Here is a 104,030-nt window from a genome sequence, read left to right on the forward strand (position 1 = left end):
CCCCTCTCCCCAAAATTTTAGACAATAAACTATAATCAATGAGAAAGTTAATCTATGCTGAGAAGCTTGGAGCCCTTTCTCTTACCCACCCTGGGGCCAGGATGGATACCCCAGCTCCAGCAAAGAGTAACGCAGCTGTTCACACTTGTGCTTCCTTTATCCCTCCTGATGGAGTCTTTGCCCCTCGACACAACTCACTTCAGTGACTGCAATCATTAAAGGCGTTGGAAATAGGGTCTGAGACTTATGCAAACTCCTGCCTCAGGTGTCATGACCAACGAACCGATCAAAAATGCCAGCTCCTCTTAGAATGCCATCCCTGAATTCATACCCGACGGCAGATCTGTCACACAGTAGCCAAACATGTTAATACAGCTGAAGCCTTTAGGTACACTTGTACCCTCAAAACTCAGCGGAGTTGCTGTCATCCTCCAACTGTTCAGTGGCCTAGATGAAATTAGTTAGAGGTCTCAACACAGCTGCTAATAAAGATACTGCCTTTCTGCCTCAGAAGAAGCACCAGTTCCCTTTGCTACCAGATGTCCTTCTTTGGCAGTTTGAGTCAATGAGGAGCTAAGTGATGAAGAATGAACCCAGTCTCCAAAAGGAGGCCTTGGGCCCTGAGCGACAGGAGTGGAAACAGCAGGAGGAAAGGTTTCTGCTGCTGCTGCCTACTGAGGCCTGGAGTTGATGCTGGCTCCCACTAAAGCTGCTCATCACCAGAACCCTGTGTGAATTGCCTCTGCGGTCATGGTAGTTGGGCTATGGTTGGATCCGATGGACTTTTCCAACCATAACGATCTAGATGATCTTTGTGGTCCCTTCCAACCCTGACTGATTCTATGATTCTACTCCATGATCTAGTTCCATACCCCCTGCTATGGGCAGGGACACCCTACCCTACAGCAGGCTGCCCACAGCCTCAGCCAGCCTGGCATTAAACACCTCCAGCCATGGGGCCTCAAACACCTCCCTGGGGAACCCATTCCAGCCTCTCACCACTCTCATGCTGAACAACTTCCTCCTCACCTTCACTCTGAATCTCCCCATCCCCAGCTTTGCTCCATTCCCCCTAGTCCTGTCACTCCCTGAGAGCCTAAAAAGTCCCTCCCCAGCGTTTTTGTAGGCCTCCTTCAGATCCTGGAAGGCCACAAGAAGGTCACCTGGGAGCCTCCTCTCCTGCAGTATATTCTAGCCTCATGCCTGTATCATGTGGCAGAGCGGCGGGTGCAGTAACGGGCAGTAACAGAAGAGCTCGGTATCTCTCAAGTGCAAACAGCAAAGACTTTCGCCAGAAGCATCCGATGAGCCTGCCCTTCATGTTCGGACAGAGATTAGTCCCGGCCAACAGCACTGCGCCTCCTGTTCCCTTAGCTCCGGACTAAACGCCAGAGCATGCTGAGAAGGTTCTGGGTGACAGAGAAAACTTGAGAAGGCGCTGGGGCGACACTTACACCTGCAACCATCCTTCCGATCGCCCCGAGGCTGGAGTCGGCGGCCCAGGTGGCACCGGGCAGCGCCGTCCCCGGCGGCCCCGCCAGCGCCGCGGGCACAACTCGGCTCAGGGCCGGTGCAGGCCCCGCGGGCCCGGCAGCGCTCGGTCGCTCCCTGCTGGCCCCGGCCGGCGCCGCAGGCATTCTTTGTTCCCAGTGCAAAGGCAGAGAAGTACTGCTCTTTATTTATGATCTGTTGTTTGTTTGGGCTTTCTTCCCCTCTACTCTGCCCTGGTGAGACCTCAGCTTGAATCCTGTGTTCAGTTTTGGGCTCCCCAGTTGAAGAGGGACAGGGGTCTGCTGGAGAGGGTCCTGCGGAGAGCTACGAGCATGATGAGGGGGCTGGAGGGCATGGCTTATGAGGAGAGGCTGAGGGACCTGGGGCTGTTTACTCTGGAGAAGAGAAGACTGAGAGGGGATTTGATAAATGTTTATAAGCATCTAAGGGCTGGCCAGGAGTGGGGGGGACAGGCTCTGCTCACTGCTGCCTGGGATAGGGCAAGGAGCAATGGGTGTAAGTTGCAGCACAGGAGGTTCTGCCTCAACACAAGGGGGAACTTCTTTCCTGTCAGGGTCACAGAGCACTGGAAAAGGCTCCTCAGAGAGGTTGTGGAGTCTCCTTCTCTGGAGCCTTTCAAGGCCTGTCTGGATGTGTTCCTCTGTGATCTGTGCTAGATTGTGTGGTTCTGCTGTGGCAGGGGGGTGGACTCGATGCTGTCCTTGGGTCCCTTCCAACCCCTAACATCCTGTGAGCCTGTGATCCTGAAAAGCAGTTTTAGCATCTTCTCCGCTCCCTGAGCAGCCCTTTTGTGCCCTCAGTACAATGGGCAAACATTTGGGCTTGAATGGAGCTTCAGTCCAGTGAGGCCCTCTTTGTTTTCCTCCCACCCTGCACTTTCCAGAAGCACCAAAAGCTGAGGATGCTGAGCAGAAACATAAGAAACTGTGCCCTGTATGAAAAAAAGGTCACTAATCCTGACCAGCTGGCTTGCAAAGCTCTGTTCTTGGGGTTCAGCACCAGACTTGGTATAGTGAGATAATGATTGGAGTCTTAAAAGTCTTTTCCAACCCAAAAATATTCTGTAATTCTCCAATTCCATCTTATGAATTACTTTGGTATCTGGGTGATTTAGGCTTGTGTTAAAGCTGGTTGTATCTGCATAGCTAAAAAGAGGTGAGACCAAAGTGTTTTGAATTCAGAAGTTCCTTTCCAGACTCACCAAACAGCTACTAATGTTCAGACTGATTCTATGATTCATAGAATCAGTCAGGGTTGGAAGGGACCACAAGGATCATCTAGGTCCAACCGTGCTGCCATGCCCAGGGACACCCTACCCTAGAGCAGGCTGGCCAGAGCCCCATCCAGCCTGGCCTTAAACACCTCCAGCCATGGGGCCTCAACCACCTCCCTGGGCAACCCATTCCAGCCTCTCACCACTCTCACAGTGGAGAAAGACTGTATGATTCTATAACAGTGAGTGGTGGAACAGTCAGCCTGGGCGCAGATCTGACCTCCAAAATCCTGATGCAGCCACGTTGTTTCTTTGTACAGCTGACTGGTTAGTCCCCAGATGCATGCCATAGGATCACAGAATCATTTCATTTGGAAAAGACCTTTATGATCATTGAGTCCAACCATTATCTACTTGTATCTAGGCTGGTGCTAAACCATTTCCCTCAGCACCACATCTCGGTGTCTTTTAAACATCTCTAGAGCTGGGGATTCAAGCATCTCCTTGGGCAGCCTATTGCAGACTTGGAGAACTCTTTTAGTGAAGAGCCAATCTAAACTTCCCCTGATACAACCTGAGGCCATTTCCTCTCATCTTATCAGCTGTTACTAGAGAGAAAGACCAACAATCGTCTCATTGCAGCCTCATTTCAGGGAGTTGGAAAGAGTGAGGAGGTCTCCCCTCAGCCTTCTGCAAAGCCCCAAATCTTGTAGCCTGCCCTCATAAGAGAGGTGCTTCAGCCCTCTGATCATCTTTGTGGCCCTCCTCTGGACTTGCTCCAACAGTTCCATGTTCTTCTTGTGTTGGGGGCTCCAGAACTGCACACAGTACTCCAGGTGGGGTCTGACGAGAGCAGAGTAAAGGGGGAGAATCCCCTCCCTTGCTCTGCTGGCCACGTTTCTCTTGACATAGCCCAGCACAGGGTCGCTGTCTGGGCTGCACTCACACTGGAGGCTCAGGTTGAGCTTTTCATCAAACCAGACCCCCAAGTCCTTTTCCTCAGGGCTACTCTCAGCCATTCACCACTCAGCCTGGAGTTGTGCTTGGAATTGTGCCAACCTAGGTGCAGGACCTTACACTTGTCCTTGTTGAAGTTCATGAGGTTGGCCTGGGCCCACCTCTCCATCCTGTCCAGGTCCCTCTGGTTGGATCTCTTCCCTCTAGCAAGTCAACTGTGCCACACAGCTTGGTGCCATCTGCAAACTTGCTCAGGGTGCACTCGATTCCTGTGTCATATCACTGACAAAGATGTTAAACAGCACTGGTCCCTGCACTGAATCCTGAAGGATGCCGTTTGGCTCTGGTCTCCAGGTGGGCATTGTGCAGTTGATCACCACTCTCTGCATGCCAGCATCCAGCCAATTCCTTATCCAGCAGTGCGCCACCCATTAAGTCTGTGCTTGTCCAGTTTGGTGACCAGGATGTCATGTCGGAAAGAGTCAAATGCCTTACTCAGGTCCAGGTAGGTGATGTCAGTTGCCCTTCCCTTGTCATCAATCTGGTTATTTATATATATATTTATATATATTTTTTAATATATACATATATATATATATGTAGTATCTTGTTTTCCCTTCCCTATATCTTTTTGTAACTCCCCTACCTCAAATACCTTTTATTTATTGTTAAAGTTTTCTCTTTTAACTTCCAAATCGAAGTGAGACTATTTATTTGAGTGTGTTTTACCTTTTATTCTCTACATTTAATTCCTTTGCTTTGGGAAAAAAAAAAGGGGGGGAAGGGAAAGGCATCCTATAAATTGCTATTGGTTCTATTAACTATATTTGAGTCTCTGGAAAATTTAAACTAGAACCAGGACAGTTCCTTAGGCAACAGGAAGCACCTGAAAGTCTCCTTTACCACTGCCTTGCTGCACAAGCTTCAAAAGTGATCTTTCCTGCAAGACCCTTATTGTATGTACAGCTCCTTCCTGGCGTTACTGAGTGATGTCCTTCTCTTGCAGATATCCTTTGTAGATGTTCTTACAGGATCTTGGCTCTTACAGGATCCCAAGATCACATTGAGAGCTACAGCTCTTTGGAGAAACAAAGCCCATCAGATCTTTGTGTCTTGAAACTGCCATAAGGTGCCAACCTGTTTGTTGGAGAAATGGCCTACTACTACCTAAAGAAAAACCTCCCTGTGGCATCCTGATTGACAATCAGTAGCTGCTGCCTCCTGTGTCTACAGCTAAAAATGCAGAATTCCATCATCAGGGATTAGCATTTGGCCCAGTTCTATTCAGCATCTTTATTGATTATTTGGATGAGGGGATTGAGTCTACCATTAGTAGATTTGCTGGTGACACCAAGTTGAGGGGACCACTGATCTACTGGAAGGTAGGAAAACATTTCAGAGAGACCTGGACAGGCTGAGTCAATGGGCTGAGGCCAATGGTATGAGGTTTAACAAGGCCAAGTGCAGGATCCTAGCATGTCCAGAGAAGGGCAACAAAGCTGGTGAGGGGCCTGGAGCACAAATCCCATGAGGAGAGGTTGAGTGAGCTGGGCCTGTTTAGCCTGGAGAAGAGGAGGCTCAGGGGTGATCTTATTACTGTCTACAACTACCTGAAGGGGCATTGTAGCCAGGTGGGGGGTGGCCTCTTCTCCCAGGCAACCAGCAATAGAACAAGGGGACACAGTCTCAAGTCGTGCCAGGGTAGGTATAGGCTGGATGTTAGGAAGAAGTTCTTCACAGAAAGAGTGATTTCCCATTGGAATGGGCTGCCCAGGGAGGTGGTGGAGGCACCGTCCCTGGGGGTCTTCAAGAAAAGACTGGATGGGGCACTTAGTGCCATGGTCTAGTTGATTGGATAGGGCTGGGTGATAGGTTGGACTGGATGATCTTGGAGGTCTCTTCCAACCTGGTTGATTCTACGATTCTATGATTCTATGATTCTATGACCCCATGCAGCACTAGACTGGGGGATGAGTGGCCGGAGAGCAGCCTGGCAGAGAGGGACCTGGAAGTGTTGGTTGACAACCAGTTGGACATGAGCCAGCAGCATGCCACGTGGCACAGAAAGCCAAGAGCATCTTGGCTTGCATCAGGAATAGTGTGGCCAGCAGGACTAGGTCTGTAATTCTGCCCCTGTACTCAGCACTGGTGAGCCCTCACCTGGAGTACTGTGTGCATTTCTGAGCCACTTCCTTGAAGAAGGATACTGAGGTGCTGGAGCGGGTCAGCTGGAGGAGAGCAACGAGACTGGTGGGAAAGTCTTAGGGAGGCTGTGGGAGCTGTGGTTGTTTAGCCTGAAGAAAAGGAGACTCAAGGGGGACCTTATCATGCTCTACAACTACCTGAAGGAAAGTGGCAATAAGGTGGGAATCAGGCTCTTCTTCCAGGCAACTTGTGACAAGACAAAAGGGCATGGCCTGAAGCTGTACCAGAGGAGGTTTAGGTTGGATGTTAGGAAGTACTTCCTCATGGAAAGAGTGATTAGACACTGGAATGGACTGCCCAGGGAAGTGGAGGAGTTACTGTTGCTGGAGGTGTTTAAGGAAAGATTGGATGTGGCACTTAGTGACATGGCCTAGTTGATGTGGTGGTGTAGGTCATAGGCTGGACTTGATGACCTCAGAGGTCTATTCCAGCCTGAGTGATTCTATGATCACCCATGGATGCTTTCTCTTTTTGTGCAGAAATCTAAGGTATGTCTACAAAGCTCAGTAGGTCATCTTTCAGACCTCCTTGAGCTAGAGCCAGCCAGTGCCTGGCAATCCATATATCAGAGTTTGGGCCAGCTTATCAGATCAGCAAGTCCTCATGAAACTTGCCACATTTATGCCACAGTGCTCCCAGGTCCCAGACTCTGCTAATTTCAACTGTAAGCTTCTGCCTGACTCTCAGTAGCACCTGTTTGATGTCTGGCTGGCTGTCTTCACACCTTCACTTCCAGGGTTTTCTTCCTAAGTTATCTTGCTTGTATTTTAAGGGCAGGACAGGACCAGAAGCCTTATTTTGCAGTTTGGAGTTGCTGTTGAACAAGTTGCTCCTGTGAAAACCTGGAGCAGCAATGATTGAGAAATATAACATGAGGCAAAAATACTGAACAGAATACCAGTGCTGCACCCCATGGCACACCTAGGGTAGGAATAGCTGCTGAAGTCCATTAGCTTGTCCTTGCTAAGGGCTTTTGGCATTATGAAGGCATTGTGAGGAAGATTTACCACCTGCCAAATGCCATCTCTGCCTCCACATCCAGAATGCTGTTGCCTCTGTCACAGAAACCACCTGTACACTCTTTTGTGTACTTCTGTGGGATCTTTGGCGATCTCCAGAGCAAGAGACATGTTCCAAACAAGTCTTCTGTATGCTGGTGATAAGGCAGAGACTGAAAGGCATAAATGTCAAGATAATGAGCAGTACTCTGGCCAAATGATGACTCCTTGGGAAGAAGGCAGCCTACAAAGAACATATGGGTTCTCTCAAAGGAAGTGCAGCACAACTGCTCAAAAGAACAATTTTGAGATAAGAACATTCACCTTTATACTCAACATTGTATAAGCTTTAGCTCAGTCACTGCTGGGAGGCCACAACGACCAATCCTGTCTATTAGAACTAAATTATTTTGCCTTCTTAAAAAGTCTTAAGTTTTCAGCATGCTTGAGCACAGAAGTGGTTCATAAACTCCTTTGCTCACTCTGAACACCCCTGTGGTGAAACCAGAGCTCCGACTCCAGGGTGGATATTGTGGGTAATGTCTAAGTGACAGGAAATGAAACAGGATCAGGACAATAGTTAAAGATGCTGTTGGCCATGAAGGATGTTGTATGCAGACGTGCACCTTGGGACAAGAACAAGGGAGACAGCTTGAAGGCAAGTATGCACCGACAGAGAGAGATGATTTGAGGAAGCTCAGATCTCTTTGGAAACTGAACTGGAGCTGGTTTGCGAGAGAACTGTCCATCTAGCAAAAGATAGGGAATCAGCTTGTAGCAGCATTCACAGTAGAGCCAGGAATCCCCAAGCCTCATCTAAAATGGAAAAGTGCTTCCAAAGGAATTGTTTGTTGCTTTGTTTGCAAAAAGTGCAAATGGCACTTCAGAGAAGCAGGGATGCCTTGGTGGATTGTTTGGCTGAACACTTAGTCAGGGTACGTTGTAATGAGCCATATGCTAGCTCTGCATAGTATTATGGAGTGAGCCAGCTGCAGTGTGTGGCTGATGAGACTGGTTGGAATAAAAACTTTCTTTTTCCATAACAGGAGGCCAGCAAAGGGAAGCATCCTGGCAGGTAACATCAACCCCTCTGACTGCTGCTGTCACCTTGCTGTGGATCTGATGAAGCTAAGAGAGCAAGAGAACTTCTGCTTTACTTGCAGCCTAGGTAGGCTTGTTTAATAGGAACTGTTTTCATAAACCATAACCCTTTCACATTCTTATGGAAGAGGTTTCCACCACCTCTTCCCACAGCTGCCATTCTCATTGCTTCAGTCAGAGCTCAGTCATTTAGCTCAGCTGATGTATTGGAAACCTCCTGCGAGTTAAGGGGATGGAGGTCAGGAGGGGATGGGAACCTGATGAAGTGTGAGATCACAAAAGTGGCTGTGCAGCAAGAGAGCAAATGTCCTTTTTGCCCCAAATCCCATCTCCTGCTGTGGCCAAAAGCTGATGCCTAGGCAGGAGTATAAAAGAGAGTAAGCAAGAATTTTATCCAGATATCATCCTTAAACAATTTGTCTCTTGGGGACGTCCCAGACCCAGAAGTCTTTTGTTTTTGCATTGGATAAACCTCAGTGGACTTTCCTTTTGTGCACTTGTCGAGCCTTCTCTTGAACGTGCTTCATTTTCTGGCATCCAGAGCACCCTGGGGTAAAGAGTTTCACAGCTTAGCCACCACATCCACTGATGGGACAAGCGGAAACTTCCTCCACCAGAAACAGGACTTCTTTAGATCTCAGATGTGCCAAGGGTGAGAAATCCCCACCTAGAATCAATGGTTCTTTTAATGTATTTTTTCAAACTGTTATTGGCTGTTTCCAAGGCAAAATTAGCAGCCTTGTCAGCATCTGCTGCACTGAGTGCCACATATGCAGAAACACAACAACAACGAACCAGAATGAACGTTTAGCTACAGGCTGGGGACAGAGTTGCTGGAGAGCAGCCAAGCAGAGAGGGATCTGGGGGTATTGGTAGATAGTAGCTGAACATGAGCCAGCAGAGTGCCCAGGTGGCCAGGAGAGCCAATGGCATCCTGGGCTGGATGAGGAAGAGTGTGGCCAGTAGGACAGGGGAGGTTATTCTGCTCCTGTACTCAACATTGGGCAGGCCACACCTTGAGTGCTGTGTCCAGTTCTGGGCTCCTCCATTCAAGAGAGATGTTGAGATACTGGAACATGTCCAGAGAAGAGCAACAAAGCTGGCGAGGGGCCTGGAAGACAGCCCTGTGAGGAGAGGCTGAGGGAGCTGGGGGTGTTTCAGCTGGAGAAGAGGAGGCTCAAGGCTGACCTCATTGCCATCTACAACTACCTGAAGGGAGGCTGTAGCCAGGTGGAGGCTGGTCTGTTCTGCCAGGCAACCAGCAACAGCACAAGGGGACACAGTCTCAAGTTGTGCTAGGGGAGGTCTAGGCTGGATGTTAGGAGGAAGTTGTTGTCAGAGAGAGTGATTGGCATTGGAATGGGCTGCCCAGGGAGGTGGTGGAGTCGCTGTCCCTGGAGGTGTTGAAGCAAAGCCTGGCTGAGGCACTTAGTGCCATGGTCTAGTTGATTTGGTGGGGCTGGGTGCTAGGTTGGCCTGGATGATCTTGAAGATCTCTTCCAACCTGGTTGATTCTATGATATATGATTTAACTTTTTTTTTTTTTTTAGGAACTTAACTTAGGGTTAATATGTACTTAGTGCTTTGAATGCTCCAGGTCATCATCAGATATAGACAAAAAAAGGACTGAACATCTAAGGAATTATTATGGCAGAAAAATTGAAAAGGAAGCCATGCAGCTATCTGTTTTGGGGTGCCCGTGTCAATTTGATGTGCTAGCCTCTAAAGAGCAACAGTAGTGACAAGAGTGGGGGTTGGGAACCATGTAGGAAAACCTAGGGAATACCATATTTATGTCTAAGAAGCCTGAATCACTCTCATTAACATTCCCTACAGACAAGATTGTTAAGACTATTCTTATTTGACATGGTTATTAGTGAGAAGGAGGAGGGAACAAATTGCACATTAATGAACTTCAGAGACAGTAACTCTCTGGGAAGATCAGAGGGTTCTGGTGTGCAGAGATCATTGGTCAAATGGAGTGCAGTGCTACCATTACGTCAACAAAAAGTCCATCAGCTTCATAGGGTAGACCCCTTTTTTCCTGTTGGTGAAAAACAGGAAGACAAAACCCCCCTGTTTTCCTCTAAATTCACCATGTGGTCATTATAGAATGTGACATGAGGTGACCCAGAGGTATGTTTGGGGTTTAGGGTTAATGGGTATTTTGCTTCACTCAGCCAGCTCTTCCTCACCTTCCCCAACACTCCAACTCTATTCCTTGCTTCAATACCTCTGGCCAATGTCCCATAGATAAACTCTGCAAAGTTCCGACCATCAGGTCAGGCCTGAAACAACAACCTTTCTGCCAACACTCAGGTTCCACTGCAAAGAATGAAAAGTCAAATTCTTACTACAATCAGGCATTTCAGGTACTGTGACCAAAATCTGTGTGGTTTAGGAAGAAGTTGGAATATGAGATGCTCAGTCAGAGGAGACATGCAAACGGCAGAATAATAGAACAGCTGAGGTTGAAAGGAACCTCTGGAGATCTAGTCCACCTCTCTACTTACGCAAGTTTGCCTAGAGCAGGTTGACCAGGACTGCATCAAGTTGGATGTTGAATACCTCCACAGACTGACACACCATAGGCAGTGTCAGCCTAGTGTCAGCTAGGCAGTATAGTCCAGTGTTTGACAACTTATTCTTCCTCTGTATTCAGCACTGGTCAGGCTGCACCTTGAGTTCTGTGTCCAGTTCTGGGCTCCTCAATTCAAGAGAGATGTTGAGATACTGGAACATGTCCAGAGAAAGGCAACAAAGCTGGTGAGGGGCCTGGAGCACAGCCCTGTGAGGAGAGGCTGAGGGAGATGGGGGTGTGTAGGCTGGAGAAGAGGAGGCTCAGGGGTGAACTCATTGCTGTCTGCAACTACCTGAAGGGAGGCTGTGGCCAGGTGAGGTTGGTCTCTTCTGCCAGGCAACCAACAACAGAACAAAGGGACACAGTCTCAAGTTGCACCGAGGGAGGTGTAGGCTGGATGTTAGGAGGAAGTTGTTGCCAGAGAGAGTGATTGGCATTGGAATGGGCTGCCCAGGGAGGTGGTGGAGTTGCTGTCCCTGGAAGTGTTGAAGCAAAGCCTGTCTGAGGCACTTAGTGCCATGGTCTAGTTGATTGGCCAGGGCTGGGTGCTAGGTTGGACTGGATGATGTTGGAGGTCTCTTCCAACCTGCTTGATTCTCTGATTCTATAAACTTCTGCAGTAATAGATAAACCCTGTCAATGCTCCGCTCCCTTCATCATCGTTTTGGACCTCTGCTGGACTCTGTTTTGGGGACTACTTGCACAAGGCACAACCGCTCCCTGATAGCTATTTTCTGCAGGCATAGAGCATTGCTGTGTGGTGTGTACATACCTAAAGCCAACCTGGTAACTTTGTTACGGTCAGGACTGGAGACTGGGCAAGTCAGAGGCATTACCTCAGCAGAGCCATGGCAGGAGATGAGCAAAAGCACAGTCTGGAAGGTGAGTACAGTAGAGAGCTGCCAGTTCTAATCACTTCCCATGCAGCAGGCAGAGTCTGCAGCATGGGTGGCTGTATGGAAGCAGGGAATAATAGGGAGGAAAGTCCCAGGCTGGAGTCCCAGGTAAGATGAAGGAGAGGAGAAGTGCTTTGGGGTCCACCTAACTCTGCTTACCTTGATTCCAGAGCCATTGGATCACAGAATCATTTACATTGGCAAAAACCTCTAAGATCATTGGATCCAACCCTGCTTTCCTGGGCTGTCTGTTCCAATGGTTGACAGCCCTTTCAGTGAAGAATTTTTTCCTCATGTCTGACCTAAACCTCCCCCGGTGCAACTCGAGACCATTTCCTTATATCCTAGTACTTGTTACTTGGGAGAAGATTTAAACGCTCATCTGAGAGCTGATGACAAATTCAACAGTCCACACTAATGCTGGCAAGCTGGAAGGAAGCCATGGTTGCTACAGAGTGACTGAACTGACTGGAAGAAGGGAACCAATACAGAGGAGAGGAACGTAGAGCGTCCTGAGCAGCAGGACACCGTCTCTGCATCTTAGCCGAGTAATAAAATGAGACAAGTGCAGTTGGGTGAACACCAGAAAGGTCCTGACATTTCAGAAATCCTTTGCTGTTTTGCCTTTAATCAATCTGTACTAAGCCTCAAATGTGAAAAGAAGTGCTTAGGGCAAAGGTGAATTTCATATTAAGAGTAAATTGCTTTGATGCTTGTCAATTTGCCAACATTTTTACAGCAAGGAATTGGTATTATTTCCCAGGCTCCTGGCATGGTCCTAAAGGTCACATCTTGTGACACGATTCTCTTCCTTTCTCTCCAATTGTAAAAGCCACAAGCACAAAGATGCTGCTGTTTTTTGGTACCAGTAAGTAAAAAGCCAAACCAAAACCAAACCAAACCATCTCAACTGTGCAAGTTGTTTCCCAGCCTCGGAGCTTTATTGTAAAGATGGAATGAAGTGAAAAATCCACTGCCGTTTTGCATCAGTATTATCTCACACATGTATTTATCTCCCTTCCTACTCAGAGTTCACATTCCTTCACAAACCAGCCTCATTACTTCTAAGTGAAAATTGTACCTCATGTTCACGATGAAGGCTCTCCCAAGAAGGAGCAAATACTTTTCATAAAATGCATTACACTACATGAAGACTCCTGTAAGAGAGAGGCATGTCCTCACTAGGCATTAAATCAACAACAGCAAGACTTGTGCAAGTCCAGAACTAAATTTCAGTGGCACCTACATAACAGTCTCATACTAAGTTTGTTTCTTTCTCAACTACAAGCAGGTATGCTATGAAATATAATTACAGAGTATCACACAGCTGAAGTATCTTAATATTAGGGGTCCTGCATGAATTCAGGAAACTTAATTCAGCGTGCACTGTGCAGGTACAGCTGCTGCAGAGTGTGTGGGTACACTACGGGTACAGCACTGGACTAACGCTGTTCAATGTAGCTGCAAACTGAGTGCAGACTGTTAGCTGTGCTCTTGTGATGAGACAGAATCACAGCTATGCTGCTACCTCGCTAGCATGGACAGCAGCAGCCTTCTTGCCAAGCATACGAGGCCAGCATGCTTCCTTGATCTGATCCCCTAGCTGCCTCCCGTTCCAAACAACTGTGACCCGAGCTGCCGCACCTCCCGAGGAACACCACGCCCAGCATCACTGGGTCCTGCCGAAGCAAGCAACTCAGCTGCTCGAGCCACCTCTGCGCTGCCTGCCTGCCCCCTCTTCAGAAGCTCCAAGCCCCCTGACACCACTTAGGTCTCTCACCACACATCATCTATCGCTTCAGACCTCGTTCACACCTCTTGCAGACCTTTCACACCCCTTATAAGCCCCCTCACGTACCACCTCATACACCATTTCGGACCCCTGGCGGCCCCTTCACATCCCCTCTGGCTCCCCACGCTGCCCCCACGCAGCCCCTACATCTCACGCTCCACCTCCCGTGCCCCGCAGACCCGCCCGTGCCGCCGCCACGCAGCCGACGCAGACCCCTCCCACACCGCTCACAATCACTTCCCCTCCCCGTTCCCCCTTTCTCCATTTCAATGGAGGAGGCGCGGCCGCGCTAACGCCGGAACCGGCGATCCGGGAGCTGCGGCGCTTCCGCTTCCCGGCGGCACTCACCGGCGCTGCGCATGATCGCCGCCTCGCATCTCCCGCCCTTTCCTCCCCCTCCTCCTCCTCCGCGAAGGCCCGGCCGTCGCTCCCGCTCCGTCCCGGGCTCGGGGATGCGCTGCTCGGCGGCCGCTCGCAGGAGCTGCGCGGCTGGCGGGGAGCAGGATGGAGGTGGAGGAGGCGTTCCCGCTGGTGGGGCAGATGGGGCCCTACCAGGTGTATCTGTGCTTGCTGCTGGCCGTGCTCCTCCAGGTGAGAAGCCGTCTCCCCTCCAGCCCCTCTCCGAAGAGTGGGAGCGCCCCTGGGGGAGGCTGAGCGGGGAGTGTCCCCTCACGCACGGTGTGAGCGCTGCGGGTAGTTGTCCTGTCAAGCGGTTGGGTGGATGTGCCTGTGGTGAGCGCCGAGGGTGTGAAGGTTGGTGTTGGAGGTCTGCCGAGGACTGTTGGTGGCAGTAACTGCTCTTTTGCTTCGGGTTTATCAGCAGTAAGTTGCTGTGCTCCTGGTGCAAAAGTGACCTCTGTCCAAAGGCAGTGAGCTTCTACGGAGTGAATCTGGGGCAGATGACTGGTGCTGCCTGGGAGTTACGCCTTGAGTGTCTCGGGGAGCAGATTGAGAGCATGCAGTTGGTTAGGTGAGAGGCTGGTTGAGGTGAAATTGAACTGAACTAGACTGGAGGGCAGCAACTTGTGTTGGAGACTGTGCTGGGAACCCTGCACAACCTAGAGGTAATGGCCTAGGGCAGTGATTTCTAGGTCGTGCGTGGCTTGTTTGTGGGGGAAATGTTTGAGAAGCTACAGGCGGTCACTGACGTTTTCGGGTGCAGAAGCTGTAATCTCATCAGCTGATAGGCTGCTACCATTTGTGGTGCTTTGACTCACCTTGACTTGACTCCTAGAATGTAGGTGCAGTGTCCACACTAGGCGTTTGCATGAGGCTCTGCGTTTTGGGTAGTCAGGCTTGTGCTGTGTGAAATGAAAAACTGGAACTCTCTTATGATTTGCCATAAAAGTGGAGTCCAAAGTAACAGTGGGGTGCTGTAATGTCATCCAGAGACTGCGTGGCCAGCTGATGTGCTCTGAACCAGGTTTGTCATCATTACTTCCAGCTTTGCTGCATCTTTGCGCTCATTCCAGCGGTGGCGGAGAGGGGAGATAAGGATACAATGTGCACCTTCAACAGTCAGACCTAAGCGTAAAGTACAGTTTGAATCTGATGGTGGTTTTTTGCCTAAGCATAAAGTGTAGTTTGAATCTGATGGTGGTTTTTTGCCCAAGCATACAACTACCTGAGGGGTGTTTGTGGCCAGGAGGAGGTTGCTCTCTTCTCTCAGGTGGCCAGCCCCAGAACAAGAGGACACAGCCTCAGGCTGCGCCAGGGGAAATTTAGGCTGGAGGTGAGGAGAAAGTTCTTCACTGAGAGAGTCATTGGACACTGGAATGGGCTGCCCGGGGAGGTGGTGGAGTCGCTGTCCCTGGGGCACTTCAAGGCAAGGTTGGACGTGGCACTTGGTGCCATGGTCTAGCCTTGAGCTCTGTGGTAAAGGGTTGGACTTGATGATCTGTGAGGTCTCTTCCAACCCTGATGATACTGTGATACTATGAATCTGATGGTGTTTTTTTCGCCTAAGCATAAAGTATAGTTTGAATCTGATGGTGTTTTGGTTTACTCCAGGTTAACTCTTCAATAATGTTAATTGTAATGCACTCAGCTGGGCTGACGTGTGGTGGATTATAGCCATTGTGATCTCTTAGCAGATGCAGGAGGGAAGAAAGCAAACTAAATGTCATCTCACCTCTGCTGCCCAGTATTTTGTGTAGTAATGAAGAACTTCGAGACATGAGCTGTGAGTCTGGAGATGTCTTGTCTTGGTAACTATAGGATTGAGAAACACTAAGGAGCTTTAAGAGATGACCAGAGAAAGTTCAGGTGCTCAGTCTTGGCAGCTTCTCTTGATTGAAAAGCAATGATGATGATCAGCAAAAGCCTTGTAGGTTTGTTTTGTTGCTCTATTACACTCTCTGTTTTTTTTAAAACTGATTTATCTGATTAATGCTTTAAATCATCTGTTGTTTGTAGCTTGTTCTGCCAGCTGACTGGCTAGTTCATTCGCTAAAGATTAGAGATTAAGAAAGCCATTGTTACTTTTCTTTCCAGTGCCAGGCATGTTCTGGAATGCGCTGCAGCCACAGCAACTGCTCTGTACTCTTGGAGTTTTAAGCAACATGGGTCAGCTGTTCTATAATGCTCATGTTTGTTTGACTTTTTAACATATTAACTTCCATTTCTTGTGGAAGAAGTAAACAGGAAGAACTTTACAAATCCTGAAACCAATTCAGAATAACTAAAAAAAAAAATTGTAGGAGATTTGCAGGTCTGGCTCTGGGTTGGGGTTTTGTTTTCTTTGTTGTTTTCTTCGCATGTTTTCATTAATTCTTGAACTTTACCAACAAGGATCGTCCCCTAACTGATGGGTTTTCAGTGCTTCAGACCATGTCAGGTGCAGGAGTTTGTAAGGGGTTTAGATGTGAAGCTTGTTTTCTTTCAGTCCCAGAATAGATTTGGACTTAGACAAGTGGTTCCTGCCTGGATGGTTGATTGCTTTCTGGTTTCCTTTATTGGTGCCAAGTTACATAATGTGTTGCTGGGATGCAAGAGCAAGACCGAAGGCAGGTTCCACGTGTTAGTCTGTTAGTCTGGTTTGTTGTCACTTTTTAGAGGACACCAAGCTAGGAGCAGGTGTGGATCTGTCAGAAGGTAGGAGAGTCCTGCACAGGGACCTTGCCAGGCTGGGTGGGTGGGCAGAGGCCAATGGGATGAGATTTAACAAGGCCAAGTACAGGGTCCTACACTTTGCCCACCACAGCCCCAAGCAGCACTACAGGCTGGGGACACAGTGGCTGAGAGCAGCCAGGTAGAGAGGGACTTGGGGGTACTGGTAGATAGTAGCTGAAGATGAGCCAGCAGTGTGCCCAGGTCGCCAGGAGAGCCAATGGCATCCTGGCCTGGATCAGGAAGAGTGTGGCCAGTAGAACAAGGAAGGTTATTCTTCCCCAGTTCTCAGCAGTGGTCAGGCCACACCTTGAGTCCTGTATCCAATTCTGGGCTCCTCAATTCAAGAGAGATGGTGAGATACTGGAACATGTCCAGAGAAGGGTGACAAAGGTGGTGAGGGGCCTGGAACACAGCCCTGTGAGGAGAGGCTGAGGGAGCTGGGGGTCTGCAGCCTGGAGAATGCTCAGGGGTGACCTCATGGCTGTCAACAGCTACCTGAAGGGAGGCTGTAGCCAGGTGGGGGTTGGTCTCTTCTGCCAGGCAAGCAGCAAGAGAACAAGGGGACACAGTCTGAAGTTGTGCTGGGGGAGGTCTAGGCTGGATGTTAGGAGAAAGTTGTTGTCAGAGAGAGTGATTGGCATTGGAATGGGCTGTCCAGGGAGGTGGTGGTACAGTCACCTTCCCTGGAGGTGTTGAAGCGAAGCCTGACTGAGGCACTTAGTGCCATGGTGTAGTTGACTGGCCAGGGCTGGGTGCTAGGTTGGCCTGGATGATGCTGGAGGTCTCTTCCAACCTGCCTGATTCTATGCTTGTAGTGCAAATGACACACATGAAACACTACATTAGCTATAAATAGAAGTAATTATATTAACTACTGTCTCTGCTGACATGGTTGATTCTATGATCTAGTGGAAGCTGAAGGAATTCCATCCTCTACTGTTAAGCAAGATGACTTAAAAGCTAGCAAAGTTTAGGAACAATCCATCTCACTTGTCTGTCATCTCTGGACCTTTAGAAGGTGACCCTGGGAGTGAGCAGGTGTAATTCTACTGTACAGCAAAGACTGTGGATTATAAATATTTGTATTATGACACAGTATCTCCCTTTTTCCCTGCCCATGTGTACACATACAGTCTGTAACTTCTCATGTGCTGCAGCAGTAGATTACCAGTATTTTTCCACTGGTGAGCCACATAATCAAGGTTCTCCTCACTGTCACTTCCTCTATTTTAGAGACTTTACTTTTCTCTAGGGTAGTAGAACTAATAGATGTGTACTTTAATTCAGAATAATTCTTTCCAACTTGCTTGTGATTGTTGCTCTTTCTTTCTGACCCAAATAAAATTTTGTGCTCATAAGTTTGTTTTTTTTAATTACAGTAGTTAATATAATTACTTCTATTTATAGCTAATGTAGTGTTTCATGTGTGTCACTTGCACTACAAGCATAGAATCCACCAGGTTGGAACAGACCTCCAAGATCATCCAGTCCAACCTAGCACCCAGCCCTGGCAAATTAACTAGACCATGGTATTAAGTGCCTCAGCCAGGCTTTACTTCATCACCTCCAGAGACGGTGACTCCACCACCTCCCTGGGCAGCCCATTCCAATGCCAATCACTCTCTCTGACAGCAACTTCCTCCTAACATCCAGCCCAGACCTCTCTCAGCACAACTTGAGACTGTGTCCCCTTGTTGTGTTGTGTTGCTGGTTGCCTGGCAGAAGAGACCAACCCCCACCTGGCTACAGCCTCCCTTCAGGTAGTTGTAGACAGCAATGAGCTCTGCCCTGAGCCTTCTCTTCTGCAGGCTGCACACCCCCAGCTCCCTCAGCCTCTCCTCACATGGATGAGTTCCAGGCCCCTCACCAGCTTTGTTGCCCTTCTGTGGACATGTTCCAGTATCTCACCATCTCTCTTGAATTGAGGAGCCCAGAACTGGACACAGCACTCAAGGTGGAGCCTGATCAGTGCTGAGTACAGGGGAAGAATAACCTCCCTTGTCCTACTGGCCACACTGTTTCTGATCCAGGCCAGGATGCCATTGGCTCTCCTGGCGACCTGGGCACACTGCTGGCTCATCTTCAGCTACTATCTACCAGTACCCCCAGGTCCCTCTCTACCTGGCTGTTCTCCAGCCTCTCTGTCCCCAGCCTGTAGTGCTGCTTGGAGCTGTGGTGGGCAAAGTGTAGGACCCTGTACTTGGCCTTGTTAAATCTCATCCCATTGGCCTCTGCCCACCCATCCAGCCTGGCAAGGTCCCTGTGCAGGACTCTCCTACCCTCCAACAGATCCACACCTGCTTTTAGCTTGGTGTCACCTGCAATCTTACTGATGCTGGACTCAATCACCTCCTCCAGATCATCAATAAAGATATTGAACAGGACTGGGCCCAGGACTGATCCTTGGGGAACACCACTAGTGCCAACTGCCAACTGGATGTGGCACCATTCACCACCACTCTCTGGGCTCAGCCTTTCAGCCAGTTCTTGACCCGTATCAGAGTGAATCTGTCCAAGCCACGAGCTGCCAGCTTTGCTAGGAGCTTGTTGTGGCAGACGGTGTCAAAGGCTTTCCTGCAGTCCAGGTAGACTACATGCACAGCCTTCCCACCATTCTCCAGGCAGTGAACCTGATCATAAAAGGACCTGCCCTTCCTAATCAGAATTAAATTAGTTTATGGTTATGGCTGAAATGACAAAAGCCCAGAGTTGAAAGCACTACATCTTTCTGGTAAAGATGACTTCTGTGTGTTGTCACAAAAAGGGTTGGTTCATTTTCCTGCTGCTGGCTACAAAACTATTATATCAGCTTGACTTGAGGAGATGAGAACATGAGTGTGTGTCCTGCAGTCCTGTTACTAATGCCATCTCTGTTTTTTGTCATCATTGGGTAGGCTGGAGTGCATCTACAAGGTGTGTGCAGGATTCCTGTGGACCTGTCAAGCACTGCTATTGCCCAACAAAACGATATTGAGCATGAAACAGAGTTGAAATTTGTGTGTGTTTGAATGGTTGGGTCAGAGAAGAAGGGGAATCTAAGAGAAGCTGCAGGAACTGAGGCTCTGAGAGCTGTGGCTTGCTGTAGAGTGTTAAAATTGGAATGCTTTGGACATGTTCAAAAAAATGTGTAGATATGGTGCTTGAGAGCATGGTTTAGTGGGCATGGTGGTATTGGGTCTTTGGTTGGACTTGATGGTCTTTTAAGTCTTTGTCAGCCTTAATGATCCAATTTCAACATGGGTGTTAAAGGATTTTTAGGATAAAGCTATGTTCAATTTTGGACAGACTTTAAACTTCTTTCTGTGGGTTCTGAATGCCTACATTTTAAGGTTGAAAAACTGAATTAGGTAGGTTTTCTTAGCTTCTTGACAGGAACCCAGAGTTCTTTCACTTGGAAGGAACTGTGTCAACAGAGTTGGCACAGATAGTAACAGTGGTGCCATTGTTCGTGGAGAATAATATTTCTTGTCAGAATGGGATTGGGATTGTTAAGTGTTTGAAAGAGTTTGATGTGTGCTGCACATGGTGATTGTTTGCTTTAACTACAGCACCCTTCCCTTCTGTCTTTAAGGTGTGTTCTCTTCCTGCCCTACTGAGAGACGAAAGACAATTTGGTAGAGGAGTGCCAGCAGCAGATGATGATTTTGCTTCAGGAAGACATTACAGAGTTTGTTTCAACATAAAGGAGTTACTGGCTGGGGCTGGGGGGGAAGTCATGCAAATTGAAATAACTGCAAGCAGATGAGATGAGCAGACTAACAAAAATAAGGTGGCCCTTCAATTTTTTAAGCTGCTTGGCATGAGTCCAGGGGAATTTGCTTGAGTACTAAAATGGAGCTCACTGGAGTGGGTGCAGAGAAGGGCGTCGAGGCTGGGGAGAGGTCTGGAAAACATCACCTATGAGGAGTGGCTGAGGGAGCTGGGCTTGTTTAGTCTGGAGAAGAGGAGGCTGAGAGGGGACCTGATTGCCCTCTACAACTACCTAAAAGGAGGTTGTAGTGAGCTTGCAGCAGGTCTCTTCTCCCCAATTACTAATGATAGGACAAGAGGAAATGGCTTCAAGTTGCATCAGGGGAGGTTTAGGTTGGCTGTTGGGAGAAAGTTCTTTACTGAGCGGGAGGTCAGGCACTGAAACAGGCTGCCCAGGGAGGTGGTGGAGTCACCTTCCCTGGAGGTGTTTAAAAGGAGATTGGATGTGGTGCTTGGGGCTATGGTCTGGTGATGAAGGATGCTGGGATAAAGGTTGGACTGGATAATCCTGGTGGTCCTTCCCAACCCTCGTGATTCATAGTGATGAGATGTTGTGCTGAGGGATTTGGTTTAGTCAAGGAGTTGTCAGTGTGAAACTAATGATTGGACTCCATGATCCTGAAGGGCTTTTCCAATTTAAGAAATCCTGTGATTCTGTAAAATGTCACCATCTCTTCATCATGGCATTCTACCAGAGCAAAGTCTTGTGTTGCTCTTCCTTAATTTCTGTCTTTTCTTAAGGTGCAGTTTGAATGTTTCTGCCTTTTGAAAGGTCAGAAGTTAGTGGTTCACTCGTTAACTTCATCAGCAGTAAATGCTTCAGATGGTACTTATGGAGAATCACCAGGCTGAGTGTGAATTGCTGATGAGCTGATTAAGAAGATTAACAGCACTTCTCAGTAGAATTTAAGTCCCCATTTTATTTTTGTTTTGTGCTTCATAGTGGGTAAAATATGTGGGTTACAAGACTTTATTAAATTGTTTTTATGTGTATATAATTATTATTAGGATCAGTGCTGGGCCCAGTCCTGTTCAGTATCTTTATTGATGATCTAGACAAGAGGATTGAGTCCATCATCAGTAAGTTTGCAGATAACACCAAGCTATGAGCAGGTGTGGATCTGTTGGAGGGTAGGAGAGCCCTGTAGAAGGACCTTGCCAAGCTGGGTGGATGGGCAGAGGCCAATGGGATGAGATTTAACAAGGCCAAGAGCAGGGTTCTGCACTTTGCCCACAACCATCCCAAGCAGCACTACAGGCTGGGGACAGAGTGGCTGGAGAGTAACCAGGCAGAAAGGGATCTGGGGGTACTGGTAGATAGTAACTGAAGATGAGGCAGCAGTGTGCCCAGGTGGCCAGGAGAGCCAATGGCATCTTGGCCTGGATCAGAGTGTGTGGCCAGTAGGACAAGGGAGGTTATTCTTCCCCTGTACTCAGCAGTGGTCAGGCCACACCTTGAGTGCTGTGTCCAGTTCTGGGCTCCTCAATTCAATCAAGCAGCAGCAGTACAAGGGGACACAGTCTCAAGTTGTGCTGGGGGAGGTCTAGGCTGGATGTTAGGAGGAAGTTGTTGGCAGAGAGAGTGATTGGCATTGGAATGGGCTGCCCAGGGAGGTGGTGGAGTCGCTGTCCCTGGAGGTGTTGAAGCAAAGCCTGTCTGAGGCACTTAGTGCCATGGTCTAGTTGACTGGACAGGGCTGAATGCTAGGTTGGACTGAATGATCTTGAAGGTCTCTTCCAACCTGGTCGATTCTGTTATACTATTTAAATTCTTCCTTCCTGCCCTCTGCTTGTCTTAGTCTATGTTTTTCTTGGGAAATTTATTATGAAAATGGAACCTCAAGAAAGCTGATCAGTGCATTCCAGGCATTTCTATTAATATTAATTTCAAAAGGTTGTGTTTGAAGATAATCTCAAAACCTATTAATGAAATAGTTATAATTGGCAAAATAAAATTTCCTTTACTTAGCAGAGAAAGTGAAAAGGTCCAGGTTAAGGAGTTGCCTTTAATAAATCTCCATACACTCTAGACTTCTTTCCTGGAAAGACTGCAGAATTTCAACATACAGAGAATATAAACAAATAGGACAAACTTAAAGCAATCTAACAAAATTCACATTTCATTATCAGTGACTATAAACTGATGCCTCTTCTCTCTGCACTTGGTATTCATCTTGATTTAATCCAGATCAGTGCAGGGAATTCAGCAGGGAACTGTTAACATCCACATGGAGACTGAGAAAATGTTTTATGAATAGAAAGTCTACATTAAAATGTGTAAATTTGGCTTGACTGGGGTTATAGGACAAATAAAAGAAGAAAGGTTTTCTTTGCCACATTGCACATAATGTAGACATTTTGTCCTTTATGAAGTTGTTATATTATATTTCTATTTGATTTGATAACATTTCATGTTGATCATCAGTCTACCAGTTCTGTTGCTGCTTGCCTGGCAGAAGAGACCAACCCCCACCTGGCTATGACCTCTCTTCAGATAGTTGTAGACAGCAATGAGGTCTGCCCTGAGCCTCCTCTTCTCCAGGCTGCACTCCCCCAGCTCCCTCAGCCTCTCCTCACAGGGCTGTGCTCCAGGCCCCTCACCAGCTTTGTTGCCCTTCTCACTTAGTGCACACATTTTGAATTCTGAAGGGGAGAACCTCTTATTTGAACAATAAAAACGTTCCTTTGAATTTCTTGTAACTTTGTAGAGCTTGCTTTCTTGCGTTAGAATCATAGAATCAACCAGGGTGAAAGAGACCTCCAAGGTCATCCAGTCCAACCTAGCACCCAGCCCTATCCAGTCAACTAGACCATGGCACTAAGTGCCTCATCCAGCCTTTTCTTGCACATCTCCAGGGATGGCAACATCTAGAACAATGTTTCTGGTCTCCAGAATTGTAAATGGATTTTGTAGGGTGTTTGTGGATTCTGTTTTAGTTTTGCAATGAAAAAAAGAGGAGGTTTTACCTAAAGTACAAGACAGGTGGAAAAACAGTCCTGTGTCAGCAGTGACTCAATTAAACTTAAATTCAAAGGAATACTATTTGATAACACCAGAGCATTTAGGGTGCCCAGAGCAGTTAGGGCAACTAAACAAAATGTGTTTACCTCCTGCTACAAGAATAGAAGTTTATCATGTAGAATGCAAAAAGGAGCTGATGGAAAGAAAATGCTTCTGGTGTGACTCTGACTGCTCAGATGTTAAGGAGGACAGATTAGGATTACCTGGTGTTGTCAGCTTCAGAATTAAGAATTTGCCAGATACATATCTTTTTTCCCTATGCCTCAGTTTTGAGCATTGTGTAGCTGCCTTCAGAGAGAACACGTTTTGTGTCTGGTGCATTCTTCCCAACTGAGAGGAGATGTTGCGAGCAGAGCAAGAACTGAATTCAGGAGGTAGCTGAAATGAAGTGAGGAATGGAGTGGCATGACTGAGGGGGTTGTATGGGCCAAGTAGTAGGCAGGAGAAGCAACAGAATCAACCTTTTTTGTTGTTGCTCCTTTTTTTAGTCATAGAAGCAAGTGTGCTTAGTATACAAGTGAGGGTGTGAAATGAGGCAGTCTTACTTGAGCGTATGGGAAAGGCCTTCATATTGTTACCAGCATCTTTTTGTCTCTCAGATCATGTCCTAATCTGTCCTCTATTGCAGAATTGAGGTACTTGTGTATTTAAACAGGTCAAATAAGCCTGGGTTTTAAGATTGAGCTGTAATTTAGCCTTTTGAAGCATTGGCTCATCAGTGTTCTGACCAAGCAGCAGTGACCCAGCTCTGCGCTAGGCTTGAAATATCTGAGTTTGCAGTGGTTTTATTATTCCCTGAACAAAGCCAGCTCTTAACCAGTGTATTTAGACCTCTCGTGTCTGTATAAAGGTGTAGATATAACACAAATGCATATGTAGAATCATAGAATCAGTCAGGGTTGGAAGGGACCACAAGGATCATCTAGTTCCAGCCCCCCTGCCATGCCCAGGGACACCCTACCCTAGAGCAGGCTGGCCACAGCCTCAGCCAGCCTGGCCTTAAACACCTCCAGGCATGGGGCCTCAACCACCTCCCTGGGCAACCCATTCCAGCCTCTCACCACTCTCATGGTGAACAACTTCCTCCTCACAACCAGTCTGAATCTCCCCACCTCCAGCTTTGCTCCATTCCCCCTAGTCCTGTCACTCCCTGAGAGCCTAAAAAGTCCCTTCCCCTTCAGATACTGGAAGGCCACAAGAAGGTCACCTGGGAGCCTCCTCTTCTCCACACTGAACAGCCCCAACTCTTTCAGACTGTCCTCATAGCAGAGCTGCTGCAGCCCTCTGAGCATCCTTGTGGCCCTTCTCTGGACACACTCCAGCATCTCCACATCCCTCTTGGAATAGGGCTCCAGAACTGGATGCAGTGCTCCAGGTGGGGTCTCAGCAGAGCAGAGTAGAGGGGGAGAATCACCTCCCTCGCCCTGCTGGCCACACTTCTCCTGCTGCAGCCCAGGGTCTGCTTGGCCCTCCGTGCCACAAGTGCATGCTGCTGGCTGTTCATGTATGTTATGTATGTACATATATGTTACATGTATGTTCATACAGCAAAACAGGTTCACAAAAGATTAAAAAATAGAGAAGAATTGTGTAAAACTGGTAAAGAATGAGTATGAGGAAGAGATCTGTTCCAGTAGAGGAATGGACAAAGTGAGTAGAAGGAGAGGATATTAGAGTAATATGCTTGCATAAAGGCATAGTTTTATTTTGTCTCCTTGATACTGTTAACAATTTTTTGTGCATCCAAGAGGTGTTCTTGCTGTATGTGGGAGTTGGGGGTCCTCTGACTAAGGGAAGAGTGTCAGGAGAGGAATTTCTTTCCTGTCAAACAATGGACAAAAAGTGCAAGAACCACTGTGATGTGATGGTTTGGGTGTTACCTTCCCCTTCCCCCCTCGGGAAAATCACCCAGACTAAACTCAGCAGATGAAAATTAAAGAGTGAAGGTTTATATTCACAGCTTAGCACAGTATACAAATAGGTATTTACAATCCATACAGCTATAGACAGAAACACAACAGCCCTCCCAGAAAACAGAGTCCCCAGGAGGGGCTCCCAACCACCCTTACACCTCCTTTCCACCCCTCCACCTTATCCCAGACTTTGCCTTACGTTCAAGATGAGTTTGGAGAATTGCCCCAGAGGGTTATGAAGCAGATGGATTAGCAGGTTAGAGAGAGAAGGGAAGCAGCCAAAGCCAGAGAGCAGCTCTGTTATCTATGTTTGTGTTCTTGTTTTTATATATGTCAGCAAGCCTATGAGTGCAGCAGCCATCACCATTGTTTCCTTTTCACAGCCTATCATCTAATTCTTCTCACCAAAATATCTCTGCTAGGCTCAAACTAGCACAAGTGATATTTAGTAGACAGGAGCATTGTAAGGTGGTAGATGGTTAATACAAAACAGGAACACTATTTTTACTCTGATGTGATCCAGCTACAGAGGAAACATTGCTTGACTACCTCTCACATCTTTGTCTTTTTGTGTTTCCTGGCAGCTCTATGTCGCCACTGAAGCCATCCTCATCGCGTTGGTGGGTGCAACTCCTCCCTACCACTGGGATCTCCAGGAGCTCTCAGCTAATCAGAGCCGTAGCAACCAGTCAGTGAGTGAACAGAGGGCGTTTGGGGAATGGCTTCTGACCGCCAATGGCAGTGAGGTGCACGAGCACGTACACTTCAGCAGCAGTTTCACATCCATCGTCTCTGAGGTAAGACTGAAATGTTCTGCTGCCATTGTGTGAGTGGCAAATCTTAGTGGGTTAGTTGTTGGGAGGCTGCATCTTTCTTCCTTACTAATGCACATTTTGATTAGCAAATTAAACAGGCACTGCCTTCAGGTAGAGAGCAGGTACTTACATCTTTACTGGCAAGAAAATCTATCTTTCTTTTACCCTGCAGATCTTGGGCAAGGTTCTGCTCCAAAACTTCCCACCTTTTCCATGTGAGAGTTGTTTGGATCATGTAGCCTGGTCCTACAGTTGAGATGGAATTGTGCCACTTGTTTTACTAGAGTGTTCATAATCCTTCACAGACTCTAAGATCTTTCTGGACATCTCATATGATTTTCCTATAAGGTCGTAGAATCAGTCAGGATTGGAAGGGACCACAAGGATCATCTAGTTCCAACTCCCCTGACATGCCCAGGGAAACCCTACCCTACAGCAGGCTGCCCACAGCCTCATCCAGCCTGGCCTTAAATATCTCCAGGCATGGGGCCTCAACCACCTCCCTGGACAACCCATTCCAGCCTCTCATTGCTCTCATGCTCAACAACTTCCGCCCCATGGCCACTCTGAATCTCCCCACCTCCAGCTTTGCTTCATTCCCCCTAGTCCTGGCACTCCCTGAGAGCCTAAAGAGTCCCTCCCCAGCTTTTTTGTAGTCCCCCTTCAGATCCTGGAAGGCCACAAGAGGTCACCTCGCAGCTTCCTCTTCTCCACACTGAACGGCCCCAACTCTTTCAGTCTGTCCTCATAGCAGAGCTGCTCCAGCCCTCTCATCATCCTCGTGGCCCTTCTCTGGACACACTCCAGCATCTCCACATCCTTCTTGTAATAGGGGCTCCAGAACTGGATGCAGTACTCCAAGTGGGAGTCTCAACAGAGTGGAGTAGAGGGGGAGAATCAGCTCCCTCGACCTGCTGGCCACACTTCTCCTGCTGCAGCCCAGGCTCTGGTTGGCCCTGCGGGCTGCAAGTGCACACTGCTGGCTCAAATGCATGTAGGTCAAATGCACGTAGTGCATTCCTCGTGCAGTTAGCAAGCAGGGAAGGAGCTGGAGAGGAAGAGGCTTCTGCAGTTATTGCAACTTCGAATATGAAGGAAGAAGAGAGCAGTGAGACCTCAGGTGAACAGTGCAACTCCCTCCCACTCTATCCCAAAACAATCTTTAGCTTTATTGATGTGGCCCCTGTGTTCTGAGTGTCTTCTTTCATGGTCTAGCTGCGGTCCCTACTGAAATGATTCTGGACTCTGCACTGATGTATATTTCCCAGTTGACATAAATTGGCAGTCTCTTTATTCTGCATGGCAGCTGCACTTACAGAGGCAAGAACTGATTTTAAACAGTACTTTTTGACATGTAATTGAGGGGCAGGTGTCAAGTGGATGGGGCCAATCACTTTTTGGTAGTAATCAGCAATAAGCCAAGGAGCAACAGCTACAAACTGGAACACAGAAGGTTTCATCTCAACATGAGGAGAAACTTCTTTACAGTGAGGGTGACAGAGCACTGGAACAGGCTTACCAGAGAGGCTGTGGAGTCTTCAACTCTGGAGACTTTCAAAACCCACCTGGATGCGTTCCTGTGCAAACTACCCTAGGGAATCCTGTCTTGGCAGGGAGGTTGGACTCGATGATCTCTGGAGGTCCCTTCCAACCTTCAAAGTTCTGTGACTCTGTGATGTGCACAACATGGCTTTCCTTGGAACTTCAGTAACTCTTAATGTCAAAATCTGTAATAAACCCTACCTGACTGTTACAAGACCTGGATATAGAGCTGTACAGCTGAGTCAAGTGTAGTTTCACATGATAATTCTGTTCGGTATCTTCATTAATGACATTGATGAGGGCACAGACAGAGTCTGCTCAGCAAGTTTGCTGATGACACCAAGCTGGGAGGCTTGGCTGATCCAGCTGAAGGCTGTGTGGCCATCCAGAGAGACCTGGACAGATTGGAGAGCTGGGCACAGAGGAACCAGATGGGGTTCAACAAGGACAAGTGCAGAGTCCTGCACCTGGGGAGGAATAATAAACTGCACCAGTACAGGCTGGGAGGTGATCTGCTGGAGAGCAGCTCTGTGGAGAGGGACCTGGGGGTGCTGGTGGAGAACAAGTTAACCATGGCACAGCAGTGTGGGTGTATTAGGAGGAGTGTGTCCAGCAGATCAAGGGAGGTTCTCCTGCCCCTCTGCTCTCCTGGTGAGACCTCATCTGAATATTGTGTTCAGTTTTGGGCTCCCCAGATTAAGAGGTACAGAGACCTGCTGGAGAGGGTCCAGCAGAGAGCTATGAGGATGATTAAGGGACTGGAGGGCATGGCTTATGAGAAGAGGCTGAGGGACCTGGGGCTGTTTAGTCTGGAGAAAAGAAGACTGAGAGGGGATTTGATAAATGTTTATAAGTATCTGAGGGGTGGCCAGGAGCGGGGGGACAGGCTCTGCTCACTTGCTGCCTGGGATACCCAAGGAGCAATGGGTGTAAGATGCAGCACAGGAGGTTCTGCCTCAACACAAGGGGGAACTTCTTTACCGTAAGGGTCCCAGAGCACTGGAACAGGCTCCTCAGAGTGGTTGTGGAGTCTCCTTCTCTGGAGACTTTCAAGGCCTGTCTGGATATGTTCCTCTGTGATCTGTGTTAGATTGTGTGGTCTTGCTGTGGCAGGGGAGTTGGAGTCGATCTCCTTGGGTCCATTCCAACCCCTAACATCCTAATGCTATCTGAAGTACTCCTATAAAACACTTAACTTTATTGCTTATGAGCCTATTAACTAAAACTGCCAGTTTGGAATAATTCCAAGCAGTTATGCACAACAGGCATTGCTGCTTCTTCTAGTAATAAAGAGGATGTGCGTACTTAATATCTCTGTCTAAATTAAAATCCTGAAGGATGGTGGATTTAGTTTTTTTAATTCATATGAGAGTCTTTTATTCTCTTAAACTTGACATGTCAGATATGTTTGCAGGGACTAGCAGTGGTTTAGGACATCAACCTTGCAGGAGTTCTTAAGCAAGCATTTTAGTTGTATAAGAAAGACATACAGGTAAAGAAAAGTTTGCTTGAAAAACACAAAGCTCAAAAAAAATTCTCAACAGCCACTTGTGTAGTTTCTGCTTTCTGATTGTTTAGCATATTTAGGCTGAGAGAATAGGGTTTGTTCAGTCTTGAGAAAAGAATGCTTAGGGGAGACCTCATAACCATTTAAAAGTATGTAAAATGTGGGTTTAGGAAGGGCAGGTCCCACCTGACCAACCTGATCTCCTTTTGTGATCAGGTTCCCTGCCTGGTGAATGGTGGGAAGGCTGTGCATGTAGTCTACCTGGACTTCAAAGCCTTTGACGCTGTCTGCCACAACAAGCTCCTGGCCAAGCTGGCAGCTCATGGCTTGGACAGATTCACTCTGATATGGGTCAAGAACTGGCTGGATGGCAGAGCCCAGAGAGTGGTGGTAAATGGTGCCACATCCAGTTGGCAGCTGTCACAAGTGGTGTGCCCCAGGGATCAGTGCTGGGCCCAGTCCTGTTCAATATCTGTATTGATGATCTGGACAAGGAGGTTGAGTCCAGCATCAGTAAGTTTGCAGGTGACACCAAGCAGGTGTGGATCTGTTGGAGGGTAGGAGAGCTCTGCAGAGAGACCTTGCCAGGCTGGATGGCTGGGCAGAGACCAATGGGATGAGATTTAACAAGGCCAAGTACAGGGTCCTACACTTTGGCCACAACAGCTCCAAGCAGCGCTACAGGCTGGGGACAGAGTGGCTGGAGAGCAGCCAGGCAGAGAGGGACCTGGGGATACTGGTAGAGAGTAGCTGAAGATGAGGCAGCAGTGCCCAGGTGGGCAGGAGAGCCAATGGCATCCTGGGCTGGATCAGGAAGAGTGTGGCCAGTAGGACAAGGGAGGTTATTCTACCCCTCTACTCAGCTCTTGTCAGGCCACAGTAATGTGAAATTTCTTATCTGACTTCTGTTGTTTATTTGCAAATTGAGCTATCTGATAAATCCTTTGTTTTTTTTAGTTTGAACATGCTTATTTGAGGGATGCCTTGTTTTATTATTGATGTATAAAGAAGCTTTTTCTACATTTGAGGAAGATACTTATAATGCTTATCTCATGGCATCACTTATTAATAACATGATCACAGCAAATACACACTGAAAAATATTCTGATGTAAAAAGCTTGGTTTATAAATATTAGGCATACATATGTAACATCTTTTGGGTTAAAGAGAAAGACCTTAAGCCCTGTAAAGGGCTTTGTGGCTCTCAGAATTACATTGCAAAACAAGTATTGCTTTGCAAGCAAAGTATCCCTGAATCCATGATTCATTCAGAAAGGATATGATGCTGCCCAGAGGGCCAAACAGACCCTGGGCTGCATCAGGAGAAGTGTGGCCAGCAGGTTGAGGGAGCTGATTCTCCCCCTCTACTTTCCTTTGCTGAGACCCCACCTGGAGTATTGCATCCAGTTCTGGAGCCCCTATTACAAGAAGGATGTGGAGATGCTGGAGAGTGTCCAGAGAAGGGCCACGAGGATGATGAGAGGGCTGGAGCAGCTCTGCTATGAGGACAGACTGAAAGAGTTGGGGCTGTTCAGTGTGGAGAAGAGGAAGCTGCGAGGTGACCTTCTTGTGGCCTTCCAGTGTCTGAAGGGAGACTACAAAAAAGCTGGGGAGGGACATTTGAGGCTCTCAGGGAGTGACAGGACTAGGGGGAATGGAGCAAAGCTGGAGGTGGGGAGATTCAGAGTGGCCGTGAGGAGGAAGTTGTTCAACATGACAGTGGTGAGAGGCTGGACTGTGTTTCCCAGGGAGGTGGTTGAGGCCCCATGCCTGGAGGTGTTTAAGACCAGGCTGGCTGAGGCTGTGGGCAGCCTACTCTAGGGTAGGGCATCCCTGAGCATGGCAGGGTGGTTGGAACTGGATGATGCTTGTGGTCCCTTCCAACCCTGACTGATTCTATGATTCTAATGTCACTGAGTTTCACTACAGGTAGCTTTTAAAATATTTATACCAAAAGCTAGGGCATGACATTTTTTTATACTGATAATTAGGGCATGATTGTGTCCAGTTCTAGGTTCCCCAGTTCAAGGAGGACAGGGATGTACTGGACAAGTGTGCTGCAAAGAAGGATTACAAGGACAATTAATGGACTGGAGCATCTTTCTTATGAGGAAAGGCTGGGAGACCTTGACCTAATTTAGCCTGGAGAAGAGAAGACCAAGAGGAGATTTTATTAATGTTTATTATTTTATTGGCTTATAATATTTATAAGTGGTCAGGCCACACCTTGAGTCCTTCGTCCAGTTCACGGCTCTTTTTCTTGACGGCTTTTGTGGGTTTTAATTTCTGCATGTTTCTAACAGGAAGAGTGTGGCCAGCAGGACAAGGGAGGTTATTCTTCCTCTGTACTCAACACTGGTTAGGCAACACCTTGAGTGCTGTGTCCAGTTCTGGGCTCCTCAGTTCAAGAGAGATGTTGAGATTCTGGAATGTGTCCAGAGAAGGGCAATGAAGCTGGTGAGAGGCCTGGAACACAGCCCTGTGAGGAGAGGCTGAGGGAGCTGGGGGTGTTTAGGCTGGAGAAGAGGAGGCTCAGGGTGACCTCATTGCTGTCTGCAACTACCTGAAGGGAGGCTGTAGCCAGGTGGGGGTTGGTCTCTTCTGCCAGGCAACCAGCAAGAGAACAAGGGGACACAGTCTCAAGTTGTGCCAGGGGATGTGCTGGATGTGAGGAGGAAGTTGTTGGCAGAGAGAGTGATTGGCATTGGAATGGGCTGCCCAGGGAGGTGGTGGAGTTGCTGTCCCTGGAGGTGTTGAAGAAGGGACTGGGTGAGACCCTTAGTGCCATGTTCTAGTTGATTGGAGAGGTCTGGTTGGTAAGTTGGCCTGGATGATCTTGGAGGTCTCTTCCAACCTGGTTAATTCTATTCAGGGATGAGGTCACCCCTGAGCCTGTTCTCCAGGCTGCACACCCCCAGCTCCCTCAGCCTCTCCTCACAGGGCTCTGTTCCAGGCCTCTCACCAGCTTTGTTGCCCTTCTCTGCACACATTCCAGAATCTCAACATCTCTCTTGAATTGAGGAGCCCAGAACTGGACACAGCACTCAAGGTGGTGCCTGACCAGTGCTGAGTACAGAGGAAGAATATCCTCCCTTGTTCTACTGGTCACACTCTTCCTGATCCAGCCTAGGATGCCATTGGCTCTCTTGGCCACCTGGGCACACTGCTGCCTCATCTTCAGCTACTCTCTACCAGTACCCCCAGTCCCTCTCTGCCTGGCTGCTCTCCAGCCACTCTGTCCCCAGCCTGTAGCGCTGTAGCTTAGGGTTGTTGTGGCCAAAGTGCAGAACCCTGCACTTGACCTTGTTAAATCTCATCCCATTGGCCTCTGTAATTTTCTGGGATTTGTTTTTCTAAAGGAGCTTCAGAAGCTGAATGGTGGTCACGTGGTTATTTTAGAATTGAGTTTTGCTCATCTTGATGCTTCATGGACTCATTACCTGTCCTATCAGTGAGCACCTCACTGTTCAAGTGACAATTCAGAATGAAGTGCATATTGGGAGGTATGTGAGTTATTTTCATGGTGCTTCTGAATGACTTTGTTTTGTTAGCTCCTTGATCTTGGTGAGGTTTAATTATGTGGCTTTGCTCTTATTGTGGGGTAGTTTGTAACTGAGGTTTGAAATCATAGAGGCTTTGCTAGAAAGGATATCTGATGGGATTTTGATAGAGGAGGAATAGATTATGATGAGAAGATCAGTGTGTCATTGCAGGGATACTGACATAATCACCATATAACCACTGCAGGACGAAAAGTTGGATGTCACTTAAAGGCAACATTAGCTCAAATGCAAGAGGAATAGAAAAAGAGAAGAGCACAATATGTGAAGTTTTTAGAATACAAAAGGAGATGACTTCTGGACAGTCAGAGCATGGTGTTATATTTGTTCTACAGTTTTGTGGGGAAATTAATTTCCTCTCAGGTTTAACCTGAGCCATTAAAGTCTGTAAGACTCAAAAATAGGAAGATTTGGTTTGTATTTGCAATTTGGAAGAACTGGAAATGACACAAAGTAAATGACACACTGCTTTTAATACCAGAAAACCTGTCAAAAGTATTTCTCAGTGACAAGACTACTGATAAGGAAGGGCATATGCAGGATTACCTCTGGACATAACCTGCGCTTTTTATCTTTGCCTAGTGTGCCTACAGGCTTCTACAACCTATGTCAAGAGGTAGGACTGAGTCTACTGAAGATAACTGTGATGTTTTGGGTGTTACCTGCCCCCCCCTGCTTAAGAAAATCACTCAGACTAGGCTCAGTCAATCTGGAAATTGAATGAATGAAGCTTTATATTTACAGCTTATCACAATACACAAGCAGGTATTTACAATATATCTACAGCTATAGACAGAAATAGACAAGTTTAAAAAGTAATCCAAAAACACAACAGCTCTCCCAGAAACCAGAGTCCCCAGAAGGGGCTCCCAACCACCCTTACACCTTCTTCCACCTCTCTACCTTACCCCAGACATTTTCTTATGTATTAAGGTGAGTTTGGAGGGTTGCCCAGGAGGGTTAGGAAGCAGAAGGATTAGTCAGGCAGCAGGTTAGGTTAGAAAGAGAAATTCATGCAGTCCCAGAGAGCAACTCTGTGCCTTATCTGTATTTATGTTCTTATTTTCACACATCTCAGCAAGCCTATGAGTGCAGTAGACATCACCATTGTTTCCTTTTCACAGCCTGTAATCTAATTCTTCTCATCAAAATAATCTAGCTAGCTTCAAACTAGCACAGTGAGAAAAGGCAATAAAAGGGAGAGTGGGAGAATGTTGCAAGAATTACAGTATTCTGAGGAATCTGTCCTTGGTTTCAGAATCAAGGATTGCATGTGATTTTGGGGGAACTGTGCAATTGGTTGATACCACTCAGGGTCTGGAAGATAGTCATACAATCAGTCAGGGTTGGAAGGGACCACAAGGATCATCTACTTCCAACCCCCCTGCCATGCCCAGGGACACTCTACCCTAGAGCAGGCGGCCCACAGCCTCATCCAGCCTGGCCTTAAACACCTCCAGCCATGGGGCCTCAACGACCTCCCTGGGCAACCCATTCCAGCCTCTCATGCTGAAAAACTTCCTCCCTATGTCCACTCTGAATCTCCACACCTCTAGCTCTGCTCCATTCCCCCTAGTCCTGTCACTCCCTGAGAGCCTAAAAGTCCCTCCCCAGCCTTTTTGGAGGACCCCTTCATATACTGTAAGGCCACAAGAAGGTCACCACAACACAAGTACTATCTAATAGCTGACTGAATGCAATGCAAGGTTTGATCCTCCTTAAAGTATGTGTCAGCCTTCTTCAGCCATTAGCTTTTGGTGAACTGCTGAACTACTTGAATTATGCTTCATTTGCCTTCCCCCCCCCCATCCTTCTTTTTTCTTCTTCCTCCAGTGGTTTTTAATTGGCAACACATCATACAAAGTCAGTGCTGCCAGTTCCTTCTACTTCAGCGGCGTGTTTCTTGGAGCAATCTCCTTTGGCCAGCTCTCAGATCGCTTTGGGAGGAAGAAAGTCTATCTCACAGGTAACTGCTGCCAACTAACAAAATGATTGAAGTGGAGGTGGAGTGTTCCTAAAGATCAGTGCAAGAGCCCAGCTTCTGCTGAGAGCTTGATTTCATAGATTCACAGGCTTGTTCTGATTGGGAAAGGCCTTTAGATCGTCAACACAAGCCCTATGACGGGAGGCTGAGGGAGCTGGGGGTGTTTAGGCTGGAGAAGAGGAGGCTCAGGGCTGACCTCATTGCTGTCTGCAGCTACCTGTGGGGAGGTTGTAGCCAGGTGGGGGTTGGTCTCTTCTGCCAGGCAACCAGCAACAGAACAAGGGGACACAGTCTCAAGTTGTGCCAGGAGATGTGCTGGATGTTAGGAGGAAGTTGTTTTCAGAGAGAGTGATTGGCATTGGAATGGGCTGCCCAAGGAGGTGGGGGAGTCACCATCCCTGGAGGTGTTGACGATGAGACTGGATGAGGCACTTAGTGCCATGGTCTAGTTGACTGGATAGGGCTGAGTGCTAGGTTGGCCTGGCTGATCTTGGAGGTCTCTTCCAACCTGGTTGATTCTATGATTCGGTGAAGTCCAACCATTATCTAACTCTACCAAATCTGGTGCTAAACCATGTCCTTCAACACCACATCTGTGCCTTGATAGGCAGCAGTGAATTGTGTGCTGTCTTTTTTTTTTTATTGTTTATAGAATCAACCAGGTTGGAAGAGACCTCCAAGATCATCCAGTCCAACCTAGCACCCAGCCCTGTCCAATCAACTAGATTGTTTTGCCCTTCCTGTATACTTCAGGAATATAAGCAAGGACAAGAAATTAACATCTGGGAGATAGTCTGTATTCAGTAATGGTCCTGTAAGGGCTCATACTCATACATGTCAAGCTCATGGGGTCTCAAGAGGTTTCAGTTAAGGTTTCTAGTCATTGGTTAGCAGTGTTTGTATGTACACAACCTTCTAGGAATCGGAACATTTTCCCTGCTGTCCGAATGATGTCATTCTTATGTATTTGTGATCCTCACCATGTTTTAGAGCTCATAACCTTTTCTAGTGCCCCTGATCAAGCAGCATTTGGAACTTCATGTCTTGTGTGTGGAGGTATAAAGTGTTTGGTCGATGGATAAGAATACAGAATTGAAAACCAGCATCTTGATTTTTAAATGAGCAACTTCATTCCAAGTAAATAAAGGTCAACCTTCTATTCAGTGCAAAATCCCCATGTACTGTCCCATGCTAACATTTCTCTTCCTTAGTTTGTGAGGGCTACTTTCCACAAATGAGGAGAGTTCTTTGATCATGTATTTAATCTGTGGCTTCACTATGGTGCTAAATGTCAAGCTGTCTGAACTGGAGCCAGGCAGTAGTTCTGAACATACAAAAAAAATGATTGCTCAACTTGAAGGTTTAGTACTGCAAATTCCATTCCTTTTTGCCCTGTCCTCCCCTTCTTTTATGATATTGATTGTTTGGGTTTTTTTTGTATCAGACACTATATCTTTTTCCTCCTGTCTTTCCCTCCTTTCATGATACTACTTCAGGTACCTAAATTTTTACCTGAAATGGTGCTGCTGCTGTTGTTAACTGTTTACTTGAGACAGATGCCACTGAATATCAAGAAAAAATGCTGATAAATGCTTCTGTTTTGCTTTAGGTACTCTTCTGAAATTAAACCTTTTGCCTTGTCTTCCAGGTTTTGCTCTTGACATCTTGTTTGCCATTGCAAATGGATTCTCGCCCTCATATGAATTCTTTGCCATCTCTCGCTTCTTGGTAGGAATGATGAATGGTGGGATGTCACTGGTGGCCTTTGTTCTGCTGAATGAGTGTGTAGGTGCTGCCTACTGGGCATTAGCAGGTACAATTTGACTGCCACTGTCTTTATTGTTACAGTTTATAGGTTTCAGACTCGCACGCTGCTTGAAATGCATCAAAGCTAACACCATAGCAGCAGCTCATTTAGCTCCACTTGAGCATCTATGTGAACCACAGTTTAGAGCCCTGCTTTGTTTAATACAAAACTTAGGCAAGCATAGTAGATGACTTGGGGCCATTTAGATTTCTTCATCACTCCGCTTGACTAAGCTTCAGCTGAAACAACCCCTGTGAATGTTACACAGCTAAATATGCATCCAAGGTTCGTGTTAGCTGAGCTCTATCCATTGCAATTTTGGTCTCTGCCAAAAAGAACTTTGTGTTTGTATGCTCAATATGCTAAATGTCAAATATTTAATTCTTTGGAGTTATCAAAAAGACATCAGAAGTGTCTTTTATATAGTCTCATACATAGGTGAGGTGTCCCTGCAGGAGGGTGCAGCTAGATGACCTTTAAGGTCCCTTCCAACCCAAACCATCCAACAGATCTCTGACCTCGGCCTTGGTCTCCCACCCACACAGCTGCACATTTGCACACTTCTGCTTTTTTACATCAGTGTCCCAGCAAGCTTTGGGGGCAGAACACATTTAAAGGTGTGCAGATGAGCTCCGAAAACAGCCCATACAAGGCCAAGGAGCAGACCCCACAGGGACAGACAGGAGCTTTGCAACATACAGAAAGACAGAAAAGGTTCTTACCTGAAATCATTGCCTATCCTTTTGCTTCTCTCTGGAATCCTGGGGTCTGGACACATATTACATCCCTGGGACACGCCAAGTGTTGAGACACCTTGACAAGTGCCAAAGAAGTGCTGTGATGAGACTGTTCTAAAACAGAATGTCTTATAGATCATGAGAGCTACAAATGAGTGCTATGTATTCCTAAAAAGGCCAGTCTTTCAATGGTTTGTGGTGTTTATTTCTACACCTAGACAGTGGAAGCATAGGTTATTGCAAGACTTGGCTACTCGTGGATTTTGTTGGATGAAAAGAATGCAGAACAATGCTTTTTGTACTTGTGTTTATCTTTGCAATTAGATAAAGTACATCTGTATCTGTGAAGGACAGAATATTGTTTGGTCAAGTAGCTGTGATTTTGGTAGTATTGCCAAATGAGTTTATTGTAATGAAATGTTAGCTTCTCTCTGTTTCTGTGTGCTGAGAGTTGTTAATGTTCCTTAAAGGAGTCATAATGTTTTGTTTTGTTTTGTTTTTAACTGTATGCTAGGTTCTATTGGTGGCTTGTTCTTTGCTGTGGGAATTGCCCAGTATGCTTTGTTAGGGTACTTTATTCGTTCCTGGAGGACTCTGGCTGTTGTGGTTAACCTGGAAGGAACAGTCGTCTTTCTTCTCTCTCTGTAAGTTATTTTTCAAAGTCATTTTCATCAAGAAAGATGTCAAAAAAACTTGCAAACCAAACCACCACCACCACCAAAGAAAACCCAAACAACAACAAACCAAAAAAATCCCCCAAACAATCAAAGCTCCAACAAAAAAGAAACAAAGCAACACAAACTCAAAGAACAAATTGAACAGCTATGTCAAGGTACCTTTCTAGGATAGCATGAAATACTGTAACTAAGCTATTTCTCTCAAGTTTTACCACACCACATTCTGTGCTTTCTTCAAATACCACAGCTCAGATGTTTAGAGATGAAGATACGTTATCACTGTAGATAGAAACAATCTCAAGAGTGGTGTAGAAGCACATCTCATCCAGTTCTGTAGCTGGTGTGTGTCTGTTTGGAATTCTGTAGCTGATGTGCATGTGTTTGGAATCAGACTGGATGGATGGGCAGTGGCCAATGGAATGAGATTTAACAAGGCCAAGTGCAGGGTTCTGCACTTTGGCCACAGCAACCCCAAGCAGCACTACAGGCTGGCGACAGAGTGGCTGGAGAGCAGCCAGGCAGAGAGGGACCTGGGGGTGCTGTAAATAGTAGCTGAAGATGAGGCAGCAGTGTGCCCAGGTGGTGAAGAGAGCCAATGGCATCCTGGGCTGGCTCAGGAAGCGTGTGGCCAGTAGAACAAGTGAGGTTCTTCTTGCCCTGTACTCAGCACTGGTCAGGCCACACCTTGAGTGCTGTGTCCAGTTCTGGGCTCCTCAATTCAAGAGAGATGTTGAGATACTGGAACATGTCTAGAGAGGGGTGACAAAGCTGGTGAGGGGCCTGGAACACAGCCCTGTGAGGAGAGGCTGAGGGAGCTGGGGGTGTTTAGGCTGGAGAAGAGGAGGCTCAGGGGTGAGCTCATTGCTGTCTACAACTACCTGAAGGGAGGCTGTAGCCAGGTGGGGGTTGGTCTCTTCTGTCAGGCAAGCAGCAAGAGAACCAGGGGACACAGTCTCAAGTTGTGTTGGGGGAGATTTAGGCTGGATGTTAGGAGGAAGTTGTTGTCAGAGAGAGTGATTGGCCTTGGAATGGGCTGCCCAGGAAGGCGGTGGAGTCATCATCCCTGGATATGTTCAAGTTGGTGGTCTAATTGTTTGGATAAGGCTGGGTGCTAGGTTAGCCTGGATGATGTTGGAGGTCTTTTCCAACCTGGTTGATTCTATGATTCTATGTTTCTGTGGCTGTGTGATAACATGATGTTTATCTTCTTAGATTTGCTTGGGAATGACAATCAAAATTGCTTGCACATGCAGTCTTAATGACATGCAAAAGTGAAAATGGGCATCTTCCTTTTTATTAAAGGGGCTTAGGAAAAAATGATAAGGTGGTTTTATTAAGATAGTAGGGGTTTCATGTTTGTGCTGAACATTTGACAATTGTGTTCAGTTTTGGGCACCTCAGAGCAAGATATTGAGGTACTGGAGCGAGTGCAGAGGAGAGCAACAAAGCTGGTGAAGGGCCTGGAGAATGGTTCTTATGAAGAGTGACTGGGGCTGTTTAGTTTGAGGAAGAGGAAGCTGAAGGGAGACCTTAAAGGACATTGTGGAGAGGTTGGTGCTGGTCTCTTCTCACAGATAATTAGTGATAGAACAAGAGGGAATGGCCTCAAGCTGCAACTGGATAGCTTTAGACTGGATTTTAGGAAATTTTTTTTTTCACAGGGGGAGTGGTTAGGCATTGAAACTGGAGGTGGTTAAGTCACCAACCCTTGATGTGTGTAGAAGTCATTTGATGTGGTGCTTGAGGATATGGTTTATGGTGAACCTTGTAAAGTAGGATTATCAGTGGGACTTTGTGATCCTGAAGGTCTTTTCCAGCCTGAATGTTTCTGTGATTCTGTGTCATGCAGTGTGCTTTTCTTAGATGTACTTTCTGACAGCAGAATCTCTGTAACTGAAAGAAGAAAATAACTTCAGCTGCTCTTTAAACTGAATTTTTTTTTTCTTCCTATCATCAGTTTAACTGAAGGATGGCTAGTTTTGACACAAACACCCTGTCTAGTAGTGTGATACCTCCTTAATTTGATAGGATTCTAATGATACTGTAACTTCACAGGATCACAAGATGTTAGGGGTGAGAAGGGACCCAAGGAGACCATCAAGTCCAACCCCCCTGCCAGAGCAGGACCACACAATCTAACACAGATCACAAAGGAACACACCAGACAGGCCTTGAAAGTCCCCAGAGAAGGAGACTCCACTTCCTCTCTGGGGAACCTGTTCCAGTACTCTGGAACTCTTACAAGTTCCCCCTTGTGTTGAGGCAGAACCTCTTTTGCTGCAGCTTATACCCATTGCTCCTTGTCCTGTCCCAGGCAGCAAGTGGGCTGAGCCTGTCCCCCAGCTACTGGCCAGCCTTCAGATACTTAGACATTTATCAAATCCCCTCTCAGTCTTCTTTTCTTCAGACTAAAATGTCCCAAGTCTCTCAGCCTCTCCTCATCAGCCATGCCCTCCAGTCCCCTCATCATCCTCGTAGCCCTCTGCTGGACCCTCTCCAGCAAATCTCTTTCCTTCTTAAACTGGGGAGCCCAAAACTGAACATAATATTCAAGATGAGGTCTCACCAGGGCAGAGTAGAGCAGGGAGAGAACCTCCCTTGATCTGCTGGACACACTCCTCCTAATACACCCCAGGATGCCATTGGCCTTCTTGGCCACAAGGGCACATTGCTGTGCCATGGTTAACTTGTTCTCCACCAGCACTCCCACGTCCCTCTCCACAGGGCTGCTCTCCAGCAGATCACCTCCCAGCCTGTACTGGTGCAGTTTATTATCCCTCCTCAGGTGCAGGACTCTGCACTTTTCCTTGTGGACCTTCATCTGGTTCCTCTGTGCCCAGGTCTCTCTGGATGGCTGCACAGCCTTCAGCTGTATCAGCCAAGCCTCCCAGCTGGTGGCATTGTGCACATGTGTATGTGTGAGTGTGTATACATATCCAATGAAAGTTCTTGGTGTCTAAATCACATATGACTTACCTTCTCTTCTTTTTCAGTGTGTTCTGTCTGTTTCAAAAAGTGGGTTTTGCACTTTCAGGGTTGTTAGGAAAACTCTTTGCTATACTGAAATATGTTTCAGCCTTATTTCCATAGCCAAGTCCAGCCTTGTAGAAAAGCAAAGCCCTGAAGCTCTCTCTCTGTGTGTGTGTGTGTATTTCAGATTCATTCCCGAGTCTCCCCGCTGGCTGTACTCACAAGGCCGGCTGAACGAAGCAGAAGATGCCCTCTACCTCATTGCCAGGAGGAACCGCAAGCAGAAGTGCACTTTTTCACTGAAGCTGCCAGCAGAGAGGAGCTCCAGAGAGGCTGGCAGCTTCTTGGATCTGTTTCGATATAAGATCCTCTTGGGACGCACCTTGATCATGATGTTTACCTGGTACTTCAAATACTTTGTACCCCTGCATGGGCTCCTGTTCTCTCTTTAAGTCTTTGGGAGAGTGCACTGCTGAGAATTAGCTCATCCTGCAGCCTGTACTTAGCTCAGCCTGGGTCACTAAGGACACTGTATCTAAGAAGGATCCCTGTATTAGAGTATTTCATGCAATCATTTCAGTTAGAAAAGACCTTTAAGATTGAGTCCAAACATTATCTCTGCCTCTTCTAAACAGTTCTAGGGATGGGGTCTCAAGTGCCTCCTTGTGGAGCCTGTTCCAGTCTTTGATAACCTTTTCAGTCAAACAGTTTCTTCTAACACCAAACCTTAACTTCCCCTGGTGCAACTTGAAGCCACTTCTTATCTTGTTACTTGTTACTGGGGAGATGAGACTAATACCCACCTCACCACAACCTCCTTTCAGGTAGTTGTAGAGAGCAAGAAGGTCTCTCCTCATCTTCCATTCCTCCAGATTAAACAGCCCAAGAACCTTCAGCTGCTTCTCAAAAGACCTCTTCTTCAGACCCTTCACCAGATTCATTGACCTTCTCTAGACGAACTCCAGCACCTCAGTGTCTTCCTTGAGGTGAAGGCCTCAAAAATGAACCCAGTACTCCCAGGTGTGGCCTCATCAGTGATGAGCAAGTTTCCTTAGTGTAGTTTGAACATTAAGCCATTTTTGCAGTCTAATGTTGAGGTGTCTGTGACATTTGTTGTGCATTTTGAGCCTCTAAATAGTGGAGAGCTATCTATTCCTGTCTGCCACTATCTGCCACGACAAGCTCCTGGCACAGCTGGCAGCTCATGGCTTGGACAGATTCACTCTGATATGGGTCAAAAACTGGCTGGAGGACCAGGCTCAGAGAGTGGTACTGAATGGTGCCACATCCAGTTGGCAGCTGGCACTAGTGGTGTTCCCCAAGGATCAGTGCTGGGCACAGTCCTCTTCAGTATCTTTATTGATGATCTGGAGGAGGGCATTGAGTCCAGCAACAGTAAGCTTGCAGATGACACCAAGCTAGGAGCAGCTGTGGGTCTGTTGGAGGGTAGGAGAGCCCTGCAGAAGGACTTTGCCAGGCTGGATGGGTGGGCAGAGGCCAGTGGGATGGGATTTAACAAGGCCAAGTGCAGGGTTCTGCACTTTGGCCACAACAACCCCAAAACATCACTACAGGCTGGGGACAGAGTGGCTGGAGAGCAGCCAGGCAGAAAGGGACCTGGGAGTACTCATAGACAGTAGCTGAAGATGAGGCATCAGTGTGCCCAGGTGGGCAGGAGAGCCAATGGCATCCTGGCCTGGATCAGGAAGAGTGTGGCCAGTAGGACAGGCGAGGTTATTCTGCCCCTGTACTCAGCAGTGGTCAGGCCACACCTTGAGTGCTGTGTCCAGTTCTGGCTACTCAATTCAAGAGAGATGTTGAGGTACTGGAATGTGTCCAGAGAAAAGTGATAAAGCTGGTGAGGGGCCTGGAACACAGCCCTGTGAGGAGAGGCTGAGGGTGTTTAGCCTGGAGAAGAGGAGGCTCAGGGCTGACCTCATTGCTGTCCACAACTACCTGAAGGGAGGCTGTAGCCAGGTGGGGGTTGGTCTCTTCTGCCAGGCAACCAGCAACAGAACAAGGGGATACAGTCTCAAGTTGTGCTGGGGAAGGTCTAGGCTGGATGTTAGGAGGAAGTTGTTGTCAAAGAGAGTGATTGGCATTGGAATGGGCTGCCCAGGGAGGTGGTGGAGTCACCATCCCTGGAAGTGTTGAAGCAAAGCCTGGCTGAGGCACTTAGTGCCTTGGTCTAGTTGATTGGACAGGTTTGGGTGCTAGGTTGGCCTGGATGATCTTTGAGGTCTCTTCCAACCTGGTTGTTTCTATAATTCTGTGACTGCTGATCTTAGCTTTATTCCTCTTTGTCTCAGAGTTCTATCAATACTTTCAGTCAGATGGATTTTTCTTTGGTTTTTGTGTGAGTAGCCCATTAGCAGGTGAGTGGTCTGCCTTGTCTTCAAAGTAAACCTTATTTCTGACATGGTATGTGAGTCTTCTGGTGTTAGTCTTCATAGAGCTGCTTTTATAATGCATATATTTGTTGAATTATTGATTAAGAAGAAACTTAAATGGCATTATCTTGTCAGTAGACAGCACAGAACTGTTTTCCTGTTGCTTTTTCAAATGCTTACTCCAGAGTAATTGGTTTTTCTGTTCCTTTAGTGAAAATTACTGATTTCTTGCATAACAAATTAGTGGCCTGTTCCTTTCTTCTATGTAAGGATGATAGCTAGTCAGAGTTACAAAAAAAAAAGTGAATAAACAGAATTGGAGAATGAAAAATACTGATCCAGGGTGGGAAAAAAAAGAGGTGATGGAAGTGCTGTATTGTGTCCACTTCTGGACTCCCCCAGTTCAAGAGAGACAGGCAGCTACTGGAGAGGGTCCAATGAAGGGCTAGGAGCACAGAATCATAGAATCAGTCAGGGTTGGAGGGGACCACAAGGAGCATCTAGTTCCAAATCCTTTGCAATGCCCAGGGACACCCTACCCTAGAGCAGGCTGCCCACAGCCTCAGCCAGCCTGGCCTTAAACACCTCCAGGCATGGGGCCTCAAACACCTCCCTGAGCAACCCATTCCAGACTCTCACCACTCCCACATTGAACAACTTCCTCCTCACAGCCACTCTGAATCTCCCCACCTCCAGCTTTGCTCCATTCCCCCTAGTCCTGTCACTCCCTGATAGCCTCAAAAGTCCCTCCCCAGCTTTTTTTGAGGCCCTTTTCAGATACTGGAAGGCCACAAGAAGGTCACCTGAGAGCCTCCTTGTCTCCAGACTCAACAGCCCCAACTCTTTCAGTCTGTCCTCGTAGCAGAGCTGCTCCAGCCCTCTCATCATCCTCGTGGCCCTTCTCTGGACACTCTCCAGCATCTCCACGTCCCTCTTGTCATAGGGGCTCCAGAACTGGATGCAGTACTCCAGGTGGGGTCTCACCAGAGCGCAGTAGAGGTGGAGAATCACCTCCCTCGCCCTGCTGGCCACACTTCTCCTGATGCAGCCCAGGCTCTGGTTGGCCTGTGGGCTGCAAGTACACATTGCTGGCTCATGTGGAGCTTCTTATCCAGCAGCAGCATGCCCAAGTCCCTCTCCTCAGGGCTGCTTTCCAGCCAGTCACCATCCAGCCTGGATTTGTGCTTGGCATTGCACATTTAAGGGAATAGAACATCTCTCTTATGAGGGAAAGACTGTGACACCTGGGGCAGATTAGCCTATGGGAGAGAAGCCTGAGAGGGGATTTTATCAATACTTACCAATATTTAAAAGGTGAAGGTTATGAGTATGGGGCTGGGATCTTTTCAGTGGTGCCCAGTGATAGGACAGGAGACATTAGGCACAAACTGGAACACAGGTAGTTTCACTTAAAATTTAGGACAAACTTCTTTGAGTGTGCTGGAGCACTGGAGCAGGCTACCCAGGGGGATTGCAGAGTCTTTGGAGACTTTCAAAACTGGATGCATTCCTATGTGATCTGCTTTAGGTGAACCTTCCTTTGGCAGGGTGCTGGACTCCAGAGATCCTGTCCATTCTCCTTTGGTAGGTGATTCTGTGATCTGAACTGTTTGGGAAATGGTTTACAAACCATTGTAAAATGGGACAGAAGTAAAATCTGATCAAAAAGTAAAAGGACATTTCTGAAGTCAAGTAATATGATCATATCTATAGTTTGGTTTATGCACCTTTTTCTGTCAGTGGAGCTTAAAGTTTAAGACTTACAAGTTAAGAATTGCATTTGCAGAGACAAAACATTTTCTTTACCTAAAAAGCGTCACACATCTATAGAGAAACATTCTGCCCCTACCTTCTGAAACACAAAATCGAGAATCATAGAATCAACCAGGTTGGAAGAGACCTTTAACATCATCCATGCCAACCTAGCACCCAGCCCTGGCCAATCAACTAGACCGTGGCACTAAGTGCCTCAGACAGTCCCTTCAACACTTCCAGGGCCTTATCCAATCAATTAGACCACCAACTTGAACATATCCAGGGATGGTGACTCCACCACTTCCTGGGCAGCCCATTCCAATGCCAGTCACTCTCTCTGCCAACAGCTTCCTCCTAACATCCAGCCTAGACCTCCCCTGGTGGCACAACTTGAGACTGTGTCCCCTTGTTCTGTTGCTGGTTGCCTGGCAGAAGAGACCAACCCCACCTGGCTACCGCCTCCCTTCAGGTAGTTGCAGACAGCAATGAGGTCACCCCTGAGCCTCTTCTCCAGGCTGCACACCCCCAGCTCCCTCAGCCTCTCCTCACAGGGCTGTGCTGCAGGCCTCTCACCAGCTTTGTTGCCCTTCTCTGGACATGTTCCAGTATCTCAACATCTCTCTTGAATTTGAGGAGCCCAGAACTGGACACAGCACTCAAGATGTGGCCTGACCAGTGCTGAGTACAGGGGAAGAATGACCTCCCTTGTCTTATTGGCTGCGCTGTTCCTGATCCGGACCAGGATGCCATTGGCTCTCTTGGCCACCTGGGCACACTGATGCCTCCTCTTCAGCTACTATCTACCAGCACCCCCAGGTCCCTCTCTGCCTGGCTGCTCTTCAGCCACTCTGTCCCCAGCCTGTAGCACTGCTTGGGGTTGTTGTGGCCAAAGTGCAGAACCCTTCACTTGACCTTGTTAAATCCCATCCCACTGGCCTCTGCCCACCCATCCAGCCTGGCAAGGTCCTTCTGCAGGGCTCTCCTACCCTCCAACAGATCCACAGCTGCTCCTAGCTTGGTGTCATCTGCAAACTTACTGTTGCTGGACTCAATGCCTTCCTCTAGATCATCAATAAAGATACTGAAGAGGACTGTGCCCAGCACTGATCCTTGGGGAACACCACTAGTGCCAGCTGCCAACTGGATGTGACACCATTCACCACTACACTTTGAGCCTGGTCCTCCAGCCAGTTTTTGACCCATATCAGAGTGAATCTGTTCAAGCCACGAGCTGCCAGCTGTGCCAGGAGCTTGTCGTGGCAGATGGTGTCAAAGGCTTTGCTGCAGTCCAGGTAGACTGCATCCACAACCTTCCCCACATTCAACAGGCAGGGAACCTGATCATAAAAGGAGCTCAGTTTGGTCAGGCAGGACCTGCCCTTCCTAAACCCATGCTGGCTGGGCCTGATCCCTTGGCCATCCAGTTTATAATGTGTTGTGCTAGACCTGCTTTGAATTGGCAGGGAAATGTACAGTTCTGATTTTACTCTTATTCTGTTCTCTGCAGGTTTGTGTGCAGCTTGGTTTACTATGGTCTTACCCTTAACGTGGGTGACTTAGGTGGAAGTATTTATGCCAATTTAGCCCTTTCAGGGTTGGTAGAAATCCCAGCATACCCAATCTGCATTTACTTGATCAATCAAAAATGGTAAGTATGACATTAACGCACTCCAGAGGTTTTTGATTACAGTTGTGCCCAAAGCTGGGTTGCTTGTGCATTGCATCTCCTCGCTTATGTCTGCAGCGTGGGGATTCTGGCGCTGTTAAGCTTCCTTTCTAGCACGTTTGACCAGTCCTCCGTAGCTCGCTCGGTCTGGCTTGGAGATGAGGCCGATGCCACCCTAGGTGTGCTGACTGTGTGCTAGCAGGAGATGGCGATCGTCCCACCCCTGCCTTCCTTTCACTCTTGGGGGAAAGCCATTGCAGCTAAACTCAGCTGAGGCTGACGTGTGGGTTTGTCAGAGTTGCTCTGTGCACTAGTGTGTCGGCAGAGCTACTTATTCAGGTGTTTAGCCTTTTCCTAGCCGAAATTCTTTGTACGATATCTCTTTTGGTAGAATTCATCTCCCTCTCCCTTACCCTCCCCTAGGGGAGAATTCTTCCCTCCTCCCTCTCCCTCCCTTCCTCGGGGAGAATTCTTCTCCCCTCCCTCTCCCTCCCTTCCTCGGGGAGAATTCTTCCCCCCTCCCTCTCCCTCCCTTCCTCGGGGAGAATTCTTCTCCCCTCCCTCTCCCTCCCTTCCTCGGGGAGAATTCTTCTCCCCTCCCTCTCCCTCCCTTCCTCGGGGAGAATTCTTCTCCCCTCCCTCTCCCTCCCTTCCTCGGGGAGAATTCTTCTCCCCTCCCTCTCCCTCCCTTCCTCGGGGAGAATTCTTCTCCCCTCCCTCTCCCTCCCTTCCTCGGGGAGAATTCTTCTCCCCTCCCTCTCCCTCCCTTCCTCCCTCCCTTCCCCCCTTCCCTCTCCCTCCCTTCCTCCCTCCCTTCCCCCCTTCCCTCTCCCTCCCCTTCTAGGGGAGAATGCTCCCCCTCCCCTCTCACTCCCCTCCTAGGGCAGAACTCTCTCTATCACACCCCTCCTAGGGGAGAATTCTCTCCCTCTCTTCCCTTCTCTCCTGGGGAGAAGGCAATGCTCCCCTCCCCATCTCCTCACATCACCTGAGGAGCTTCACAGATACGCAGTGGGAAGTGATAAGAATCCTAGAAAAATTGTCCATCCCTGCACAGAATCCTCTTGGTTCTCGTTTTAAGAGCACTGCAGAAGCTTGTTTGAAAACACTGTGGGAGGAAGTGTTTGTGGGAGATGGCATTCGGAATTTCCAGCTGGAAAAATAGAGAAAACATAAATGCAGAGGGCTCATTGATCTGTGAGCTGCAGGTCTAATGCAGAATAAAGCCTTTGTTGTCCTCGTGCATCAGGTTTGGCCGGAAGCGAACGCTGAGCGCGTTTCTGTTCCTGGGAGGACTGGCTTCTCTTATCGTCATGTTTCTTCCTAAAAAGAAAGGTAAGTACTTCATTTTCTTTCTGGAGTAGATGGTAAGAACTGGTAATCACAGCATCCTGCAGCCTAAGCACTTTTTGCCAGTATGTTAGCCTCATACCATGTGTGAGTCTCAGTTTTGAAGTTGGAGAATCACAGAATCAGTCAGGGTTGGAAGGGACCACAAGGATCATCTAGTTCCAAACCCTCCTGCCATGCCCAGGGACACCCTACCCTACAGCAGGCTGCCCACAGCCTCGTCCAGTCTGGCCTTAAACACCTCCAGCCATGGGGCCTCAAACCTCCCTGGGCAACCCATTCCAAGCTCTCACCGCTCTCATGCTCAACAACTTCCTCCTCATGTCCACTCTGAATCTCCCCACCTCCAGCTTTGCTCCATTTCCCCCTAGTCCTGTCACTCCCTGAGAGCCTCAGAAGTCCCTCCCCATCTTTTTTGTAGACTCCTTTCAGATCCTGGAAGGCCACAATAAGGTCATCTCAGAGCCTTCTCTTCTCCAGACTGAACAGCTCCAACTCTTTTAGTCAGTCCTCATAGCGGAGCTGCTCGAGCCCTCTGAGCATCCTTGTGGCCCTTCTCTGGACACACTCCAGCATCTCCGCATCCCTCTTGGAATAGAGCTTCAGAACTGGTTGCAGTACTCCAGGTGGAGTCTCAGCAGAGTGAAGTAGAGAAGGAGAATCACCTCTCTCATCCTGCTGGCCATACTTCTGATGCAGTCCAGGATCTGGTTGGCTTTCTGGGCTGGCTCATGTTGAGCTTCTTGTCCACCCACAGCACCTCCAAGTCCCTCTCCTCAGGGCTGCTCACTGCTCATTCACTGCCCAGCCTTGATTTGTGCTTGGCATTGCCTCGACCCAGATGCAGGACCTTACCCTTGGCCTTGTTGATCCTCATGAGGTTGCCTTGTGCCCACCTCTCCAGCCTGCCCAGGTCCCTCTGGATGGATCCCTTCCTTCCAGCCTGACTACCGCACCACACAGCTTGGTGTTGTCAGCAGACTTGCTGAGGCTGCACTCAGTGCCTCTGTCCATGGCTCCCACAAACATGTTGAACAAGACTGGTCCCAGGACTGATCCCTGAGGGACTGCACTTGTCACTGGCCTCCACTTGGACAGCCACTCTTTGGATGCAGCCACCAAGCCAGTTCTTTAATTTGTCGTAAAGTTTTGTGTTCTGAGCAGAACCTTGATTCAGGATTAAATATGTCACCTATTGTAACCATGAGGACTTGGAAAGGAAAGCTCAGATTGCCTTTCTATTGAGCAGTAGTGTCATTTTGTACTCTTTGAGTCTGTTCAGTCACGTAATCCAGTCTTCTAATGTTGGGTTTTATTTAACAGAGATGATTTTGGGGCTGGTAGCAAGTCTGCCCTGAATTTAATTTTTTCAATGGTTATATTTTTTTTGGGTATTTATAGGTTGTCCTCCCCCTGTACTCTGCCCTGGTGAGACCTCATCTTGAATCCTGTGTTCAGTTCTGGGCTCCCCAGTTGAATAGGGACAGGGATCTGCTGGAGAGGGTCCAGCGGAGAGCTACGAGGATGACTGGGGGACTGGAGGGCATGGCTTATGAGGAGAGGCTGAGGGATCTGGGGCTGTTTAGACTGGAGAAGAGAAGACTGAGAGGGGATTTGATAGATGTTTATAAATATCTGAGGGCTGGCCAGGAGTGGGGGGACAGGCTCTGCTCACTTGCTGCCTGGGATAGGACAAGGAGCAGTGGGTGTAAGTTGCAGCACAGGAGGTTCTGCCTCAACACAAGGGGGAACTTCTTTACTGTAAGGGTTCCAGAGCACTGGAACAGGCTCCTCAGAGAGGTTGTGGAGTCTCCTTCTCTGGAGCCTTTCAAGGCCTGTCTGGATGTGTTCCTCTGTGATCTGTGCTAGGTTGTGTGGTCCTCCTCTGGCGGGGAGGTTGGACTCGATGCTCTCCTTGTGTCCCTTCCATCCCGTAATATACTGTGTTTCTCTGCTAATTCATGTGACTTTTGGAGTATTTATAGAGTTTTTCTCCATGTACAAATTTCATTGCACAGGTGATGGTAATAAATATGTATGCAAAAAAAAACCCCTAAGTTAAGTTGGATGTTTTCTGACATTGCTGCCTAAAGGAAAGCTCCTTAAATTCTCTTGAGCTTCGAGATCTCTCCTGAAGGTACACATTGTTTCCTTGGACAATAAAACACTTGGCTGTCATAGCAAATTCTTCAGTAGATGGTTTATTTTTTTTCACTCCATACTGGTTTGTGATTGGAATGATTTCCAGAGATGTATTTGAGTGTTCAAAAGCCTTACAAGGGTCATGTTTTCTCTGTCAGATACCGGAGTGTTCGCAGTGGTGAATAGCCGCTCCTTGTCTTTGCTGGGGAAGCTGACAATCAGTGCTGCTTTTAACATTGTCTACATCTACACATCAGAACTTTACCCCACAGTGATCAGGTAACACAAGTAAATTTTAAGGTCTTCATTTTCCTGGTTCTCTTACCTGATCACTTCTTAATTCTGTTACTTTATGTTAACTGTACCTTTTTGTTTGAGAATTTCAGTTACATATAGTTGTCACCTACAGCTTTATATGCTAAGTTTCTTCTCTTGTCTCCTTGTCACTCCTTCCCTTGCAGTGTTCTCTTTGGACTAACCATATTGTTTATGCACCAGTATAATAGTTTTTTGGGTGCTTGGCCCTCTCTCCACTAATGAGGATAACAGTAGTACTGCTGATATAGAATCAATCAGATTGGAAGAGACCTCCAAGATCATCCAGTCCAACCTATTATAGATATATAGATATAACCATATATAGATATGACTCACTAAAGAAGTAACTTTTTCAGTGCTTTATGGACCAGACTGCTCTCTTAAACATTCATACTTGCTTAACCAGCAACACTGAAGTTGACTACTCAATAAACTTTGTAAATGTAATTTGATGCTCTGTGGGCCATCTGTAAGCAGCAGTACAGTTTCACTCACTGGAGGCAGAAGTATCCTGTGTTTGTGCTGGCAGAGCAGACAAAAGCATCTCTCATACAGGTCCAATTATTCATAGCTATTTTAACCAGGTATCGTTGTCAGTTGTCAGCCAACAAAACTGTACTGTGGTGTTCTTCATAGATGAGCAATGTCTGCTGGCAAAATAGCATTTGGATAAAGGAATTCAGCTGGAGTTTAAGGCAGGTATTAGATGTATTATGTGAAGTCACTTATTTTTTTCACCTCTCTGTGTGTGCTGAGCGCGCAGGAGATTTTTGCTTCTCTTAAGCACAAAGCATGTTCTAATCCCTATCTCAAGATGCATTCAGTTAGCATCTTCCCTATGTCAGAGTCATGGCTGAGGTTGTTTTTCTCCTTCTATGGCTCTTTTCAAAAGTCACAGTTTCTGCTCTGCAAATGTCACTGATGAATGACTTTTGTTTTCTTTGTAGAAATGTTGGAATGGGTGCCTGCTCCATGTTTTCCCGTGTTGGTGGAATCATTGCTCCTTTCGTCCCTTCGTTGGTTTGTCTGAACTTCTTGCTGTTATGTATATTTTCGTTTGTGTGGCTCTGATGTATCAGAGGCTTAGAGAGGTGGGAATATTTTAGATAAATATTGTGTTATAAATTCATAAAGTCATAGAATCAACCAGGTTGGAAGAGACCTCCAAGATCATCCAGTCCAACTGTCACTCGGCTCTATCCAGTCAACTAAACCATGGCATTAAGTGCCTCAGCCAGGCTTTGCTTCAACACCTCCAGGGACGGCAACTCCACCACCTCCCTGGGCAGCCCATTCCAATGCCAATCACTCTCTCTGACAACATCTTCCTCCTAACATCCAGCCTAGACCTCCCCTGGCACAACTTGAGGCCGTGTTCTCTTGTTCTATCGCTGATTGCCTGGGAGGATACATAAATCATGTGTCTATAGCAGGATCAGGGTAGGCCAAAGGCATTGCCATAAAATCTGTGTCATGAGACAAACCCTCAACATCATTTAGGTCAGAAAACGTTTTAGCCCTGTAAGAACTTTAAGGCTTAGCTAGGAGACTTCAGCAATATACAGATTTCAAAGTACCAAGATGATAAATGCTCCCATTTCAAATCCTAAGCAAACGAGTGACCTGTTCTAGTGGGAGGTGTCCCTGCCTATGATAGGGGGTTGCAACTGGATGAGCTTTAAGGTCCCTTCCAATCTAAACCATTCTGTGATTCTATGTGATTCTCACATAGTTAAAAATCAAGTTAAAACATATGAGCTCAGTAAGTCATCATTCTGAGAATAAATTCAATGCATTTACTAATCCGTGCACAGAATATCCATGGATTGTCATTATCAGGAAAATAACTTCTTTTGGTGCATGAAGGTGATGATGATGAGGGCTGATACACTGGCAAGGCTTTTAAACACACACCTCACAGCAGTATGCCACAGCAAGGAAAAATTCTGGAGAACAAAGTGTGAGGGTGATACTGGTACTTTTCTTCTGTGTGTGCAGGTAAAGGAGTGTTCCAGTCCACGCAAACTGCTTGCTCATGTCAGCTGATAACGTCTTTAGTATGACAGATTTCATCTGGAATAACTTCCCCTCTCTGCCATTTGCTGTCTTGTTATGTCAGGCAGAGGGCTAGCAAAAGAGCAGATAAGTACAGTGAGCCTTTTAGTCTGCAGAGTGAAACACTGGCTAGGTGAGAGCTTGAGCACCTCTAGGATACAACAGGCAAAACCAAGACTGGTGCAGGTCTTCCAGGCAAATTCAGTAGGCAGCTTTTAGGCAACAGCTGGGACATCTCTGCTAAACAGACTATAATGGATTTGGCACTGCAGGAGACAAATCTTGGATAATCAAGTTTAAAGGGGTCCCATGAAAGTGACAATAGCTCTCTTTAAATGAAAATTGATACTAGGTTGAGGAATAAATGAAGGATTTCCTTAACATAAGGCTCCCCAGAGAGGTTATGGAGTCTCCTTCTCTGGAGCCTTTCAAGGCCTGTCTGGATATGTTCCTCTGTGATCTGTGCTGGATTGTGTGGTCCTACTGTGGCAGGGGTGTTGGACTCTATCTCCTTGCATCCCTTCCAACCCCTAACACCCTGTGAGCCTGTGAACTATTTAAATACATTTTCAGTATTCTTTTTCTCTGGGGATCTTAGGAAAAAAGATGGGAATGGAAAAAGTTAACTGCTGAGATTAGGGATGAAAGGTTGCTCTTGTATTTGGTCACAGCCTTTCATTCTCTCAATTTAGAATTGTTCTTTGCTGTACCGAGTGAGGTTTTGAAACAAACAGCTAAACTCATGCCTTTTGTTAGAATGAGCCCACTTTACTGAGCATCTGAAAGTGAGAGTACGTGCTTTGGAGCTCTGTTTACACTGTGAGAGTACATGCTTTGGAGCTCTGTTGTAAGTTACTGATGCATTTGCACTGTGAGAGTACATGCTTTGGAGCTCTGTTCATAGAATCAACCAGGTTGGAAGAGACCTCCAAGATCATTCAGTCCAACCTATCACCCAGTCCTATCCAATCAACTAGACCATGGCACTAAGTGCCTCAGCCACTCTTTTCTTGAAGACCTCCAGGGACGGTGCCTCCACCACCTCCCTGGGCAGCCCATTCCAATGCCAGTCACTCTCTCTGTGAAGAACTTCCTCCTAACATCCAGCCTATACCTACCCCAGCACAGCTTGAGACTGTGTCCCCTTGTTCTGTTGCTGGTTGCCTGGCAGAAGAGGCCACCCCCCACCTGGCTACAACGTGCCTTCAGGTGGTTGTAGACAGTAATAAGATCACCCCTGAGCCTCCTCTTCTCCAGCCTAAACACCCCCAGCTCCCTCAACCTCTCCTCATAGGGTTTGTGTTCCAGGCCCTTCACTAGCTTTGTTGACCTTCTCTGGACATGCTCCAGCACCTCAACATCTTTCTTGAATTGAGGGGCCCAGAACTGGACACAGTACACAAGGTGTGGCCTGTGTTGTAAGTTACTGGTGCATTTGCACTGTGAGAGTACATGCTTTGGAGCTCTGTTGTAAGTTACTGGTGCATTTACACACAACTTTCCTCAGTGTAGTTTGGCTTGTAACAAGCCATGTGAAAACAGACAGTATCAAAGGAGTACAGATATTGCTTAGGCCGTCAGGGATGATGACAGGAGGGGCAAAGCTTAGTTGAAGCTAAAAGTAGCATAAATAGGAATTCCATCAGGGAAAGAAAGGGAAAATGTTTAGCCTGTTGAATGGAATGGACGTCCTGAGATGGCATAAGCCAAAATTCTTAATACTTTTGCTTTAGTCTTCATAGGCAAAGCCTGACCCCAAGACTGTGCACATCAGCACACTTGAGGAAGCAGAGGGCAAGCAAACAGTGGAGGAACAGTAGGTTCATGTTGAAAGCTTTCCATCCCATGGGATAAGAGTCCCTAAGAGATGGTGAAAGACCTGGCTGTGATAGTGAGGCAAGTGTCCATCATCTGTGGTAAACCATTGCTATAAAGAAAGGTGGCTGATAACAGTGGGGGAACAAAGAGTTAATGCTGTGTGCCTCTTTAAGATCAGAAAGTGGATCTAGGGATCCAGTTACAGGCTGAGTAGCTCAGATTCAGTCTCTGGGAGCATTGTGGGACATTACGTCTTAGAGTCTTTCTGGTCATGTGAAAGGCAAGAAGGTAATCAAGGTTGCTGAACTTGGTTTTACTAAGGACAAATCATTCTCAGCCAGTTTTATTTATCAGAAAGTGAATCCAGGGATCCAGTTACAGGCTGAGTAGCTCAGATTCAGTCTCTGGGAACATCGTGGGGCATTACATCTTAGAGTCCTTCTGATCATGTGAAAGCCAAGAAGGTAATTGAGGTTGCTGAACTTGGTTTTACTAAGGACAAATCATTCTCAGCCAGTTTTTTTATCAATCATTTCATCACAGAAGGCAGCATGGATGAAGAAAGGGAGGAGATCAGGAAAGGCTTTTGTCTGACTTTTGGCGCTGTCCCACAGCATTCTTGTTTGGAAGCTGAGGAAGTTCATTCTGGGTGAAAGGAATATTAGGTTTGAATGCTGCACCAGGCTCAAAGGGATAGTGACAGGCACAGTATTTGGTGGCTGGTGACAAGTGGGAGACAAGACAGAATACATCCTCCTCATATGCTTGAGCGTGTCCAGAGAAGGGCGATGAGGCTGGTGAGAGGCCTTGAGCACAGCCCTATGAGGAGAGGCTGAGGGAGCTGGGATTGTTTAGCCTGGAGAAGAGGAGGCTCAGGGGTGACCTTATTGCTGTCTACAACTACCTGAGGGGTGGTTGTGGCCAGGAGGAGGTTGCTGTCTTCTCTCAGGTGGCCAGCACCAGAATGAGAGGACACAGCCTCAGGCTGCGCCAGGGGAAATTTAGGCTGGAGATGAGGAGAAAGTTCTTCACTGAGAGAGTCATTGGGCACTGGAATGGGCTGCCCGGGGAGGTGGTGGAGTTGCCGTCCCTGGAGCTGTTCAAGGCAAGGTTGGACATGGCACTTGGTGCCATGGTCTAGCCTTGAGCTCTGTGGTAAAGGGTTGGACTTGATGATCTGTGAGGTCTCTTCCAACCCTGATGATACTGTGATATTTTTAGAGGATGCCAAATGAGGAGTGGTTGACATAGGAAGTAGTAGTTCTTGAGTCCAGTGAAACCTTTTGAGCCAATAAAAATCTCATAAAGGCCAACAGGAAGAATAAATTGTTTCTGGTGTGGACATAGTCAGTACAGGCTGTGGGAACCAACTGGCTGAGTAGCAGACATGCTAGAAGAGACCTGGGTACAACAATGGATGACAAATGGGACCTGGCAGCATTCTCTTATCACAAACAGGCAAAGTTCACTCTGAGCTAGGTAAGTCTTAACTCAGTATGTGGCCCACAGGTTAAGTTCCCTTCCAGTTCCAAAGGGATGTTGAAAAATATGGGAAGGGTCCATTAGAGGGTAACCAAGATGGTCAGGGGCCTAGAGCAACTGCCTTGGGAGGAAAGTTGTGGGAATATTGCACCTTTGGTCTTGTTAGCAGCATGGAACATTTCAGCATGGGTTCAAACGCTGCAAGTGGGATGGGGATTAAATAGCAAATATTCCTCCTGAGAGGCTTAATGGAGCTCTGGAACAGTCAAATTGGAGGAGGAATCTACATCATTGGAGTTCTTTTAATACTTGGTTACACAAAGCTATTACTGACCTGGTCCAATGCTGGCTGTAGTCATGTTTAGAATAGGCGGTTGGTGTAGATTGACCCTAAGAGATCTCTTCCAATCAGTGTCTGTGATTCTCTGATCTCTTCCTTACAACAAAGTGATGTGTTTATCAAAAAGTATGTATGTTATGGGCAAGAGAAGAGTATAAATTCATAGAATGGTCTAGATTGGAAGGGACCTCAAGGATCAGCCAGGTCCAACACCCCGCCATAGGCAAGGACACCTCCCTCTAGAGCAGGTTGCTCAAGGCCTCATCCAACCTGGCCTTAAACACCTCCAGGGAGGAAGCAGCCACAGCCTCCCTGGGCAACCTGTGCCAGTGTCTCACCACCCTCACTGTAAAGAACTTCCTCCTAACATCTAGTCTAAATCTCCCCTCTGCCAGTTTAAACCCATTCCCCCTCATCCTGTCATTACAAGACCTTGTCAATAGTCCCTCCCCAGCCTTCCTGTAGGCCCCCTTCAGATACTGAAAGGCCACTATAAGGTCTCCTTGAATCCTTCTCTTCTCCACATTGAAGAGCCCCAACTCTTGTAGCCTGTCCTCATAGCAGAGCTGCTGCAGCCCTCTGCTCATCTTCATGGCCCTCCTCTGGACTTGCTCCAACAGTTCCATGTCCCTCTTGTGTTGGGGGCTCCAGAACTGCACACAGTACTCCAGGTGGGGTCTGACGAGAGCAGAGCAAAGGGGGAGAGTCACCTGCCTTGCCCTACTGGCCACACTGCTCTTGATGCAGCCCAGGACGCAGTTGCTGTTTGGGCTGCCTATGCACACTGCAGACTCATGTTGAGCTTTTCATCAGCTCAGACCCCCAGGTCCTTTTCCTCAGGGCTGCTCTCAGCCATTCACCACCCAGTCTGTATCTGTGCCTGGGATGGTGCCGACCCAGGTGCAGGACCTTACACTTGGCCTTGTCGAATGTCATGAGATTGGCCTGGGCCCACCTCTGCAGCATGTCCAGGTCCCTCTGGGTGGCATCTCTGCCCTCTAGCAAGTCGACTGTGCCACACAGCTTAGTGTCATCTGCAAACCTGCTGAGGGTGCACTGATTCCTCTGTCCATGTCGCTGACAAAGATGTTAATCAGCACTGGTCCCAACACTGATGCCTGAGGGACACCACTTGTCACTGGTCTCCAGGTGGACAATTCAGCAGTGATATATTCTTTCAAAGTTCATACTAAAGTCTGTGTGGATTTAATGGTATTGACAATATTGATTGAACCACCAAACAGTAGAATCAGTAACTTCTGTGCTAAATATGACAACAAGTACTTGGGCAGGTGAGAATGATTGTGAAGGTGATGTTTGAATCTGTAGTATGAGCTAGAGGAAACCAGTCTAACGCTAACTTCCTCTGTTCTTTTGTTTTCTAGAAAGCTGTACAGTGGTCTCTGCCTTACATTGTGTTTGGAGCAACAGGTCTTTTGTCTGGGCTCTTAAGTTTATTGTTGCCAGAGACCTTAAACAGCCCTTTGCTAGAAACTATTTCAGACCTGCAGGTATGCTCGTACTGGAGGCTGGGTGATGAAGCTATGTCACTGCAAGCCCTAGATGGCTCACAGGTATATTCTGTTTCTTTTTTACCTAGTACTGTTCTATTGTGTTTATTTCAGCTGTCAGCTTAAATGTCACACTCTAAACAGATGAGGACAGTGATTCTCGGCTTGTTGCAGTATAGGTGTGCTAGTTTCAGCTAGCTAGAATGTTTTGGTGAGAAGAACTAGATTACAAGCTGTGAAAGGAAAACAAGGCTGATGTCTACCTCACTCAGGCTTTCTGAGAGGTGTAAGAACAAGAAACCAAACATAGATAAGGGAGACGCTGCTTCTTCTGCTGGGGAGCTTGGAGATGCATTTCTTTTCCTCTCTAGCCTCTCTGCCATTTCTTTGATTAATCCACTTTGCTTCCTAACCCCCTGCCTGAACCTCCATTCTTCCTTGGGACTGGGGTAAGGTAGAGGGGTGAGTGAAGGCGGAATGGTGGTTGGGACCCCCTCCTGGGGACTCAGGTTTCTGGGAGGGGAGTTGTGTTTCTGTATTACCTTTTACCTTGTCTATTTCTGTCTATAACTGTATATACTGTAAATATCTGCTTGTATATTGTGCTAAGCTGTAAATATAAGCTTCATTCAAATTCCCAGAGCCAGCTGAGTCTAGTCTGGGTGATTTCCAAAAGTGGGGGGGTGGGGGGGAACACCCAAACCATCACAATAGGCCCTAAGGAGATACAGAAGATAGTTTAGTAACCTTATCAGTATATCTGAAATGTTGTCTTGAAATGCAGGCTGAAACATAGCTAGGTTAATTCATCCCTTCAAGGCCAAAAGCTTGCAGTTTTTTCCTTTGGGATAGAGGACTTGATGATGTCTGTGCTTCTGTAATCTGAGACAGATTGCTGCAGCATGCTTCATGCAAAGCTGAGTCTGAGAAGCCTTAGATGTTACAGAAAACAGAAGCCTGTTTGTGAAGGGCAGTTCTCAAAGGCATCACACTATACTCCTGGCCTGACCTGCACTGTCTGTCCTGCAGTGTCAATTGTTAAGTCTGTCTCAGTCTTCAAGTGAGTTAAAGCTGGACCAACCTCTGAGATATGTCCCACTGATTCTGTGAGATGAGATTCATTGGAAACACTGAAACTAAAAAAAATTCTCAGGCCAAAATTATGGTGGCAGAAGGTTTTTCAGTGAGGTTTCCTTCAATGCTGTTCTCTTTTCTCATCAGTTTTTTACTTCATATCAGTTTTTACTTCATTTTATCCACCTAGGGAGCACCTTCTGAGCTGCTTACAACTTCCAGATGTGTGCAGGGTTTGTTGTTTGTTGGCTTTTGGTTTTTTTTTTTTTTTTTTTGTGGCTGCACCTCTCTGAGTAGGGTGGGATTAGAGAGAAGTAGGTAAAGAAGTTGAAGGAGAGTGTTTGAATTTCGGTGAGGTGTTCTGTTTAAACTCCCAAGTGTGAAGTTATTGATGGACTAATAAGAATCACAGAATCAACCAGATTGAAGGAGTCCTCCAAGATCATCCAGTCCAACCTAGCACCCAGCCCTGGCCAGTCACCTAGACAATGGCACTAAGTGCCTCAGCCAGGCTTTGCTTCAACACCTCCAGGGACAGTGACTCCACCTCCCTGGGCAGCCCATTCCAATGCCAGTCACTCTCTGGCAACAACTTCCTCCTAACATCCAGCCTAGACCTTCCCTGGTGGCACAACTTGAGACTCTGTCCCCTTGTTCTGTTGCTGGTTGCCTGGCAGAAGAGACCAACCCCAGCTGGCTACAGCCTCCCTTCAGGTAGTTGTAGACAGCAATGAGGTCATCCCTGAGCCTCCTCTTCTCCAGGCTAAACACCCCCAGCTCCCTCAGCCTCTCCTCACAGAGCTGTGTTCCAGGCCCTTCACCAGCTTTGTTGCCCTTCTCTGGACATGTTCCAGCACCTCAACATCTCTCTTGAACTGAGGAGCCCAGAACTGTGGTCAGCAATCGGAAGACTCGAAGGACAGCGTATAAGAAAAAGTGACAGTTGTCCCATTAGGGTGAGATAAGATGGGATCCTTTTAACACCTTTTAGTTCGATTTGGTCAGGCAGTGTGAGCTTCACAGGTAGTCAAACCTGATTTCACACAAACCAGGAGGCAGGGTAATGTTTATGTCTGTGGTGAGAACAGTTGCTTTCTTCTGAAGCCTTTGACGTATTTCCTTGTCTACCAATCTTAGCTGTAATAATTCTTGACAAGACAGCACAGGTGACGAAAGCTTGAAAGAGGCAATTTGAAAGAGGCAGCCCTGTAACTCTTCTGTATTTTAGCTACGTGACAGGCAGACTTTACAAATGTTTTTAAGCATACTGTATAACATGTCCTGGCACCACATACCTTCTGTTACGCAATTCTGTTGTATACATCGAGTTTATGCCAGCTGTTATTTTGATAATGACAGCATTATTACATCTTAACTGTGCAGATGGCTTACTGTCAAAAAACAGTTCTAGCAAACATGCAGATAGTACAGCTTAAAGCAGGGAAAGTCATGTTTTTATTGTCCTTCCTAACCCAGGTAAGACCAGTATTGCCTTTTCATATCAGGGTTGGAAGGGACCACAAGGATCATCTAGTTCCAACCCTGCTGCCATGCCCAGGACACCCTACCCTAGAGCAGGCTGCCCACAGCCTCAGCCAGCCTGGCCTTGAACACCTCCAGGCATGGGCCTCAACCACCTCCCTGGGCAACCCATTCCAGCCTCCCACCACTCTCATGCTAAATGAACTTCCTGCTCATGGCCATTCTGAATCTCCCCAACTCCAGATTCACTCCATTTCCTCCTAGTCCTGTCACTCCCTGAGAGCCTAAAAAGTCCCTCCCCAGCTTTTTTGTGCCCCCTTCAGATCCTGGAAGGCCACAAGAAGGTCACTGAGGAGCCCCCTCTTCTCCAGACTTAACAGCCCCAACTCTTTCAGTCTGTCCTCATAGCAGAGCTGCTCCAGCCCTCTGACCATCCTCTTGGCCCTTCTCTGGACATGCTCCAGCATCTCCACATCCCTCTTGGAATAGGTGCTTCAGAACTGGATGCAGTACTCCAGGTGGGGTCTCACCAGAGTGGAGTAGAGGTGGAGAATCACCTCCCTCACCCTGCTGGCCACTCTTCTCCTGATTCAGCCCAGGCTCTGGTTGGACCTCCAGGCTGCAAGTGCACACTGCTGGCTCATGCTGAGCTTCTCATCCACCAGCAGCACCCCCAAATGCCTCTTCTCAGGGCTGCTCTCCAGCCACTCACTGCCCAGCCTGGATTTGTGCTTGGCATTGCCTTGACCCAGATACAGGACCTTACCCTTGGCCTTGTTGATCCTCATAAGGTTGCCTTGTGCCCACCTCTCCAGCCTGTCCAGGTCCCTCTGGATGCCATCCCTGCCCTCCAGCCTGTCTGCTGCACCACACAGCTTGGTGTTGTCAGCAAACTTGCTGAGGCTGCACTCAATGTCTCTGTCCATGGCACCCACAAAGATGTTGAATAAGACTGGTCCCAGGACTGATCCCTGAGGCACTCCACTTGGCCATGGAGCCATTGACAGCCACTCTTTGGGTGCAGCCATCAAGCCAGTTCTTTATCTGTCTCGTGCTCCACCCATCAAACCCATGTGTCACCGGCTTGGAGACCAGGATGTGGTGTGGGACAGTGTCAAAGGCCTTGCTGAGGTCCAGGTAAATGACATCAGTTGTTCAAGCATGATTTGCCCTTGGTGAAGCCATGCTGAATGTACCAAATCACCTCTTCGCTATCTTTCTTACTTCACTGTAATCTTAGTAGGCACAGAGGTGAGACTGACTGGCCTGGCTCCTCCTTCTTACCCTTTTTGAAAAGGGAGTTATGTTTCAGGGACACTGGGATGCTCAGAGGGCTGGAGCAGCTCTGCTGTCAGGACAGACTGAAAGAGTTGGGGCTGTTCAGTCTGCAGAAGAGGAGGCTCCCAGGTGACCTTCTTGTGGCCTTCCAGGATCTGAAGAGGGCTTACAAAAATGCTAGAGAGGGACTTTATAGACTCTCAGGGAGTGACAGGACATGGGGGAATGGAGCAAAGCTAGAGGTGGGGAGATTCAGAGTGGCCATGAGGAGGAAGTTGTTCATCATGAGAGTGGTGAGAGGCTGGAATGGGCTTTCCAGGGAGGTGGTTGAGGCCCCATGGCTGGAGGTGTTTAAGGCCAGGCTGGCTGAGGCTGTGGGCAGCCTGCTGTAGGGTAGGGTGTCCCTGGGCATGGCAGCGAAGTTTGAAGTAGATGATCCTTGTGGTCCCTTCCAACCCTAACTGATTCTGTGTTTCCCCTTTTCCCTTTATATTTCACTTTTGGTGTGATGATTATTATCTGGACTCGATCCATGGAGGTCCTTCCCAGTCCCTGACATCCTGTGGTCTGTCCATCTGTGTTTGCCCAACGTGGTTTAGCTACTTCAAGCAGTCTTCCCAGACTTAAATCTTCCCTGCTTGCGCTTCTGTGGGTTTCCTTAAAATCCTAACCTCAAATGGATCCACAAAAAGGAGAGGGAGGTGGGGAAAAAGTTTCAGTGATAAATTAGAGAGCTTTCTACAGGAACACTTTATCCCAAATGGATTAAAATTTCTTTAAATGAGAAAAAAAAATTGTTGGTTTAAGCCTGAACTAATCCTGTAACTTCAGTGGGGTTACATCCGGAATGTCTGTGACACATGATGGATTTATTTTAAAGCTCACAAAGAAAGTGCTGATAAAATGGAAAGTTGATAAGCATCAACCCTATCTGACAAGGCCATGGAGAGGTCTTATGGAGCTGCTATAAAAAAAGATGTAAAGTTTATTTTGCATACCCTGAATTCTCCCTGTGGAATCATTGTACCATACAGGCTGGGGACAGAGTGGCTGAAGAGCAGCTAGGAAGAACGGGACCTGGGGGTACTGGTAGATAGTAGCTGAAGATGAGGCAGCACAAGTGGCCAAGAGAGCCAATGGCATCCTGGTCCGGATCAGGAACAGTGAGGCCAGCAGGACAAGGGAGGTTATTCTTCCCCTGGACTCAACACTGGTCAGGCCACAGCTTGAGTGCTGTGTCCAGTTCTGGGCTCCTCAATTCAAGAGAGATGTTGAGATACTGGAATGTGTCCAGAGAAGGGCAACAAAGCTGGTGAGGGGCCTGGAACACAGCCCTGTGAGGAGAGGCTGAGGGAGCTGGGGGTGTTTAGCCTGGAGAATAGGAGGCTCAGGGGTGACCTCATTGCTGTCTACAACTCCCTGAAGGGAGGTTGTAGCCAGGTGGGGGTTGGTCTCTTCTGCCAGGCAACCAGCAACAGAAGAAGGTGACAGAGTTTGAAGTTGTGCCAGGGGGAGTCTAGGCTGGATGTTAGGAGGAAGTTGTTGCCGGAGAAAGTGTTTGGCGTTGGAATGGGCTGCCTAGGGAGGTGGTGGAGTCTCTGTCCCTGAAAGTGTTCAAGAGGGGACTAGATTAGGCCCTTAGTGCCATGGTCTAGTTGATTGGCCAGGGCTGGGTGCTAGGGTGGCCTGGATGATGTTGGAGATCTCTTCCAACTTGGTTGATTCTATGATTCATATTGAAGGTAACATGTTCTGATCGCCCAGAATGGAGGTTTTGTCCCTATTAACATATTCTTATGTCCCTGTGATCATATTCTGATATGATATTCAATTTGGACAGCATCCAATTATAGCCTGACTTCCTTCCAATAATTTTGGAAATCTAGAAAAAAGGCTTAATGTGATTCCCTTTATATCTTCTGATAGGTCTTAGTGTTCAGACTGCTTGAACTTCCTTTGCAGTTAGCGCACGTTGCCGTAGCATAACTCCTCTGAAGACGGATCTAAAAGTACAGATTTTTCTTGCCTGGTGCTGCCAGTCAGGAACATGACTTTCATTTCTCTTTTTCACCCTCTCACCCTTCATTGCATATGACTAGATGAGGCAGAAGACTTAGGGTGGCTGCAAGCATACTAAGAGGGGGAAAAAAAAAATCTAAGTACTTCAACTAGATGGAGTTTATACTGGCAGGAGAATCCTTTAAAGTGGTGTGATTTATGTCAGAAAGGCTGCACTGGCCAGATAAAAAACAATTAGCTGCAATAGCTGAGTTTAGTTTGGGTACACAATATAAAATCTGTTGTTAAAAGGAGCGTGGCTGTGGTTTTGTTTCAGAATCTATGAAGCAGTAATGCTTTTTCCCTTTTCCACGAGACCTTCAGTTAATAATTCAACTCGTGTAGGAAAATGCTCATGCTGCACATGGAAATAGTAATTTGGGATGGAGAAGCTCTTGCCTGATCAAGTAATCTGTGTTCTAAGTCTCTGGTTCCAGTACCTCACCACCTCTGTTTCTAGACCTATGACTCAAGTGGATTATCCCTTCAGAACCATTTCAACCAGTCTCTCTCCTGCAAGTAGTGTACAAATGAAGTAGAGAAAATCCATCCATTAGAAGCCCATCACTTACAAAGAGATTTTGATGGACAGAGGCATTGAGTGCAGCCTCAGCAAGTTTGCTGACAACACCAAGCTGTGTGGTGCAGCAGACAGGCTGAAGGGCAGGGATCCATCCAGAGGGACCTGGGCAGGCTGGAGAGGTGGGCACAAGGCAACCTCATGAGGCTCAATAAGGCCAAGGGTAAGGTCCTGGATCATGTTGAGAAACTCAGCATGAGCCAGCGGTGTGCACTTGCAGCCCAGAGAGTCAACCAGAGCCTGGGCTGAATGAGAAGTGTGGCCAGCAGGACGAGGGAGGTGATTGTCCCCCTCTACTACACACTGCTGAGACTCCACCTGGAGTACTGCACCCAGTTCTGGAGCCCCTATTCCAAGAAGGATTTGGAGATGCTGGAGCATGTCCAGAGAAGGGCCACAAGGATGCTCACAGGGCTGAAGCAGCTCTGCTGTGAGGACAGACTGAAAGAGTTGGGGCTGTTGAGTCTGGAGAAGAGGAGGCTCCCAGGTGACCTTCTTGTGGCCTTCCAGTATCTGAAGGGGGCCTAGGAAAAAGCTGTGGAGGGACTTTTTAGGCTCTCAGGTAGTGACAGGACTAGGGGGAATGGAGCAAAGCTGGAGGTGGGGAGATTCAGACTGGTTGTGAGGAGGAAGTTGTTGCGCATGAGAGTGGTGAGAGGCTGGAATGGGTTGCCCAGGGAGGTGGTTGAGGCCCCATGGCTGGAGGTGTTTAAGGCCAGGCTGGCTGAGGCTGTGGGCAGCCTGCTCTAGGGTAGGGTGTCCCTGGGCATGGCAGGAGGGATAGGAACTACATGATCCTTGTGGTCCCTTCCAACCCTGACTGATTCTATGAATTTTATGCTGAACCAAGGACACACACAAAAAAATCTTTTCCTCAAAGGAACAACTGAATTCCTCATATCAAATCAGAGTCTTTGTACTTGATTAAGTTACCAAACTCCAGGGAGACCTTATAACAACATTTCAAGTCCTCTGAAGAGGACTTACAAGAGGGCTAGGGAAGGACTGTCAGAAGGCCTTGTGGAAATAGGATGAGGGGCAATGGTTTCAATCCAAAGCAGGGTAGAATTAGATTGGGCATAAGGAAGAAGCTCTTTACAGTGAGAATGGTAAAATACTGGAACAGGTTGCCCAGGGATGAAGTCGAGGCCCCATCCCTGAAGACATCTAAAATCTGATTTAATGTGGCCCTGGGCAGCCTGATCTGGTTGGAGGTGTCCCTGCTCAGTGCAGTGGGATTGGACAAGATAGCCTTTGAGAGTCCCTTCCAAACTGATGCAATCCATGAATCTGTGAATAACGTCTTCTGCAGAGCTGTAATACACTCATTTGACCTGTCTCTTCCTCCTCCCCCTTTACACAGAAGTGTAATGATTCATGCTGATGTACTTTTGGGATCACTCTAGTGGTTTCTGCACTAACCAATTTCATTTTTGTTTCCAGTCTGGAGACAAAGACAGTTCTGCAGGGAGTGGAAGTGAAGATGAAGAGTTTTATGATGCTGATGAAGAGACTCACATGATCAAGTAATGAAAAGAAGAAACACTGGCCTATTTTATGCCTTTTATTACTTGTCTTACAGCTGGACTGACTGGACAAGTACTGTGGAGCTCATATGTCAGGGAATGTCCTTGGGCAGGTGCCTGTGTTTTTCCTGAGTGGGATAGAGGGGTTTGAGTACTGTTTGGACTAATTACACCACTGATGCTCTCCCTACAAGACAGCTGTTCAAATTCCTGTAGTTCAGAGTGACAATGCATGGAAGCAGGTGAGGCAGCAAGGATGGAATGGTGCATTTCTGAATTCTAGGGAATTACCTTGGACAGCTCATCAATGCACATGTTTCTATTTTATTTTCCAGGTGGTTCATTTTGGTTCAATATAAATTGCTAAACATAAAGAAATCCACTCTTTGTTTTGTGTAGACTGGAAGTGGTCACAGGATTTGCCATGTCCTACTCCAGTGGGAACAGGTTCCTGACATGGGATGTTAAAATGCCTTCTGCTTATTGGGTAGCAAAAAGGCAACTGTGAACAGAAGGTTTCTATCTCTGCATGTAGACACCTGTAGAGAGTTACAGGGTGCAGCTGGTTAGTCATGAGCTGTGCACTAACTTAATGGAAGGCCAAGAGGGAATAAAATGCAGAGAAGAGCAACCATGAAGCCTGCAGATGTGAAAGACATTCCTGACTGCTCTTTTTTACTTCTTTTCATCTATCAAGCATCTTCTTGAACTGTCTTGGCGATGTCTTCCCCAAATCTCAGCACTGCTGTCTATAGCTTTGCCTGCTTTTACCTTGCGTTCACTGTGCCCTAAATATCAAAGATCAGCAACTCCTCTGTGAAGGATATAATTTCATGGGTGGAACATAAGCGAGGTATTTGTCACATACTGTGTGTCTGAGGTACGTGGTAGAGTATCTAGCTCATTTTTGTGGACCTCTTGTTTCTGGAAGATACTTAACTCTCAAGTAGTAAGAGGTGAACTTGCCAAGACACAACGTGTCCAGAGAACAGTGAAGAAGCTGGTGAGGGGCCTGGAACACAGCCCTGTGAGGCGAAGCTGAGGGAGCTGGGAGTGTGCAGCCTGGAGAAGAGGAGGCTCAGGGGTGACCTCATTGTTGTCTCCAACTACCTGAAGGGAGGTTGTAGCCAGGTGGGGTTGGTCTCTTTTGCCAGGCAACCAGCAATAGAACAAGGGGACACAGTCTCAAGCTGTGCCTCTAGGGGAGGTCTAGGCTGGATGTGAGGAGGAAGTTGTTGCCAGAGAGAGTGATTGGCATTGGAATGGGCTGCCCAGGGAGGTTGCTATTACATTTTGAGAGTTATTGCCAGGAAGCTGCTAGTATTTATTTTAAAGACTTGTGTGTAGATAAAACTCTTATTTTTTTAAAAAAAGGAAAGCAAAAACAACCAAAAAAATCATAGAATCAGTCAGGGTTGGAAGGGACCATAAGGATCATCTACTTCCAACCCCTTTGCCATGCCTAGGGACACCCTACCCTAGAGCAGGCTGCCCACAGCCTCAGCCAGCCTGGCCTTAAACACCTCCAGGGATGGGGCCTCAACCACCTCCCTGGGCAACCCATTCCAGGCTCTCACCACACTGAATCTCCCCACTTCCAGCTTTGCTCCATTCCCCTTACTCCTGTAACTCCCTGATATCCTAAAAAGTCCTATCCTGAAAGAAGGGGGTGCCTGACCTCTTTGGGTTTGGTTGCTTGATGTTTTTTCTTAAAGAGATGTTTGTTCAAGCACTTAGTTACTTGACCTTCTTAAGGAAGACACTTCTGTCTCCTGTTTACACTGAGCTTTAAGTGCTTCATTAGAGGGATATTTGATCTTGCAATAAGAAACATGAACATATGAAATGTTCCCACTACAGAGATGAGGCCTTCCATGGAATCAGTTCTATTGATTACGCTCTCATCTTCATTCCCTAAGCCATGGCTTTCCATTAAGATTGATTTCCACACAAGTTTTATTAGTCTTTATACTTGGAGTTCAGAGTGAAGTGCCACGCAATGGCAGTCAGGCTTGCTAGCCATTTTTGGTGGATATTAGACTAAAAGCAAAAGGATCTCAAGACATTAAAAACCTAACTGCAAAATACGCACAAAGGTCTCCTAAAGTACCTGGAAGTCTTAAGAATTTGGTGTCTTAAGTCTTGGAAGTCTTAAGAATTCCTCCACTGCTGGGAAAGGTGAAGAAAGGGTCTGGTGGTGACAAAGGTGTTGGGTAGAAGGTTGGACTTGATGATCCCGGAGGTCTTTGCCAGCCTGAATGATGCTGTGATATCTTTCTGGTTAAATTAGAAAGCTCCTTTTCTCTGAAAGGAAGTGAAAATAAACACATCTGAAGTTTGCAGCTTAGCTGCTTGAACTTTCTTCACCAGGAACTCTTAACTCTGAGCAAAGTGCAACTACTCTGCTTTGAGTGCAGAGAGCAGCTCAAGAGTTTGTGGATTTACTCCCACTTGGCCTGAGCTTGATCCAGGCACTGACTGAGAGCAAAGATGGGAACTTTAATCCCTATGGACCATGTGTAAGGATTGTGGGTGTTGTCTGTGATGGGAGCTTCACTAGAAGAATTCCAGCCTGCAATCTTTGCTTTGTTTTTTTTCCAGACTGTTGAATAGCTGTTGTAGGTATGGCAGGACACCTTTAAACCCATCCTGGACAAGCTTTATGCTTTATTTGACTCCTTGTATGCAGAATTGCTCCACAAAAGGTACTTGTAAATAGTTGGAACAGTTGAATCTATTTGTTCTAGTAATCTTTTTAGCTTTACATTCACACTTTGTGTTATGGACAGCTGAAAATATTACTTTTTGTGGCTGATTGCTTCTAAGCAAGCAGCTTATATTTATTTATGAGCTGACAGTAAACTTGGCAGGACCAAACGTGTCCAGAGAAGGGTGAAGAAGCTTCTGAGAGGCCTGGAACACAGCCCTGTGAGGAGAGGCTGAGGGAGCTGGGGGTGTGCAGCCTGGAGAAGAGGAGGCTCAGGGGTGACCTCATTGCTGTCTACAACTACTTGAAGGGAGACTAAAGCCAGGTGGGGGTTGGTCTCTTCTGCCAGGCAACCAGCAGCAGAACAAGGGGACACAGTCCCAAGTTGTGCTGTGGGAGGTCTAGGCTGGATGTTAGGAGGAAGTTGTTGTCAGAGAGAGTGATTGGCATTGGAATGGGCTGCCCAGGGAGGTGGTGGAGTTGCTGTCCCTGGAGGTGTTGAAGCAAAGTCTGGCTGAGGCACTTAGTGCCATGGTGTAGTTGATTGTCCAGGGCTGGGTGCTAGGTTGGGCTGGATGATGTTAGAGGTCTCTTCCAACCTGGTTGATTCTGTGATCCGTCCCTCTTCGGACAGTAGGTGGAGTAAGTCATCTGAGAGACAGACAGGCACTGTTAGCCTTCCTGCTCTCAGCGCTTTACTGTCGTTATCTATTGTGGCCAGCCCTAGTCATGCCTTGAGGTGCCTCAACATAATTTTCATTACAGGAGCAGGATGCAGTAATGGTTCAAGTGGAGGAGATTCATGGCTTGTAGGAACTGAACTGAAGCTTGAGATGGTGCTTAACTTAAAATTAAACTTACCTCTTCATGCATGCACTTTTTGTAATCACATGAAAAAAACAAGAGGGAAGAGAACACCAGCAGGTTGGTTGTAGTTTGGGGTTTCTTTTTGTCTTGTGATTGCACCTTGGCAATGTTAAAGGTCAGCATCTTCTTTGGTGTGTGTGTCACCCATAGGAACCATCTATTGTTACTTTCTTTGGCCAGTTAAGGTAAGTATTTTTTAGAAGAGAATCTCTCCAGGAGTTGCTTGAGGTACTCAGCAGTAGGGTGCCAGGCTTCTTACAGTTATTTCCTCTCCCTCTTTATGTCAGAGTCTGAATCCAATGGGGAGTGTTTGTTTCTTTTGAAGAGAGGTTTGGTTTATGTGCAGAAAGCATTTTTTTCTTACTCAGAGTGCAATATTTAATGATATTAAGATACTTGTGATACATAAAGAATTCACTCAGGAGAGATGCTGCACAGTGCCTTGCAGCCCATGTGGTCATTTTTCTGTATGTAGATGAAGCTTTGCTCTATGATTATCACTAAGCAGAAGTTCTTCACTTGAACAGTGCCTGCTGTAATAGGTCTCACAATTGTGTTCTTTGAAAGCTGAGGTTGGAGAGAACTTGTGACTTTGAAGCTATATCATAGAATCAGCTACATTGGAAGAGACCTCCAAGGTCATCCAGTCCAACTTAGCACCCAGCGCTGCCCAGTCAACTATACCATGGCACTAAGTGCCTCATCTAGCCCCCTCTTGAGCACCTCGAGGGACAGTGACTACACCTCCCTGGGCAGCCCATTCCAATGCCAATCACTCTCTCTGCCAACAACTTCCTCCTCACATCCAGCCTAGACCTCCCCTAGAGACACAGCTTGAGACTCTGTCCCCTTGTTCTCTAGCTGGTTGCCTGAGAGAAGATACCAAACCCCACCTGGCTACAGCCTCCCTTCAGGTAATTGTAGACAGCAAAGAGGTCACCCCTGAGCCTCCTCTTCTCCAGGCTGCACACCCCCAGCTCCCTCAGCCTCTCCTCACAGGGCTGTGCTCCAGGCCCCTCACCAGCCTTGCTGCTCTTCTCTGGACAGGCTCCAGTACCTCAGCATTTCTCTTGAATTGAGGAGCCCAGAACTGGACACAGCACTCAAGGTGTGACCTGACCAGTGCTGAGTACAGGGGCAGAATAACCTCCCTTGTCCTACTGACCACACTGTTCCTTCTTGATGCTTATATTGAAGCTTCTTTTCCTAGTTAGCATTGGTTTCAGGATGTGCCATTTGGGACACCAGTTTCATCATTTCCTTTTTCATGTCACCTTTGTTCAGCTTTACTGCTTCAGTGGAATCATTTCTTTGGATCAATATCAAGTGTGGCTCACTTGAGTTTTCTTTTTGGGCTCAGCTTCTCTGTCACTATAATCATTACAATTTTTGAAGCCATCTTGTGGAGAATGCTGTGTCATAGAATTTATCATCTTCCCTTTGGAAAGACAGATTAGAGTTACTTGATGCATTTTTTTATGACACAACTTATTGTTTGATGTACTTGAACTTAAAGGACTTTGGACTTCCTTCTAAGAGGTTTATACTGCCTGGCTAATTTTACTGTAGAATAGGGAGGTCATTTGACAAATTTGTGTTTTTTAAACAACTTTCTCTAAAATCAAAGCCAGTGCTTTCCATTTAGGGATTGAGAATATGCTGCCTAGATACTCCCCAACATACCAGAAACTTCAAACGTGTGTTTAAAATGAAGGCCACAGGTGACTTGGTGTTCAGGTTGGAGTGCCAAGTGAATCATAGAATCAACCAGGTTGGAAGAGATCTCCAAAATCATCCAGTCCAACCTAGCACCCAGCCCTACCCAGTCATCTAGACCACGGCACTAAGTGCCTCAGACAGTCTTTTCTTGAACACCTCCAGGGATGGTGACACCACCACCACCTCCCTGGGCAGCCCATTCCAAGGCCAATCACTCTCTCTGACAACAACTTCCTCCTAACATCCAGCCTATACTTCCCCCGGCACAACTTGAGACTGTGTCACCACCTTCTGCTGCTGGTTGCCTGGCAGAATAGACCAACCCCCACCTGGCTACAGCCTCCCTTCAGGGAGTTGTAGACAGCAATGAGCTCTGCCCTGAGCCTCCTCTTCTCCAGGCTAAACACCCCCAGCTCCCTCAGCCTCTCCTCACAAGGCTGTGCTCCAGGCCCCTCACCAGCTTTGTCTCCCTTCTCTGGACACAATCCAGCACCTTAACATCTCTCTTTAATTGAGATTGGACACAGCACTCAAGGTGTGGCCTGACCAGTGATTTGACAAATCCAAGTGCTGGGGACCGAAAGAGATCATTGAGTCCAACCCCCCTGCCACAGCAGGACAATACTATCTAACACAGATCACAGAGGAACACATCCAGACAGGTCTTGAAAGGCTCCAGAGAAGGAGACTCCACAACCTCTCTAGGGAGCCTGTTCCAGTGCTCTGTGACATCTTCTATGTCACCTGTGACTGCAGGTTCAGTTAGCATTGTTTTGTTTTAGCTGGAAGATGTTGCACCATGTATACTTCTTTTTTTGCAGTCTGTTGGAGCTTCTTTGATCATGCTCCTTGACACAGCTCATTCTAGACATAGACATTTGTGCATGCAAGTTGTGAGCCTTGCAGTAAAGATGTCAGAGAAGCCCCAAAGCAGTGCTTGTCATTTGATGATGGAAGCGAGTCTGGCCTGACACACTTCACGCCTGTGTCAAATGTCCATATTCAGCTGTTTACCAAACAGGAGGCTTAGGTTATAACTATATTTCGAGTCTTGCTTGCATCATAGTACAGGAAGTACTAAGTGGAAGAAAAACACCTACAGTGGCCTTCCAGTATCTGAAGGGGACCTACGGGAAGGCTGGGGAGGGACTATTGACAAGGTCTTGTAATGACAAAATGAGGAGTAATGGGTTTAAACTGGCAGAGGAGAGATTCAAACTAATGTTAGGAAGCTGATCTTCACAGTGAGGATGGTGAAACACTGGCACGGGTTGTCCAAGGAGGTTGTGGATGCTCCCTCCCTGGAGGTGTTCAAGGCCAGGTTGGATGAGCAGCCTGTTCTAATGTGAAGTGTCCCTGCCTATGGCAGGGGATTGGAACTGGATGAGCTTTGAGGTCCCTTCCAACCTAAACCATTCTATAATTCTGTAAGCAAACCTAGGATGGATCTAAATGTGGAATTGGAGAGCAAACAAATTTATAGAGAATTTTTCTATACCTTCAACATCTCACAGCCTCACAGGGTGTTAGGGGTTGGAAGGGACCCAAGGAGAGCATCGAGTCCAACCCCCCTGCCACAGCAGGACAGTACTATCTAGCACAGATCACAGAGGAACACATCCAGACAGGCCTTGAAAGGGTCCAGAGAAGGAGACCCCACAGCCTCTCTGGGGAGCCTGTTCCAGTGCTCTGTGACCCTTACAGGAAAGAAGTTCCCCCTTGTGTTGAGGCAGAACCTCCTGTGCTGCAACTTACACTCATTGCTGCTTGTCCTATCCCAGGCAGCAAGTGAGCAGAGCCTGTCCTCTCCTCATGTCCAGCTTCAGATACTTATAAACATTGATTAAATCCCCTCTCAGTCTTCTATTTTCCAGACTAAAAAGTCCCAAGTCTCTCCTCATCAGCCATGCCCTCCAGTTCCCTAATCACCCTCATCATCCTTGCTGTAGCCTTCAGGTTTTCTGGGTGCTGTTGTCATGTAAGTCTTAACAGAGCTGAATAGAAGATTGATCCTGATGGTCTGAATCTACTGAAATTTCTCAACTTTGTTTTTGGTTGTCTTTGCTGTTTCTGTCACTCTGGAAAAAAAACCAAAACTCCTGATTGGCCCAGTGGGAAGCAGTTTCTTTCTGTTTTAATTTGGAGTGCCTGTTTTGTGGAAGAGTTGTCTTTTAATTTCCTCAGCCAATGTTACACGAGACTGTGTGTAAAGTAACATCATAAAATTGCATTGTGTGAGTGCCTAAGATGGCTTCTGCTGGAAAGCAGTAGTTAAAAACTAGTTCTAGCTGCATTCACTTGGAATTCTTCTATGCAACCTGCTAAAACTGGTATTTACAAGCCTCCCCACAACTTTAGGGAACAGAAAGAGTTACCTTTGCTTGTCTTTCGTTACTCAGTTCAGTAGCTTTTGTTTATGAGAAACTGAAGAAATTAAAGGAAGGGTTTAAGATAAAGTGCAGGTTTTGCTGAACACGTGGTGGATGAGAAGCTGAACATGAGCCAGCAGTGTGCACTTGCAGCCCAGAGGGCCAAGCAGGTGCTGGGCTGCATCAGGAGAAGTGTGGCCAGCAGGGCAAGAGAGGTGGTTCTCCCCCTCTGCTCTGCTCTGCTGAGACCCACCTGGAATACTGCATCCAGTTCTGGAGCCTCTATTCCAAGAAGGATGTGGAGATGCTGGAGCATGTCCGGAGAAGGGCCACAAGGATGGTCAGAGGGCTGGAGCAGCTCTGCTATGAGGACAGACTGAAAGAGTTGGGGCTAAGTCTGGAGAAGAGAAGGCTCCCAGGTGACCTTCTTGTGGCCTTCCACTATCTGAAGGGGGCCTAGGAAAAAGCTGTGGAGGGACTTTTGAGGCTCTCAGGGAGTGACAGGACTAGGGGGAATGGAGCAAAGCTGGAGGTGGGGAGATTGAAACTGGAGGTGAGGAGGAAGTTGTGGCACATGAGTGGTGAGAGCTTGGAATGGGTTGCCCAGGGAGGTGGTTGAGGCCAGGCTGGCTGAGGCTGTGGGCAGCCTGCTGTAGGGTAAAGTGGCCCTGAGCATGGCAGGGGATTTGGAACTTGTGGTCCCTTCCAACCCTGAGTGACTCTGTGACTCCACAAACACACAGAATTTATAACATTATGGAGGATTCTTGAGCTTATTTGCTTCTGAGTTTCAAATATCAAAGCCTACACTTCAGACTGTTAAGACATGCCTAAAACCCTTCATGTTGACATTTTACTTTGTCCATCAGCCATACAAATAAGAATTGCTAACAACAGCTTGCATGCAGCTTCATGACATCTGGAATATTTCTATAAAATAGTCTGAGGCATTGCTTAATAGCCAGCAGTGTGCCCAGGAGGGCAGGAGAGCCAATGGCATCCTGGCCTGGATCAGGAAGAGTGTGGCCAGCAGGACAAGGGAGGTTATTCTGCCCCTGTACTCTGCACTGGTCAGGCCACACCTTGAGTGCTGTGTCCAGTTCTGGGCTCCTCAATTCAAGAGAAATGTTGAGGTGCTGGCACGTGACCAGAGTAGGGCAACGAAGCTGGTGAGAGGCCTGGAGCACAGCCCTGTGAGGAGAGGCTGAGGGAGCTGGGGGTGTTTAGGCTGGAAAAGAGGAGGCTCAGGGTGACCTCATTGCTGTCTACAATTACCTGAAGGGAGGCTGTAGCCAGGTGGGGGTTGATCTCTTCTGCCAGGCAACCAGCAAGAGAACAAGGGGATACAGTCTCAAGTTGTGCTGGGGGAGGTCTAGGCTGGATGTTATGAGGAAGTTGTTGTCAGAGAGAGTGATTGGCATTGGAATGGGCTGCCCAGGGAGGTGGTGGAGTTGTTGTCCCTGGAGATGTTGAAGCAGAGCCTGGCTGAGGCACTTAGTGCCGTGATCTAGTTGCTTGGCCAGGGCTGGGTGACAGTTTGGACTGGATGATTTTGGAGATCTCTTCCAACCTGGTTGTTTCTGTGATACTATCTTCATTTGTAGGGAAAAAAGCTTAGTGAATCAGCATTGCAGCCACCAGTGGAAGTTGTTGTACAGCAGACAACTGCTGGGTGATTCCTGAGAGAAGAATTTCGTGTGGTTGCTGTGATTTCAAGTATGCCTCTGAAAGAGTGGGAAGTGACATGGATCAAATACTCAAAGCCAAAGTCTCACACAAATTTTGTTGCTGTTTGTGTAAGCCGTGTAGGTGTTGGAAGTGTATTTTTCATATGGATATTTTCACTGCACTACCTGTCTTTCTTCAGTCTAATAATATTTGGATTGCTTTTAAAGCTACCTCTGTGTTGAGCTTTTTTATCACTTTTGGATTTCATTGGTTTATTTTATTTTTATTTTTTTAAGGAACTGAAAATCATTTCCTTTTTGTTTCTGTAGGAATCTGTGACTTAAAGACCACAAGTCCCTTCTTTCTTTATGAAGTATTTTTTAAGCCTTTTAAATTTAGTTACGAGTTAAGCTTTTGAAGGAGGAGAATCATTGCACACTTAGATGATGGGCGTCGAGGCTGGGGAGAGGTCTGCTGAACATGACCTATGAGGAGTGGCTGAGGGAGCTGGGCTTGTTTAGGCTGGAGAAGAGGAGGCTGAGAGGAGACCTGATTGCCCTCTACAGCTACCTAAAAGGAGGTTGTAGTGAGCTTGCAGCAGGTCTCTTCTCCTCAGTTACTAATGATAGGACCAGAGGAAATGGCTTCAAGTTGCGTCAGGAGAGGTTTAGGTTGGATGTTGGGAGGAAGTTCTTTACTGAGCGGGAGGTCAGGCACTGAAACAGGCTGCCCAGGGAGGTGGTGGAGTCACCTTCCCTGGAGGTGTTTAAAAGGAGAGTGGATGTGGTGCTTGAGGCTATGGTCTAGTCATGAAGGCTGCTGGGATGAAGGTTGGACTGGATGATGCTGGTGGTCCTTTCCAGCCACAGCGATTCCTAGTGATGAGATATTGTGCTGAGGGATTTGGTTTAGTCAAGGAGTTCATAGAATCATAGAATCAACCAGGTTGGAAGAGACCTCCAAGATCATCCAGTCCAACCTATCACCCAGCCCTATCCAATCAACTAGACCATGGCACTAAGTGCCTCATCCAGTCTTTTCTTGAAGACCCCCAGGGACGGTGCCTCCACCACTGTGAAACTAATGATTGGACTCCATGATCTTGAAGGGCTTTTCCAATCTAAGAAATTCTGTGATTCTCTCCTGGATGTACTTTTTGCTTTTAGAAGAGCCAAAAAGCCCTCAATTTTATTACTCACAATTGAGGAAGAGACTTTTCCTGTTTAGACTTGGGGAGTTTTAATCAATTTAATTTATTGCCAGTTAGAGAGCTTTTAGTTACTGGGTTTGCTGTTGAAAGAAAATAAATACAACACTTAAGAAAAACACTGCTTCTTCCTTCCCTTTGTTCCCTCCATGCTATTCTCCATCCCACAGTGGTCTCCAATTCCTTGCCTGTATGTTATGACTGATCCCTTCAACCAGGCATCACAGGAGATTGGGATCAGCCTGTTTTGTTTTGCTGTCATTTCACTGTCCTTGTTTTCTTATTCAGCTGCTCTTACGTGGGCTTCTTCACCAGCCACACTACCTTTAGAGTTGTAGCTCCTCCTGAGTCTACTCTCAGCCTGTGATTTTCCTTTGGCATCCTCCTGCTCAGTTGTCTCTCAGCTTCTCTTGTGCTGGCATGGACTTATCAACTTTTTTTCTCCTCCTGCTGTAGCACTGTGGCCTCTTTTTCTTGGCACTTACTGCCTTTTCTTAAACATGCTTTTGCAGAAGTGCCAGAACAGTTCAGGCAGTGTTGGAGTGCGGCAGGTCAGCACCCACACTGTGCTCCAGAGGCAGCAGTGAAGCACACAGCAGGATCCACCTGAACATAGAGAAGTATGATTTACTGTGAGGGTGATAAAACACTAGAGCAGGTTTGCTGTAGAGACTGTGGAGTCTCCATGTGTGGAAGTACTGAAAAGTTACCTGGACCTAGTCTGAGGCAGCCTAAGCAGGTGGCCCTGCTGGCACAAGGCCACACCTTGAGCTCTGTGTCCAGTTCTGGGCCCCTCAATTCAGAGAGATGTTGAGATGCTGGAACGTGCACACAGAAGGGCGACAGAGCTGGTGAGGGGCCTGGACCACAGCCCTGTGAGGAGAGGCTGAAGGAGCTGAGGGAGTGCAGCCTGCAGAAGAGAAGGCTCAGGGCTGACCTCATGACTGTCCACAACTACCTGAAGGGAGGCTGTAGCCAGGTGGGGTTGGTCTCTTCTGCCAGGCAAGCAGCAAGAGAACAAGGGGACACAGTCTCAAGTTGTGCTGAGGGAGGTCTAGGCTGGATGTGGGGAGGAAGTTGTTGGCAGAGAGAGTGATTGGCATTGGAATGGGCTGCCCAGGGAGGTGGTGGAGTCATCGTCCCTGGAGATGTTGAAGCAAAGCCTGTCTGAGGCACTTAGTGCCATGGTGTAGTTGACTGGCCAGGGCTGGGTGCTAGGTTGGACTGGCTGATCTTGGAGGTCTCTTCCAACCTGCTTGATTCTATGATTCAAAGAATTGGAGCAGATGACTTCCAGAGGTTCATTCCAACCTCAGCTGTTCTGTGTTTTCTGTGCTGCCTGTTGCTGAGCTGGCTGGGGGCCAGTGCAGGGCAGTTTCTGGCCTCTTCCCTCGGAAGACACCCTACAGCCCACTCACTACCCAAACCCTGACAGTTAAGCTTCCAAATCAAGCCCTTACAGTCCATGCTGACAGTTGTTGTTAGTGGTGGTTGGTCCCATGTTCCTTCTCTGTGTTACTGTCGTCTTGGGTCAAGTAAATGGAACTCCTAAGGACATAATCAGACATTTATAGTTGAGTTCTGTGTCTAGATACATTTGCATCCCTGCTGATTTCAGAAGACAGAACTTAGAGCTCCACTTGACCAGAAGAGCAGCCAAAGGGGTGAACTACATTTTTTGCTCAACCCTTCATCATGAAAACAAACCTTTTGTATACTCTTTGTCCTGTAGATTTTGTATTGTTTCTGTATGCCAGTTTAATTTGAACAAACCAAAGTCCTTGCCAGTTGAGATCTGAGTAACAGGATAGTGAGAAATGCTAAAGGGTGGGGTGGGGGAATAGATTCACTGTTTCAAACAAAACAATTTGTATGCCTTTCGTTTGTGCATTTTTAAATATGCCATTTGGATGACTTGAATGTTGAGTGTCATGAACCTTCCTATGTTAAAATGAGAACTGATGTCTTTCACTATTTCCTCTTACTTTGACTGTATTCCTCTGCTGCTGTTAACTCAGAGGTGTACTGCTGAAAAGTCTGCTTTTAGAATACTTAATCTGACTATTTGTATGCATTTGGTATGTGCATTTTTAGGGGACTGGAGGGCACAGTTTATGTGGAGAGGCTGAGGGAGCCAGGGCTGTTTTGTCTGGAGAAGACTGAGAGGGGATTTAATAAATGTTTATAAACACCTGAGGGCTGGCCATGAGTGGGGGGGCAGGCTCTGCTCACTTGCTGCCTGGGATAGGACAAGGAGCAATGGGTGTAAGCTGCAGCACAAGAGGTTCTACCTCAACACAAGGGGGAACTTCTTTACTGTGAGGGTCACAGAGCACTGGAACAGGCTTCCCAGAGAGGTTGTGGAGTCTTCTTCTCTGGAGCCTTTCAAGGCCTGTCTGGATGTGTTCCTGTGTGAACTGTGCTAGATTGTATTGTTCTGCTGTGGCAGGGGGGGTTGGAGTCGATTTCCTTGTGTCCCTTCCAACCCCTAACATCCTGTGAGCCTGTGAAGGCAGCATAAGCTTTTCCACAGCACCCCTTTTGTGGTGGTGCTCAGTCATATGTTCAGTGTTGGACTGATCTTCAGATGTCCTTTGCTGTAGGTGTGTGAGGAGGGGGGACATAACAGATGTTGGAATACTCAGAACTTAACCTGTTCTGTTTTCCTGCTGTGTTTCCTATGCTTACTTAGCCTTACCTGTATGTTCTTGCACTTCAATGGAGATACAAAAGGTTCTTAATTTATAGAAGTGGGAATGAATGTTTAAAATCTCTCTGGAATGCTACCTATTTTCCAGTGATACATGTCTTCTGAGAGAGAGGGTGATGGTGGCAAGGCTGGGTGAATTTAGTCCAAAGTTAATATTGGTGGTCTTTACATTCTCACTTAATCCTGATGTCCTTTGCCATAGGTGTTGGGGAGGCCGTAAGAGGTGTTGGAATACTCAAAACTTAACCTACACTTAACCTCTTCTGTTTTCCTACTGTTTCCTGTGCTTACTAAGCCTTACCTGTATGTGCTTGCACTTCACTGGAGGTACAAAAGGTTTTTAACTTATAGAAGTGGGAATGAATGTTTAAAATCCCTCTGTAATGCTTCCTATTTTCCAGTGATAGCTCTCTTCTGAGAGAGAGGGTGATGATGGTGAGGCTGGGTGAGTTATTCCAAAGTTAATATTGGTGGTCTTTGCATTCTCAGTCTTTTTTGGTCACTTGAAATATGTTTGTGCGTTGTCTTCTTGTAAGATTTTTGTAGGAGCTAACCCATGTAAATCAGTCAACTTTTAGGTCATCTGTAACAGCTCTAATACTGCCTCTGTTTCCTACAATGTCTTTGTAACTTATTTTGTGCCTTTTCTTCCCCTGACACAGCCTCTCAATAAAACCACAAAGCTCTTTTGCAACACTGAAAACCTGTTTTATTGCACTGATTATTTTTTCTGGTCATTATGATGATGATGATTTTTTTTCTTTACTTGCCTGACCCTTTTGTTTGGTTTTCTGGAGCTGGGGCTGAAGCTCTCATAATAGAATAGATATTTATAACAGATTCTGCAGAAGAAAATTGACAAGGTGGAAAAGCAGGTCATTTTGGAATGGCAGCGCTACAAAAGCGCCTGGGAAACTGGGACTGTCAGTCCTAATCAATATATTCCACTGTATCTATCACAAATCATTGCTAACAAAAACCGGCACCAGCGGAACGCGAGAAGCAATTTACTACTGGCTTCACTTTGTGCTGATTGATGTTGAAAGACTGAAAACACTTGGAGGGGGTTTAGCACAGCAAAACGTCTGCGGTGTTGGTAACGTCTTTACTGGGGGAGTTCCCACCAGCAAGAGCTGGCACTTAATGCCCCCCCACACACCTTTTAAAGTGCAAGTACACAAAATCATAGTCCTGTCCTCAAGGCTTCTGCAGAAACATGTTGGCAGGGAATGGCAGAATTTGAACGTTTGTCTTTGTTACCTGCAAATGAGGTGATAAATAGCTTCACTGTGTTTCCCCTCCGCTCTTCAGTGACAAAGAAATATTGTCTGAAGCTAGGTAGGAGGATGGGGAGAATGACCCTAGGCTTTTGATGCGTGTGCACTAAAGAAAGCAAGTGGTCCACATGACAGACAATGTTACCAGGACACAGGAAGGGTGAGGGTTGGTCTCTTCTGCCAGGCAACCAGCAACAGAACAAGGGGACACAGTCTCAAGTTGTGCCTCTAGGGGAGGTCTAGGCTGGATGTGAGGAGGAAGTTGTTGGCAGAGAGAGTGATTGGCATTGGAATGGGCTGCCCAGGGAGGTGGTGGAGTCTCTGTCCCTGGAGGTGTTGAAGCAAAGCCTGGATGGGGCAGTTGGTGCCATGGTGTAGTTGATTGGCCAGGTCTGGATGCTAGGTTGGCCTGGATGATCTTGCAGGCCTCTTCCAACCTGCTCGATTGTATGATTCTTTACAGTGAGGGTGATGGAGCACTGAAGCAGGCTGCCCTGAGAGGTGGTCATCTTTGGAGGCTTTCACAGCCAACCTGAATGTGTTCTTGTGTAGCTTGCCCTAGGTGACCCTGCTTTGGCAAAGGACTTGGACCTTATGATCTCTGGACATGCCTTCCAACCCTGAACGTGGTATGATCTTGTTTTGTGTTGCTTTTCCTTCTTCCTTAACATGGAGTTCAGAACACTTCTGCTGCTGTCTCCCCGTGGATGTGATGATTGAAGATGAGTTGTTCAGATGCTCTGCATGGTTCCGCCCATAGCATAGATCTGTTGTTGTCTCCCCTCTAATGTGTTTCAGCTTTGTGCTGCGGGCATCTGCTGGCCTGAAATACTTTGTTTGTTGTCATCTACATGAGCATAAGAAGTGTTTCTGTGAGCAGCCACTGGGTGCAGCAGTGTGATCTGATGTATCCAAGGGCTGGTTTATTTTGATGCAGCTTTAACTTGGGCTGCTCTTAAATACAGCTTTACTTGCATATGCTTTGAGAAGTGGTTGTATCTCACTGTAGCTGGAGCCTGTTTGACTACCAAGCCATTGCATTGCACCCCTTGTTGGGCCAGGGTGCAGAAATCAGGGTTGGAGACCAGAATGGTCTCTGGAAGAGTCCACAAATTGCATATGTGAATGAGACTGTCTTTTTTAATCACTGTGGCTTTAACCTTGCTTTCTTGTGGTGCTTCTGCTGTCAGTAACTTTTCACACTGACAAAGAGGAAGACACCACTGGAAGTCATCAAATGGGAAGTGTGGCACTGAAGTGCCATCCCATGAAAGTAGGGATGTTTTGTCCGGTGCCTGCACTGGTGCTGAGATGGAAGCTGCTTACTATCTGGCAAGCAGCTATTAGACAAAATTACTCTGTTCTTCCAAGCTGCACCAAGCTCCAGTCTAACTGAAGTTATCTTATTTTTACTGGAACAGACTATTTCGTGGAATTACAGAATGATTTCAGTGGGAGAAGACCTTTAAGAACAGAGTCTGACCATTATCTAACTCTACCAAGGCAGGCACTAAACTATGTCCCTCAGCAACACGTCTCTACCACTTTTAAACACCTCATGGGGTTGGGGATTCAATCACCTCCCTGGTGAGTCTATTCTAGTGTTTGAGAACCCTTTCCATGAAGGACTTTCTCCAAACAGACAATCTAGCCTCTCCTAGTACAATGTGAGGTCCCATTGCCCTTTACATAGGGAGATGAGACTAACATCTCACAGGCTCACAGGATGTTAGGGGTTGGAAGGGACCCAAGGAGATGATCGACTCCAACCCCCTTGCCAGAACAGGACCACACAGTCTGGCACAGATCACATCCAGACAGGCTTTGAAAGGCTCCAGGAAAAGAGACTTCCCATCCTCTCTGGGGAGCTGGTTCCAGTGCTCTGAGACCCTTACAGTGAAGAAGATCTTCAGCTCCTCCAGGCTCTGCTCAAATGTATGCCAGGAAACCATGTGGACAGTTACTTGAGCCTCTGAGAAACATCCAGCACCGAATGGGAAGGAATGAGGGGAAATGGGCAGCACCAAATGAGAGGTGGAGAGACATTCAAGACATCATCAGTATCTTTGCACTGGCACTCTGTCAGGGTGGGACATGAGAGCTTGTGGCTCTTGGACAAGTTCCTGTGCACAAGAGTTGTGGCTGCACATCCCTGGAGAAAGTCCTTGTTCCTGTGACACGTGCAGCAGGGTCCTGGGTGCTTGTGCAGGAAAAGCACCTTAGTTTTCCCCAGCTCTGGAACATCCAAGAAGCTTCAGCTTCATTTCAGTCAGTTGTAGAGAGCAGGAAGATCTCCCCTGAGCCTCCATTTCTCCAGGCTAAACAGTCCCAGTTTGCTCAGCTGCTTGTCACAAGACCTGTTCCCCAGACCCTTCACTGGCTTTGTCCTCTGGACACACTTCAGGACTTCAGTGTCTTGTAGTGAGGAGCCCAAAGCTGAACACAGTACTCAAGATGTGCACTTTTGTGAGAGACTGATCTCTGCCTTTTCCAGCATTGTCATCTTGCATCTTGTTGGTTACCTAGGGGCAAGACAAATATTTGTGGTCAAATCCTCCCTGTCTTGGCAGATAAAGGTCTCTAACCCTCATCTATTGCTTCCATAAGAGCACCTTCAGTGAACAGTCATTGATGTAGGGAGAAGTGGGGAACCTCAGCTTATTGATCAGCCTTGATAACAGCAGGTAATACAATGTCATAGTTGGAAAAGTGTTTCTTGAGTGATTTATTCTTGCCATTTCCTTCACTAGAAGAGATGACAAAGGTGCAGCTGATTGGATTTGTCTGTGTCTTGGAGAGGGAACAGGTAACATGCACCAGAAAGAAAGTAGCATTTCTTTTAATCTCATTTTCCCTTCCACACTTCTGCTGCGGAGAGGTAGCTAAGCTATGACAGTCCTGCAATCTGTTCTGCAGCTAAAAGTGGGCAACTTTGTTCCTTTCTCTGCACTTTGTGTAATCCATGTGGTACCTTGGCAAAATTACCATGGGGAGTGACGTGAGGACTTGTTGAAGGGGAAGGCTGACTTGATCCATGCAGATGGGATAACTTGGAAGTTAGCAGGTTCAGAAACAATTACAGAACTTGCTCAGCTTTATTTTGACTGGGCTGTGGTTTGAGCTGCAGAGCAAGTTCCGAAGATGGAGTGCTCTAATGTGTGTGGGTTAGTGATTTTATTTGGACTTGTTGTTAGCTCTTATCCTGAATCTTGCAGTGTGAGACTCCTGGTTAGGGAAGCCAGATGCTCTTCTTGCCAGCCGTACCAGGACAAGGTGATGCCTTTCCTAATGTCTTGATGGAGCTGTTACCAGGATGTGCTTAACACAAGCAGAGAAACAGGCACAAGCAGCGTGCAGGTACTTTGTGTGAGTGAACACTACTGATAAAGGTGGTTGCTCAGCATAGGGAAATTCTTTCTGGCTCAACTGCTGCTTCTTCCAAGAGCTCCTGCAGGGCTTTGTCATCTCCTCAAGCTATGAGTAGCCCTTGGTTTTCGTAGAAGTCCTCTACCTCATTTCAGATGGTTTGTGCACCAAATAGTAGAGGCTACTTCTGCACAAGTCCTCAGAACTGACTGACCATTTCTACCTCTTCCCCAAACAGGAAGGGCTGTCTCCCAAACTCTGGGCTCCTGTAAAAGTAGAAGCTGATAGAGGAAGTATTCTCATCCAGCAGCCAAAATGTGTGGGTGCAGGGCTCCATCATGCAACAGACCCATACTCCCCTTCATGAATCATAGAATCAACCAGGTTGGAAGAGACCTCCAACATCATCCAGGCCAACCTAGCACCCAGCCCTGGCCAATCAACTAGACCATGGCACTAAGGGTCTCCAGGGATGGTGACTCCACCACCTCCCTGGGCAGCCCATTCCAATGCAAATCACTCTCTCTGCCAACAACTTCCTCCTAACATCCAGCCTACACATCCTCTGGCACAACTTGAGACTGTGTCCCCTTCTTTTGTTGCTGGTTGCCTGGCAGAAGAGACCAACCCCACCTGGCTACAGCCTCCCTTCAGGTAGTTGTAGACAGCAATGAGGTCACCCCTGAGCCTCCTCTTCTCCAGGCTGCACACCCCCAGCTCCCTCAGCCTCTCCTCACAGGGCTGTGCTCCAGGCCTCTCACTGCCTTCTTCACCCTTCTCTGGACATCTTCCAGTATCTCAACATTGAATTGATGGTCCCAGAACTGGACACAGTACTGAAAATTTGCTCTGCCAGCCTACAGTGCTGCTTTCGGGTTTTTATGGCGCTGGTTACCTGCTCTGCAGTCACCCTTGTTTTTTCTGTAACATTGGAAGTGCCTTTTTGTACTTCACATAGTGGTTTGGGGTTTTTTTCCCTCTCTCTGCTTTTAACCCTGCATGAAGACACCTCACCAATTCTGGTGCATGTCCTGACCCATGTGTATGCTTGCAGTGGGTACTGAGCAACAACCTCACTGCTTCTTAAACAGCAGTGCCAGTCTTGGACTTGCACAGGCCCTCTTTTGTTTGTGTCAAACTCTCTAGTTTGTTTGATACTTCCATAGAATTGTTTTGGTTGGCAAAGACCTCTAAGATCATCAATTTCAAACATTTTCTAACTCTGCCAAGTCTGGTCCTAAACCATGTCCCTCAGCACCACATCTCTGCCTCTTTTAAACACCTCCAGGGATGGATATTCAACCACCTCCCCAGGGAGCCTTTGAAATGTCTAATTCACACCAGATTAAGGAAGCAGAGAAACATCCAGTTCTGGAGCCCCTATTACAAGAGGGATGTGGAGATGCTGGAGAGTGTCCAGAGAAGGGCCATGAGGATGCTCAGAGGGCTGGAGCAGCTCTGCTGTGAGGACAGACTGAAAGAGTTGGGGCTGTTCAGTCTGCAGAAGTGGAGGCTCCCAGGTGACCTTCTTGTGGCCTTCCAGGATCTGAAGGGGCCTACGAAAGAGCTGGGGAGGGACTTTTGAGGCTCTCAGGGAGTGACAGGACTAGGGGGAATGGAGCAAAGCTGGAGGTGGGGAGATTCAGAGTGGATGTGAGGAGGAAGTTGTTGAACATGAGAGTGGTGAGAGGCTGGAATGGGTTGCTCAGGGAGGTGTTTGAGGCCCCATGGCTGCAGGTGTTTAAGGCCAGGCTGGCTGAGGCTGTGAGCAGCCTGATCTAGGGTAGCATGTCCTTGCCCATGGCAGGGTTATTGGAACTAGATGATCCTTGTGGTCCCTTCCAACCCTGACTGATGCTATGATTCTATCTTCTCGAGGCCTACCAGCAAATACACTACTGGTGCAGTGTTTAGGACAGAACCTTTGCATACTACAACTGAAATTGACACCAGCTCTGAGTAAGTTTGTTTTTTTAATCACCAATGTTTGTTGCTTTCATGAACCCTCCACCCTACTTCTATCTATATGATGGAGCCAGTGTGAATTTGTCAGATCCTGAGTTATGCTCTGTTGGTGTTGATAATGACAATGCTGGACAGAGTGCCTCTCTGTTCAAGTTGACATGAAGACTTCATACAGAAACTGCTTTTATCATTGCCATCATCCTTCTACATAGGGAGGGAGAGCTTTTGGGATGGTGTGGCTTTCAGAAGCAGCATACATGAGGGCAGGGGAAAGGCAATATACAGTGACCTTTACTCAGGAATATTGGGTTGTTTGAATTGAGGATCCATTAGCACCTCAAAAATTCTGAAATAGAGTTGTGGCCATTTGGTCTTTTTCCCTGCTAACCTTTGGCTTGCTCGAGAGCAGTGCACAGAGTAAAAGTTCACTTAGATACCATCGTTGTTGTCCCTCAATAGCAGGCACAGGACAAGTTGATTGGATAGGGCTGGGTGCTAGATTGGACTGGGTGATCTTGGAGGTCTTTTCCAACCTGCTTGATTCTATGACTGATTGACCCTGTGCTCTTATGAATGTGATTTCATTTCCTCTTCCTTTCTGACCCAAGCTCATCATGGTGGAAAATCAGTCCTACCTTTTCCTACCAGACAACTGGTAGTTTTATTGACCTTGTTTCTTCTCCTACACATACATCCACCTGCCCTCCTCCACTTGCATGAGTGCCCAAGTTGCAAAGAGATGGGAATGGGCTGCCCAGGGAGGTGGTGGAGTTGCCCTCCATGGAGGTGTTCAAGAAAAGACTGGATGAGGCACTTGGTGCCATGGTCTGTTTGACTGGCTAAGGCTGGATGCTAGGTTGGACTTGATAATCTTGGAGGTCTCTACTAACCTGGTTGATTCTATGATTCATGCACTATCCTGGCCAAGCAGCTTGTTCCACATATTGCCAGTGCTTTTATTCCAGGATTGTTTTCTCACTGACTCCTGCTTTCAGTGCCCTGAATCTGCATTTAACTAGTTCTAGTCCTAAATCTCTGCCCTGTGTCCTGTCGCTGCCTACAGCAGATGCAGCACGAACGATTGACCCTCTCCCTTTGGCAATTTGGCTCTGACTTTCACAAAACAGCCAATAAAGTGGAAAGGGCTGGGCAGATGATTACTGGGACTAGCTGGAGGCTGTTTAGTTTTATGGTCTAAGATAGAGGGGGTAGTGTTTGCTTGAAGAATACAATTGCATTCCTCCTCTTTTCTCCTGCTGCCTCGTTCCTGAAGATGAGTAGTTTTTAGAAGCTGCCAACTGAAAGAGCAGTCAAGACACAGCTTGGACTGGAAAGCTGTTAGCTCATTTTCCAGTGTAAGGTCATAATCTGACCTGTCTAGAATGTCTCTGAAAGGACTTGTCTGAAGCCTCTGTTTAGATTTTTTTTCTGCCAGAGAAGGCTGGCTCTTGTTAATTTGTCTGCTGGATCTCTTCATCTGCGTCTTTGTACTTCTATGAAAAGTGTCTGTTTCTCCCTTCTGCTCTCATTCTTCTCTATGCAGTAATTGCTCCTTCATGGCAATTGTTGCCTTTGGGGCCCCCACACTGTAGTTTCAAGGATTGATTCCTTCCTTCCCACCCAAAGCATGAAGTTGTCTGGCCTTTTCCCTGTTCCTTTCTTAACATGAATACTATCAATGTAATGGTTGGACTGGATGATCTTAAAGGTCTTTTCCAACTGAAACAATTCTGTCATTGCATAAAATCTTCATTTGACTGCTTAGAATCCACCAGGTTGGAAGAGACCTCTGAGGTCATCCAGTCCAACCTAGCACCCAGCCCTGTCCAGTCAGCTAGACCATGGCACTAATTGCCTCAGCCAGGCTCTGCTTCAACATCTCCAGGGACGGTGACTCCACCACCTCCCTGGGCAGCCCATTCCAATGCAAATCACTCTCTCTGGCAACAATTTCCTCCTCACATCCAGCCTGTACTTCCCTTGAGACTCTGTCCCCTTGTTCTGTTGCTGGTTGCCTGGCAGAAGAGACCAACCCCACCTGGCTACAGCCTCCCTTCAGGTAGTTGTAGACAGCAATGAGCTCACCCCTGAGCCTCCTCTTCTCCAGGCTGCACACCCCCAGCTCCCTCAGCCTCTCCTCACAGGGCTGTGTTCCAGGCCCCTTACCAGCTTTGTTGGCCCTCTCTGGACACGTTCCAGTATCTCGACATCTCTCTTGAATTGAGTAGCCCAGAACTGGACACAGCACTCAAGGTGTGGCCTCAACAGCGTTGAGTACAGGGGAAGGATAACACCCCCTGAACAGCCCCAACTCTTTCAGTCTGTCCTCAGAGCAGAGCTGCTCCAGGCCTCTGATCATCCTCGTGGCCCTTCTCTGGGCACACTCCAGCATCTCCACATCCCTCTTGTAATAGAGGCTCATGTGTTAGTTCTAAGTCTGATATCTGTTGCCTGTTGTGTGAGTTGACACAAGCTGAGGAGTTTGATTAGGCAGCTTGTACAATAGATTGGCCATGCTGCTAATCAAGACCATTCAGCTGCTTTGAAATGGTTCAGGCTCTTGCACAACGTAGCTGTCCAACCCTCTTCACTCTGTTTTGATATTGTGGGGTTGTTGTTTTCAGTCTTGACCCCCTTCCATACAAATCTATCTCCCATCACTCAGAAGTAGTTCACATGGGCCAGGATGTTTGGATCTGGAAAGGTATCTCCATTGCTTGCTGAACTTGACCTGTTTCTTCTGCAATTATATTTTCCCAGAGAAAGCAACAGCTCACAGAAGTGTGTAGCAATCACTGACCAGTGAGCTGTGAGACCTGATTTCTAGTCATGGCTCCTGTAAACATTTGTACTTTTTTTTAGTTGTCAGTCTCTGCATGAAGCACATTCAGTGGCACAAGGGATGCCAGTGTGAGTCTTCCCTCTCCCAAGTGAGTTTGTGCTGGAGTGACTATTCTCATTTGGCACTGGCCATTTATTCAGTGCTTTTCAAACTTCAAGCAATAAAAGCTGAATTGCCTAAGTTTGGATGCCTCAGCAAAGTGTAAAAATGATAGAAGCTAACACTGTTTGTGCTCTGGAGGGCAGGCAGGGGAAATCACTAGCTGCTACAAATGCTGTGGTCCCATCTGATTCTGCCTGTCAGATCAACAAAGCATCGTTGTGAACAGGCTTCTCATTCTGGCTCTTGTAAATCTTGGCTGTGGTCTCTCTGACCCAGAGTTAGGCTTTATTTAAATTCAAAGTGCTGTTCTTGTCAGCTGAGAGCAATCAGCCTACCAAGAGCCCAAGCTGAAATGTGCTCTGCCAGACATCATGTTTCCTCCAGATGCTGTTCTTCTAACCACACATTTTAAAGCAGTCTGAGATTCTTAGTACTCTGTATTTCACAGAATGGTTGAGTCCTGTGTCAGGTTCTGGGCTCCCCAGTTCAACAGAGACAGACAGCTACTGGAGAGATTCCAGCAGAGAGCCGTGAAGATGCTGTGAGGAGACTGGAGCACCACTGTTATGAGGAGACACTGAGAGACCTGGGGCTTTTAAGCCTAGGTAAGACTGAGAGGGGACCTTACCAATATCTAGGAAGTGGGAGTCAGGAGTGTCTTGGCTGTGAGCAGACAGAAGCTGTTTTGCCCCTTTCCAATGGAGTAAAATAAAATCCCTCCACACTGGATTGGAAGTTTAAGTGGAAATCCTACCCATATATATAGACTCAAAATCATATTGAGCCACAGCCCAGTCCTCTAACCTGAGTTTACCACAATCTCATTAGGTCAAAGCTTCCCCCCGAAACCAAGCCTAAAATTTGGGATGAGATTTAACAAGGCCAAGTGCAGGGTTCTACACTTTGGCCACAACAACCCCAAGCAGCACTACAGGCTGGGGACAGAGTGGCTGGAGAGCAGCCAGGCAGAAAGGGGCCTGGGGGTACTGGTAGATTGTAGCTGAAGATGAGCCAGCAGTGTGCCCAGGTGGCCAAGAGAGCCAGTGGCATCCTGGCCTGGATCAGGAAGAGTGTGGCCAGTAGGACAAGGGAGGTTATTCTGCCCCTGTACTCAGCACTGGTCAGGCCACACCTTGAGTGCTGTGTCCAGTTCTGGGCCCCTCAATTAAAGAGAGATGCTGAGATACTGGAATGTGTCCAGAGAAGGGCAACAAAGCTGGTGAGGGGCCTGGAACACAGCCCTGTGAGGAGAGGCTGAGGGAGCTGGGGGTGTGCAGCCTGCAGAAGAGGAGGCTCAGAAGTGACCTCATTGCTGTCTACAACTACCTGAAGGGAGGCTGTAGCCAGGTGGGGTTGGTCTCTTCTGCCAGGCAAGCAGCAACAGAAGAAGGGACACAGTCTTGAGTTGTGCCAGGGGAGGTCTAGGCTGGATGTGAGGAGGAAGTTGTTGCCAGAGAGAGTGATTGGCATTGGAATGGGCTGCCCAGGGAGGTGGTGGAGTCACTGTCCCTGGAGGTGTTGAAGCAAAGCCTGGCTGAGGCACTTAGTGCCCTGGTCTAGTTGACTGGATAGGGCTGGGTGCTAAGTTGGACTGGATGATTTTGGAGGTCTCTTCCAACGTGGTTGATTCTATGATCAGGCCTCAATGCCACCCACCCCAACCCTCCTGCATCCCCCCTATAGCAGGCCTAAATCACACAGCAAAAAATTGGCCTGGCTGCTCAAGGCTGAAAGCCTCACCTGAAATACTGAACAAGGTAAGAGCCAACACACATTGGGAGCAGAGATAGGGAGAAGAGGGCAGAGCAAACAGTATTGTCCACTTATACAGGGGTGCAGGCTGATGGCAATCAAATAGCAAAGATTACATTTTCCAGTGTCTCCCCCCTTGTACTCTCTGCTACTTCAGGTCTTCAGAACCTGTGTGGTTCTTGAACCTGTAGCAGTGAGGATGAGCTTGGGGTTGTTGTTTTTTCAGTGGTACCCAAGACAAGGGTCAATGTCTACAAGCTAGAACACAAGAGGTTTCACTTGAACGTAAGGGGAAATTTCTCCTTCTTTGAGGGTGTGAGAACACTGGACCAGGATGCACAGAAAGGCTATGGAGTCTCCTCCTCTGGAGACTTTCAAAACCCACCTGGATGCATTGCTGTGCAACCTGTTGTAGGTCAATTTCCTTTAGCATTGAGGTTGGACTAGGTGATCTCCAGAGGTCCCTTCCAAACCCTACCATTCTGTGATTTTGTGGTTCTGTGATATTGCCGAAGAATTTCAGTGCTAAATGTTTATGTAGCTGAAATGTGCTCTGCCAGACATCATGTTTGCTCCAGATGCTGTTCTTCTAACCATGCGTTTTAAAGCAGTCTGAGGGTCTTGGTACTCTGTGTTTCACAGAATCGGAGAGGCTGTCAGGGTTGGAAGGCACCACAAGGATCATCTAGTTCCTATCCCTCCTGCCATGCCCAGGGACACCCTACCCTAGAGCAGGCTGCCCACAGCCTCAGCCAGCCTGGCCTTAAACACCTCCAGGCATGGGGCCTCAACCACCTCCCTGGGCAACCCATTCCAGCCTCTCACCACTTTCATGCTGAACAACTTCCTCCTCACCTCCACTCTGAATCTCCCCACCTCCAGCTTTGCTCCATTCCCCCTAGTCCTGTCACTCCCTGAGAGCCTCAAAAGTCCCTCTCCAGCCTTTTTGTAGGCCCCTTCAGATACTGAAAGGCCACAAGAAGGTCACCGCGCAGCCTCCTCCTCTCCAGACTGAGCAGCCCCAACTCTTTCAGTCTGTCCTCATAGCAGAGCTGCTCCAGCCCTCTCATCATCCCAGTGGCCCTGCTCTGGACACACTCCAGCATCTCCAAATCCTTCTTGTAATGGGGGCTCCAGAACTGGATGCAGTACTTCAGGTGGGGTCTGACCAGAGTGGAGTAGAGAAGGAGAATCACCTCCCTCACCCTGCTGGCCACACTTCTCCTGATGCAGCCCAGGCTCTGGTTGGCCCTGCAGGCTGCAAGTGCACACTGCTGGCTCATGATGAGCTTCTCTTCCAGCAGCCGCACCCTCGAGTGCCTCTCCTCAGGGCTGCTTTCCAGCCACTCACTGCCCAGCCTGAATTTGTGCTTGGCATTGCCTCATCCCAGATGTGGGACCTTACCCTTGGTCTTGTTGAACCTCATGAGGTTCGCTTGTGCCCACCTCTCCAGCCTGTTCAGGTCCCTCTGGATGGATCCCTTCCCTCCAGCCTGTCTGCTGCACCACACAGCTTGGTGTTGTCAGCAAACTTGCTGAAGGTGCACTCTTCTGCCAGGCAACCAGCAAGAGAACAAGGGGACACAGTCTCAAGTTGTGCCCCTAGGGGAGGTCTAGGCTGGATGTTAGGAGGAAGTTTTTGCCAGAGAGAGTGATTGGCATTGGAATGGGCTGCCCAGGGAGGTGGTGGAGTCACCATCCCTGGAGGTGTTCAAGAAAAGACTGGATGAGGCACTTGGTGCCATGGTCTAGTTGACTGGACAGGGCTGGGTGCTAGGGTGGCCTGGATGATCTTGGAGGTCTCTTCCAACCTGGTTGATGCTATGATTCTTCCCAAATTAAGAGCATGCCATTCTAGCAAAGGCTGTCAGCCTTTTTCTGACCTCCCCTGTCTGGACACAAATGTCAAGGTTGATTAAACCAGTGGACATGATCCAATGCTATGCTTAGTTTGGAAAGGAGATCAACTTTTACCATACTTGCTACAAGGTGTAGGTCCAAGGCTAATGTGAGAACATCTGGCAGTGAGAACAAACGGCACAGGCATTTGGAGCGGTTATGAGCCTGCCAAGTATTGATCGGGGAGGGGTGGGAATGAGTGGAGAAGCATTTCAATTTGGCATCCATATGTGATTCTGATGCTGTCACAGTGAATTAGCAGCACTTTCTTTTTCCCTGTAGTCCATCCCAGGCTTTTGTCATTGAAGCATCCCCATTGCCCATATCTACTTGTTAAAAGATAAAACGAGAAGAGCCACAAATGCATTCACGGCACTTGTGCACCGCAAAAAACCTGCTCAGCTTATGCTGGTGGCCTCTGAACGGAGGTTCTGACAGTACTGAACCAGCACTGCTAAAGACTGTTGCAGCATAAATGTTATAAGGGATCCAAGCTACAATTAGTCATTTAGTACAGTCGCTTTAATCCACTAATGGGGAGAAATGGGCCAGCAGTTTAAGAAGGCAAGAGAACTGTCAGCATGTATCAAATCTACTGGGATGATTTGTTTTGGTAGTCTCTCTTGACCCAAGTACATGCTTCAGCTAATGCAACAGACTCGATGCCTCTGGTAATTAGAGCAAGAAGTGATGGGTCATCGTTAGCAACTACAAATTAAGGGTTGTATTTCATCTGGGAGGCAGCATCCTCAACAGGGTTTATTTGTTGCCACTGCAGATCATCTGCAAGTCTACAAGCGGTAGATTGAACTGACTCATTTGTGTGATTTAGCAGAGGCTCTTTAACTTGTGCTTACTGTTCCGTGTAAGTAGGTTGGCTGAAGAGTTGCCAAACAGAAAAAATCACCCTGTTGGACTTCCCCAGACAGTTAATACCACTGCTCTTACTGATGGGATGTTGGTGATTGGTTTTGCTGGTGTCCACAGTTCAGATTATGTTTGACTGTAGTTTTGAGATACGTTTGTCATACCTATGAGAATACAAAACCACTCAGCACTGGTCAGGCCACACTTTGAGTGCTGTGTCCAGTTTTGGGCCCCTCAATTCAAAAGAGATGTTGAGATGCTGGAACACGTCCAGAGAAGGGCGACACAGCTGGTGAGGGGCCTGGAGCACAGCCCTGTGAGGAGAGGCTGAGGGAGCTGGGAGTGTGCAGCCTGGAGGAGGTTCAGGGGTGACCTCATTGTTGTCTACAACTACCTGAAGGGAGGCTGTAGCCAGGTGGGGTTGGTGTCCTGGAGTCCTGGATACCCCAAAATTCCTCTCCCTCTGTGGTTTGAATGGGAAAGGAAAGGCAAGAAAAACCTGTTTCCCACCCTGCCCTGTCGGTGGGGAGGGGGGGAGCAAAGGGCCCTTCTGGCACAAGTGGTGCCCCGTGCTGGAATCGGGCTGAGGATTAGCTGTGTGCTTTGTCCCTAGGAAGTGGTAGCTTGACTCTTTGTCTAGGACAGGTATAAATATTGGAGTACTTCTCGCCTTGGGGTTCTCACCTTAGAGTTCTCCCCCACCTGGATAGTTCCTGCAGAAAGAGTCATAGGATCACAGGATGTTAGGGGTTGGAAGGGACCCAAAGAGATTATTGAGTCCAACCCCCCTGCCACAGCAGGACCACACAATCTAACACAGATCACAGAGGAACACATCCAGACAGGCCTTGAAAGGCTCCAGAGAAGGAGACTCCACAACCTCTCTGGGAAGCCTGTTCCAGTGCTCTGTGACCCTTACAGGAAAGAAGTTCCCCCTTGTGTTGAGGCAGAACCTCTTGTGCTGCAACTTACACCCATTGCTCCTTGTCCTATCCCAGGCAGCAAGTGAGCAGAACCTGTCCCCCCACTCCTGGCCAGTCCTCAGATACTTATAAACATTTATCAAATCCCCTCTCAGTCTTCTCTTCTCCAGACTAAAAAGCCCCAGGTCCCTCAGCCTCTCCTCATAGCCCATGCCCTCCAGTCCCCTCGTCATCCTCTTAGTCCTCTGCTGGACCCTCTCCAGCAGATCCCTGTCCCTCTTAAACTGGGGAGACCAAAACTGAACACAGTATTTAAGATGAGGTCTCACCAGGGCAGAGTAGAGGGGCAGGAGAACCTCCCTTGATCTGCTGGACACACTCCTCCTAATACACCCCAGGATGCCATTGGCCTTCTTGGCCACAAGGGCACATTGCTGTGCCATGGTTAACTTGTTCTCCACCAGGACCCCCAGGTCCCTCTCCACAGAGCTGCTCTCCAGCAGTCACCTCCCAGCCTGTACTGGTGCAGTTTATTATTCCTCCCCAGGTGCAGGACTCTGCACTTGTCCTTGTTGAACCTCCTCTGGTTCCTCTGTGCCCAGCTCTCAGTCTGTCCAATTCTCTCTGGATGGCCACACAGCCTTCAGCTGGATCAGCCAAGCCTCCCAGCTTGGTGTCATCAGCAAACTTGCTGAGCAGACTCTGTCTGTGCCCTCATCAATGTCACTGATGAAGATGTTGAAGAGGACTGGCCCCAGCACTGATCCCTGGGGAGCACCTCTAGTCACAGCTCTCCAGCTGGACCTGGCACCATTGATCACCACCCTCTGAACTCGATCTTGCAACCAGTTCCCAACCCACCTCACTACCTTCTCTTCCATCCCACACTTCCTCGGCTTGCTCACTAAAATATCATGGGAGTCAGTGTCAAATGTCAAGGTAGACTACATCCACTGGTTTCCCAGAATCTACCCATTCATTTATGGCATCATAAAATGCTATCAGGTTAGTCAAGCTTGACTTCCCCTTGTTAAATCCATGCTGACTACTCCTGATAACCTTCTCTTCCAAGTGCCTTGAGAAGCCCTCCAATAGGAGCCACTCCATCATTTTTCCGGGGATGGAGGTGAGGAGTCCTCTGGCACTGTGAAGGACAAGTTCCTGAGGTACTGGACCGTTCCTGCTCAGGATGGCTCCCCACCATAAGCACCCTTTGTGCAAGCTTAGTAGGCCTAACAAGCCTCAGATGTCCTTTGAAAGAGAGAGGTGACAAGCATCTGGCCCACCCTTTCTGTCGGACAGCCCAACTAACTGTCGTGGAGGGCCTGTAGGCCCAAAAACAGGTTTGCTTATGCCTTGCCTGGACATGTCTTTCTGCCAGGACCCTTGGTTGTAAACAGGTTGTGTAAGCCCCCACACACCCAGCTTGTGTCTCCCTGGGGTAAGCCCATGTGATCCCCATATTTGGGAAAGTCCAGGCAAGCAGCTTTTGCCTATTATGGTAAGGTTTGGCTAGCTGCCAGCCTGATTGGTCATTCTAGTGGCCAAAGGGCCCATTAATCTTGGCCCACATTCAATAAATAGGGGTGCACAGGTAAACAAAGTGCTCTGACCCTCATCTGCAGCTCAGACCCCTGCACAGCTCAGACACGTGCTCTGACCCTCACTAGCAGTGCTCAGCCAGTCAGACCCCCCAAGCTCGGACTCCATTGCATAGCTCCAATGCTCAGAGGCTCAGACCCTCATGCTTTGACTCACTCACAGCTCACTTACCTGCCTATCTTTCTTGCAGAGCTCATTTAAGCCTGCCTATAATATATATATGAGGAGCCTATAGTCTCCTAAGCCAGCTGTGCACATCTGCTCGCTGCTGTGTTACCAGGACCAGATCCTGCATTGCATTTACCTACAGAGCTCAGACTCCCAGCAGCCGCACACACCCTGCATGCCTGCTGCCTAGGTGGCCAAGAGAGCCAGTGGCATCCTGGCCTGCATCAGGAATGGTGTGGTCAGCAGGAGCAGGGAGGTCATTCTGCCCCTGTACTCTGCACTGGTTAGACCACACCTCGAGTACTGCATTCAGTTCTGGGCCCTCCAGTTTATGAAGGACACTGAGATGCTCGAGCGTGTCCAGAGAAGGGCAATGAGGCTGGTGAGAGGCCTCGAGCACAAGCCCTATGAGGAGAGGCTGGAGAGGAGGAGGCTCAGGGGTGACCTTATTGCTGTCTACAACTACCTGAGGGGTGGTTGTGGCCAGAGGGAGCTTGCTCTCTTCTCTCAGGTGGCCAGCACCAGAACGAGAGGACACAGCCTCAGGCTGTGCCAGGGGAAATTTCGGCTCGAAGTGAGGAGAAAGTTCTTCACTGAGAGAGTGATTGGACACTGGAATGGGCTGCCCGGGGAGGTGGTGGAGTCGTCGTCCCTGGGGCAGTTCAAGGCAAGGTTGGATGTGGCACTTGGTGCCATGGTCTAGCCTTGGGCACTGTGGTAAAGGGTTGGACTTGATGATCTGTGAGGTCTCTTCCAACCTTAGTGATACTGTGATTGCCTGGTAAGTGCCGTTGCTGCTGAGATAACCAGGGAGCAGGCTTTGAATTGTCTGCACACACACACGGCCTGCTAGCTGTGACAACCGTGCCAGAGACAGCACAATGTTCTCCTGCTCCTGAGATCCTGCCACAAACTGGGAAGATTCATCCTTTCCCCTCAAGCTGGGAAGATTCCAGCCTCCAAGTCCATGGGTAGAGATCCCCTGAAGTCTGGACATTAGACACAGGCTGACGTGGCCCCGGAGGGTGTTTAATAATTAATAAGAGTTGTGAGTAAAAGCTTTAATACCTCTGTAATATAAGTTGCCTCTGCCATAGAGCAGCATCAGTTTCAGCCCGCCCTTCTAGGCAAATAACATAGAGACCCCAAACAGCATTAAGCCACAGGGAAAACTCCTCTCTCTGTTTGTAGTTTGAATGTTTGCTAGTTAATTAACAAATTCCTGCACATATTTTATCCTAAATTGTTTTCATAACCATGTAAAGAACAATTTAATATTAATATGCAGTGATTGGGGGTGGCAAGAGTCCAGAACATTGAGATTAATAAATATGTATTTTTATATAAAATTATCTCACCCCAATTAATTTCTCCCCTCCACCAAAACAGGTGTAGGTGCTGAGAATCCTCCTCTGTAACACTAACCTGTGAGTAGTGAACTTTCTGCTCAGCCTGATTGATACTCAGAAAGCTGTGTTTATAGCTTAGTCTTCTCCATTTTCTGACTTCTAAAATAGCCAAATTTAGCTATAGCATCCTTTGTAAGATATTCTCAATTAACTGAGTCTGCTAATTAAACTGAATTAATTTCTGTATGTAGTTTTGGGGGTGGGGGTTTCAGGAATATAAAATAATTCCATTTTCATATATATTCCTGACTTGGCCACATCAATTCCCTGCCTCCACAACGGTTGGTCTCTTCTGCCAGGCAACCAGCAACAGAACAAGGGGACACAGTCTCACGTTGTGTCGGGGGAGGTCCAGGCTGGATGTTAGGAGGAAGTTGTTGGCAGAGAGAGTGATTGGCATTGGAATGGGCTGCCCAGGGAGGTGGTGGAGTCACTGTCTCTGGAGGTGTTCAAGCAAAGCCTGGATGGGGCAGTTAGTGCCATGGTCTAGTTGATTGGAGAGGTCTGGGTGTTAGGTTGGCCTGGATGATGTTGGAGGTCGTCTTCAAATCTGGTTGATTCTGTGATTCTATGAAGTTGCTTTAACTCAGATCCGTGATGTCTGATGGATTGTGAGATAATTCAAACCAAAGAGGACTTTTTCTGTTTACACCTTCATGTCATTGCCTAGCTTTGGTGGGTTGCTTTATATCTTCAAGAAGCAGTTGTGAGCTTTTCCATCAGTTCAGACTATGACTGGCTTGGCTGTCAGGCTGAAACTTGTTCACTGGGTAGGAGCACATGGCCCTGGCTGGTGCTCAGTGAAGACACATTTCTGTGGCAGGTCGTGGCTCAGAGAGTGCTAGAACAGTGTGAGCTGTTCAAAAAGCAAGTTAGCAAGTGTTCTCCTTCAAGGAACACAATATGTCTGGACCTGGAGAAAGAAAGAGTCTAAGTGACAGGAGAGATGTTCTTTCCTTCTGTGCCTCTCTAAGAGTGGGAAACAAGAAACAGCCTTTTTTCCACTCCCTCTTGTTGGTGTTCGTGGGGCATTAAATTGTTGCAGGCTCAGAGAAAATGTTTTCTCAGGAGATGATGTTCATTAGTCTTTGGATCTTGTGTCTGTCTCTGGTTTCCTCCAGTTGTATTCTTGCTTTCTAATATAAGTATTGTCAAGATAAATGTACTCAGAGAATGACCAACCTGGAACACAGAATCATAGACTCATAGAATCAACCAGGTTGGGAGAGACATTCGAGATCATCCAGTCAACCTCTCACCAGCCCTGGCCAGTCAACTACACCATGGCACTAAGTGCCTCATCCAGGCTTTTTGTTTGCTCCTGTAGTGTTGGTAGCTGGAGAAAGCACAAAACAAAAAGTCATCTAGAAATCCTGAGCTTTGAATGGGGTGACCTACAAAAGCCATGACTACTGGCTGAAGTTACATGAAGGTTTCACTGCAACAACACCACATCAGCTCAGGGATCTCATCTGAGTAAGCCTGGATGCTTCATAGAATCATTAAGGTCATTTAGATCATCAAATCCAATTATCAACAACCATGCCCAACACCACCATGCCAATAAACCATGTCCCTTGTCATGTGAGAAGCCTGGATTCTTCATAGAATCATTAAGGTTGAAAAAGTCCAATTATCATCATAGAATCAACCAGGTTGAAAGAGACCTCCAACATCATCCAGTCCAACCTAGCACCCAGCCCTGGCCAATCAACTACACCATGGTACTAAGTGCCTCAGCCAGGCTTTGCTTCAACACCCCCAGGGACAGTGACTCCACCACCTCCCTGGGCAGCCCATTCCAATGCCAATCACTCTCTCTGACAACAACTTCCTCCTAACATCCAGCCTAGACCTCCCCCAGCACAACTTGAGACTGTGTCCCCTTGTTCTGTTGCTGGTTGCCTGGGAGAAGAGACCAACCCCACCTGGCTACAGCCTCCCTTCAGGTAATTGTAGACAGCAATGAGGTCACTCCTGAGCCTCCTCTTCTCCAGGATAAATACCCCCAGCTCCCTCAGCCTCTCCTCATAGTGCTTGTGCTCCAGGCCCCTCATCAGCCTTGTTGCCTTTCTCTGGACATGTTCAAGCACCTCAACATTTTTCTGAGATTGAGGAGCCTGGAAGAGGACACGGTATTCAAGGTGTAGCCTAACCAGCACTGAGTACAGGGGCAGAATGTCCTCCCTGGTCCTTCTGGCCACACCATTCCTGATCCAAGCCAAGATGCCATTGGCCTTCTTGGGCACCTGGGCACACTGCTGTGTTGCCCAGTTGCTCAATGTTACTTTGATACTGTTGTTTTATCCTTTGTCATCTCCTCTTGCGTTTATTAACAGTGATGATCAAGGAGTGGAATTTTTTTCTCTTCAGATGTCAGGAAGAAGTGAGGCCTGTTGCTCAAATCCTTGGACTTCAGCATAAACTTTGGCTTGAACTTAAATATTCTTCATCATAAACCAAAAAGACAGTCCTTGTCTAAGACTTTATGCTACCTTCCCTTACTGTGAGGAGTGTGGACACCTAGACCCTCTTGAAGAAGTGCTTCCCAGCAGAAAAAGGATTATGAACATAAGGTATGTTACTGTGTATAAGAAAAATGGCCAAAACTACTGCTTTATTTGTGTTCATCACCTGTGTCTCTGGACAGCTGTCACAAGAAGGTACATCTTTATTGATGATCTGGACCAGGGCATGGAGTACATCATCAGTAAGTCTGCAGATGACATCAAGCTAGGAGCGGGTGTGGAGCTGTTGGAGAATAGAAGAGCCCTGCAGAGGGACCTTGCCAGGCTGGATGGGTGGGCAGAGGCCAATGGGATGAGATTTAACAAGGCCAAGTGCAGGCTTCTACACTTAGCCCACAACAACCCCAATCAGTGCTACAGGCTGGGGACAGAGTGGCTGGAGAGCAGCCAGGCAGAGAGGGACCTGGGGGTGCTGGTAGATAGTAGCTGAAGATGAGGCAGCAGTGCCCAGGTGGCCAGAAGAGCCAATGGCATCCTGGCCTGGATCAATGTCTTGGTTCTAATTTAAATTTTCTGAGACTGAAATAAATTTGATAGAACCAATAACATTTTTTATAGAGTGCCCTTCCCCCTTCTTTCCCAAAAGAAAGGGATTAGATGTAGAGAGGAAAAGGTAAACACACCCAAATAAATGTATCTCACTTGATTTGGAAGTTAAAAAAAAGAAAAGTTTAACAATAACTTAAAAAGGCATCTGAGGTAGGGAAGTTACAAAGGGTATAGGGAAGGGAAAGCAAATACAAAATGTATAAATACAACATGATTTTGATGGTGATGGCTTTGTCTGCCTCGTGGGTGATGGCCACATGGTAAAACAAAGAGAAAACAGGAACAGGATGGTGATGGTGGCAAGCATGGAGGCAGAGAGAGCAGAGAGAGAGAAAAACAGACAGTCCCCCTGCTTCTATGGATCTTTAGATAGGAAGGGAAAGTGGGCTAACCATCACCTGGTAGTGTTCAGACCCACCACTGAGGAGGGGTCAAGACCAACTAGGCTCAGGTTCAGAGTTACTCCCCCTGGAGGGTTAACCCTATGCAATCAGGAAGAGTGTGGCCAGCAGGACAAGGGAGGTTATTGTTCCCCTGTACTCAGCACTGGTCAGGCCATACCTTGAGTCCTGTATCCAGTTCTGGGCTCCTTAATTCAAGAGAGATGCTGAGGTACTGGAACATGTGCAGAGAAGGGCAACAAAGCTGGTGAGTGGCCTGGAGCACAGCCCTGTGAGGAGAGGCTGAGGGAGCTGAGGGTGTTTAGCCTGGAGAAGAGGAGGCTCTGGGGGACCTCACTGCTGTCTACAACTACCTGAAGGGAGGCTGTAGCCAGGTGAGGGGTGGCCTCTTCTCCCAGGCAACCAGCAACAGAACAAGGGCACACAGATTGAAGTTGTGTTGGGGGAGGTCTAGGCTGGATGTTAGGAGGAAGTTGTTGGCAGAGAGAGTGATTGGCATTGGAATGTGCTGCCCAGGTTGGTGGTGGAGTTGCTGTCCCTGGAGGTGTTGAAGCAAAGCCTGGCTGAGGCACTTAGTGCCATAGTCTAGTTGACTGGACAGGGCTGGGTGCTAGGTTGGACTGGATGAGCTTGGAGGTCTCTTCCAGCCTGCTTGATTCTATTGTTAGAGATGCAAGAAAGACCCTTAATCTCTCCTTGCTTCCTAACATACATCTGCTGTTCTTGATATGAATGTATGGTATCAGGAGTGTTAATTAAGATGTGTTCTGTGCATTCTTCTAGCTGAGAGGGTGCAAGGGAATTAAATGTTTTAGAGACAGAGTTCTGATGGAATTGGACCATTTAAAAGGCTCATCCTTCTCCCTTGTATTCTCTGCTTGGATTTTATCCCATCCAATCCGCAGTACAAGTTCTTCCTAAGTTGTTCCACTCAGCTTGCAGAACCTGCCTTTCGTTTGGCTTCCCTAGCAGAGCTCACATACGCTGCTGGACCCTTAGGTAAAAGACAGCCAGTATGTGAGCAAGGATGAGGTGTGGCTCCCTGAAAAATTGGAGGGCTCCTGTTTTCAGTGCCCAGGTCTCATGGAAGCTGTTTTGGGAAGTAAAGGCATACATCTTTGTGAAGGACTCCTCAAGTCCCTCAGCAAAAAGACAAAGGCAGATGCAACACTTGGGAAGTCAAATGCCCTGCAGGCTTGGGTACTCCATTCGTGTAGTTAGTATTAGACTGTTAATAAGGAGCATCATGAAGAGGAAGAAAAGACTGGATGAGGCACGTTGTGATGTGGTCTAGTTGACTGGATAGGGCTGGGTGCTAGGTTGGACTGGATGGGCTTGGAGGTCTCTTCCAACCTTGTTGATTCTATGATTCTGATTTGGTGAGACACTGGCACAGGTTGCCCAAGGAGGCTGTGGCTGCTTCCTCCCTGGAGGTATTTAAGGCCAGGTAGGATAAGGCCTTGAGCAACCTGCTCTAGTGAGAGGTGTCCCTGCCTACGGTGGGGGGTTAGAGCTGGATGATCCTTGAGGTCCCTTACAACTTAGGCCATTCTATGATAAGAGTGTGGCCAGCAGGTCAGGAGCTTCTCCTCTTCCTTTACTTTGCCGTAGTGAGGCTGCACTTGAAATATTGGTGTCCAGTTCCAGATTCCCCAGTTCAAGAGGGACAGGGAACTACTGGAAACAGTCCAGTGAAGGCTACAAAGATGCTGTGGGGACTGGAACATCTCTGTGAGGAGGAAAGGCTAAGAGAGCTGCAGCTCTTTCATCAGGAAAAGACTGAGAGGACATCTTATCAATGTATATCAATATCTAAAGGGTGGAGGTTGTGTGGATGAGGCTGGGCTCTTTTCATGGTGCCCAGCAATAGGACAACAGGAGATGGATACAAATTAGAACACAGGAGATTTCACTTGAGCTTAAGGAGAAAAGTCTTTCTTTTGAGGGTGGTGGAACACTGAAACCAAGATGCCCAGTCCGTTAGTTTCAAGCTAGCTAGAATGTTTTGGTGAGAGGAATTAGATGCTAGGCTGTAAAAAGGAAACAATGGTGATGTCTGCTGCACTCACTGGCTTGCTGAGATGAATGAAAACAAGAACATAAATATAGATAACAGAGTTGCTCTCTGGCTTTGGCTGTGGGCACTTTCCCTAACTTGCTAACTAATTCTTCTGCTTCCTACCCGCCCTGGCCAACCCTCCAAACTACCTTGAAAGTAAGGCAAAATCTGGGGTAAGGTAGAGAGGTGGAAGGGTGGTTGGGAGCCCCTCTTGAGGACTCTGATTTCTGAGAGGGCTGTTGTGTTCTTGTATTACCTTTTAACTGATATATTGTGGCCTTTCAGTATTTGAAGGGGGCCTACAAAAAGGCTGGGGAAGGACTTTTCAGGATGTCAGGGAGTGACAGGACTAGGGGGAATGGAGCAGAGCTGGAGGTGGGGACACTCAGAGTGGATGTGAGGAGGAAGTTGTTCAGCATGAGAGTGGTGAGAGGCTGGAATGGGTTGCCCAGGGAGGTGTTTGAGGCCCCATGTCTGGAGATGTTTAATGCCAGGCTGGGTGGGGTCAGCCTGCTCTAGGGTAGGGTGTCCCTGGGCATGGCATGGGGGTTGGAACTTGATGACCCTTGTGGTCCCTTCCAACCCTGACTGGTTCTATGATTCTATATTTCTCTCTATAGCTGTTTCTGTTGTAAATACCTGCTTGTACATTGTGCTGAGCTGTAAATATAAAGCTTCATTCAATTTCCAGATCGACTGAGCCTAGTCTGGGTGATTTTCCTAAGTGTGTGTGTCGGGGGGGCAGGTAACACCCAAGCCATCACATCCAGAGAGGTTGTGGAGTTCTCCTTCTCTGGAGACTTTCAAAACCTGCCTGGATGTGTTCCCGTGCAACCTGTTCTGAACGGTCCTGCTGTAGCAGAGAGGTTAGACTAGATGATCTCCACAGGTCTCTTCCAATCTCTAACCACTCTGTGATTCTGCAAAAGATAATTAGCAACAACAGTGTCTGCCCCAGGGTAACTCCCTCATGCCACCCAAGTGCTGCATTTTGCCAGCTGCTGGAGAGGTAATAAATCAGTCAGGAGATGCCAAAGTTCAGTTTCCCTGGGCAAATGATGATTTCACTCAAAAGCAGAGCATACTTCGCTTGGTAAAGGACACTTAGTAGCATGGGATCTCATCCCTGTCCTTTTTCACTCCCTTCCATGTACCCTTTCTAAAAGCTACCAACCCTCATTGGATCAATGAGGCCTGATCAATTGTTTTTCCCTCTGAATTACCCATATGAGGTTGTTAGCTGAGCTGCTGGCAGAAAACGAGAGGCAGCTTTCTGCCTGTTTACTGTAAAGAAGCAGAGCAAACTACAGGAGGAGACAGGCTGCAGGATATTTACTGTCAATACAGCCGGAGAGAGAGAGGAGATATAAGGAAGGAGGAGGAGAAGGGAGCAGAGGCTGCAGCCTGCAACCCAAACAAATGATCTGAGTGTAAAGACTCCCACAGTTTCAGACGGAAAGTGGGTGCGTCGAAGTCGCCAAGGGATGGCTGAGAGAGGTTAACAAATGCTTTAGCGAAGGGCTGGCGAGGCAGGGAAGCGCTTGTGGCACACAGGCTAACAATGCTGTGCATGAGTGTGCTGAAGCTGCAGGGCAATC

General features: G+C 47.6%; 1 protein-coding gene across 5 annotated transcripts; it reads left to right on the plus strand.

The window, feature by feature from the left end:
• Nucleotides 1–13,535: 13,535 nt before the first annotated feature.
• Nucleotides 13,536–66,134, plus strand: SLC22A15 (solute carrier family 22 member 15). 5 transcript variants are annotated; one of them, XM_064143355.1, is made up of 12 exons: nucleotides 13,536–13,846; nucleotides 25,636–25,848; nucleotides 34,310–34,442; nucleotides 36,109–36,273; nucleotides 37,519–37,648; nucleotides 40,839–41,054; nucleotides 46,304–46,444; nucleotides 47,712–47,797; nucleotides 50,113–50,233; nucleotides 51,220–51,292; nucleotides 57,353–57,541; nucleotides 65,394–66,134. In XM_064143355.1, the coding sequence occupies exons 1-12, from the start codon at nucleotides 13,760–13,762 to the stop codon at nucleotides 65,478–65,480; spliced, it is 1,641 nt and encodes a 546-aa protein (XP_063999425.1). In that variant the 5' UTR covers nucleotides 13,536–13,759; the 3' UTR covers nucleotides 65,481–66,134. The 5 variants fall into 5 exon arrangements, with proteins under 5 accessions (XP_063999425.1, XP_063999426.1, XP_063999427.1 ...); XM_064143356.1 differs by having other exon boundaries at nucleotides 36,193–36,273; XM_064143357.1 differs by lacking the exon at nucleotides 57,353–57,541.
• Nucleotides 66,135–104,030: the final 37,896 nt, after the last annotated feature.

Source organism: Pogoniulus pusillus, chromosome 5, assembly GCF_015220805.1.
Source record: "Pogoniulus pusillus isolate bPogPus1 chromosome 5, bPogPus1.pri, whole genome shotgun sequence".
Classification (NCBI taxonomy): domain Eukaryota; kingdom Metazoa; phylum Chordata; class Aves; order Piciformes; family Lybiidae; genus Pogoniulus; species Pogoniulus pusillus.

What these genes read in the sequence shown, in the direction of transcription:
- SLC22A15 (XM_064143355.1), top strand. Translation starts at nt 13,760, where the DNA reads ATGGAGGTGGAGGAGGCGTTCCCGCTGGTGGGGCAGATGGGGCCCTAC. An exon ending in TGCTGGCCGTGCTCCTCCAG is followed by an intron (nt 13,847 to 25,635) that starts GTGAGAAGCCGT and finishes GTTTCCTGGCAG; the next exon opens with CTCTATGTCGCCACTGAAGC. An exon ending in GTTTCTTCCTAAAAAGAAAG is followed by an intron (nt 47,798 to 50,112) that starts GTAAGTACTTCA and finishes TTTCTCTGTCAG; the next exon opens with ATACCGGAGTGTTCGCAGTG.